We start from the raw sequence: 121,896 nt of genomic DNA on the forward strand, positions 1-121,896 counted from the left end.
GAGTCGCCCGAGATGAATAAAACGGGTAATAAAATTGGAAATGAGGAGCGAGGAAGCTTTTCCTCCTCCACCTGCCTCCCACCTCCTTCAAAGCCTGTCCACCCACTTCTCTTCCCTCTCACCAAACGGCACCGACTGTCCGCCTTTCTCCGTCTAGTCCAGTGTCTCTCCGTTTTGCTCTTTCATTTTCCTTCACCCCATCTTTCCTACTAACCTCACCTCTTTTTACCTCTCTGCTTCTCCCTCCCCCCCCCCCCCCCACCTGTGTCCGTCTCCCTCTTTCTCCCTGTTATCAGTCAGGCACTGGAGCATAAGGAAGCTGTCTGCAGTGAAGACAACAGCAGAGTAGCACGGGGCCATGAATTGCAAAGAACTAGAGACTTAGGAGACGACAGACTGACAGCATTAAGGGCTTTGGACTGTAATAAAAGAGAATATTTAGACTAAAGGTCTAGAGATGTGAGCAACAAGATGAGCACGATCCGAGTGCTGCAGGAGAAACAGTGAAGCTCTGTTTCCATATTGAGGGGAGAACTCCTGTTCACAGCTGATGATTAAAGAAACAAGCCAGTGGGATGAATTAATAAAATCATGCTCAATCGGAAGAAATCATCCTAATAGTGATGTACAATACTGTATAAAAACTGGACCTAATTTGCCCAATAAAGGAATTTGATGTTCCAGACTCGGAGCACTTTGCATAATTAAACAACTATGTGCCCATGAGCAGGAAGGCATTTAAAAGGCATTAATTAAACCTTTACAAACAGAGCAAATGAACCATCAACACAGCTCATTGAGTGGGGCAATTTGGAGGACACACTAAACACACACACAGCCAAGAGACGCGACTACACCGTAAAAAAAAAAAAAAAAAGGTTCAATAAGGAACCGCAGGGTTCTTAAGGACACACAGAAGTTGTTTTTATATTTTAATTCATCAGTGCTTTGTGGTCATGGCAAAGTACATGAGTTTTGTCTTTCCTGGTGTCCAACAGGAAATGCATTTCTCTATTAAAATGTAGAGGAATATTGTGAGAGACGCTGAAGGAGAGGTTGCACTGAGTTACAGAAGCCGGTGACGCAGGCTCTCTCAGGCGATCCCTTCTCATTTTCAAATGCACCTGTGCTTGTGGAGGGAGTTATTTCGGGTGTCTAAGGACATGGTTTGTTTTCTGCAGAGTTAATGTTGAGACAACTGTTCGTTGGAGGACTTCTAACACGTTTGAATCATGAAAAGATAACTCCATTTGAAAATATCTGATGCAAAAAGATACGAGACTGTGTCGACAAAAACAATAATAAACATCAAACCACAGAGCTTAGAATTCTCTTCATGTGTCGCTAAAGCTTTGTAGAAACCCGAAAATATATTCAGCAGCTTAAAACCGGTTCACTTTAATACTCTGGGTTTTTTAGGATTCATTCAGCAGCTATGGTGCAATATTTTGTTCCCAGTTGCAACAACGGAGTTCTCTGAATTTGCTCCAGCTGTGGTTTATTTTCCACAGCTGGAGCAGCTGATGAGATTTGAGATCTTTGGCCATTGTTAACTAAAGGAAAAACTAAGTTGTCATCAAACAGCATTTAAATCACTCCATACATATAGAACTAAAGAGCCCTGTGCTTGTGACTCTATGGACATTCATGATTAACTCGTTTCAAGTACTCTGCACCTTTTCAAAGGAATGTACGGAAAACTGCCCTCAAACTAGAGTCTTATTTCAAAGCTTCATTAATTCATAGTTCATTAATTCACATTTTTAAAGAATACTTTCAACTGGGAAATTTAACAAATTCTTATTTTTTGCACCGCTATTTACCTAAACATTTCTGAAGCAGACAAAGGATGGTCTATGTATTTTGATAATAATTATAATTATAAATTATAATTATAAAACTCATCATTAGTGCAGCCACTTACAATGAGAGAGAAGTAGCTTCAGCATGAGCAGCGGGTAGCAGCACACACTGTTATGTCCACCTGTGGTTTCTTTATTTCCATCAACTAATTATTTTTAGGTTTGATCCTCATATTTTATTAAAAAAGTTTGTCTCTGGTAACTTTTTCTGTCATTATGGTAAACTATCATCTTAACACGGTGTAGCTGTGGCAACAGTCAACAGTGAGCACATGAGAGTATAATGTAATTTACAGATAGAGAGCCATGACGCAGTTAGGAGACGGGATGTGTGTGTGTGTGTGTGTGTGTGTGCCAGCAGACTAGGGGTGAAATTAAAGAGGGGATTGGGAGAAGAGATGGAGCAAAGAAGGGAGGATGAGGTTGAGAGCACAGAGAGATAATGCTCCCTGTGGGGGAGAGAGGGGTGAGGAGGGCCGGTGTGAGAGAGAGAGAGACGAATATTGGATTCTAATGAAAAATCTGCCTGCAGGTATTCATCATATCTGCAGGTGGATTACTTCACACGCGACAGAGGAACACTGAGGTAGTCACGGCGTTTGTTTTTCACACAAAAAGCTACCTGTTGCTTTTTTTAAAGCACTTTAAAAGCACATTTAGGCAGATGACAAACTTCAATCTAAATCAACTTTTGTTACATCTGTTCTTTTGAAGTATATTGGTTGTGTAGCCGAATGTGTGAGTTTGTGCTGTGTGAAAGAAAAACAAAAGTAGAAAAGGGTGCTTGGCTCACATTATTTTTGCTAATTCAACAAAAGTACGTTTCTCTCATTCTCATCTAAGTCTGGGTCCGAGGGTTGAATACCTCCTGACTTTAGAGTTGGGTGCTATTGTTAAAGGGAGCGGCTGCACCGATTCCCAGAAGATCCTCGGTTAAAGTCTGCATGGACCGTCATCAAAGCCACCGACAAGAAAGCACAGGCTGGATTTCACCCCGTGGTCACGTTGGATAACACAACTGATTGAAACCACCAAAGCTAAGACACCCTGACATCAAGAACCAAACCAGAGAACATGTTCTTCTTTAAAACTTTAAAACTCTTTAAAACTCCTTCCGTTTCTTATCTGTCTGGTATTTTATGTTCTGCATGTAACTCGCACAGGTCTTCTATTTTGTCCTCTGTCCTGAGAGTTTCTTGTTTTGCCACTCGAGCTGCAGTTATTACGTCAAACATGCCACGGAGGTCACAAATATATTGAGCAAGACCTTTGCCACAGACAATAAAAAAAAAAAGCCTGAAGTATGTTGTTTGTCCTGTCTTTTACTCTGTGTATTTATAACTGATGGCAGGACGTTTCTTTTAATGAAAAATAACTTGCATCCAGTTCTCTGTTGGCCAGACTGAGCAGAATCAGCAAATAAATCATCGTATTTACCTTTCATACATCTTTACGGGCAACAATCCAGTCCGTTGCAGTCAGTCAAATATTCATAGCATTCAAAAACAGGTTGAGTAACAGTCAGCAATGGCAAACAAGTCCAAAAAGGGTGCAGACAGCAAGCTGAAACCAAAAACAGGCGGAGATCATTATTAAAGATCATTAGCAGGAGGGCTGAACAAGGCCACTCAGGCTGAGTCGCACAATAGTCACGATATGGCAGATATGGACCGTGTGAGTGAACGTGAGAAATAAAATATTCATGAAATTGTGCAGAACGGAAGATTGGATTTAAAGGTTGACCGATAGTGGATTTTTAAAGGCCGACATAATGACGATAGTTTTGGAGCAGGAAAAATCAGATAAGTCAATTAATCGGCTATTATCTTGTCGCAGGGAAACGCTGAATTTGGTAATGCACTCTTCATTAAAACTTTAAGATTTCAATTGGCTTTGCAAGGGTGCCGCAAAGTGTGACCTTTTAAGAATTGTTATTGCACTCCATGATAACACAGTTGATGAGCTTCTTCCAATACATGATACATGATACCACAGTGAAGTGCAGCTCATTATCTGTGCTTCTCAGTGTCGGCTGTCTTGCCTGCTCATCTTTATCAACGGTGCTTGTAATTGTGAAGGCTACAGCGCATTACATCGCCTTTAAGCAGTGCATTTTAAAAAGCTGCTGCAGTGTAAAGTGAGCCGTAATGTGGGTGCTCAAGCAGAGTAACCCACCCTATCATTACGGATTGTCAGTGGACCATCGAGGCATCCAAGAAAAACTGGTTTCCTTCAAGAATTCAAGGTAACACATGGTGAGTAATTGATACAGAACAGGTCATTATGTGGGTGAAGTATTCCTTTAATAAGCCAGGTTGCAAAGGAAATCTATACTCCCTTGTCTGTCTGCTCTTTGGGAGCACATGGCCCTCAGCTCTGCAGAGAAAAAGGCAAAAGCAAATCTACAGCTAATCCCTTTGCTCCCCTAAATCTGCAGCCAGAGACCATGTGACCAGGCGAGTCTGGAGGAGAGAGGAGGACGGAGAAAGGAAGGAAATGGAGGAGGTGATGGAGTAAGAAGAGGCAGACAAATCAGAGATGCAACAGGTGAAGGTATAATATCAATGGGAGCATTGCCGTCTGTAAAGTTTGAAAATCTATGGGTCTTAAAGGAGCAGTTTGACATTTTGGGAAGAAGCTTATTTGCTTTTGGGGGAGAGTTGGATAGCTACAGCCAGCTCACCTCGGCACAATGACTGGAAACAGAGGGAAACAGCTAGCCTGGTGTCGCTTTAAATATTTAGGACTAAAGGATATGTTTTGCACATATTAAGCTGAACAATATACATATATATAACATGTCATAATCAAATATGATCAAAACCTATTGTTGCATTATTTAGGTTAATGCAAAGACATCAAATTGTCTCATCCAGCAGGTTCTGAGAAAAACAAATGAGCCCCTAATGTGCTGCCATTTATCTCAGCATGTGTTAAAGATTTTTGTGGACATCAACATCCTGTGCCGGCCTAAAGTAGTAGAACAACACGGCATGTCCTTTACATGGAGTTCAGGGAGCAATTAGGTCTCAAAACAACTCGTCGTCTCTCCCTGCTCCCATTCTGCTTCAGGTTAATTTCATGCCGCCTGGTGAGATGAGGGATGACGACAGACTATCTGTAATAGTACAAATTAGACCATCTCAAAAGAACGCTGAAGCCTGGAACAAACATGCAAACCCGAAATAAAAGCATTGAATAATTCATGCATCAATTTGCCGGGCAGAAAGCGGGGGGGGGGGGGGGGGGGGACACCTTGGACACATCAGCAGTCCATTACAGAAACACAGACGCAGTGCATCATCACACATGGACCGTAGTGGCGGGCTATTGTAATCAAAAAAGAGAAATTAGACACAGCAAGCTGAGACCGTCTCCATCACCGCCATCACACTCAATCCTCGAATGCATCTGGAGGTCTGATTCCTATCTGTGCCTCTCACGGCTCTGTGACCAATCAATACACTTAAGCTCCTCTGCCCTCGGCCCGGTGCGAGCGAACGAACGAACGTACTCAGAAGCAGGGAGGCTGCTCGCTTTCCTCCTGAAAGTCATAGAATTGCCTCAACTGCAAGCAGACAGGGTCGAGTCGTCTGTCCGAGTGTCGGGACTCGGCACATTTTCTCATCAATAACCGTAAGAAGCTAAATGACACAGGTCGAAATTGAATGTAAAATAAAAGATGAATATAAAGTTGGTGGGAAATAGAAGCAACACAGAGTCACGGAGAGCGAGTGTCCTCTGCTTTGATGTTTCAATAAAGCCGAGTCCAACCCGAACCACTGTTCCCTCGCCGTTTATAATGAGCCATAATCGACCCTACCTGTGACGCATTCAAGGGAAAAACATCCCTTCCTGTGAAGTTACCATGACATGAACACTTCCCATCCCACTGACTGAATGAATAAGCAGGAGTTCTTTTTTCCCCCCCCGTCTCCTTGACAGGTACCCATTGTGCAACTTGAGTTGAGAGCAGCTCATGCTTGGAAGTGTTTCTTCAGAAACCTAGAGGTGACGTCACAGACAGTACATGTACTTTTTCCTAAGAGGGGAGTGCAAGAACGGCACTCCTTTTTAGTGTCTATTGTGTCACTTTGTGACTTCAGTTATAGGTTGTACTCTTGTCATGCATGAGGCTGATCCAATTACTGTAACCAAAAACATCTGAGCCCACAGCTGCTATGTGTTAAATGTAGATGCTAACAGCTGGCATTACTCACCAAAAGCCCACTGACTGAGTGACTATCAAAAGATAAGGGTCTCGCCTCTGCAGGGGTTACATCTCCAGCCATTGATACAATACAGCTAGTGACTTACTAACGTCACGATCAAACTGATCTCCACACGTTTATTTATTTAAATTACTCTGGTGGCTGCTAGTGTGTGACTATGGGCTGACAAATTAATAAAAGCAATTTGGAAACGTCTTGCAATTTGTGTGGTTCCTGTAAGTGGTGACTCAGCGTTTAATTTAAATTGTAATCTAGTTTTACTGTGGTTCCGCTAAAAGAAAACAAACTTTAACTTAGGTAGCAGTCGTCCTCTGAAAGTTAGATGTTGAATTAAAGCGACAAACAGTAGTAACAGAAACATATAATCCCCACTTCAACAAAGTAACCAATGCATAACAATGTTAGACCAGTCTGAAGGGTTACTCTATACTACATACTCTTTTCTTCTTACTGGTAATGCTCAACACTCCGGTGGAGGGTTGCTGTTGTGGTGGTAATCTTCCTTCTCGTTCTAAAGTGGTGGTACTTTTAACAGAATAGGCTGTAGCAGCCAAAACAGAAGTCAGGGTGGGAGTAATCTCTGTAAACAGATCCATTAATATTCGGGGACAAGATTGTGGTATCGGAAGAGTTCTGGCTTCCGTTTGTTGTCCGAGTAGTATTTGACCAATCAAATTTGAGCGAGCTTTGGTTGAATACGGGTAAACAGTCTGTTTGGAGAGCAAAAGACGGGCAACACATTGGCCAAAATGCAATGTCAGAACCCATCGGCTAGCGTCTGATGAAGATTTAGCTTTTTATTTTAAAATTAGCTTGTAAACTGGCTATTGTGAAACAAACCAGACGTAGACGTCTTTCAACTCCATTCTTGCGTCTCAAGTTGCTTATTGGACTTTAAACAATCGACCGCAGGCCCCCGAAATATTGGCCGTTGTCCCCAGAGGATGAATTGTTGTCTGACTGATAGCTGATGGGTTCCGAAGTTGGGGTGGGAGAGGTACATTATCTTTAAATTCATTAAAAAAATCTAACTTTTGTTTTTCTTTAAGAGAAAGAACGCACACATTTTTACACATTTAAGTTATAGACTGTATAGTTTTGCTTTAAAATGTAGCGCACTAAATGGATAACATGTGACTGACTGTAAATGTCCGTACAATATTTAAAATAAAAGTGATATCCAGTCAAAGCCCCAATCACTGCAAAGATACAGATCAATATTCAGATATTATTGTTGTTTCAAAAGCATTTCATCTGTGCGGGAATTTTCTTGTAAGTGTAGAATGTGAGCTCACTCCTGTTGCATCACCATAAATCTCATTTGATTCCAGGAATCTCACAGGACCGCATATTAAAAGCAAACACAATGCACTCAACTCAGTGGTTCACAATGGTTTGTTGTGTGTTGGGTCTCAGGTTTATTGAGATATATTGAAACTTGTTGGAAAACAAGCTATTGTATGCTCCTGCTGCGGATAATTGAATAACTTAATATGGAAGGACCTCCAAACTGTCAGGAGACCTGTGAGTGTCTGCTCACCTTAACGTACGCTTCTTCTAACAACTCAGAGCAGGAAACTGGAGACACATGACGGCCGACTGTCTCGACTGGTTTGTCATGTTCGCTCTTCATCCTTCTGCTGTCACACTGACAAACAAATGCAACAAATTATCATCACCAAAGCCTGGATTATATTTAGAGGCCAAAACAATGATTTCTTGGTATTGATGTGTGTTTATGCGAGTCTGTTCGCATGAATATGGCATACGTCATGCATGTCAATTGCAGATGACGGAGGTACAGCTGATTTTCTCGAGCATCTATTCACTATTGCTCTCTCAATTAGAGCCTTTGTTGTGGTAATCACAGTGCCAGCGTCTGGACCTCGTATCATCATCACCGGCCCTCATTTATCTACAACACCTCATCATCTGTTCTTGGCTCTCTTCAGCCCGACGGCACAAGCCCACATCATCACGGAAGTGTCGCTGACAAATGTTATAAATTGTTATAAAATCAGGCAATTATTGTACACCGCAGTTTCTTTCTCAGATTTTTTTGTTTTAGTCAATTGATATGACATTCTTATATGATGATAAAAACAATTCATCTGCCCTTCAGTTGTTCATGTTAGATAGTGTAGCTAGTTTTGTGCTGGAAAATAGCAAACATTTCTTTGCTTTGAGTCATGTGGATGAGCCGAAATGAGCCCGAGACAGCAGCCGTGCATTTGCTCTATGGGGCCATGGATGTTTCGGCTTCATGCGCTACTGAGCAACTTTCATAGGAGTGAACGGGAGCCCAATGCTGTGTCTAGTTCTCTTGCCACCTGCTGATTAAAGTGAAGGCAGTTAGCCCTGAAGTTAGCAACGACTTCAGTTCAGGCTCACCTAAGGTGTGGACCAGCTATTCTCCTCAAGCAGCTTCTTCTCTGTTTTGCTCAGCTCGTTTTTTTATTTTTAACATTTCTTTTAAGCGTTAACTGATAGCATTTATCAGTGAAAATGATGTTTGAAGGGTTAATTATTAACATCCCTATCATGCTACATGTAGCACCAGCCACAACATGTCTCAGTCTCTATACCCCTCTCTATGTCACAGATGTGTCTTTTATTTCCCTCTGTAGCTGGTTGGTCTTCCCTGTCCGTGTCGCTGCAATGCGTCGACTCTGCAAACATCACCAGCCTGCACTGCTGCACCCAGCCGCACACAAAGCAAGTCAACAGTTAATAACACGTTGCCCAGAAATGTATGTGGGCAGGGCAGGCGACTGAGGAATGAGAAACAGGTTGTGTTCAGCGTCAACCAAAGGATGAATTGCTTTGAACAACTTGTTGACAATTTCTTTGGCAGAAAGTGTCGTTTCCTGCACCTGCTCATACAACTCGGCTATAAAAACTGACAGTGACTAAAAGCATTGGTGCTTTCTGCCAAGCTGTCTGTCTGACAAACTAAAGACCTTTACTCACCGTATTCTTTTGTGCGATTGATTCACACATCGAGATATTTTTTTAAACTATTGTTTTTCTCATGAATACTTTTGCACAGAACACAAATTTTACGCTGTGAAAAAGATAAAAGATAAAAAATCCCCCTGATGCAGCTCCTATAACATCAGAACGCCTAACAAACCACGCTAAGAAATCTCTCAGCACTTATATATATTCTGCACTTATATTCTGCACTGTTCAACTCAAAACCACGAGCAAGCGAGGTTTCTATAAAAGCACTTAAGCTTTTAAAAATCCCACATTTACATACATATAAAAAGCACATCTGTCCACTTTTTTCAATCAGCTGCTATTACGATCACAAATGAATAATAAGAACCTTCAACCTTTTAAGGTGTTTGAAGACATTTTAAAAAGAGTCCGTCTGTCTTCATGCTTCATTCAAAAACAACGCTGCTTTCTACTTTCGTGTGAATTAAAAAAAACTCCTTTACTTGTTCATTAAACGAGGTGACACGCAGAATAAGGGGCACCAATGTGACATTTACACAACACAAGTAATTAATAAGGCAATAATATGAGACAATTCATCATTCGCTTGTGTGTAAATCCAACGCTTCACCTCCTTCTCTTGTCTCAAACCTCTGGTTTTTCTACAGAAGGTAAAAGTAGTAAGACTCTGAGTTAACTCTGACCGCTTACACCCACTCACCTGCTGTCACTGTGAACCTCAGCAGGACTAAAAGCGGATGCGAGTTCATGTTCTGGTAAATTAAATGTTAACAATAATATTGATGAATTATTTATCAGGAGACGATGACACAGCATACATGTTGCTCCTGAATCTCGTTGAATACACCGGTGATATTCACTCTCTCTATATATATATATACTTCTAGCTATTCAAAGCTTTTACAGTATAAAACCGTCGAGAGATCAGCAGGACTGTGAAGCAAATTAATGAATCTGCAATCCATTAAATGACTCATAGGTGAAAATTAGAAAAAGAAACTGTGAAAGAAATTCCACAAAATGGCAGGGAATAACTTCCACCTGAATGAGACGGATGTAAACGAGACATTCTCAGAGTTTAACTACCTCTCTGCTGCCTTTCTTTAAACAGGCTGGGTTTACACAAGTCAGGAAATACGTCACTGAAGCGTCTGAAATCAAATCGTTTTAATCCGAGACGAATCGAGACCAGGTTCAGGTGAGACGAACATCATTTGAATAAGATTATACAGTTTGTCTGCTTTCAAGCACCGTAGAAATTTGGTATTTTCTATCTAAATTACAAACATCAGTGTTTGAGGAACAAATCAAAATCCACCTTTAAAGTCGAGATTAAATGAAAATTGTTGTTTTAACCCTTTTAGATCATATTGTGCACATATTTAACAATATATGCAAAAGAAATGTATACATAAAATCAATTTCTTAAGTATTTTTGTATGCCAATCCTGAAAATCCAATAATATTTTCTTTTTTGAGATTTTACTCTTGAAAAGGATTTTGATTACATTTTTACTGAGCTTAATCTCAAGGCTCATTGCTGGCTCAGCAAACTAAATCACAATTGTGACGACTAACATCACACAACAGTAATATTTATATAATAATAATATATGTTTCTCTTCTTCTACAGGCATATCTAAACCCTTGTAAGCTAACTCCTGGTGTAAAGCATGTGAGGCAGCCTTGCTGAATATACGTTCCACCAGCCATAAGGTGTAGCTCCGAGGGCTTCTCTCAACCGTGTATAACGTCTATAGATCTTTTTTTTAATAATGGGTGGAGAGCCAATAAAGACTAAAATGGATGGAGTGCAGCAGCTGCATCGAGAACAAAAGTGAGACAAACAAAGACAGATGATAGTAAGGATACAGTAGGGGTTAAAAAAAAGGGAGAAGAAGAGTACGATCAGTGCTCAGCGGGTCTGTAAATTCAAAACAATGCAGGCAAATTACATGAAAACGCCCCACTTTGGAGGAAGAAAAATGTTCATGCCCCACCACCCCAACAAAATTGTAACAAAATGGTCCATGTTGAACTTTTATTGAAATAACAACATTTTGTGACTCCTCCATCTGTGCTTTTTCAAATAATAGAATAAAGAAAATTGCAATCACTTTCAAGTAAACCAGATTGCTCCATCAGACAAAAACAAATACAATGTGCAATCACTTTGTTAGAACAATGCAAATAAAGTTCAATCTGTGCAAAAAATAACTAATATTTGGCAAAAGATTGCTTATTGTGGCTGCAATTCACCTGTTTTGCACTGAATATCTTTCTAAGATAATAACAATAAACTGCAACCTGTGAAAAACTAAACAAAACAAGTTCAAATATTTGGCAATAAAGAGTTTTACACTGCATATCTTTTCAAAACAACAATAACGTGCAACGTGTGCCAAACTAAACAAAATGAGTGCAGATATGTGTCACACATACCAGGAGCATTTTATTTTAAATAAACATCGAACAAAAAGTTCGGAAATTAGTGTTTGGTAGATTATTTCTCTGTTGTAACAATGCTTCTTGGCAATGAATTTTATACCGTTGGAAAGCCTGTTTAGTTACCTTTCAAACGGTGCCCCATTTGTAAGGAACATGCATTTCTGGGATGAGCAGCACAGCTGAGTATGTGGGTTGCGCCCATGAAAAATTTGCCAATCGTCTGACCGATTAATGCCATCAATTAAACAGTCAAAAGAAATATTGTGAATAAAAAAAGCCAAGCTAAACACAGAGGAGCGGCTCGTCACCTAAAGCAGAATGGAGGTGGTCTGCCACCGTACTCACTTTAATCAGCAGGTGGCTTCCACGCAAAACACAGGAACTTAGCCTGGGGCTTGACGAATAAACTGTACACACACACACTGCACTGCTGTGTGTCGTAGTTTGAAAGGCATAAACAGAGAATATGTGGGTCAGGACAAGTCAGCTGTAAGAGTTGAATAAATGTTAAATTTCCGAATAGTTCCATGTGTCTGTTTGGGCCTGTAAGTGATGACACTCTCTGTGGAAGTCATTGTGGCACCGGTAGTTCAACAAAAACAAATAAAAACACATTTCAGAAGTAGCTGTGAGAGCTCAGAGGTGCTAATGTTTCCACCGGCATCATCCATTTTCACCAGAATACATGAATAGAGCAGATGTGGGGAGACATTTAAAAATAAAGATTCAGCCAGTACGATAGCTCTTCACCCCTCAGTCCGCATTAAACATGTCCTGAGGACCGGGGTTACATTCAAACCCACCAGAGTTTGTGTGAATAAACTCATTCTCTTTGTGTCTCCTTCCCTCTGTCTGACACCTGCTCATTTCAGAGCAAATTCTCTTTGATTTCATGGAGCAGCACGTTGATAAGGGGCCAGGGTATCGCACGGCCGTCCTGCTCTTTCGCTGCGTCTCTAATTAAGATCCCTTTGCTGCAGCGCTAATGTTAATTCACAGGTGTCTGGTGCCTGCCAGAGTCACCATGGCAACCTCAAGGAATGCTGTCAACCCCCCCCCCCCCCCCCCCCCCCATCTCTTATCAAGGCTGATTAATCTGGACAACAAACAATGCTCGCTGTGGCATGAGGAGCCTGCCGCTGATTTTGGCTGAACAGGAAATTGAGGCTGTCTGTTAGAAGTCAGATCTTTAAGGACAAACAAACCGTAAAAAGGCGTGTTCATGAAATAGCACTAAAGCCCCTTAGCTGCCTTTAACGTCCCTGGATGTTTACTCAGGGATCACCATCGTCCCACTCTGCAGTTTGCATGTACTAGTAACATACTTTACAACCATAAATGTGAGCAATAGTGCTCCGTCTCAGTACAGGAGGCTGTACGTTGCCTGAAAGAAAAAACCTGTGCTTTTCTCAGATCAATGACCTCACTATCATGGGAATTCAGGGTTGATTGATCGCACGTCCACAGTTCATCTCAGCACACCATCCTTCTCCTTCATCACTCCGTAGTCTTTATTGATCTTATTAAGATCCAGTAATGCATAAGTCTATACTGCATAGTAATGAAAAGTATGGCCTTGAATCATATGTTATATCACACGTATCTTAAAGCCACGCGTCTTAAATTGCTACAGTTAAAAACAGAATATGTGAGCTGTGTGGAAAAAGTTTCTTTTGCATTGTACAAACTCTGATGATTCAAGAGTGTCTGTTTTCCCATTAAACAGCGATACAAAACTTGAAAATATGCTGGTGTACAGATGATCAAAAATGTGTGGTTGTTTAATTTTGATGGGTCGACATTCTCTCTCTCTCGCAAAGAGTTGATGATAAGATCACACTATTCCTTTAAGATTGCTATATTTGCATCAAATCAAAAATGCAAAGTGTTTGTTTTTCTTGCGTAGCACAAAGGGACACAACTCACATCGCGTTGTGCAACCCTGTGTACAGAATAAATGAACCGTGTAACCTCGAGACATGTGGTATTGTTTGTGTCTGCGAGGCTGTGCCAAGGAGAGACGGAGGTTTAAAGAGAGACATGAGGATGAAACGGGGGCCATGTGCATTTGTTGACGAGGACATCATGTCAATGTTGTCACTCTGTTGGAAGAAATGAATAATTTGCTGCTCTGTGAGAGAACAAACAGTACTTCCCTCGATATCGTCCTAATATGACGAGAGATTGGGGAGTCAAATAGCCCTCACCTCGTCTACAGAGCGTTGATGACTAGTTAATGAAACTGCTTTCATTTCCTTTCATCCAGTTTATTGTTTTTCCATTGGATGAGGGAAGTCGAGGCAATTCTATTTCCATAATAAAAATCAATAGAGGTTCTCCTGTCCTTTATTTATCAGTGACAAATCATGGAAGACAAATGCATCCAATATCTTCCATAATTGCCCCTCCTCCATCATTACAGCAACGCTATGGTGGAAAAACCACAGTGAATAAATTGTTCTGTTTCAATACATCCTAATGCTTTATCTTTATCAGGCAATATTTCACAATGCAACCGATAATATCTTCTGTAATTAAACCCTTACGAGGCAACATCTCAACATGAATAATGACACCAATAATCATCTCTCATGAGCTTTATATTCATTCGATCTGTTACTCTATGAGCGTAGATGTTTGAACAATAAATATCTTGTGTTGAAATCAACTGTTTATTCTAGAGCTGCAACAAGCAATTAATGAGTCAATTAATAATAATAACTATTTTGAAAATTGAAAAAAAAAAAAATAGTACCAGCATTTCTTTTTATCCCCTTTGCCTATTCTCTTCTATGAGAGTGAACTGGATGTTTTGGGGTTATATATCACGACAGTTGAGGCTGAGGCCATCTCACTGGTTTGGGCCACCGGGAGCCGACGCTGACAGGGTCATTGGCCAACAAAAGAGACGCCGCTGATCATTAATGGTGCTGCCTGCTAGGTAATTAATACAGCACGACTGCTCCTCATGGATAAACCCTCTTTTGTAAGCCTCTCAGTGCGTCTACCATAGACTGAGATAACTAGAGAGAGACTGCATTAACCCGTGACTGTAACCGACACTTCACGGGAGCGTGTCTATGTTCCCTCAGCTCTATGATCCCTTAATAGGCCTACAGGCTGCATGATGATCATCATCATTGGTGGCGGAGACATCAGCCACTATCTACTCTATTCCATCCCCGCCTTTCGAAGTCTCAAAAGCCAACTTGACAAGTGAGTGTTGAGCAGTCACAGCCCATGCTCACGGGACCGTGTGCAAGCAGAGCAGAGAGGCCCCCCTCGCGATGATGCTTCTGTGCTCACTCTGTCCGCTCGTATCGAGAACATGCGCCTAGTTTGTAAGACTAATGAACGAGACGACCCGCAACAGCTGCTTCAAAAACCAACGCAAGAGAGGAGCGCACGCCAGGTGCGCCGTACCGTAGGAAAACTATGGCGAAACCATTGTGTGTCTTTGTGTGACCTGGCCTTGTATGCTATCAAGACCAGAGTTTCCGAGTCAGACGCCACTGAAAGTGACCGAGCCAGTGTCATTGAATAATACCAGTGGTGCAAGAAGAATGCCTATTATGACCTTTTACTTAAGTAACAATACTACAATACCATGACTTCAAAAACACTGTCACAAGTAAAAGTCCTGCATTCTAAATCTTACTTAAGTAAAAGTATGCAAGTGTAGAAAATATACTTACGGTACTTACAATGCAGCCAAATGGGCTCTGGAGTTATTATTATTATTATTACATTACTATATATTATAATATTATAGTATTATTATTATTGATGCAGTAGCATGCATCAATGCTGCAACAGTGCTATTTTTCTTACTGTTGGGTGGTTTCATTTCCTGTAAAAACAAAATGCAGTGTACTCATAAATAAAGGAAATGATGTATAAAGTACAATATTTCCCTCTGAAATGTAGAGCAGTGAAGCATCCAAACGGTACTTGAGTAAATGTACTTAGTTACTTCCCACCACTGATTAATACCACGCTGTACTAAAAACAGGTTAAGAACAAATCATGTGGTGCGAGTGCGACCAACTGAAAAAGTTGGTCGCAAACATGTAAAGACCAACAAACATCACGCAAATAAAATAAAAACACCCTGCGATGTACTGAGCCAACAGATATCACAGACAGCCGATATATTCTTCCAATCGCCGAACCCTAACCTGGAACTGCACACCTCAATGGAAACTTTATTAATTAAACCTGTGCTTCTTCTGCTTTGACATATCAAAATGTTCCTGAAAGATAATCCTCCTCCGTGAGGAGCAGAGCGGAGCCATTACCCTAAACTCTGCTGTCGAGTTTGCAGAGGACGTGCTGGTCCACCTCTGATAAGCCTGAGGCGTAGACACCAGAGCTTGATTGACGTGACCCGTCTAGTTGCGGTTGCTCAGCTATAATTGGTCAATCAATGTTTAGAGAAGGATCATTTCAGGAGGTACTCTGACAGAAGGACCACATACCTTTGTCTGAACATACAGTACATCAAACCAACCAGTGTTATGCTACAGATCCACCACAGAGGCACAGTGACATTTATCATATAGAGTTTATACAAGGGCTACGAAGGAGGTGAATTAGTAATTGTCAACCTGACAGCTTTAATGTGTAAACACCTGCTCAGAAACAGACCAATCAGGGTCACTGCTGGAAAATATATTTACTCAGGTACTGCATGTATTTCAGAGTATTTTCTGCTGCTTTATAGTCCATCAACATTCCATCTGACAGCTGTATCTACTAGTTAGGTTGCAGATGATTTTACATAATCATTAGAAAACACAACACTTTGTTAAAGATGCTCACATGCTTTTATCTAAATAGCTGTTTGAGGCACAGAGCGGTTAAATTATCCAAAGGATTTGAGAAAAGTCCAAAAGATGAATACAGATTTGTGAAGCAAAAATGTTTTTTTTCCATCTTTTCTATCCCAATTACATTACAGTCATTTAGCAGACGCTTTTATCCAAAGCGACTTACAATTCAGATTCTATCACATTTCTATACCGTAGGCACAACAGGCGCAAAAATAAAGATTCAGTTTGTGACTGGACACAAACATTGCAAACATTTTGAGGGCCACTAATTTAAGATCAAACCAAATTTCATTTTTTATTAGAGGGTTAACTCTGAAAGGAAATACAGTGTGCTGCAATTATACTGGATTGCCATTTAAACAGCGATACTCAACAACACTACACACACACACTCTCACACACACGTACACACACACTCATCTCATACCTTCACTCAGCAAACCACTCTGCTCTGTGGTTTCCATAGTGATCCCAAAGCCAATAACAGCCCCAAACCTTTCCTCCCTCAAGTCAAGGAAGCCAGCGATGGAAATTGCCCCAATCAAATTTGCCCAACAGAGTATATGGGTTTTCATAGCTGCAGCCGTGTCACACCCAGAACCTGCACCCATTCTACCAGACCCCCAGCTTCTACTGTGTTCACCCCCCCCCCATCCTACTCAGGAGGAGACGGCATTATAAATCAATTTACAAGCTGCGAGAGACATCCGGCAGAGGAGGGAAATGAACAATGGCAGATGAAGGATATTGGAAAACATTTTTTTTGCGGCCACAGTGAGCGGGTGTGGGCAGGGACATCATCTCGTGTGCAGCTGGCACAGGAAACCTAATAGTGTTTTTGTGTGTGTGTGTGATGAATTGGGGACGAGGAGGAGGGATGAGGAGAGGCGAAGAGGATCTGCATGAGTCTGTTGCTTGTGGGGGAGTCCTGAATAATAAATAGTGGAAATGTTCGGTCATAGCAGGTCAAGTTGTTTGAGGTAACTCAATTGTTGAATGAGATGTGGCGGTGGCGGATGAGGAGACAAAAAAAAAGAAAAAATTCACCTCATTTGACTACTAAAAATTCAAAAGCTTAATGTGTTCAGCGGTGAGGTCCAGCATTCATCTGTCTCACAGGATGAGACCTGTTGACTTTAACAAAAGGGGGCTGGTTCAAAGATGTTAAGCTCAAATTTAACACTGTAATAAATCATTTTTAGCCGTGCTAAACCCGGCATATGACCCGAGACTGAGGCTATATTTTAGCTATTTCTTCTTTAAAGACAAAGTTCAACTTAACGCTAAATGTTTGCTTTAGAAATGCTTTCTCATTGGTAAAAAGAAAATAACCAACGTTAACTAACATTGCAGGTGACAATATGGCAAGGCGGCTCATAAAACACAGTATAATTTCTGCAAACCGTTTCGGTGGCAGTTAACTATCAGTATGTAACATCTCAAAATAATAAATAATCTGCCTTACCGGTCAGCTGATGAACGTTTCTGGTAAACTCAAGTCTTTCCCAGCTGAACTTGACAACATTATGTAGTTATAATCCAGAACAGACACAACTGTGATGCTCTTCGAGAGTAGCTAGTTGTAGACGTGAAAGAGCTAGTTGTAGACGTGTAGCTATTTGTAGAAGCTTTTTATCTCTTCTCACATCAAGGTTATAATGTTTCCACGATATAATGCCCTTCCCCGAATAATTTCATATTTTAAAAAATCACTTTCTCAACTTTTTCTGCGTTATTTCAGACATTTCTGACTGCTAGCTACCCAGGCTAACGTGAAGCATTAGCTAGCTAGCTAAACTGGCTGCGTGCTGCTCTCTGCTCTCTTCCCGCTTCCCAGTGGGCATTGCGGATCTCTTTGCCCCACGTGACACACATCAACGCAAATGATTCGCTGAGGGCTTTAAAAAAAAACGGCCCAGGTCAGGTCTCTGAAGAGAGGATGAAGAGTTTATCAGAGCTGTTATTCTGAAACAATGTTGATAAGAGCAGTGAGAGTGAACCAAAAACTTCTAAATCGTGGGCTTTAAAATCAAAACAATTCTCTTTTTGGTCAACAACCGCTTTTACATTATAGACTTTAATTGAGCTATTGTTAATATGAAAAGGCCGATAAGGGCAGTACGTTTTTTTATTTATTAGCAGGGAGAAATAGGCATGCACAAGAATAGAAAGTGTTGCCCTCTCTAGATTCTGATTCTGAAAAGTGACATTGGCAGCACTTATTACCAATGTTTCCCTGCTGGTGTGGAACATCTCCTGCGTCCTGTCTCCACCCGCCTCCCACGCACTTCCTCTCCAAACAGGCATCTCAAGACCGACTCCTCCCTTAGGCTAATGGTGGTGCAGTACTTTTACCCTGCTAATTAAAGACGGCAAGGAAGAGAAGAGATGTCTAATATCTCTGTTTGGGTTTGCTGCTAATGGTAAGAAGAGGGACAGGAGGCCTGAAAACTCTGTTGGATATGGGATTTTTAGTGGGAAGACGCCATTAACAAGATTTGGGGTTAGTCTGAGGGCGAGAGTGTCACATTACTGTGGTGAATCAAGTAATTAGAAAGACAGAAAGGACAGAGACAGAGCAGCCAGAGATAAGGTGACTCTGTGTTACTATTAGTGTCTTTTTTTTTTCTTGTTATGATTGTTGTTTTTTAGTTTAGATATAAAAACATCTGCCTCAGACCCCAACAGAAATTTGCAGCAATAAATGCATTTTTTTATGTTTATTTGACCATCAGTTTTCTTAATACACGTTTTATATTATTGTTTTAGTATAGTTATTTATGATAATTATTTTCTAGTTTAATTCATGATCATGTTATCTTGTATTTTCTGTTCAAAAGTGTTTTGTTCAACTGGAAAATATTCAGCTCGAAGCCTATTTTTTATCACAAATTGAGGTGACGTTGATTTACAGCTCGCAATAGTCAACCTTCAATTGTTTTTCTGGGAATTTATTTTTCAAATAGTCCAATGAGTTTGAAATTGTTTATGCAAAATAAGAAATAGGAGAATTTCTGCAGCACATGAAGAACATTTAATCCTTCAGTTTATCTGGAAAAAGAAAATATGACCAAATGTAGACACATATTTATTATAAATACTGATGAAGTGTAAATCAGTGACGACATAAGCAGGGATGCTGTGGAACATTTCCTTTATTTAAAGTATTTCACATCCATCAATACAGTAAATAACCAGAGAGCGGCTGTCAGTGGTTGTAGCATCACAGTAAAAAAGTATCTACCTGCACAGGCCAGACACAACAAGAACAGCTACAGCACATGGAAACAACATCCATTGTTTATATAAGTCTGGAGAAAAATGTCAGTGCCAAGTAACGGACGGGCACTTTTCAGTTTCAATTTTTCAGAGCGAACCTGCCAAGACAGGAAGACTTTAGGGACACTTCATATATATACAGTATATATATTCTTTAAAAGCTTAGGGAGCTAAATGTGAAGGTCAATAAAATACAACATCCAACAGACAGCTCTCAGTCTCTCACACACACACTGACACTTTACTCAATTCTCATTTTACATGTTATCAGTCAAGCCTCTCCGCCTCTTATTTAATTTAACAACTATTGAGCGCAGGGATACAAGGACTGATTTCCAGAGGCAGGCTGGATAATGGGAACGTTAACTCTGGTGTTGCTCTGTGGATCAAACAAAGGTCAACATTTAAAATAACCAACCTTGTTTTTAACCACACGATCGAAGTGGGTGATTGTTTGTGTGTTGGCTCAACACTTTGGTCCAGATCTTGACAAAAAATTGCCATAACATTTGAGATTCATGGTCCTTAGAGGGAGAATCCTGATTGCTTTGGTGGTCAGCTGACATTTTATCGAGGGCCACCAACAGGTCAAAATTTCCACTTGTCTAAGGCTTCTGTTGCCATGTCAGAACAAGAATAGTTTGTCACTGGGCTGCAGGTCTCTACAGAACATATCCCCCAATAAACCCATAAAGCTATTTCCCTGTTTCCATCTTTATGCTAAGCTAATGCTAATTGCCTCTTTGCTCTAGCTCAGTATTTAGCCCACGGATATGAGAGTAGTATCCATCTTCTCATCTAACTCCCGGCAAGAAAGCGCAATAGTCCGTTGTAACTATTCTGGGAAAACAAAGAAACAAATTCCTGTCGGCCTCAGCTACACTTTGAGATTGAAGCAAACATAACAAGCTAACATGCTAATATTAGCAGGAGTCTGAACCTATGTAAAATAAAGCAACAACATGGTTTCCACTGGCAACACCTATTTATTTCCTCACTTGTGATTACCTCCTCATTTTTTATCCATCGAGCCATTTTGAGACCATTCACTTGCTAACAAAGCTATTGACTTAAATGGGGAGCATTTAATTTCACAAAAACAAAAAATATTTACGTCATCACGTGATTACGTCAAAAATAAACTGTGTTTATTTAGAATAAAATTGGCTCTTAATCACCTCTTAACATTGTCTAATATATTTCTGAGAGATATGTGGTAAGACTCCCACTCAGCTCAAACTACCACAAGAGCAATAAAAAAGTGCACAAATATTAAATAAATCTCCTGTTCATTATTAAAAAAACTGCCTTTTTTTAGTTATAATGTAGGCCTGTATATTTGTTATAGTTGTTTTTATAGTACCCTATCTTTTTCATATTTTCTTTGCAATTTTTCCAATCTATACTCCAGTCTTTGCAGTCGCCTAATTTGCCTGTATTTGTTTATATATCCTCTTATTATGTTTACTGTGTGCACCAATACACAAAGGCAAATTCCTCGTCAGTGAAAACCTTCCTGACAATACACGTCATTGCAGATTCAGATTGTTGCTGCTATGTTGTCAAATGTAAACTGTAAAGTCTAAACCTTTGTCTTCTGTTTCTGCCTTTTCTGAAAAAAGGCAGAAACAGGAAGTGAAACATGACTCTGAGTCCAAAACAGACTTCTTATCCAATAAATTGCTGATGTGGCAGAGAGAGAAACTTTTGTAAAAAGCTCAAAAGTGTTATAGATGTTACCTTCTCTCAAGTCTCCATATGTGTATTGATAAGGTTGTTCTATTCAGACATGTGGCCCAACTTTTCACCATTTGCAGAATATGAATCTGTGATAAGGCCCGGCCAGATAACTGTTTATTGTTTTAATTTCTCACTGCATTTCCATTATATTAAATGACAAGCCACATGATAAAACAGTCAAAACAATTAGTTATGAGGAAAAAAAAGGTCTCAGTTGGGCAGCTTGCGGAACACATCAGCCACATTTCAGGTGCATCATTATAAACATTTGTGTCGGCACCAAATCAGAGCACAAGGCGACCCACCACTGCACAATAGGAATCCACTGAAATTCATTACTGACACTACTGAAGTATGATAGTCATGCTAGAAGAAACCTTAGAAAGAGTTTGGTAACAACAGGGCTGAATACCATTTGGGAAGTATAGAAAATGCAATAACCCTACGAGCAGGCACTGTATGTTCGCAACAGGGATTACAACAGATCACTGATTTTCACAACAAAGCCAACCAGCAGTGTCACTCTATATAATATATAGAGAGAGCATATCAAGAACAGTGCTACAAGTGGCTACAAACACCAGGTGAGAGTAATGATCTCAGAAATAAATTGAAGCTTTTGGCTGTGTGTAAGACACCTCAGTAATTTGCATCACTGTGATGTCTCTGACTTCTTTTCTGTCTTCAGTTGCTCGACTCGGCCGAAAGAGGAGAGAGCTGCAAGCTGTCAAAGCACATGATATTGTTTTCCTTATCTCCTTTTTGACATTTCCACCTCTTCCTCCAGGGCTTCATTAGAGATGTAAACAGACGTAATTAAAATACCTTTCGTGAGCATTTCTCACTCGCTGGTGCATAATTGGCATTTCGCTAACAATTGTAGAAACTAGTACATAAATATGTAGTTATGTACAGTACAAATTCAACACACCTTTCAAAACCATTCAAACGCATTTTACAAAATACTACATGTTGTACATAGAGAATTAACAACTTTGGGCAAAATGTCATGCTGATCAAAACACACTCTCAAACACACACAAACACACACACACACTAAGTAAGGCTTTAGGGTTTGATGAAACTTTGAGCATGTCATGCAAACACAAGTATGTCAGTGACATATTTGTGCCATGCAACTGGTAATCGTCATTGTGACAGTTCTTCTCATGTGAGACATTAAATACATTTACATGCACACAAGTACTGTATTTGTCCACTGTCAATACTGTGACTAAGGCAGCAGCCTTTTTGCATAAATCGACGATTGTTAACTTCTGTTTACATGACAAACACGTTGCACTTGATTACAGTGTAAAAAGTGTGACTTTTAAATCACCCTTTTGGAGAGACAGATTCGTCTGAAGCTGAAAGACTGTGTGACTGACTAAATACTCCTAGGATAATCGTCTTGGTTTTTGAGAATCTGTGCAGAATAACACGGAGGTATCGCCGACCGGTGTGAATGCAGAGTGAAGATGTGGCGAGAGCTCGTTGCCTAGTTGCACAAGATTTAATCAAGGTGCCCACACTGGATGAGCCGTGCGTGACGGGCTGCAGCTGGAACGTCCACACAGGTCGTTCAAAAAGTTCAAGAGATTTCATCAACCCAACAGAAATCAATTACATATCAAATATATGAAGGAATTTTCTCATGTCTCCCCGTGTTGGGTTTCATGCCGTTAAAAACAAAACTGGTGGCTATTAAAGGCATTACAATCTCCACACTGCATTATAGATTTCTGTCTATATATTTATAAAAAATAAAAAAAAAGTTTCCATTTGAAATCAACTTTTGTTCTCGTTCAATGTTCATACTTATACCGATAAAAAGTAATGCACTATAATTCATATATAAGCCAAGTAATTGTGAGTGACGACGTGGTCAAGACAAACAATATACTTGAAATATATTGATTTGCATTATAAACAGGTTTAAACATCGTTACTGCACAGATTTTAAAAAATTGTTCAAAGAAAAATCAACTTTAAAGGTACCCTGTGGAGTATTTTACCGCTAGTAGCGCTGGGGAGTAGTGATTGTGAGAGTGGGTGCTCATTTTATTTGCGTCGTGCACAATGCCGTTGGTTTAATACTATTCTGCTGATTGACAGACAAACTTCAATCAATCAAGCGAACAGGGACGTAAACAAATATTTAAAAAGTTGTTTTATGGGGAAGGAAATGCATTCAACACGTTTGTTAGACCTCGAGGATTGACACGATGCATTGTAGTAAAAAACACTGAGTGTAAATATAATCTACTAGAAAACTCCACAGGGCTCCTTTTACTTTAAAGTTACATTCATTTTACTAAACTACAGAATAATTAGATTTTTTTGCAGCACATGTATCTACGGTTAATAAGAATGTAATTAGACTGACAATCAGATGATGGCAATCATAGGACTTTGCATTATAATTCAAATTTTGATGTGCATGTAAATGTGACTATTGTGGCTGCTCTGTTTGTCCCTCGCCCTCCCCAGTAGGAGGTGGGCCATGGCAACTGGGATCAAAGGGTAATTTGCACATCAGGATGTAGTGCCACTTCAAAGCTCTGATTCACAAAAGCATCTTTGTGCGGAACACACGGTGTAGATAATGCAGAATCACATCCTGCGCTGCTGTGGATTTATGTCATATTACAATAATAAAACCATGCCACACATGACAAACACAAAGTGCAGGCAGGGACGGCGATGAGGGCTGATGCACAGGTGTCGTCCAACCTTTGAACCAGACCTGGCTGAGGAAGTTGGCCGGGAGACATGTCCAGGAAAAGAAACCCTTTCATCTGTCATCATGAATCTGTTGCTGTCGAGCCCGGCTTGGTTTAATGAGCATTCATTATTGGGGGAAGGAACCAGGCCGGCTTCGACCACCACAAATCATCCGTCCACGAACATCAAGAGCTTCATTTTCTGAGCTTGGCGGTCTTTTCAGATCTCAGAAGAAAGCACCTCTTTCCTTCTGACAATGTATTTCACTACCTTCTCCATTCCTTGTAATGTCCATGGTTTTCATTGGAATAAAAAGAGCAGTTTGAATAGAAACCAGTACAAACTTCAAATTTAAGTTTCAATCAGTGTCCTTTTTTGCCTCCTTTGACCTTTGGTCCTGTGACATTAAACCCCTGAGAGCAACTTTTTAAGAGGCACCTCCCGCTCCCCCAGCAGGGTGTCCCTCTTGAGGCTGGTGCCTTTGTTCACCACCTTGAACTTCATCAGCAGGTTCTTCACTTGAACCAAGCTTATCGAGTCAAAGAAGAAGTCCTCGTTGAAGACCGGATTGCGGCTGTTCTTGATGATGTTGCTCCTCTGCTTCTGCTGCTTGCCCGGGTTCAGGTAGACGGACACGCAGCAGTTGATGCTCTTGATGTCAAAGTGCTTGTCGTAAAGACTCTCCGCCACCAGGACACGGATGAGCAGGCGGGAGGTGCTGGAGTCGTAGTTGGCGCTGATCCTCACCGACCCGCCTTTGTGCAGGTTGATGGTGTGCTCCCGATGGAGCCCGTGGTCGGACGTTCCGGCACCGTGGAAGGAGGGGACGTGGAGCCGTCGCTGGATGTTGGGGCTGGGCTCGGCCGAGCTGCACTCGTCGGTGGAGAGAGAGCTGTGGCGGGCAAACGTCCGCTTGGCTTTCACGACTTTGGCCTGCGTCTCGTGGGTGAAGATCTTGAGCAAGGAGGCGGAGCGGGAGAGCAGGGGAGAGCTGAAGGGAGAGGACTCGGCTGAGGAGCACGTGTCACTTTCCCCTCCGCTGAAGTACCGGTACGGATTCATGTGAGCGGTGTTGCAGTCAGCTGGGTTCAGGTGGTTTCCCCCTTCGCTGCCTCTACCCTGGGTCTTCCTCTGGGTGTTTGGGGAGGTGATAGGACTGGTAAGCTCGCAGTGGAAAAGTGACTCTTTACGGCGAGTGTGGGGGCTTTCCTTCAAGGTTGCAAAGCCATAAGGTGTTTGAGTCTTAGGCACATAAGGCAGGGACATTGCTGTCTGCGACTGGGGGTCTGCATTGGTGTCTCCAACATCATCAGCACTCTCTATCTGTATGATGTGTCGGTTTGCTGCTCTCAGCAGGTTCTTGGTGTCCCCTGCGATCTTCGCCACCAGGCGTGGACTTCTCGGGCTGCTGATCTTCTTCCCACCGCTGATAGTTAGCTCCGAAGTTGAGGGTTGCAGTCCTTCTTTGAGCGTCACAGTAGGAATCTCAGGTTCTGGGGGGGTGCTGACCAGCTTTGGGGGAATGAAAAAGTCTGGGATCTTGTCGGGGGTGAGGACGTTGCTGTAGGCGACGCATTTCTTGTCTCCGTTCTCCCCGTGACGCAGCACGCCGCTCTCCACCGTTCCGCGGATCTTATCCAGAACCCACATGGTCCCACCAGACAGTGGGATGCGTGGGCGTGTGGAGTAGGTGCAGTCAGGTGTCTGCAATTAATAACACACAGGTGGGAGATGTAAATGATCAAAGGATGGAAACTCCACGGGGAGCGGAGAGATAATAATAACACCTATGTGTTTTAGCTCTGATGACGCAGACTTGAAACAGCATTAACACTGAACAAACAGCAAATATTGCAGCTACTAAACTTTTGGAGCTCTCAACAACAGATGCTCTCTCAAAGATACTATAGCTTCAAAAATAATTTGTTTGAAGAACTGAATTTACTCAACTTATTACATTTTAGGGAAGTGGAACTAACAGCCATCTCAACAGGGATGTGAAGTCTTTGAACGCACAAATCAACCAGAATTCAATATTTATTTAACAGTCATAATTTAGACAGCAGAGTGGCTTTATTGATTGGTGGTGTGTGGCAGTCTATAACTGATTAACAACAACAAAAAGTGTACTTCACTCTTTTTGTTTTTAAATCTTGATATTTCTAAACTACCAAATGTAACGTCACATTCTTTATTTTGTTATTTGTAATAACATGAACTATTTGTGCTCCCTCCTCGTTTGTGCGCATTTTATTGTTAAAACACAGAAAAAAATTCTGATTTACTTCTGGCTTTCTGTTTCACTTAAAAATATAAGGAGAGTTAGAGAAAGAAACATTAGTAAATAATTAGAATTTTGCCTAATTGAACATTAATGCTGCTAAAATGAATGATTTAACAGCAGATTATCGTGCTGCTTCTTTACTGTTATGTTATACGTTTTAACCAAAAAGGATGAAGAAAAATATCCAACAAAGGTTACAAACGAAAATATTTAATTCAACAGGTCCTACAAGGCTTCCTCCAATTGCGCACGAGTCCGTTTTTCGAAACCTCTAAAACCTTGTGTCTCCGTGGAGTCCGGCGGTAACACGCTGCTCCTGTCTTCAGAAATGTATAAATAATTTACTCACCGAGAGACACAGTCGTCTTTGTCCACTTTCTCCGTCAGTAACAGGTGTCTTCTCCACTGGTAAGACTGTGCGCTCCGTGGCGCTGCTCTGCGCCCTCAGACTGTCTCAGCTCCGGAGCTGAGCGTTTTATAAACGGCACAGAGCTGCAGCTGACCAATGAGATCGGTGTGCGTTTGCGTGTTTCCCAGTACAACCAACTGCAGGAAACACACTGGTTACATATCAGAGGCAGAGGAATCCTACAGGTGGGTTTAGGATTTTTAACCAGCACAGCCACGAGTGCCATTAATACAGGTAACGAGTGGAGGACAGAGGAGCCTCTTAAAGAAGAAGTTACAGGTCTGTGAGAGCCAGAAATCTTGCTTGTTTGTAGGTGACCAAATACTTATTTTACCGAGGAATTTACCAATGAATTCATTAAAAATCCTACAATGTGATTTCCTGGATTCTTTCCCCCCATTCTGTCTCTCATAGTTGAAGTGTACCTATGATGAAAATTACAGGCATCTCTCATCTTTTTAAGTGGGAGAACTTGCACAATTGGTGGCTGACTAAATACCTTTTTGCCCCACTGTATGTATATATATATAAAAAGACTATTTGACCTGGAAAAGCACATGCAGCTGAGCAGACAATGAAGCGTGTTGTTTAAAATCAATTTACAGCTACTTCTCTTTTTGTCCGGCCGTCTTTGGGTTTCAACCAGCCGATGGTTTCAACAGACGGATCCGTTTCCCTGGATACTTTGCTATGGCAACAAATACGTTTGTCAGTCTAAAATAGAAAAAGGGCCCCACTGACTTCATTGATCTGCAGGACAAAAAAGCACTTTATTTATCCAGATTGTTTGCTTTTGAGTCAAGTGCCATGTAACCCGTGGACTGAGAGGGGAACAGCCACTGCTTTATCAGAGATCCCTTGCATAGATACAATAACGCTGCTGCATTGACTTGACAGGAAGGGATTTAGAAATGCACGATTTCAGGTGTAAGAGTCGGTATCTGGTGACAAACAGCTGATTAGAACAGTGAGTAACGTGAAAAGCCCTAGAAGAGGCGTCACCTCTGCCTGTCTCTGCCTCACTTGGATGGAAAATTTGATTAATTTCTGCCTCTTTTAATTAAAGCCCAGTGATGTGGAAAACATGTACTTCCGGTCAATCTTCACTTAGATGAATAAAAGCATAAACTCATTGAGCCCCAGAAGCTCTTGGTACCATATCATACCAACAACTTAAGAGTAAGATCACATTCACCCGGCCTTATACAATGTGTCCCAAGTTATACAGAATCACAACACCAAGGAGGGGAACAAACAATGTGTAATGTGTTAGTCCAGACCTCTACAAGCTCTCCATCTTATCTTAACCTCGAGACACCCATTAGCCTCCTCACATACGGCATGCAATGTGTGAAGGACTCCCAGGCCTTTGAAATGGACAAATCATTCATATCTTCATGTCTAACTCTTCACGACACCAACGTATTAATTACCAAATCTCAAGCATTTCTAATTGACACTGACTATTCTTGAAGCAACAATCAAAGTTAAATTAAACAAGACGAAGCGTCAGAAGCCATGCTACCGGCTCTGCGAGGCTTTGCTTTTTAAACACAGAGTACAGCATGGGGCTGATGGGAATGTCACACGTTTTGTAGGTATTTGGTTATAAGCTATGCTATTGGACAAATAAAAAATGGACCTGATGAAAAGTCAGAACATCATCAAATTATTTAAATTCTTCCGGCGGGGGACATAAATATTTGTTCCAAATGTCAGCATTCAGTTCCATTATCAGTCTCTAACCCAGCGGAGCCTTGTGGCCGAAATGAAGAACTTAATTTTCATGTTTTCCTCTAATTTATCACACTAGATGCAGCAGCCTGTACTTTTTATACTTCTATCTTTGTAACTTTAATATATATATTTTCCTTTTGATGTGACTGTAGCGCATGAGGTGTGGCACATGGAGTTGCACAGAAATATGAAGAAAATCTGTTTTCAGGGACTCTAAGTCGGTATGGTTCACTCACAGAGAGATCAGCCAACACATGGATACCTGCTCCAAGACACACATAATGCAAACAGTAATGAATAACACTTGTGTAACATTTGATATGACATTCAGACAATACAACAAAGGCACACATGCACATAACCAACTATATGCAAACATGTCTGTCAACGCACGCGTCTGTGCAAATATGCACACACACACACACACACACACGCACACAGATAACCGGATCCAGAGGAGGATAAACATTCTGCACCAGGTGATGAAAGTTAACCCGAACGTTAAGGTTCAACCTGCAGCGACGATATGGCATGTAAACTATGTTAGCTATTCCAGCTCTCGGTGGAGATAATTACACAGCTCGCCTTCTGAGGTCGTCTCAGAGTTCATTGGCTGCTGTAATCAACCTGTAAAAAGAGCCACTTACCATATAGATTGCAGAGGCCCATTTGAACCCTCATCCGCCGCCGTCTGTCATCTGAAGCCAGGCAGCGCTCACTCAGAGACCTATAGACACTCGACCTCTCACATTTGTCGAGGGAAACGTGTTTTTAAATGGTTTCAGTGCTGAGAAAAATCTCAATTAGTGGCAATTATGCAGTTCAGACTGCCCCAAGACTTACTGAGAACTGACCAGATCAGTTGACTGACTGATGAGGGTTTTCAGCATTGATTATAACTGATATGAAACAGAGAAAAACACTAAAGTGTCATAATCAATTATCAAAACTGTTGGTGATGAGTTATGAGCCTTTTGATTAATACAATAATAATTTCAATACAGTTCACTGCAGAACCTTAAGTGTTTTTACAGGATAAACCCCCTTTATTGTTTAAAAGAAAGAAATAGATAATACAACACTTATGAAAGAAATACGTTGATTCAAATGGAAACAATATCTGCTGAGGAATATTTGAATGCCACGGTACTCCATGCTCACACTGTTAACAGCTTCCTTTACGAAATAATGAGATCAGCACACAAGCACCTGCGAGTCTTCAGCGTCTGAGACGAGGACAGCCCGAGAAAAGGTTAATGTGTCTGTTCTGCTCCCATTAATGGGCCGGACTCTACATCTCTGTCAGCCTGAACACGTGAGGAACACTGAGACTATTACAAACCCCAGAGTACAGAAGTGCAGCTCCTCAGTGAACAAGTGTGTCAGTGTGGCTGAACTCAGTGGATAAACGGGTGAAGGCCAAACCACCAGTGGTGGCAGAAGTACTCAGATCTTTTACTTCGGTCCCATATTGTAAAAAATGAGATCTTTCATGTTTCATACTTTATAAATACTGTGAAAGTAAAAGAAAAAAACGCTCAATCCCTGGAGGAATACACACAAATTTCCGTAAGTGTCCCAGTTTATCTCCGGTTCTGAAATCTGTGAATGAATGACATCAGCTGACAGGAAGTAAAAATGGACCCAAGCTGTTGCCTAGCAATGTTTCAGACAGAGGGTGAATACAGGTATATTCAGACAGACAGAATGGCAAAATAAAGAGTTAATTGAACATTAAAGCACGTAAACATGTAGGAGAAACCCCAAATACAAGTATGAACCTGGAAATGAGCACAATATCTCCTTCAAGTAAAAGTAGCAATAGTGTACACGCAGAAATACTCCACTACTACTAGTACAAGTCCTGCATTCTAAATTTTACTCAAGTAGCAGTACAAAAGTATTAACACTAAAATATACTTAAAGGAGTGAACATACTCATTATGCGGAATGGTCCATTTCAGAATAATGTAGCCTGTTATTGGATTATAGTTATATAATTAAATACATCACTTTAATGTTGCAGCTGGTAAAAGTGGAGCTTTTTTAACTTTATACTGCTGGGTATGCTTCCTGGAAGGAAAGGAAGTAGCCTACGAGTTGCGGCTGGTACGCAGAAATGAGGACGTCAGACTGAGCTCTGCAGGAGGTGTGTGTGTGCGTGTGTGTGTGTGTGTGTGTGTGTGTGTGCGTGTGTGTGTGTGTGCGTGTGTGTGTCTGCATTGACTCTTAACCCTCAACAATGGTCACTCATTATGGTTGACACGTAACCGTGTCCATTTTTACCCCACTCTCTCTTGGCGTTGCCGTCCATCTTTCTGCTTCCTGCCAACCCACTTCCACACAACTTCTGTTGCCTTGGAGACATTTCATATCCTGACACATGGATTGACATCGACCCCACCCCCCCCCCCTCCTCCATCACAAACTGTTCTCCTCCTCTCGTCTCACATTTCCTCACCTCTCTGTTACAGTTCACCCAGTTGAACTCATCCTCCCCGGGACATCCAGCTCTCTGCAGGTCACTGAGGTCTCCGACTTCCTGGCTGAAGCCTGGAGGTCTGCTGCCAAACCGCCAGCTGGAGCCGGGGGGGGGGGGGGGGGGGGGGGGGGGGCCATGTCACAATGTGAACCCGCCTGAGAGAGAACCACGGGCTCTAACATCTGGCTCTGATCCAGTTTTATACCCCGCACTTTAAACGAAGCGTTATCCTTGTCACTGTATGAAAGAATAGACACCACATGGGAGAACAGCAATCCTCCAAATGCCAGAATCATTTCAGTGTCTTGCTCATTCTGGTCCACTGAACCGGCATTTGGATTGAACACACGCAGACCAAAATGTCAGACCTGTTGCCACGGGAAACACATTTTATGGACCTGGGATATCTCTGTGTGTGTGGGGGGGGGGGGATGACCTGGGAGCTCAGGGCAGAGATGTTAAAGGGATGCAAAAAAAAAACTCAAAAGACAAGGACAGATTAAACAAATATAGCTGGCCTGAAACACCAGCTGTAGCCTTTATTGATCTACATATTTGTCAGGTAAAATGGTGTTTCAAAGATTCATTATTGTTATTTTCTAGATCACAGCCAATGGTGGGTCAAGTTTACCAAGAAGACATTCAGTAATAAACCATATAACTCAGGAGTAGCTTATCAGGACACTTTGATGTGAGTTATACTGTCTATCTATATATAGAGTCACAGTGGGTGATGGGACAAGTGGAAAGGACAAAATGTGAGTAAGTGAAGACATAACATATGGCTGATGTTACTCTCTAATGTCTATATATTTAAGGGGATGGCAGCGCTCCCTACTGGAGAACAAAGGCAGGGAAACATTGTGGGCTTCAGCTTGTGGCAATGATTGCAGAATCACAGACGTTCAAGCTGAGAAAACAAGAGAAACACACACTTTAATAGACTGCTATTGAAAAAAACCTATAAATTACACTCATGTGAGAGACTGTTTTGTCTCTTAAATCAATCATCCTTGTGGTCACTCAGGCTTTTTACAGAACACAGACGAACAAGAAGCAAGCTGTTGCTGCCCCCTAAAGGCATGACGTAGTCACAGAATGATTATGTACACCACAAAGAGCTGTAATTCACACTCAATAAAGGATTAGAGCTGCATAAAAACATACACAGGAGCAGTAAATATGAGCTATTTTATTTCAAATAAGAAAAGGTTATTGTACCATATTGTTTGTGCAGTTATTTAAAGTCTTACCTCAGTTTTCTTGCGGGATCAAATTCATTCCTATAACTAAGAATCAGTAAGAAAAGAAACAGCGGCAGGAACATTTATTAATTTCTTGAAAAATAACGACTTTGCCTAATAAGTTGGACTATTTGCAAGTGAAACAAAACACTCCTTTCCGTCTCCAATAAAGCTGCACGTATATAAGACAGGAGAATACGTCAGACAGAAGAAGTTTAAGTTTGTTGGATTAAAGTCTTTTCCCTATATGTGACTTGTTGTTGATACATTTCTCTACAAAAACCCCAAGCAGGGGTACCTGCACCCCAGGGGATACTTCTAAAGTTGCCAGGGGGTATGTGGAAAAACTTTAGAGTAATTCAGCTCATTAAAAATATAAATGAAAAATGCGATTTGATTACATTTCTTTGGCCAGCGAGCACAGCAGTTTAAACAGGTAGCTAAAAGGAAAGAATAAATGGTTAAATGAAGGAATAAATAGCTACATGTAATGAATAAATGGTAAAATTGAAAAGCAAAAAGTAATACATAAATGGTAGAAATAAATAGTTAAATGTAATGAATATATGGTAGTAATAAATGGTAAATGGACTTGCATTTATATAGCGAATTCCTAGTCTTCCAACCACTCATTCAACATTCACCCATTCATACACTGATGGCAGCATCAGCCCTCAGGGTGCCACCTGCTCATCAGGATATAAACTAATGCACATTCACACACATACTCACCCACCGACAGCAGTCTTGGGGAGCAATTTGGTGTTCAGTAACTTGCCAAGACATGTGGACTAGGGGACCGTTCTACCTAAAGCTATAAGTAAGGAATACATGGTTGAAATAAATAGCTGAATACTACTAGTAGTCATAGTAGTAGTAGTACGATGATGGCTGACCAAACCAACCTAAATATTTACAGTATGAAAAAATGATAGCTATCCACTTTTATACAATGAATGGTAGACATTTGAAACATACATTGGGATAAAGGGATACATGAGTACATCTGAGAACCGCTGCATTGGAGAGTGATACATTTTAAAGTTGTAATTGTCTATTTCTTTGCATATTTACTGTTTCAGGTAACTGCTATATATACACACTTGCAATACAACCTCCTCCATAATGTGATCAATCAATAACATAAAAACAGTACTACTAGACTCCTTTAACCCTTTAACCCTACTTTAATTTGTAGTATTTGGTAATAACACTCCTGTGTTACAATAAGACTTAAGCTTTGTTCCCAAACACTTAATTGTTCCTTTTCGGTATTTGTCAATGGAGGCCACTAAAGTGAAATTGTTGGTTCAGCAGACCCATAATGCATTTAGTGTCTGTTTGTAGAGACACACGACTATAAACGGCTAGAGGTCAGCATGACATAAAAAGATGATGACAGACTATCAGACCACAGAGAGACGGGCTTATCACTATTGTGACTTGTCCGTATTTCAGCGCCCTCACTGCTGATCTGATGTGTGTCTATAGTTGCATGTAGTGCATCATAGATGAGCAGCATTCATGCTAGCAGCTATATGAGGCTACAAGCACAGCACTACCTTTGATGCCAACATGTTGATGTTAAGCAGATAAAACATTTACCATAATCACACAGTGAGGCACAGACAGATGATTTGCATTTACTTAATGCAAAGCAGCGCTACATGAACTAGTAAAGCCAAAATGGACTGATCTCACAGAACATACAGAAATACCTTACCTCGTCTTCAGAGTCTTCACATTTTCTAGAGCTAAAAGGGAACAGGAGACAAGGAAAAAGAAACAATGTCTATTTAGAAAAGTCATTTCCTAAAATTCCACTTGCAATGGACGACAACATGGAAAGCATCAGGAAATCCCTTAAAGCCACCACCACCCTCTGAGTCCAGCAGGGTGACTACTGGGTACACGTCTCATCGTGTACTTTCCTCATGTTTGCTCCACTAAAAATAAAATAACATGAACGTGAAGTAGAATGGACACGGGTGTTACCTCTCTAGCCCCGAGTTTCATTCACTCAACTCCATTTCAGTGTCTGAGAGAACACAGAAAAGGGAACAATGCCTTTAAAACTCTATTATTTAACCCACATTAAAAAAACAAAAAAAAACAGTCAATATCTAATAAAGATCTTTATTTCAGATTTTAAATAGATTTACAAACCATAAGAAAAAAAGAAAAATACAAACAAGAAAAAACAAAACAATTAACATCAAGTGATCGTCAAATATCCACATGTGCATATCAAGGTAGAGATTGTAAACAGTCCGTTGAAGCCCATAAGTGAGACTCCCCGGGGTAAAGTTCACTCAGTTGGAAAAGGATTAGTTTGTTTGTTGGGAGATGTTATCGTTTCCTGAGGTTCTTGTCATTTTTTTTGTAATCAACTGTTGGGTTGTTTTCCCCCGCAGTGATGCAATCACCAATCAGCTCAGAGAACTGGGGGACGAGTGGGGAGGAGACGATAAAAACAACAGTAGTTTGACAAAAATTAAATCCCATTCACCCGAAAATGTCAAAAAAAAAAAAAAAAAGACAGAGAGGGGGCGGGGGGGGGGGGTCATTCGTAGAGTGATAATAGTCAATTATTGAGAACTCATTTCTGAGCGTCTAGGGCTCGATAAAAGGCTGGAAAGATTACTGTGTGGTGGTTCTGCACAACTTTTCTGCCATTATGATATTTGTGTATAATAAAGTTGGTACATTTAGTCATTCTTCCATGAACAAGCCTGCGTTTTTAAACAATCAGGTCAATTTTCATAGCACTTAATACATACAATATAGAAATCATTGCATCTCACACCACAATTTGGAAATTAAAGATTACATCAAAACAGTAAAAGAAGCCCCCCCCCCCCCGAAAAAAATGGACCAACCCTCAGCCCATTCACAATGCAACAGTTTTAGATAAAATTGAGTAGAGGACCTTTGTCCGTGGACACAACCCCGGCCGTTATAGCGGCTCTAAAACCACAAACACGTCATAACAGCATGCTAGTGAAGAACCACGTTCTCCTGTTCATGCTCAAAGATCAACCCTATCCCCACTCCTTTTCCAACTCTGCTTCTTCTCAGCACATCTTAAAAAAACAAAACAATATTCTCACACACACACACCGGAAACATAATTACTGGGATGTTGGGAATTCCATCGTAAATACTGTTGGGTGGTGTTAACGTGTCTTTCAGCACGGCTGGCAGTCAGGAGAGAAGAAACCACGGAGCTTCTGACAGTGGAGACTGAAAACAAAGACCCCCGTCAGTCTGCATATTCACCAGGCCACTTCCATTCTCCTGAAACCCTCTCACACTGCTACCCGATCTCCTCTGAGGTAACAGGGTTCATTGATTCAGGCGAGTCAAGATGGCTGCAGTTTCAGAAGGGAGGGGGGGAGGGATGCCAGTACAGAGAGCCGCCACTAGGGAGCGAGCTCTGACGAAGGCTGGTGTGCAACCTCGCTCTCGTCTCTTCCACCCTGGAGACTTGTGCCTCCCTGGAGTTGGAATAACAAACCGCCGACACAAATACACATGTCCCAACTCTGACAAAAGGGACATAGTCCTTCCAAAGTCCTCACAGGTTGTAAAACTCACGCTGGAGTTCAGGTCAGATTGTTGAAAGGCTCAGCTTCACTGCCACGTTTAAAGCACTGCATATTAAGTAGGTTCAAGCACTGACTGCATAGTTTTTGTTTAAAAATACAGTACATTGGATTTCATGAGCAGCAGCCGGCTCAGCCAGCTGTTTTCTTAATGCATCCAGGCCACTAGTAGCACGTGCTTGTATGATGACGGCTGCGTGGCAGTCAAGAGGACGTATGTGGGATCTACATTCCAGTCTTTAGTTCAGCTGTTGGGATTTTTTTTTTTTTTTACACCTTTCTCAACTCACACCCTGGACAAATCTGACAGGTGCTGCTATGAATAAGTTTGTTCCATCAGGAGGGATGTTTGTGTGGTATCCCCACACCGGAAACCTTGTGAGCTTGAATATCTCCCCTCCGCTGCCTTTCATTTGTGTGTATACGGTCTGTCCCACAAGTCATTCAGCTCTGTGTTATCAGGGAGTGAGGGAAGGCACAAGGGAGTGTCAACAGCTTTTCTTTCTTGAAATGGATAACTTCCCTGTTTTGGAGCAGCACAAGCCCTGAGGCTCTAAAGTGTCCGAGGTGAAGCGGGGCAGGGCTCCGAACGCCCCGCTAAACCGGAGAGGTCACAACACGTGGCTCAGAGGCAGAAGTGACTCAGCTTTTAAAAACTCATGACGTGCGTCTTTCTTTTTCTGAATTAGCTTCCTTTGCCGATGCTCCCCGCTTGTTGTACTCTGATCTGATCTGACCTGTGACGTTACATTCCACCCCGCTGATGATGTCGAGAAAAAGGGCGTGACTATTACGTGGCCAAATTTTCTACGAGAAACGTGGCCACCAGACGGTCTTTGTTCCACTCAAAGCCGGAGGGAGGAACAGGTCTCGGAGCTAAAAGCGCTTTTTGAGAAAATTAAACCAGATATCAGTGCAGACAAACAGAAGCAGATAAGAAAGTACTATTATTGTCGTGTGTGTGTGTGTGTGTGCGCGTGTGTGCGTATCCTCTACTCAGACAACCAATAAAAAAAAAAAAAAAAAAGGAGAAACATGTAAGAAACAAAACAACTGTAGCTTTCTTTTCTTCGCTGCATCAGGTTTTAGTGTGCATACTTTGCACATGTGACAGAAGGTGGACAGGGGGGGGCCTGTGATAAGTGAGGATGATGAGGGGTTTATTAAGGAGGAAGAGGGGGGGGGGGGGGGGGGGGGGCAGGGAATTAAAGTTCAGTCCATGACAAGAGAGGGAGGCGTGTGTGGCGGGGGGGGGGGGGGGTATCGGGGACAAGGTGACGTCGTGGGGAGGAAAGGTCAGGAGGCCTCGGTGCCCGAGTCGTCGTCATCGTAGCAACAGTCCTCGTTGTCCTCGTCGTCGTCGTCGTCCTCCAGCTCCTCGTCGTCGTAGTAGTCGTCGTATAAGAGGTTGGAGCCGTCGTCTGTGGGCGGGACTTGGGTGCGGACGCAGTACTCGTCCAACGTGATGGGAACCTTGACGCCGTCCCGCTCTGCCTCCGCTTTGGTCGCCACCACCTGCTTCCTGCGAGGGAAGACGAGAGACGGAAAAACATATGAGGCCACGCTGAGCGTCAGCGCTGGTACTTTGTGTACCTGCTACGTGTGAAGAGTGCCGTGTGTGCAGTTTTCCTTCTTCCTCTCGGTACCTGATGATCTCGATGTATTCTCTGTCCTTGCCCTTGCTGTCCCTCCACTTGCGGTACATGACGGACGCGTCCACGTTGGCCGGGGAGAAAGTGTTGGGCTCGTTCAGCAAAGAGATCACGCTGAGCAGGATGGTCCTGAGAGAGACGTCCAAGAGTGGAGAGAGATTAAAATACAGGAAGAGGACGAGGTAAGACGAGACAAGAGACATTGAGAATGCTGGACAAAGAGTCGTACAGGGAAATAAATAAATAAAAGAAAGGCAACAGAGAGAACAGAAAGGGGGGAGGGGGGGGAGGGGGGAATGAAGGTTAGGGTTCTAAACCCTAGAACATCCATTTGTCTCTGCTGTCGTCTGTGGAATTTGGCTCCAAGAGCTGTTCATTAAATGTCCTGACAGAAATACATCACTTAAAGTTCACTTTGACTCAGGTGAATCAACTCGTACTTGTGATCTCCTAGCAGCTCTCCTGTTTCCATGAGACAGATTGTGGGACTGATTTTGTTGTTGGTGAATTATACATCACGTTTGGACGTTTACACATCTCAAACAAATGTTTAAATTAAGTCCAATAGTTACAGATTACTCACTAATGATCTATTAGCTGATAATAGCAGCGCTGCTCCTAGATGCTACATAATCTAGAGATGCATAACAAATGGGGTGAAAAACTAGCGTACAATAATAGCCAAAAAAAGAACAAAACTACATAAAGTCATGAAAAAACACCCCCAACAGGATAACATCTAAATCCTGCTCGCTAGATAAGAAAGCAATCTAAAAACCTAGCTGGAGGTCAGTCTGGTGACGCTGACTTACGACAAGCTGCATAAACACTTGCATGACTTGTGAAGCCTTTAGTCTGTGTTGATTGGTGGACAATGAGACGATGAAGGAAGTGTGGACAGTAGAAGGAGGCTAGTGATGCGACATCGCATTAAGGTGCAAAGCTACTGGAAATCAACGCCACAAAGTGTTTAAACGAACAACATTTTGATGCCAATCTTATAAAAAAAAATCTATATTTGACATTTTGACTAAAAGGCAGATGACTGGGATGGGGAGCGTGTTGGGCAGATGATTCAAATAACAATATTTAAAGAGCCAGCTGTAAGCCACTGGACAAACAGCTGACTGCTCATCGTTGTGTGCGTGTTGTTCTTTAAGAAGAACCAGGACAGAACTGAGAGCATTGTATCGTGTACCTGACGTTCTGTGTGGGGTTCCACCTCTCTGAAGGCAACTCCCCGCTCTGTGGGTCGTCCACTGGTGGGTGCAGGATAGAGATGCATACATCCCCGTTCTAGGGACACGAGAGGACACAACCAACAGTTTACTTATTACAACTCAGATACAGTTAAAAGACTCTACTGGGATTGGACACTCTTCTATAGTTTGCTTTAGAAATCCTTCTAAAACATAAGAGTTGAACCAGGATCTAGTGTTATCATATACTCACACATACCCTGCATATATGACACTATCTCACCTGTGTATTAATAAAAGATATGAGCAGCTCCGGTATGTTTTGTACAAGGACTTATACTGGTCACAATTACCTCATAAATGTTGGGGTGCCACATTTTGGTGAGGAAGCGGAAAGCCGGTGGAGAGTACGGGTAGTCGACGGGGAACTTGATCCGAGCCTGAGGGCGAGAGAAGACACATATTAGCTGCGTGAGAGGCAGGCAGTTCATTTGCATTTCTCCCTCACCAACAGACAAGTCATGACTACTTCCCTCCACACTGTTGCAGTTTGGGAGAAACATTTCCACCCAGTCGGTCAAAAGAGCCAGACCGTCTCAAATGTACCTGGGAAAGTAAAGGGTGACTCCTTTAGCCACATGTAAGCCGCTGCGTATCACTTTATAGGGACTAGTGGTGCTGTTCACTTAAAGAAAACATACAGTGTGTATTGTATCCACCGATTCGGCATGCTAAAAACTACTCTGCTTGTGGACACAGTCTGCCAGGGTAAAGTGAATAGACAGACAGACAGACAGACAGACAGACAGACAGACAGACAGACAGACAGACAGACACAGACACACACAGACACAGACACACACACACACACACACGGGAGTAAGAGAGTGCTCGATTCTGTACGTTGTCATTCACAAAGGCCGACGCTTGCAGCACTGGTGTCAACAAGCAGGTGCTGAATGAAGATCTCCACAATCGCGCTGATCAGCGTCAGTAGTGATTGAAAGAAAAAAAAAAAAAGAAAAAAAGAACTATAAATAGTAGCTGTACAAGTCTTGGCAAACTGTGGCGGCGTATGGACGAGCTAATGACAGTGTAATGTAATATTGCATGGAGGGAGGGAGGCAGTGCATTCAGCTGCCGACTGTGTGGAGCTTAGAGACACCGATGGGTGAGGGGAGGGGCTGCTTGTATAAAAGACATTGTGGGGGTTTGTCCTCTCCAGCTGTCACTGCAACCCAACACAATCCACTACTCACACCCGTGTTCTGCTATAACCCCCCCCCCCCCCCACACACATACTGTATTAATGCTCCTATGTGTGGAGGACCCCGCCTCCCGTTCCATAAGGCGTGCCATGGGTGGCATCGGGGGGGGGGGGGGGGAGACACACAGATACTGATTACACACACGCACGTCACTCACAGCATGAAACCTTCTGCTTAACCCCGCTGTCATATGCACACACACATACACACTTGTTCACATTTGCTGATTCGGCATGGTCAGCTGGTCTGCCCAACTGTGAGCAGACAAGTGGGAGGCAGGAGGGGGGAAATCGGCTGCATGGGAGCAGGGAGGCAGTGGTGAGGTAGTGGGGGGGGGGGGGGGATTTCACTTGGAAATAAAAGGGGTTGTGCTCTATATAATATGTGTGCTTAACATTAAGGTCTTATCCCCCTTTGCATGCAATATAGCCTTTAAGCCAGCGCAGGATGGAGCAGTAACTCATCAACGCTGTGACCAAAACGCTAGACGTTTGACCGGTTAACGGTCACAGAGTCTGTCCGATAAAGCTGCAGTTCAGGATCTGTTATCTTTAAAGTGTGTGTGTGTGTCAGTATGTCCTGACTTTCCATACAAGACCAACATTTGCCGTCTTTATGTGATCTGGATTTGCAGAATAAACCTGCTCTCACCATAATAAAGCCAGAGTGGAGAAGGAAACACTGACACAGTCCTGAGAGAATGCCACGTGTAGGGGAAAATAACAAAATCCCCGGGTCGGAAAGCTGGCGACCCCGTCAGAGTGCAGGGTTCAAGCAAACATTGTACATATTACTGGCTGGCAACAGGGCAACAGGGCAACACAACAACAACCAGGGTGAGGAGGAAGACGAGGGCCAGGGAACAGTGGGAGCTGGGTTTGTCTTCCAAAACAATATCAGCATCAAGATTATCACTGTCAAGTCCACTGACTGAGACGTAGGCAAAGATAAAGATTATTTTTATATATCTGGGAAACCTCCCTGCCTCCGTAACAATGTGCCAACACTCCCAGTGGGAAAAGTGGTTTATGCTCGTTTGTCTTCCGGTGAGCTTATGACGAGCTCTTCAGCAACATGACATCTGATTATGAAAGCCCCCAGATGGTTTTAGTTCTCTTGCATTGTTATGGATTTTTAAAAACAATCCTAATTCACACCACCAAAATATCTTTGGTAAAGAACCGTCTTATCCATCCAGTTTCATCACAACCCTTTTTATGACGCCCTGGAAACAAAAAAGGCACAAACGTAAACCAGAGCAAGACAACTCTTGGTCGACACACGGGGAAATGTCGGGTACCAACTACTCCGCATCGCTGCTTTCATCACACGGGATCTTTATGCACGTGCATATTTGAATAAAAATAAATAAAAAATAGATCCCACTTTGTAGCCTTCTGCTTTGAGGCCTTTGCACCGACACCATTAACTAGCTTCATTCATCACAATCCTGTGAGTTTGAATGCAAGCTACAAGTAAAGCAGGAAGCTGGGGATATGCATTAAGGATAAGCATTGATTTAAGAAGGTAAGAGCATGATTTCACAATGCAGCTTACCAGGAGGCTTTCAAACCATATTCCTTTCAACACAATGCCACAAACACAGGCCATTCAAAGCTCAATGATACTATCAGCATACAACTTGACACAGTCAGATGGCTAAGAAGGGAAAGGTGTGCGTGTGTGTTTCTTGAGGTTTTAGTAGCATCCAACAATTAAGTCGTTGTAGTTGCAGAGCAGTTTGTCCTGAAGGTCTGTCCAGGTGATGGGTGTGTTACAGGCCGTATTAAGGACCATTTAACCACCAGTAACGTGGAGTTCACTGACCAGAAGATGGCCTGAAACTCTTGACCTGCCCACCAAAGTGACACCAAACCTCAGATTGATGGAAGGAGGGTGGAGATGTGTGATGGCGCTCGGTCAGCGAGCAGAGAAGAAACACGAGGAAGATTCAGCGGGGTCTTAGAGGGCCGATATCAGATTCCTCTTTAGTTTCCATCGTCATGTATTGAATATATCTATTCCCACCCGTATCATATACTCACACATGAGCCTTCACTGTACGACACCCGCTCTCGCTGTGTCTCCATTACTGGGCAGGACTTATTTTTGCTTCGGATACAGCAGCTCAAAGAAGATCTCTGCCCATCGCAAAGTGCTCGCCTCAGTACACTTGCTGCAAAATGCTACAGCTGACTTGCATGTCATGCCTCATAATTGGATTGAGCACAGAATTAACAGCATCCGCGGTCAAAAGGTGAGTAACCCTGAACAGCTCATTTGCAGTGCAGCCAATTTCCTGCCGAGCATGCAAAAAAGGACTCATGAAGGGCTGGTTACCGAGACTACGGGACAGCAGATAAACTTTATATATATATCTTGTTCGGATTGTGAGCTTAAAAGCAGCCTTGAAGGGAGAACAGGAACGACGGGGAACGCGCCCGCCGTGTGGAAAAGGACAGCAAGGCGAAGTAAACCAGGTCAATGCAAAGACCCTGAACAGAACAAATCATTCCGTTCTCCCCGAGCACCGACTCGCCTTCTCCACAGACCTTATCCTCATACAGCCAGGCCGAGCTCACGCTGAGGGGAAAGAAGAAAAAGTCCCTGTGTCGGGCAAATCACACACACACACACACACACACACACACACACACACACACACACACACACACACACACACACACACACACACACACACACACACACACACACACACACACACACACACACACACACACACACACACACACACACACACACACACACACACACACACACACACACGTCTTAGGGTGATCACCATTTCAAACAAACAGCTATGTTTGAGAAGTATATCACCACACTGGTGGCATGTACAGGAAGAGCAGAAAGAACACACATGGCCAGGCTTCAGGGGACGGTAATAACTGTCTGCTGGGGCCTCACGTCACCTCTATCCACAGCAGGCTCGCCTTTCAAAAGAAGGGGCACCGCTGCAAGGAAGGGCTCTGCCTGATCTCGATTCCGGCGGTTTCTGTGTTCCCTCCTCTTTCCTCTGCCCCACTCTCGTTTCTCCGGGACACAGCCAGAGGGGGGGGGGAGACATGGCTCCAACCGCTCGGCCTAGCAAAAGCCCTATGCAGCCGGGTTGGGTCCTCTCTGCCTGTTCCCTCCCCTCCAACCGCTGGTACGAATTATGTAGCATGCACACGAAGAGGAAGGAAGGGAAGGCCCAGAGTCAGCTGGGCCAGAAACCAAAAGGGAAACACCCCCCTCTTTTTCATGTTTGCTGTGAAGAAGTGGTCCGTCAGTGCCACTCGAGAAAACCGCTTGCCTCGAGATACGAAAGACGTTCTGTTTCACACTATATTTGGAGATGCAGAGACCCCATTTACATGCAAGAAAAAAAAGACAATTAAAGCTACCAGGTGATGACACAGCAGCACTTCGAACATGGTCACCCATCCAATTTCACAGATCCCAGGCTCTTGTGCAGTCACTGCACGCACACACGCACAGCGTAGATTCTGTCGTACATCACCGTGAGCGTGACCTTATAGTTGTGCATACAGAACACGGTAAAACAGGGCAGGAAGAGGTCAAATCTGCCAAATGACAACCGACAAGACTTCGGTGTCTCAGAAAAAGCAACGTCATCGTGGAGTTTACAGACCTGCACACGCTGGTCGTCCTCGTTTTATTAACCCAACAAGCTGATCAACAAGGAGAGCACAGAAGCAAGTAAACGTGGTGGGTTTTATGTTCCAGCAATACTTTGTTTGTTTTTTAAGTATGATTTTTTGGATACATTTGTGTAGCTTGTGTCTTTGCCTTGTATAGACATGAAACTATTACATTAAAACTGAAGTCAGAACTTCAGATACGCTGTACGTTATGCCATGTAGAGTAAAGCCTGTCGGTTGAGCCCGTTACACAGAACACGCCCCTCGGAAAGTACCGTCACTAAGTTTGGCTTGTTGAGGAGGGGGTTCATTTGAACACAGATTAAAATAACAGTAATGAATTAGGTCACTGTATGCAAATAAAGTGCTGTGATTCACTAGATTTCCATCCATTTCTATATTTTAATGCAGATGTATTACAAGTGTCAGACAAAACTGCAAGCATCACAAATTTAGAGATTGCCGTTTCTGATCGGGGATGAAAAACAAGGGGCTCCTCAGCAAATAAAACATTTTTTAAATGATGTCAAATGCAGTTTTAATGCTTTGGTCATAATTACATGACTTCCTCAACAAACAGTTGAAGCAGATCAGAAACTTGTTAATTTGAACGGCTCATATTTAAGCCTCAGATGAACATTATATTCAATAGAATTTAAACAAAAAGTAGTAGTAATAATATCGTCTGGAGAATCAAACTGAACGTCAACAACAACAACGCACACAGTGAGCCACTGTCCAAACACTCCTTTAAAGTCTGCCATCTCTGGGAGTGAAAGCGACCCCACTAATCTGCCTCATACATGTCCCAGGACCACTGCTGTCTATGGGACCGACTGGCCCTCTGCCAGCAATCATCAGACACTCCGAGCCCGGAGGGATAATTCACATGACAAAGCGGACGGACGGGGACACGCACGCACGCACACACACACACACACACACACACACACTTTGTGAGACCAACAGGTCAATTTATGATAAGTATTGTGGATATTGTGCCATTTGAAATGTAATTTCAATAGTCCACTGTGTGCCTGCCGGCATAATGTATTCATGGTGTGACTCTCCGAGAGCAACACCCATGTGAAACAAATACCTGACTCAGCTCGGTATCGTGCGATGTCATTACCTGTCCGGGCAGCTGCAGCGCGTCACGTTTGTTTGGGTAACCTGGATCAGAACAGGGTGGGTTTTTCCTCTTTTGTCTATTTTTTTAATTATTTGAATAAAGCAAACTGGTTGGATGGAAACCCGGCGGAGAACAATGAGTCACAACCATGCGGTGGATTTCACAGGCAGGCTGTGCATTCCTGGCCCGACAAAGGAATCCTGTACACGGCACCCACACGGATCCACTGAACACCGTCTACGGCGGCCTGACCGGGGCCCTCTGCCTGTGTTCACATGCTCGAAGAGGACCAGGGGCAAAATGAACAAGCTTCTCAAGAACTGGAATAACAAGACTGTACTGCTGAAGGGATGATCTACAAACAGAGAGCATTCACAATATGCTGGATAATCTGAACACAGGAGCCTTCGCTGATATATATATAAATTACGGTTTAACTGCAACATAGAAAACAACTATGGCTAATGCGGGACTTAGCATTATAAACAACAGAATGCCATGTAAAAGAAACCATGTACAGTTTGAGTGTGTTGTTGTTTGTTTGCTTTCAAGGCCCTGACCTACATTATTCTAGTCTTTTTCTCAGAAAGACAGGACCATGATGCCACATTAATAAAAAGCGCACTGTTTTTTGTTTGACGTCCAATAAAAACAACTATCCGGGGAACGTTTGAAGCAGCAGTAACAGGGGTTTATTTGACTTTGCCAGGCAAAGTAATAAATCAAAGTGCCTAATAGGACGAGTAACCACATTAGCACAGGACTTGTGTGAGCAGGAATCCACTCAGTGTTTTGCAATATCTGAAGTTGAATTTCACAGACACACACACATAGGTTCTCTGCTATGGCAACAAATGCAATGCTATTCTATATTTACAATGTAGGTGCCTGACTTTAAGTGGGGCTTAAAGTGAGTGGAAAATCAATTTCCATTGCTCCAACTTTTTGGACAAGACCAGTACAGACAACCAGGTCACGTTCATGTCATCCTAAAAAGATCGAACAGCATTGAGTGCCTTTTAATACCAAGACAATTGAGTAGTTAACTAATAAGTTAGTGGAGGCTTTGTAAACTGCCAACCCTCTTTGTCAAGAACAGAAATACATGTGAAACCAAAACAATTTTTTCACTCTCAAGGGAGGAAGTGTGGATGAAAAACAAATGAAATGGCTGTTGACTCTGATTGGGCCCGTCTACATTTCAAAAGCAAGGTTACCACACACTATGGGTTGAGTTCATTTGAATATACAAACAACAAGTCTCATCTAACTAGAGCTGTTGAGCTGTAACGAAACACACACACACACACACACACACACACACACACACACACACAAAGGGAATGATTGAGTTAGTTAACCTAAGGTGATGAGCATTTAGCAGGTTTATGCTAACGACCTTTTGTTTTATTTTAAAACACAAAAGTGACTCTGTAAAAACGTGCTCACGTGCTGACTGACACTGTAAAAAGAGGACCTCGATGCATCTCTATATATTTTAAGGAAAAATAAGTTTTAATGTTTACAAGCAGTCAATAATCCTGATTGAGTCGATTTAAAAGTTGAACAAAGAAGAAGGAGATTGTTTTATCACAGTAACGCTAAACAGGGAACAGCTGCCAATTAGCGAAGTTAACGTTATTAGCGGTTACCTGCTAACCGTTGGACTGTCCTCGATTTTACTTAAATGTGGGCTAAATATACCAGCTAAAGAACAATAGATCGACTGCTAGCTAACACTAGCTACTCACCTTAAAATACCCCCCCTCGTAGTGTGTATTGGGGGGTCCGAATATCGCCACTTCCCAGTTGTACATGTCGGACTCGTCCACCAAAGTTATCTTGAACCCTTCGACTGGCTCGTCTTGGAGACTTTTCATCTCCAGCATCAGGGCTTTTTGGGAACTGGCTACATGGTGTCCATGCTGAGCCATAATTCCACAACGATTTGTATATAAATATATATCGGCAACGACCCACCACAGCTGTGACAAAGCTTGCTCGGTACAAACAATAAGCTATCAGTTGAGGAACGCGCTAACGCTGGTTTCCGTTAGCACGGTTCCAAAAACAGGATCTAAAAAAAATCGCGACGGGGCTTTATTTGGTCAGAGCTGGTGCTGCTTCCTCTGTTGTTGTGAACAGTCCCGGGTAGCCTCAGTTATTAACAACCATCTAAACCCGCTGCTGTGAAGCCACACTCAGTACCTATTCCATTTCCGGTTACGGCTTTCGAAATAAAGCCCATATCTGTCATTTTTAACGTTTACGTTCCATATGTTAACGGTTTGTCACTTTTCAGGCTATAACTTTAACTAAATGCAATGTTAACTAATTGAAATCAGCTACACCGGCCCGGTTGTCAAAACATATCACAAAGCTAAACGTTTGCTCATTCTTTTTTTAAATGGCTCAGCCACTGTTTTGCATAACGTCTCCATTTAACGCTTTGAGAGGGGCTTTTATGTTGAAAGGGAAACCGGAAAACTCATCCCGGTGAGCTTGACAGTGATGCTAACGAAAAGCTAGCATGTCTCTTGTTTCGGGTGTGTTGCTATCGCACATAAAAGAGCGACCTTTGCTTTCAAATAAACTAGTTATACATAAGTTATAACACCAAAACCCGCGGTTATGTAAGCCGAACTTTACTAAACTCAACTGCTCGCTCTAAGTCGGTAAAGGGGCCGATTACTTCTGCTGTTATGCAAAGCTTTCTGGGAATTGAAGTTCAAAGCAATGCGTTTAGCTGCACGTCTTGCACACATTCAAGTGTTTATATGCCAAACACAGTCTATGTAAATATAGGTATATAAAACACCATACCTCCTCACTCATTATTCAGTTACATATTCTGTTCACATAGGATATTTTGAACATTTTGGCACATGTGGGTGTTTATTCGTTCACTGTAACACAATAAAAAGACTACAGCAGCTTCTTACGGCCTTTATTTTTTCAATTTGGGTTGACTTTCCTTAAAGGGAATGTAGTAATTTATGTTGTCCCCTTTAAAACATTTTACATTGTACAGCTTGATAATGGAAAATGGAGAAATAAACAGACAGGACCTTCCAAAGTCAGAGTCATACGAGAGTATACTTCAATGTCACAAGCCAAACTTGGGTAAAATAACTCACTACAACTGAACCAATAATAGAATTAAGACAACGTGTGTTGCCTCTCAGTACACTGCTTCATGTGACCTGGTCTACTCAACTTAGCATTCGGAGCCCCATGCCCTCAGTGTCATGACACCAAACATAACCCCCTTCCTCCCCCTGGGTTTAATAATTTAAAACATTCAACAATATCAATTATTTTTAATCGTCTGAACTTTGAATAGATAAAAACACAATACCATCAAAAATAGAGAATGGTCAAGTAAACTTTATAAAAAAAAAAACTATAAAGAAAAAGGACAAAATGGAATGACAAGTTGTTGTTCTGTAAGCATGTCAATGGAACAGGGAAAAAAAAGGAAATAAAAAGTGTACATTCCTAATCATGCAATATACAAATTGTAATCAAATAGTATGCACAAGAAAAAGATCAGAATCAGGACAATGTATGACGAGGGGAGCCGTTTCCACTTTTATCAGTCGTTTTCAGGAACAGGGAATACATACATACTTATCTTCTATTGACATTCCTGAACTACAGCTGATCACTTCCGTATTCAGACTATCACAGGACAGAATATCTTGTGGAATGGCCGACCTGATCTTCAGGTCACAGACATCATTATCATAGTAGTTATCTACAATAGCAGACAGATATGAAGAGGGCCTTAGCAGTATATATATGATCAGACGCTACCAAGTCGTTTTTTTTATCTTGCTACTACAAGGTTAAGTCGTGCTGGACCGGGTAGTGACCTCAGACATGAATGACACAAACTAAAAACATCCAAGTACCTCAGTTTTCCCAAGAGGCCATTTCGTCTGAAAATGGCCATTCGTGTTCATTGTAACATGTCAATGTGCAAGGCAGTTTCTGAAGGGAAAAGAAACATTGGGAGTTTATCTGGGTACGCGCCAGGTGGGTGTCGGTTACTGTGATGCAAACGTCAACGTGGCACAGGCGTAAATGTCTCACATGAAGACAGACAAAACTGCACTCTGTTGTTCACAGAGTGGCCGCTTCCTTAATTTGGAAGCGACGTTGCCCAATACTGATTGAAAGGGAACTTAAAACCACTGACCGCGTAATGCTCTCTGCTCACTGCTCACAGCGAGCACAACTTGCAAACTGTAGGAGGTGTTAAAATGAAAAGATACGTTGATTGTGTAACTTTGTTGTCCCTTAGCCGGCCACACTCGAGGCAGGGCAGTGATGATAACACGGACAGCTCTCTTCATGCCAGATTGTGTTGTCACTAACTTGACCATGTGGTGACACAAATGAGGACCCTCAGCACCATAGCAGTTTCATAGAAATAACAGTATCCTGCTGTGTATTACAGTAATATAATATCTTCTATACAACTAACCGAACCATCTGTGAGTTGAAGAGGCCGATAATGGTGACACAGCAAAAATGATCCTGTGATGAAATAGAAATCTCACGTTACACTTTGACTCTGGAGTTTCATTCAAATATTTTGATACTCCCCTGCCTTCCAATTAATCTTTGATGTGTTGAAGAAATGATATGTTGCAAGGTATTGGGGGGGGGGGCCTCGACAAGACTCACGAAGCGCTGGAGTAGGCCAGACTGCACAGCTAAGGCACAGAGCAAAAACCACGGATCTACTGAACCAACACTAGCAGATCTGCTCTGAGCCAAAAAGGCGAGTGGGGCAACGGCTCCGACAGAAGTTTAAATCCGATACCTTATATGTAGCTGTGGTTTCATCTCTGCACTATTCTCACTGCGGCTGTTAACTGTGAGCAGGTGAGTGTCCCCATTTATCCAGCTCGGACCAGTCTAAGAGAGTCAGTCACACGTTTTTTTTTCCAGGACTACAATGCCGAGCAGCACACACACACACGCACACACACACGCACACACACTGATTTAGAGGGCAGAAAGAATTTACACTGATGTTTAGTGGGCAGAAAGAAGGGGGCGAGACAAAGGCGCAGACAGGTTTCAGACAAAAAAAGAAAAAAAAGAGACAAAACAACAAAAACCAACCAAAGACAAAATAAACCTTCAAAAACAGTAAAATCACAATTCAACCATCAACAGCAAAAGTCCAGTTGTCAACATTACATTACACGACTGTCACAGACTGAACTGCCGACAAAATGGAGGGCGGACGTACGCGGGACAGAGCAGAGGATGCAGGGTATCCAGAAACAGGAGCACGAGTCAGAGTCAGAGTCGGGGAAGAACAGGGTGGCTTGTTGGAGTTAATAAAAAACCAGAAGTGAAGATGAAAGTGCTTTGCAGAGAAGACGGCGCATGTACACAGCGAGTCTGTAAAACAACATCAAGTGTCGGGGGAGTGACCACAGAGCTCAGAGTGCAGCGGAATAACAGAGTGTGGGACACTGAAGAAGAAGGTAAGGGGATAGAAATCTTGCGAATCTGAGGACTAATAAATAGGGCGATACTGGATGTGCCAGCCGCAGTGTTTCATAACATGATTATGTTGCGTTTCAGCGAGGAATGGGGGGGGGGGGGGGGGGGGGGGTTGGTATGGAGGGGTCAGGGGCACCCTGGGGCTGTCGGACACAATCAGCACTGAGAGAAGGTCTGCTTGATCTCATCCAGCACATTCCCAAGCAGCGTCGGCTCGTCACATTTAGCGTCAATGGTCACTGTCTGAACAGACTAGGAGGAAGAGGGACGGAGAGAGAAAAATCAAGATCACAATCTGAAAGCACACTTTTTTTTTTTTTTTTTTTTTTTTTTAAACATAGTAATTGGTTATAAGAAATCTCAAGTTTAACTGGTTCACTCACAGTTTTGACCAGCAGACAGACGTGGTGACCCTGGATAGACCTGCTGTACATGGAGGCACAGGAGTCGACCCTCTCCACAACTAATCCAACAAGATAACAAGAACACGTTTCAAAAATAGAAACGACTGCATGCAATCATATGATGTGATTATCTTCATGTTTCCTGACCACATGGGGCTTACTAGAAGTTTACCAACACAGAAACATACTCAACACTTTCCTATGATGCTCATTCATTTCTGACAAGCACTGTATTGCTGATTTCTGCAAGTGGCACGCTCTACTCATCTGGTACCTTGATGTTTTAGGGCTGAAGTCTGTCTCTTGAGACAAATATTGTGTGGCCTGGTGTGTATATTATACCAGAAAAATGGTGGTGGAAGCAGATCCTGGCCAGTAGGTGGTGGAAGGGCATGATGACTCCCTCCAGTTTGACCGAGCTGCACTTCAGGTCCCCCGACTCGAGCAGCTTTGCAAACGCATCACTGGCCAAACAAACCACAAGAAACTCCATTTGCAATTTCTCCTCGACGAAAAACACGACAAAGAACTAAGACAACTCAGAAACTAATAACCAAACCTTTGTTACATTTACTGCGGATATTCATTTTCCACCTCCATAATGTGGGTTGTAATGTGGTGTGAGACATAACACCAACCTGTAGCAAGGAGTAGTGATTAGGTAGGATGAGCAGGTAAAGTGCAGTTTGAAGTCCAGTTTCTCGTGAGTGGAGGAGTCCTCATTCTGTGGGAACACAAAAACAGATGCCGATAATCAATAACAGTAACGTGGCACTTCAACGATTGGCTTTTGGCCTGCGGGACATCGAGGTGCAGCGTTAGTCACCGAAATAAAAACTGGAGCTGGTTAGGATTCCTTGTCTCGCTTCAGCACGCAGCTTCTGTACTATTACACCACCCTGTTGGAGCCAAACTGTTCTGGACACGAGCGGAATCGATAATTACTTTCACAAATTTAACTCCACAACAATTCCTATTTATTTTTGGCATGTTGGGGATGGCAGCGGCAAAATAAATAAAATAAAAAGGATAATATCAAAGCTTTTAAAAATGAATATGAACATCTTAACACTTTAGCTATGATGAAGCTATGATTGGTGAGTTGATTTTTTTGCCATTTGCGAGTGTGTGTGTGTTTTCCTTCAGACCTTTACTATGAAGGTGAGGGTTCCCTTCAGTTTCTGTGGCATTACGATGCTCTGCACAGTGAAGACAAATCGCGCCTCGTTGGACACCACTGAAGAGAAAAGTTCACGGCTAAGTAATTAAGACTCTACAAAACTTCCCAAAAGTTACTACAATGAGGTACACAATGACTCTACATATAATATAGAAACTGGTATGTTGTGCATGAGTATCTTTTAGTGAAATCAACTAACAACTTAACATTTTGCATATAATCACTGACCCGGTGGAAGTTGGAAGGGGACGGTGAGGCCATCATGTGGACCCGAGCCCTCTGCCCTCTGCAGCTTGGAGTTGAGGGAGTCCAGGACGTTGAACTCCATGGATTTGAGGAAGCTGTCACACTTGTTTTCAAATATAACAGACACCACCACCTGACTGCCATCCTGCAGGTTTCCCTGGATGTCATTTTCCTTTGTGGGACAAAAAAAAAAAAAAAGATTTTTATCAAATTTGCATGTGGAATGACTGTTCAAGCTCGAGCTGTCTAAATTTCCCGCCTTGTAATTCACAGAGCGATGATTATTTAGAGTAGACACAGTCAATCTTGATTTATGAACCCAACACCAAAGCACACATTGCAGTTTCCAAGAAACCAGTCAGAGCACAAGGAGAAAAATCACAAGGACAGAATCATTCTCAGACACGTTAACATAGTCGGCCTTAGTTAGTCCGTTAAGAGCATCAAGAACAGAGAGAAACACATCTAGAGAAGTGTTTTAATAATATTCTGTCACTGACAGAACTTCAACTGGTACCTGATCGGCATCCTCCATCATCTTTGAAGAGAGGGAGAGAAAAGGAGAGGATCTGCATACATTCTTTTTTTATTACTGCTACTGTTGCCTTAGACACTTCTCACATTAATACAAAACAGCCTAAACATGAACATCAGCACGATCGTTTCCATATTCGTCTACGCAGAGGACGGTTAGAATTTCCACAACCTGGATCTTAATATTAGTAAGAACATTTTACTTATTCATTTTATTGCAGTGTCACGTCAAGACGACGTAACAACGGAGCCGACTGAAGGCAAACATCACAAGGTCCATCAGATGATCAGAGACGTTTCTCCGTCTCAGTAAGCAGACAGAAATGTGCGTTGTAATCTGGCAAACAAACCCGTGTCTAGTGCAAATCTTTTCATCATCCGTCTTTATCATAAAGTTAATTAAGAATGTAATAAATGGGGTAAATAAAGAATGCCCTACACAATCTGATGCTGGGAACAGCCCCGTCAGAGGAGCATCGATGCAGCTTTAGATATTGTGAAATCAAATTATATTGAGGCCAAATAGGGAACAAAACTATTTAGGACGATGAGTGAAAAACAGAATTTTCCGAGCCCAGCGGTACAAGTCCCTCCTTCAGAAGCATCTCGCCATCACTCACCATCTTGATGTAGGAGTTCTCAGCCAGCAGGCAGTAATTGGACATGGGCTGAAAGGAGAGAGGAGCTCAGGTCAGAACAGGCATTCTCTGTCACTCTGTATGCTAACTAGGCAACGGGAGCTGGTTCACACAGTGTGTGTGTGTGTGTGTGCGCGCGCAGTCAGGTGGTTTAAACAGTTGAGGCAAGAGTCACACATTAAAATGAGGATAAATAATACTGCCTCAATGCAGCATCAGGTTATTTGTATCTTTGAGGTCAGTGACATGCAACTTGTTTTTCTTCCCCCTCGATGCATAGAATAAAAAGCTGAGCTGAGAGTGTGCTGAATGTTTTCATTCACACTTTAGTGAGGTTAGGCTGTTAAACTCTGATGACACTGACCGGCAGAGGCTCCTCCTCCTCCTCCTCCACGGTGCCATTCTGCACAGACTCCTCCGCGCCTCCGTCACTGTGGCGATGGTGGTGATGATGCTTCTTCTTCTTTTTCTTCTCCTTCTCCTCCTTTTTCTCCTTTTTCTGCTTCTTCTTCTTGTGTTTGGAGGACTTCTTATCCTTGAGAACCCCCACAAGGAAGACGGTAACAGTTTTATCAGATATTCTGGTAATGAAACGTGGTTACTGGCAGAGATACTCCTCCAGAGATCACACAATTACTGGCAGGTCTGTGGTACATCATTTACACAAACCCGTGAGAATAAGAGCTGCCAACGTGCAGCGTACCGCCAGGTCATTGTGAACTGGAATCTCTAGCAACACGGCCAAACTTTCTACTTTGCAATTATCGCATCATCATCACAGGGGACTCACAGTCTCCTCCGGCTCGGTGTCTTTGGGCTCATCGGGTTCGGAGTCTGGCGCCGTGCCAGAGGGCGTCTCAGGCACGGGGGCTGCTACTGCTGCTGGTAAGGTGGCTGCTTCCTGTTCACGTACACACACCACAAAAACACACACACCACAAAAACACACAAAGGCCTTAGCAGTGAGCAACCATAGCATGTGACACATACAGCTGTGTTTGCCACTTCGGTGCTGATAGAGGTTAAACGAAGTTAGGGAGTTCACTCATTCATAAAACAAAAAGTCACTCATGTTCAGCTGCAACACACGAGCTCTGTGGTACCACAACCTGATTTGGTAAACCTAGTGCCTCACATGCAAGACTTCTAACCAGCGTAACAAGTGTGTCATGTCTGTAGGTATCTGAACATGTGCAGTGGCATCATTTTGTGCTGTTGGATGGACTGTACTAACCAGCCACACTAACAGATCTCTGATTTACAGGATCCTTGTGACAGCCTCCACATATGCTATTGGAAGCTCTCAATGAGTCTACTGTGACAACAAAAAAAAAAAGAAAAAAAAAAAAAAGGTACCCACAAGAGACATGTCGAGGCGTGTCTTTAAAGGGTAGCGTTTCTAGGTCAACAGTGCTTTTACTTAAGGGCCGACAGCTCTCGTGATTAAAAACAGAACTACTCAAAAAGTTGAAATGCTCGACATACCTGGTTTTCACAAACCCAATAGCAACAGAGGAGAACGTATGGAAGCTGTTGAATGTCACAAGCTATCTGGTACGGTTAAAGGAATAGTGTGACATTTAGGGAAATATGTTGATTCAATTTATTTCATTGTAGATGAAAACATTGATACGACGCTCGTATGGAGGTGGAGAGTCTGTTAGCTTAGCATAACGACTGGAAACCTGGGAAATACGAGGTAACAAATCCTTACGATCAAAAAAGTGATTATTTTTTTGTGTTTACATCAATGTTTACTAGCTAGCCGTGTTCTTCTTCACTGCCTTTGTTGGCGCGTTGCTATATTTCATCGTGCATTACCGCAGCCAAATTTTGAACAGCAGAATAGCTTGAAATCTGCGGCAGGACTGACGATTGCGCCGGCACGTGTCCATGCATGTGCGTACAAACAAAACGAAGACGCGTTCATAATAATATTGTGCCATAGCAGTAAAAAAAAATTCCACACGGTAGCTTTAACTCGACATGACTTCTAGGAATAATTGTAAACTATGTTTTCTGTGTGCAGTTTCGACACTCAAAAGGTCAGACGAGCACGACCCCACATGTGATCACGACGGAAGCAGTCAAAGGACACATGTGGTGACGCGGTGGCGACAGGAAGAAAAGAAAATGACTCCAAGCCACATTCCAGGGAAACTCAGACAACCTCCGCTCACTCCTCACCACCACAACAATAACGACATCTACTTTGACCTCAAGACCGGCACGACACCCAGCGAGCAAAACAAAAGCAGAGGAAGAGGAACCACTGGCACATACTGTGCACACAGACATACATACAGACATGCTGGTAAACATAGGAAGGCTGGAGAGTGAGAGAGGAAAGTGTTATGTGACCTGTGAAAGAGGAAGTCGTGTCAAAAAGGTGAGGTGCTGAAGACGTGACAAAATAAACAAACTGATGGCAGTAGAGGGATAACAAAAAAACAACATATGAAGAAGATCAATAAAACTTGGAGTTATGAAAGAGGAAAGTATAAACTGGAGAGATAAGGGGAGGAGAGAGAGGGGGGGAGAGAGAGAGACTCAACCTGGGTGTTAGAGGGCACTGGAGCGTTTGAGAGCCAGAAATCCAGATCCGAAACCTAGAAGAAGGAGGGAGGGAGAGGAGTGCGCGGAGGTGAGAGGGGCGAGGGCCAAACAGGTTCTGTATCTCTCTACTATTCATGAAAATGGATCCAGAGATTACACGGTTCTATTTCATGAATAAATCAAGTATTTGGTGAGAGACTGCTGCAGTCTGCTGCTGGGAAACTGATACTTGATCACTAAAGCTGATTGAAAGACAAGCTGGGGGAAGCAATGGAAGTGTGGCGTCAATGAAAATGATCAAAGGTATCGGTGTGCGTGTAACGTTTTAGCAGAAACTGTACACTACATATAATGATATTCTTAAGCCATTTTTCATCATGAATTTTCGATCAGGTTCTCTAATTAAATCAGAATTCTGGGTCAAGTCAGATCTTAGGTATAAACTCTGTTGCTAGGTAAGAAACGGCCTCGCTCCGCCCTTTTGTAAGAACATACCTCAGCAGTGTTGGAGGCGGGCGGTGCCGCCACCTCACTGGTTTCTTCTGATTGGACCACAGGCTCGTCTGCCTGACTCCCAAGAAGATCCTCCCCCTTTTCTTCATGTCTGTGTTTCTTCTTCTTCTTCTCGTCTTTGCTCTTCTGCAAAAAAACAACAACCCGCAAATAAATTCAGCTCTGTGTCACAACAAAGGTTGAGAGAACCACAACCTCTGACTCATCACGTCATAATGGTTGACAGGTCCTTGTTGTTTCCCCCCCCCCTCCCCCTCTCGCTCAGACAGCTCCATAAATATACATCCATAAAGCAGTTTCACCAGTTAGACAGAATGAGGCGAGCCTGGTTTCCAGGAGGAAAACGAATGTTACCCTCACCTTCCTATCCCTGTCTTTATCCTTCTTCTTCTCTCTCTTTTCTTTGCTGCTCTTCTTCTTGGGCTCCTGCGAAGCGGCACTCTCTGCGTCGCCGTCTTCAGCGGGGCTTTTGAGAGGCTCTGCTGCACGATGGGACCTGACTGGCAGCTTCTCACTGTCGGCAAGTGGCCTGGACGAACGGAAACGCAGAGACACACATTTTGACTTTTGTGTAGAAAAGGATTTATGAGATTACAGTCCACCTGGAGCCGGTGCCATCATCTGAAAAATATTGTATTTTCTGGTAGTGTTAGAAAAGGTGAACAGCGGTTCGTAGGGTGCAGAAATGTACAGTATTCAGGCACATGTTCTGCACTGCGCAGCAGCCAGGTCTCATTCAAAGCGTTGCGTTAAGCCATTCGTCTGGCAGAGCTAGAAGCACTGGAACTTCCCCAACAAATAGAAACTACACCAATAAATTCCTCCATATTGAACTAATAGGAGCTGTCAAGTGTATTCCCCCCAGCCTGGCCCTTTAAAGCAATAACCACATGCACTGCAGCCCCCTGCTGGTTATTCTCTATAAAAGGCACACCGCTCTCTTTCAGGCCTTGGATAATGATGCTTGTGCTTTTTTTTAATTATCAAGATGCATTCACTACTGTTGTTTTAACTTTCTAGAAATAACTATTTTTATTGGTTACTTTTCATTACATTGAGGGAGATGTTTTAGCAAAGGACAGCCATGACAGAAATGTATGTTCTATGGACAGTTTCCTCCAGATGTTTACAAGAAATCCAGCACAATCTTTACTCTTTTTTTTTTTTCATTTCTTGGCCTTAAATACGAGTTTAACCTCATACTATCAAAACAATTCAAAATGATCTACTGTAAAACATCGAATTGGTCTCAAGGCACATGTGCTTGTTATTTCCACCAAAGGCAGGCAGCTGGTTTAAAAAAAACCAGCTGGTGACAATTTGAAGGCATGGCAAGTCTGCCGAACTGAGGAGGATCTGGGAAATGTTGGCAAAAGAATTATAGTACCTAACTCCTGGGATGAGTTTCCTAAAAGCAGATTGATGCTGATGGTGTTAAGTGCCAAAATGCTTTTAGGAGTCTGTTCCAGGAGGACAGGTGGTGAAAGTTAAGTCCTGAGAAAATCAGCAGCAGCAGCCAGTTAAAAATAATCTTTGTTAAATATGGACCAACTGTTATTAGAGATATACCTTCTTCTTCTTTGAAAGACAGAGCAATCGTAGAACAGTTTGTTTAGAAATGATATGCTGCTGATATAGTCAAGCTTATAGCAGTTTAAAAAAGAAGCAGGGTCAGAGAAAAGGGTTATAGATGTTAGACTAGGTCAAAGGCGACAATGAAAGACATTAAAAATACTGGGAAAGAAGAGCAAAAAAAAAAAAAAGGGAGCAGGTGCTGCAAACTACCTGGATAGACTGAACAGCTATGTTAGTGAGAGGAGCAAGACTAGAGCTATTTAGACAGAGAGAGAGAGAGAGAGACAGAGGTTCAATCCATGAATAGTCGGAGCCCAGATCCTGCAGCTGGGGTGCTACTCACCTTCGCCCAGCCATCTCCACCAAGCTGCCACACAAAGAGGCAGTGATGGGTGTGTGTGTAGGCATAGAAAAGAGGAAGCAGAAAGCAGAACGCCATGAGAAGGAGTGAGAGGAGGGAAAGGGCCGAGTCACGTCGCCTGTGACTCTACGGCCGGGAAAGTCAGGAAATAAATCAGGCTGAGAAGATATCCAGATTAAAAAAAGACATTCAAGATTCAACGTTAGTGTTCATCAGCTCTAGGTTTGGACAGAAAACCGAAAGTTTCAACGATTGGCTGATTAGCCCCTTCAGATACGTAAATGATGGGTTTCAGCAACTCTAACAATATGTCCGTAGTTAAATTTACACAAGAGCTTATGTAGAGTCCAGATACATCTCCACTGTGGACTCACTTGTCCAGGTCGATGTCCAGGGCTTTGTGAGGGTCATTGGGATCTTTGTCATCATCATCACTGGGTAAGGCATTCTGAAGTAATGAGAGGGTCAAAATCAATAACACACAGTTAATAACTTTCAAAGTAAATCTATATTCACAACACGCTAAATGTGAAGCGATCTGTAGAGATATTGACTTCCAGTCTTAGAACCCAAACAACCAAGTAAACAACTATGGTATTTACTTCTGACTGAGATTCATGTCCACATGTTTACAGTTTGGAACAAACATCATCTTTTTACATTAAACTCCAGTCTTCGGTAGAGTACAAATTACCTATACTGTGTGTGATGTACATAATTACATTGAAATCCGATGCATTTTAATACTACGAGTCACGATGCCTTTCATACACGTTGTGACGTTCACACAGCTCCGTTGTACCTCTGGCATCTCCTCGGTAACGATGTCGACCATGTGCGCAGGCGTGATGTCCTCCTCGCTCTCGGGGCCTGAATCATGTTTCTTCCCTCGTCCGCTGCGCTTTTCTTTCCTTTTCTTCTTCTCCTTCTTCTTCTTGTCCGCTCTGTCTTTCTGCCGACGCTCCTCCTCCAGTTTCACGTACTGGTCAGACATCGGCAGACCTGTGGGAGAGAGGACAGCAACATGCATGATGTCTTATTACTAATATACTACGTCACGATGGGGTCGGATTTGCCAAAGACAATTCGCCAAATTATTGTTCATTCTAAATGAATTACAGTATGATTGCTGTAAAATAAGCCATTTAAATTTTTGTATAATTTTGAAAGTTGCTAGTGTGAAATGAGTGTTTTGTAGTAGTGTCGTAACAGCGTGTGCTACCTGGGACTTTGAGAGGCACACTGAGGTCAATCTGCACGACTGGGATGTGGTCCACTCCGGGAGCCTCCTGGTACACCTACACAAAGACGACATGCATTTAAAACATGACTTGTGTGTTCGTGTATGTATTTTTAACTACAGGTATTCGACATACTGTAATTATTTCGTATACAACAGACTGGATTCAGCAAAGACATGTGCAGTGAAAAAGACTGGGTGAGCACACCTTCTGAGAGGATGGGGAGGCCTTGATGTAGAACGGGTTGCTGGCTTGCTCCTGCTTTCTGACTTCTCTCCTCTGGGGGAACAAAAAAAAACAAAAAAAAAAAACAGTTGCATGAATTAATCAATGAAGGCACGGCCGACCTCGGGTTAGCATTAGAGGTAAACCACACTGGCAAACAGATTCACAGTAGAACTCAGAGAAATTCAATATTGTTTTGAAGATAAGGACTGCACGGTCTTGTCTAGATTGAAAAACACTAAACGCTGCCGGGATTAGTCGGCGTAATCAATGATGTTGATGCTGAAAATGCTACGACGTCAATATTTTAAAGCGATGCATGTTTTTTGTAAATGTAATGCAGTCATATCACTTGTCTGCCTGCTACCTTAGAAATTACATTAAATCAGTGTTTGAAGGGAAAGTTGGTCTATTTTCAACCGACTCAGTACATGCAGATGAGGGGCACCTGATGCAACTCCATGCCGCAGTGCCCAATGCACTAGTTATATATGAATGTCTTCAAGTTACAAGTGGTGTAATATATATATAAAAATATATGTACTACTGTACAATTACACTATTCATAAAACAATGTTGCTTGTTCAGCTCAGCAATGCAACGATCGTCGACCAGCTCACCCTTGCCAGCTCTTTCTCGTCCACCTCTGTGTGGCGGGGGCGGGAGTGTTTGGTCTCCTCCTTGGCAAAAATAGCCTTGGGCTGCTCGTCCTCAGACTCGCTCTCAGATGGAGGCTCGTTGATCCAGGCATCCAAATCCAGACTGCACACACAAACTCACTTAAAGTTCACTGGTCAACACTAACGGACACATTACACGTTTCTGCTAAAACCTGCTGGTGGAGCACTATGGTATGAACAAGTCCTACGGGTTTTACTCAAAAAGATTAGAAATACATTCATGTCAAACTGTGTCATAATGCAGTGTTAATAACTGTTTTAATGTGTGTGTGTGTGTGTGTTCCTCGTGTACTGAGCAAACTCACCCTTCAGGAATAGGCACTTTTTTCTGTGCTTTGGGGGCTACAGGGTTGAGTTCTCCAGCGAACAGAGCGATGACTTCCTCTGCTACTTCTACGTCTTTCTGTTGCAGTTTCTGGATGTACTTGACCAGCTGCAGGATGCAAGACGCCTGAGGACACGAGAGAGGGCGAGGCAGACAGAGAGATTAGCAGACATTTATCAACATTTGTATGTAGTGGGCAACCTTTTGAGGTATACGAGTTGTGACTTGTATGCATGTCTCCATCTTACCCTCTCCTGCACCTCCAGGTTGGCGCTCTGGACAAACAGCGGCAGCCTGTCTATCATCAGCTGGCTGGTTTCCTGTGCCGCGGTGCCCTCCGTGTTCCCCTCCTGGTTCTTCAGCACGGTGGCAAACAGCTTGGCTGCGTTCTGCACATACACTGCCTGGATGTGGCCCGGTAGGGTGGCCACCTTTGGCCGCAGCATGGCCTCTAGCGTCTGCATCGGGTTGTCCAGGTGTCTACGGAGAGGAGGATTTAGAGAAATTTAATCACAACACTGAGGCAATATTTCATTATTATTTCTTGAAAAGAAGTTCTTTGATCCTCTAAAAAATTAAATTAAAAATGTTCTAAACAAAGCAGCTAATGTGTCAGAGAGGTTTGGAAATGCATCCAACTGACAACCTATACATCGGAAATTAAAATAATATTCCAGACATACTATCTACAACGGGAACCCTGTAACTCATTTATTTGTTACTTTTGACAAGTAAAAAGATAACACAAGTGTCACTGAGGCCAATTTAGAGACACGGATTAGCATTACAAAGTGTGGAAAGAAAACGAGCGCTTGTGTCACCTTGGACAATTAAAGAGGAAGGAAACACCGAGGTGGGAAGCACAGTAACTGAACCAAGCTGTCAATCATCTCTCCCTATGGATTCATTGTTAAAGGCAACTTGGCCCACGGGATAACTTATTATCATAATACAGTTATAACATATTTCTGCAGCATTTTTTAATTACTTCAGGTTAACCTCCCCTATTGTGGGAATGGCTCCCTTCTTATGTTCATGTCTTCTTTTCCTTAAGTCAGTGTATACCAGTGTGTGTAAGTGTGCATCCCAACGACAGAAATCAACGTACTCCGAGAATTCCCCGCAGATCCAGGCTGCTGCGTACAACACCTCACAGATGCCCTTCCGCTGCACGTTGCCCGTCATCAGGTGGGCGTTGTCCAGCAGAGTGGCCATCTGGGCAACAGCAAAGACCCGGATGGCTTTGACCCGAATAGCCACATCCAGCATCTGGGAGGCAATGAGGTGGCCGTGTCGTGTGCCCTCTAACCGGGTCAGCTCCACCAGGATGCTGATGTACCTGGAGAGCAGATATGAAGAGGTACGGTTGAAGAATCATGTCGTAGAGTGACGTCAAACTAAATTCACAGAATAAGGAGTGAAATTTAAGACAACGCTGGTGTGGAGCAACTGACCATTCAAAGTTGGTGATGTACTGGTAGTTGCTCTGGCTGCAGATGTCTATGATCTTGGTGAGCAGCTCATCTCTGTAGGTGGTTCCTTCTGCTTTGTCCACATGCAGCATCAGCTTCTTTACAATCTCCATTAAGTTCTTTTTGGATACCTGAGAGAGCAACAAGGCTCAAATTTAGACGCAGAAATGGAAATCTTTTAAAGATTATTTGTTCTACTGAGCCAGAGAGAGAGAGACAGGGAGAGAGAGAGAGAGACAGAGAGAGAGAGACAGAGAGAGAGAGAGAGACAGAGAGAGAGACAGGGAGAGAGAGAGAGACAGGGAGAGAGACAGAGAGAGAGAGAGAGACAGGGAGAGAGACAGAGACATACTTTCCTCAAGACAGCTTTAAAATGAAGAACACAATTGACTGTAATATCTTGTACAGAGAACAAATCACAGAATTGTGTCATATGACATAAAATAATATCACAACCACTGGTATTGCGTTAACACCTCCTGCAGAAGTTTCTACTCCACCTATTAGCTATTCTGGCCAGCTAAGAACTGAGGTAATTTTCTGGCAGTTATAAATCTGAGTAAGTAACATCACCTGAACTGAGAATTGACAAATCTTGATGTGTAAAAACAAATGTCTTTGCTTCGTACCATGCCGTAGAGCAGGTCCAGAGCTCTCAGGCGGATGGACTCGTCCTTGTCGTCCAGACACTGGAGGATGAGGTCTTTATGGGACTGCACTGACTTGGGGTGGGTCTTTAGGATCTTTGACATGGCCAGCAGGCCCAGGTACTTCACTACAAAGACAAACATATTTCAGACTCAGCGTATTTCAAAACAGATATATACGGCACCCGTAGCTCTTCACATCCTAGCAAACAAAAATATTTACTTGTATCAGCTGACATTATTCTCTGCATTAAAGTGGCAGTCTTGAAGATTTTCATTTAAATAAATGTCTTAATGACTATCGGAGAATGAGGTAAAAACACTGATTGTATTGACTGAAGTATTGCAATATTTATATATTTGCAGTATTACCATCTGGGTGTCCGTGGCGACAATCCCGGAAATAAATGCTTTAACAAATGAGTGCTAATGCAAACCAAACATCTCCTCCTGCTGCAGCTCTACCGTTAAAGCATTTAACTTGAGAAACACAAGAAGGATCAGCCTCAGTGAGTTGTGAGATGAAGAGCTGCAAGAGACAGGCTGCACACCTCGGAAGTTCCCAGTGAGGTAACCAACTACTCTCACTTTCACAGACTCATGCAGCAAAATAAATATCAGATCGCAGCTGCTCACAGAGCGATTTAAAAAAAGGCCAATTATTGCCCGGCTTCTTTATTAAAATCTAGTTGTTTCGCTGCCCCCTTTATTCTGGGACCTGTAGTATCTGCTGGTACAAACCGTAAATAGGGTGTCACCAAATCAACCAGGACTGATATCTTGAGGATTGCCACTTTAACAATTAAGTATGTTGTTATATTTTCTTATTCAAGCTCCTATCATTTATAAAACTGACGATCTCCTTACTTGACTGCAGTTAGAGAATCAATACAATACCTGGTGGTAGAAAAAGTATTTTTTCCGGAAATCCTTTGTTTCCAGAGGACAGAGAACGATTTTGAAACTTGACTACTTGTTCAAATAAGTTCAGTTACTACTACTACTAATACTACTACTACTAACCTACTGCACTTCCCTAAATCTAGTCACTCTGTCAGGCCAAACTTTCTGCATCTAGAAAATATCTACATGTTAATATACTATGAAAAAATACTGTTGTGTTATAGATTGAATAATCTATAAACACATATGGAAATGACACAGTAAATATCATAAAGGAAAGGAACACAAAACAAACAGAAATATGGAAAGGACACACAATCACACACGGTACAACACACACACACACACTGGACACGGTAGTTTTGTTTTGCTTCATCCTCTGTCGAACCCTCGGCAGCTTTTCCTACTCACCAAACGAAGTTCTAACAATTCAAAAATCTGCTGAATCACATCCTTCCGTCTATCATCTAATTTAGCAAAGACAAAAGCCTCCCAGGTTTTTGGATCAATAAGTGTGTGCATGTGGTAGTGACCTTCGGGGGGGGGGGGGGGGGGTAAGGTGAGCCTGGTCAGTGCAGGACACAATGTGATAAAATGTGAGACTGACTATTGCATCAACACACAATGCATCTAAAACAGAGACGTACGTTTTAGTAGACTGCAATAAATCTAATGCTATATATTTTGCTCGCATATAACATGTTGACTTCCAACATGGCCTCTTCCTTCTTTAGTTTTGTCACTTCCTTATTCTATCAGCAAGATATCTTCAAAATCTAGGGAAGCTGTGATCTTTCACCTACTTAACTTATCAATGTATTTGAAAGTGCCGAAGCTAAAGCATGACTATGAGGTGCGGTAAAAGGATAAACAAAACCTAAAACCACAGGTCCACAGTCTGCTCTATTAACATCGGAGGTCTATAGTCTACTGCACACACAAAGCTATCTATGTATGGATGTCCAGATAACTCGAATGGCTGGATGCAGTATTCTCAGCTTCAACTGGAAGTGTGCAAGGGAGTGTAGGAAGGACGTTGTTCCCTTTCTGCGTCGTACACAGGATTTGTGTGTGAAAGGGTTCGAGTGACTTTAAGGAAATGGTATTCTAAGCAGGCCCCCTAATTGAGAGAGGGACTATCATGATGTTCGAGTTATCTAGAGTCAGGGGGTCTACATTATTGTGGTCTAAGAGGGTGGACTGTTCCATAGTCAGAAACACGCAGACAATGAGAAAATGACACACTGCAGGCATTGACAGAGGGCTCACAGTTCTGGTCCGAGTCTTCTATCAGGATTCGCAGTTTCTGCACACAGAGCTGAAACAGAGAAAGAGAGCAAGAGAAAGGGGGGAGGGGGGGGGGGGGGGGGGAGAAGGAGAGAGCCATTAAGATCCCTGTTAACCTTTCTACACCAGTTTCAGTCTCTGTCATAGAAATCATAAAGGAGACAAACAAAAGTGGGAGAAATGGGGCTTATATTCAATGGTGCAAAATGATTTTGTTCATGCATTACTGTCACAACTGAAAGCAAGAGGAAAAACAACTTCATGAGACCTGCTAGCTTGTCTTATAGTTGCTGTGTCTCTACTTTAAACGTGTTGGAACAGACAGACTTGTGAAACAGAAAGAAACATGGTGAAAGCATGCGTTGTGGTTCGACTGGGTTGGAACAGGTTATGATCAATATCTAACCACAGGAAATGAGGAGTGGACCTCAGAGGCTTACCTGGATACTAGCACTGTGGTTAGGCATCCCAGAGGACAAGGAAATCAACACTGCACGGGGGACAAAGTAAGCAATTAGAGCCGAATGTAAACTAAAAAATTTTGTGAGAAGAAAAAAAAAAAGTTTGAAGACGTGGATTTTACTTGACTGAAATAGAGCAAAACCACACAATAAATGAATGAGACCACTACATTGCACACGTTGAATACAAGTACTGACCTGCAATCACGGTGTTGACACATTCATACAGCAGAGACATGGCGGAGGTACTGTGAGAGAGGACAGATTATTATTGATATACCCGTCAGATCAAACAGCTTTTACCCACTGTGAAACAGTTTATTGTTCAGGGATTTCATCTCACCTGTGGATTAAGTTGGTCAGAGGTTCGATCAGCTTCTTCCCCAACCGCGGCTCCAGAGGAGTGAGCGCACCGAACTGTGAAACAAACACAAGGAGCGCCATGACACGCAGTAGATTACGTCTCACAGAAGAATTTAAACTTTTGATCAATTTAAACTGTCTTTTTAGGAGTATTATTGTGAAAATGGGCAATAATTTACTTGTATGGGACTTTTAACAACACAAAAAAAGTGGTGCTTCTGCTCTCATAAATACAACTTGCTCAGCAATGCAACCTCTAATGCTGGTGAAGGAACTAGTTACAATTCCTCTTTTTAAATGGATTTCTCCCTGTATGATTGCTGCAATACTGCTAGTGTCACACAAAGCCATGGCTGTTTATCCATGCTAACAAAGAGCATGGCAGCTCCATTTAAGACCTGATGTAATAATTCATCAGCACTCCAGAAACTCAAGTTCCCTGTATCCTGTTGACTCACCAGCTTGATGATCTTAATGAGAACCCAGTTATTAGTAGACGAGGTCATGAGTTTGAAGAAGAGTGGGGCCAGAGACAAGTAGTTCTTGGGATTCCTCCGAGCCAGCTCACAGATAACATTTACTGCTGCAGACTGGACACCTAAACAAAGAAAAAATGTTATTTGATGTGTTTATTGGGGTTATGGTGAATTACCTATGGCTACAAAACGATGATGTGCGATATTGTAGCAGTATAACAAAGGCAAAGAAAAAACATTTTAATGTATAAAATCTATTTAGGAGCTTTTTGTCTGTTTTCACCTCACATCACATTTGAAATATCCTTTTGACATCAGTTGAAAGCAGCTTTTACAACAAAGCCCTCTCTGAATCTCAGACTAGTAAATATTGTCTCACTGATGCACAGTGTGACACCGCTGGAACGGTCCTGGTCACATGCCATGAAGTCAGATAAATGCCCTTTGAGATGTTTTTGTCTGCACATCAGAAATAGTCCCGTTGAGTTGTTGAATATTTCCCAGACAGCCGTGGCGGTATCACAAAGGCGCCTTCCTTAATCTCATATTCTTAGTTGCTGAATAATTCACAGGGTTCAGGTGACAGAGCACAAGCTTGCTGCATAACAGACTGAATGCAGCGTCTGTCCCGGTACCTGGGTCTGGGTCCTCCAGTTTCTCCTTGAGCCGGGGGAAAGCGGGTCGCAGGGACTCTGGGTACTTCAGAAACACCTTGTACATGATCAGCACCGCTTTCTTTCTGATGTAGGGTTTAGTGTGGGACATCTAGGGCGAAAAAAAAAAAAGTAAAGACAGCAGAGACGGTTGTGTTCAAAGTAGAAAAAGGAATAAATCTTCTTCTTGACTGAAAGTTCTGAGGTAAATAAAGACCCAGGAGGAGTTAACGAGGGAAGCTAACTGTAGCCAGAAAAGGAAAACTAAAGAGCTTAAAGTACTTGTTGGTAAACCTCTTTACATACTCTCCGTGACTCACCAGTGTCATGATGTCATTGGCCAGGTCCCGAGCCAGGTCAGGGGTCACAAAACAAGAGAGGCCGGTGAGGGCGACACCTGTGTCATACTGGTTGGGACTGCTGAGATCCTGGGAGAGGAAAAAAAGAAAAAGGTTGGACGAGGGATGGGAAAAAAAAAAAAGTCAAAAGATATTCATAGTGCGCCAGAGGAAGCACTGACCTTTCGGATCTGATTGGTTGTCAGCATGATCACATCAGTGCTCTCGTGAAAGCACTGCGAGGCCGCCAGGTAGCCAATCCTCTGTAGGGGAAAAAAAGGAAAGCAGAAAGAATTACATGGAGGTCTACAGCAGCAGCACATTTCTGAGTATGTATGTGGAGAAATTGACTAAAATGGTACAGAAAAGGAAAGCTTGTGAGATGTATTCAATTTCCTGACAAAACTACACTTGGGCGTACCAATCAGTCATAGCATCGTGACCATTAATCCATTAAGTGACCAGGTTTAATGATTCTGCATTTCCAATACGTCCGATCATTACCTTGTATGTGAACTTGGAGGAGCTCATGACTTCAACGATATTGAAAGCGGCCCAGCTGACATCATAGCCCAGCATCTGAAGCTGTACAGAACAGAAAGGAAAAGAGACAGAGAGGGATGTGGGTGAATAAAAGGAGGAGGACGGGGGGATCGAAGCTGACGCTGAGGTGCAGAGGGAGGCTAAATTATTTGAGCTGAAAGCTCTGAAAGCGGGCGCAGATCCCCAGTTTCAAAAAGCCATCGAAACCTAAATGTGAGCCTGGGCTATAAATAGAATGAGTGCTTTCTTTTAAACAGAAATTGCACACTTTTCTTAACAAGTGCTGGCTACAAGCTGTTAGGCTGTATATTGACTAACCTTCAGCTACAAAACAACATTTGTACATGCAGTCTTGTACCTGCTTTATAAAAATGTATTAATGCAACATGCCACATTTGAAGAGCATGAAATCTTCCCTAGCTGGCATTTAAGTTAACTTAAGACATACACGTAAATAAGAATATACTTCTTATCTGCTTCAAAGTCAAAATACAAACCACATTCTTATGAATTGCTTATGAATCAAAGTATATCCGTTTTGTTTGATTAGTTTTCTTATTTATTAATCTTGGTGGTTGAATATTGAATTGATTACCCTGATAACGCTGTGAGAATAAAAGACCGGCATTGTGTTTATGTGAGTTGTGCCCCAAAGCAGCCACATGGTCTGTGTGTGTGTGTGTGTGTGTGTCTATCCAAAGAAACACAGGTGAGCTAACACTGAGAACTAAACAGTGATGGTGTACTTCATCATTCACGAAAGACAGAAAGAGTCAGTGATTCTGTGGAGGGTGTCGAGAGGTCTTACGTAGGTGAGCTTGCACACAGCATTGGCTTTGACAGCGATGTTGTCCTGCTTGAGCTCCTGTTTGATTTCATCGATGCATGTGGAGATGTACTTGGCCTGAGGGCAGACAAAAGGAGAGGACAAACAACAGACACCAGATCAGATTAGGTGGAGTGATATCCGGAGAGGGAGACTGCTACTAAGGCACCATGAACGAGCTGGAAAAACCCTGGTCTGTCTGTTGTTGCAATGCGCAAGTCGGCAGAGGAGGCCTGGACTTTATTGAAGTATTACGCAGGCTGCGTCTCTGAATATGCTTCTGGCGTCAGCCGAATTCTTTTAATTCTGGGCTTTAAGTCGTAAGTCAAACTCAAGTCACGAGTCATTGGGGTTAGATATAAAGTGATGCCAAGTGCTGAAATACATCATTTTGAGGCCCTGTGCCAAGTTGGAGTTGAAACATCGCATGGCATGAGGCTGTGGCTGTGGCCTGTAGACCAAGAACACTTCCTTCCCTGAAAGACAATACTGACATACACACACCACTCTTCTGTGAGATTTTTCATCTTGCAATGGCCTGATGGCTTGATCCCACCTAAATACAGTACACATGAGGCCTATGCTTACAGAGCAAAACATAATAAACATGAGCAAAAGATTCAATCCCTAATTACACAGGTTATCTTATGCAATTCTAATGGTAATAAGTGACAGCTCTTCCATCCCTTAATGCACTTTAACAAAATGAGTGTTTCCAGGAGCCTCGCGCCTGAATGAATGAGTGCGAAAAATAGCCGTTCTTACTACCCTGTTATAAGACATTAGAGTTCAATGAAAGAGAAAGAGCAAAAGGTACATTTGATTTAACAGTGGAGGGCAAGCTCAGTTAGACCTCTAAACAGAGCAATCAGTCAACCATTGCTGAGAGGAGCAACCTTGCAAAAACAAACACACACATATCGCTCTGTAGAGTGTGAGTGTGTGCTGGTCATGTGTGTGCAGTCATGAGACAGCACAGTGACAGCAGGAGGGGGGGGGGGGGGGAACTGAGCTCTGCTAATGCTGCTCCTGGTGAAACTGTGGCTAGCCGGGCTGGAGGGCGGGGCAGGGGGGGGGGGGGTGGCATAGAGGGATTCAACACAAGATCACCAGACACACACACGCACATACACACAGCGCTTCTGCATCACACTTTCAAAACCCATTGAAATAACTGAAATAGTTAGAAAGATAATCCATGAGCCAGTGATGCAGACTGAGCTGAAGATAACTGGAAGAAAAAAGGATGAGAGAAGCTAACTAGCGCTACACCTTTTGTTGTTGTTGTTTTTAACAGACGCCAATGACAAATATACCTAAAATTCAATAACTAATCTCACAGAATGACACATCAGGTCATCCTCACACCCTTCCTACAATATGCTGGCTGTTCCAAAGGCGTGGGAGGGAGAGTGAATGAATGAGCCACACAGGGAGTCAGCACACACATGAAAAACAAACTGTGGGCTGAGGAAAAAGTCAACACACACTCAGGCACACACACACACACACACACACACACTCACAGCGTATTAATATTTCAGCAAGCTGTCCACTGTTGACTGGGCAACCACCACGTTATCTAGGATGCCCAGGTTGGGTTACATCTGGTGAACATCTCAGCTCATACACTGAATCAAGAGATCAAGCATGGATAGCCTCGAGCAACAAGCAATCTAAGTGATTGATTGACAAAAACTATTAAGATACAAATGTGGATGACATAATAATCAAGAGAAATGTGTATATATAGATGATTACATCTAGTGGTTTAGCCTAAAATGCTTGTAAATTGGTATTCAGGTGAGATGGTGAGCAGGACAAATCTGCCACGTAGGCAAGGTCCTAAAATCCAAAAGTTGCCCTCGGGTTAGACACGCTACCTCTACATTTCACACCTGACATACAGCTCGAGACAGGTGTGCACAGCACCGCAGCTCCGTGCAACAACAACCCAGGGAACCCGCCTTATATACCCCTAACTCTCTCTCCAACTACCATGTTTTCCAGCAGGAACAGGGTCAGACAAAGCCAACACAGAGCTCAAGAGAAGAGCAGGCTGATGTGAGAGCTTGAGACATGGCTGCCCCCCAAAACAGTGCCCTCTATTGGCCCATCCCACCTGACTCCCACTGAGCTGGGTCTAGGTGCTGCTGTGATGAGCCTGTCTGTCATCATCACCCACACATAGCAGTGACAGGGATGAGCTCCCCTTCAGTCACTGATGGGGTGTTTCAAAACTGAGCTGGTTGACTTATTTATATTCATAGAAGATGCAATTGTATTTATAAAAACACCCAGAATGGTCGTATCTGCATGTTTAAGCGTGATGTGCACAGAAAGACAAGTTAGGCCTCTTTTACCTTCTGGACTTCAGAGCATCACGTCATGCATTCAACACACTTAGTGACTCTGGTGTCCTCAACTCACATAGCCGTTAAGTGAGAGAGATCATCTGGATACTTCTCCCCATAATGAATGAGTCACTTAAGGCCAACAGCTGATACAGTTAGCGGTGGTTGCCTCATGGAGAGATGGTTCTCACATTCAGCAGTAGTCTCTGGTGTGATCTCCGAAAAGTATATTAATCCTGATGAATAGTGATAATCTATCGAGCTGCTTCCTCTATAACAGTTAGTCTGACAGTTAGCTAGCTAGGTTTTGCTAGCTGTCAGCAACAACCGTTAGCTTAAAAACCCTACATGTAACGTCACTACAAAGTTAGCAACATCATGCACTCCCGGACAGGTTATTTAACAAACGTTAAACAAACGTTAAATAACCGTTAGACGCTGAAAACTGTTTTTAAGTGACTGTTAGCTAGCTGATGCTATCGTTAGCCTGCCAGCTAACCTAACGTTAACTTAACCTAGCGCGTTAGCTATTAACGTTAGCTAGCTGCTCAGCGATAACGGTTATTGTGTTGAGTTTAAAAAAACTTAATGAATGTAAGGTTTAAAATATTTTAGGTGACAGCGTTTTGCTCGTTGTTGTTGTTTTTTTTACCTCATCTTCCTTGTGATTCCTGATGCCACGTACTAAATCCTGAAGGTTTTTATCGAACATCCGATCGATGCTCCCTTTGACAATCTTCAGAGCCATGTTCGCCTGTGACTTGGACCACTTCTTGTCCTGCGGGGCCAAGCGCCTTCCAGAGGTCTAGTGGGTACCGACCGACCCTCTAGACTGTCTCTCATCCACCCGGGTACCGTGTGTTGTGCAGGACGGTCTGCTGCTGTTTACCAAAGCCCGGGCAGATGAAGCTGAGGCCGGGACAGAGACGCTGGCGATGGATCAGTGGAGGAAATGGCTGACAAAATGGCGTCTTAAGTCAGCTGACTTTGAGTATTATGCGAGACTGCCCAGATGGGAATCAGTGGAATTAAAGGTCTAGTCCCACTGTTTACAAGAAGCAACAATGTTTTATGACACCGTACATTTGAAACGAACAAACTATATAAAATAATAATGAAAGAGCTGTTAGTTTGGTGGTAATTCCTCATAATATTGGCAGGTAACTTCTGTGAATGAGCCCCACGGTCATTAGCAGGTCAGTGGAGTTGTATCACAAATAAGGTTGACAAATCATTTAGAAACAGAAAACCACAAATAACCAACGAAATGGAGATGCTGTGGTTTTTAAAACAGTATTTTATACAAATGGAGCAAATTAATTAAGAATTGAGATAGAAACAAAACCATGCTGAGATTTTTATTCAAGTCTCAACTAAGTCATAGAAATGCTTTAACAATTTACATAGCACTAAAAACACCTGTTGTATGCTTATGACAGGAAAATGTCAAAATAGGCTGCAGCTACAAGAGATCTCAATAGCTTTTAAGGGCAGTTTTCAATCTGTACAGTTATTCCATTTATTAACATAAGCAAGTTACTGAAAGCAGACACTATGGGGAGACGAGAGTGCAAGGTGTTTAACTCCACAGCAATTATTATTTTAGACAAAACTGTAAATGCCAATATTTGCAAACAAGGCTATAAAAAATGTAGGTGGACCTCAGTTGTAAAACAGTTTTATGTGACTTAGTTAATGGCTTTACAATTCAGACTGGATTAACTGGATCAAGACCAGATAATTAGAAAAAAAAAAAAATACTTAACATAAAAGACTCACAAATAGTACTTTACCACTCTCACAATGTCATACACAGACAAGAGGCCTTTGTGATATTTTGTAGACTTTATAAAAAAATTGAAGCCAACAGATGTAAGGGCTGCACAAAATCTTCCAAGCGAAAAAACTAACGGCATGGCTCCATTTTCCCACGAAAATTATTGAAGTTTCATCTCATACTACCCCAGCCTAAATTCCGGTTAGAAGTGCTTCAAAACGTAATCATTCCATATACATACAGTGTAAAAGATCAAAATAGGAGTTCATGTGGTAGAAAGAACAAGGTAGCCAGAAGCAGGAGTACAGGGGTGAAGAGATCCAGGACGGGCCGAGTGTTGTATAAAAGAAAAAGGACATTTTCAGAAATAAAAAGGAGTTCGCGCACAAACTACCACACTAATAAGCTTTCCTTTTTGCCGTGATAAATAATGGACCAAACAGTTTGAGCGACAGAGCCTTCTGGTTTGATGTCATTATGGTACAAAATATCCAAAACATCAACAGTGACGTAACAGATACTGTAGGAAACGCTGGGTGTGTGTGTGTATGTGTGTTGCGATGTTGTTGGGCCAGGAGCACTGTATGACGTCAAACTAGGAGGCCACCATCTTTAGCACTTGGTCCACAGCAGAGGTGGTTTAGGGTCTTTCAGCTTTCTACAGCGGGTGGTTCTGTCTCTGCAGAGAGGGAGTTGTCCACTTCTTCATGCGTGTGAAGGTTTGGTTCAGCAGGGCTGTCTGGGCTTCGTCTAAACAGAGTACATAAATTAGTCACAACCACTGCTGTGCTTGAATTGTGTTTAGTTGAGTATTTAAAGAGAGGATGCTCACATGAGCTTCGTCATAGCGAGGACATGGTACCCACCCATAGACTGTATATAAGGTCCCACCATAACCGTAATAAGCATTTTTCTAGAGAGATACCCGTATTTTTATTGACCATGTACCAGGATCTGCTTTCTTCTAATGTTAGCTGCCCATGACAATTACATGTAGAGCAAAGATGCACACGGGGTGTTTACCTGTTTGGACTTGAAGCAGTATCCTCATTATTCTCCTCATGGGCAGGTGATTTGGGATTTTCTTCTTCCTCCATATCATCTTTTTTCTGTTCCGAGTCCCCATTCACCGGAGCGGAGTCTAGAAAAATGTGAACGTAGATTAAAATAAGAATAATACAAATAAAAATATACATAATATCAAACCAGATGGAGACAGGATCCAAGGTGGGACTTCTTACCTGTGTTTTTCGTCTCCTTCTCGTTATCTTCTGGTTCCTTGTCCTCAGGTTTAGCTGCCACCTCCATCTTTCCCATAAAGCGAAGTTTTAACTTGTTGTAGACCTCACTAGCTTTCTCCATGACTGCATTGCTGGCTTTATACCGCCGGATCTATAACAAAAAAAACCCAGAAAAACATGAAAGAAGCTGCAAATAACGAGGATCATTTAAATGAAAAATAAATACTGTCCTGCTCTGACAACCCTGATTATAAGACAACAAGGTATGCCTATATACCACATTTAACATCTTGTAAATGCACATTTGAAGGAATAAATACAATCAAGTAAATCAATAAAACTAGAAAAGTAAAGTAACAACATGTTTATAAGGAGTTATTACAAAAAACACAGCAGACATGGCAGACTATATCGTGTCCTGGTATCTGTACCAGAGAAGCAGAACTAAGCAGTGGATCATCGTATTATCCAACAGTCATAAATACTACTGGTAACCTCCAGAGACCCCACTACACAAGAGTCATTTCTGGAAAATAACAGTGATATTCTGACGAATGTAAAATGAGTTTACAAACATTAATAAGAAGTAGAGTCCAACAAGTCAAGAAAATGCACCTTTTTTAGAGTGGCAATAACTTCAGCGTTCTTATGGAGGATCTGGCTGGTGACGGGCACAGCTGCAAGTTCATCCAGGGCCTGTAGACACCGGTCTATGTCCTACAAACACACAATATTTCACTTTTATTGCTGGCTAAAAAACACAAGACAAATGGGAAACTGTATCAAAATCATAGTTCAACTTACTGGGTTGTCCACTTTGAGTGCAAACTTTATATCACTGTGAAGTTTCTGTAGCTTTTCTTCTGGCAACGGCTCTGCATACGGACACACAAAGTAAGAGTCATGACTCTGTGCTGAATTAATACTTTCATAATTGATCTTTGTGTTAATCTGTTCACCTGTTGCACAGTGCGACTGAATGAAACACTTACCCCGTTTCTTTTCCACTTTCCTCTCTGGCGGCCTCTCTGGTTTGCGTTTGGGTTTTTCAGGCTTAGACCTGAGAGGAGAGAGAGAGAGGGAGGGAGAGAGAGAGAGGGGGAACTCTGTGATCTGTGTACATTCAATATTAATCAGGCTCTTCTAATGAGTTTTGCATACCATAGCCTTTTCCCCATTGTGGACTCACCTCGCCCGAGACTTCTCTTCTGACCGCCTGGCTTTCTTCTCTTTTAGCTCTTTCTCCTTCCGGTCTTTTCTCTCCTTCTCTTTCTTTATTCTGGCCTTCTTCTGGTTGTTGGGCTTCTTGGATGACTTCTTAGACTTTAGATGAGAAAAAGCACAAGAAGTCCCATGTGTCAATAGCACCGAGAGTCACCTGCAGTCCTATTGCTCCGAATAAAGCAAAAAGTAAAACATTGTTGTTGTTTTTTTTAGCATCTGTACCTCAGATGGTGCTGGAGAATCAGAGTCCGAGGGAGCAGGGATCGGGGGTGGCGGTGGTTTCTTGGACTTCTTCAGTGGGTGTTCGTCTACACCTTCATCTGAGCTACTGCTGCCGTCACTGTCGCTCCCTTTTTTACTCTTATCTTTGTTTTTCTTCTTTTGCTCGTCTTCCTCCTTCTCCCTCTCGCGTAGCCTGCGGAGCTCCTCTGCCTCCTCCTTTTTCCGGCGCTCCTCCAGCTCTCGTCTGCGTTCCTCGTCTCGTTTCTTCCATTCACCGATGCGGTCGGTGTCACTGTCACTGTGGAAAAAAAACAGAGCAACCATTATGCTCCTCAGAATTCACATTACATATTACACATATATTATATATATATATATATTATGTGGGGCATCAATAGGAAAAAGAATCGGCAAAGCAGCCTGACCTGTCGCTGTCGGAGGAGGATGAGGGTGCTCGTTTTGCTGGAGGTTTGGGTTTCCGTGCACGAGGCTTTGGTGCTGGTTTCTCTGTGGGTGGGGTGGGGGGGTGGGGGGTGGGGGGGGGGGGGGGGGGGAAGCAGTGAGCACATTTACACGAGCAAAACGAAGAGCATGACATCTTTCCTTCAATATCACACGACATCGATCGATCCAATCTGAGACAGGACTGAACCCACACCTTTTTTGCGTGCCTGTGGGGCCTTCCGGGGCGGTGGATCTGATTCTGATTCAGACTTTGAGGCAGAGTGGGATTCAGAGCCAGACAGAGCCGGCCGCGGCTTCTCGTCCTCCGAATCGCTGTCCACTGCTTTCTTCTCTGACCCGGATCCCGAGTTTGATTCTGAGCCAGACGAAGTCTTCTGCAACATTACAGATAGAAAGGGGAGGAGATAAATGAAAAAATAATCATGAAAACCTTTAATGTGCAAGGGGGCTGATGGTTCACCTTTTTCTTCCCTTGGCCTGCTGCTTTCTTTCCAGCCCGTCCGCCAGCTTTCTTCTCTGGAGTAAAATCCTGTTGGGAGAAAACAAACGAGTAACATTTATGGGCTGTTTGAAGTTTCAACCAACAATCATGCCATGTTGTGTGCATCCATGTGTGTAATAACCTGGTCACTGTTCTTGCCAGAGTCAGACTCTGAGGGCGTGGGTTCGGATTCAGAGTGGGATCCACTCTCCGCTTCGTTTCGGTCGCTGGATGAGCCGCGAGCCTTTTTTGGAGCGGGAGGCCGCTAAACAACAACAACAACAACAACAACAACAACAACACATGCATTTAAATAGAACAACTGAAGCTCTTTTTCATACATAGTCGATTATTTCAGCCAAACGTAATGCTAACGTAGTGTGATAAGTGCAGCTCTTTTGTACCTCACAATTGTGACCAAGAAGTCTATTTTGAATCCCGCTCAACGACATAGTTATAGCGTGATCTAATGGGTCAACGCTTTATTGGCCAGAGTCACTGAAAAGCCTGTTTTAGTTGAAGGGGTGTTGCAAACTAAATGTCAATTACCTTAGCAGGTGGTGGCTTTCGCTTCACTCCTGCACCCTTTCCTTGGTCTTCACTCCCAGAATCAGAGTCCACATCGCTCGCTGACTCTACTTTCTGAGGCACCGGGGCTTCCTCTTCATCTTCCTCCTCGTCACTTCCTCCTCCAGCATTGTTGGCCTCGCTGTCAGACGAGCTGGCTGGCTGCAAAAAACAAAACATTGGAAGATTAATACAAATTTTGTGACATTTTACCTTTCCTTGACAGCCATAGAGAGTGAAATTAAACATGGGGACAGAGATGCAGCAAAGTTCCCTGGTAAGAATTGAGTATTAAATGTTGCAGTAAGCGTCACACCTTAAACTGCTGGGCATCGGGACGCCCTAGTCTGAACTGCAGCATTTTAATAAAAAGACAAGACAAGTTCATTTGTACCTTTCAACACCAAGGTTATTCAAACGGCTTCACAAGTTACTGTCTAGCAGAGACCTGCATGTGAGTTCTAAAACAATGGAAATAAAAATCTAATTTATTTAGCAATAAATGAGCATGAATGGCTAGGAAATACCTTCAGGTTTCACACCTTGATTTAACTTCAACGTCCATATTTACAGTATCTTTAAGAGAGTTAATGTTGAACTGTGGTACTTTGGGATTTAGGATTATTGACATCAGGGCAACTTACTGCAGGCGGGGCGCTGTAGGAGGCATGTGGATTGTTCTGGATCTCCCATAAACCTTCATTGAATCCCTTTCGTTTGTTGGGCTTTCCGTAGCGTTCGCTGTACTTTTCATAGGCAAACAGGTCCTTTGCTGCAAGGAATGCTCTGTGGAACAGTGACATAAAAGAAAATGTTGACAAAATAACTAAAAACTATTATATTATCACTAAAAAATAATCAGGTTAACCCTTTCCACTGACTGGAGCCTTTGAAAGAGCAGACTGTGCCACCTAGTGATGGATTTATATACTGCAGGTGCCATCTTGTCAAACAGATGGCGTCTGATGCCAGATCAGACATATCAACACATCTCTCAAAAGCATACTGCACACTCAGACTGAAGGAAGTCAACGGTCAACAGTGAACCTTCAGAGAAGAATAAAGCTTAGAAGAGGAGACTAACAAGCAACTGTGTCAAATAAAAGTATATCATGCAAACAAACAGGTGAGGCCAGGTCCTACATATTAAATCAGCACAGTCCCTTCAACTATGCCTGACCAAAAAAAAAACACTTGAGTCGTGAATGTCAGCAAACTTGGTATTTAAATGTCCTCCTTTTAAATGAATAAAAAGTTAATTCCATTTATAGTCATTGAAGTGTTAACAGGTCTGTGCATACAAATGACTTATTTCTCTAAACAACTGGTAATTACAGTACTGTACTCACGTTTCATGTGTCCCAAAGAAGAAAATTGGGATTTTATTAGGAGGTGGTTTCACTGCCCCATCAGCCACATCTTCAATCTGCAAAACAAGTGGCAAATAAAATAAAAACAACATGGGACCCAAACGTGATGCTAGAATGTATTGTTGTATTGTATTATTATCTCTAGAAAACAAAAACATTGCAACTTTCAACTGATTAAAAATTGTATGGACGTGTGGTATCTTTTATGTTTAGAAGAGGGGACAAAAATTGCAATTATCTTCAACGTCATTTTCCAAAATAACGTTAGCTTCGCTGCAGTTTAACGACAGGCCAACAGCATATCGTGCAAATGATGCTGGTCGTGCACTGTGCCTGTGGGCCTGAAGCACACAACCTGTCAGCCCAACAATAATATCTAGTAGTGTATGTGTGTGATAGGTCTCCATGTTACACAGAACCTTCTCCAGCCATACAGAACCCATACACAACAGCTCATCCCCTCCGCCCCTCCGGCTGCTGCTAACGTTACTTGCTTACCCTGGCTGGCCAGTGGGGGTACCCCTTCATTTTAGCGAAGACCAGGTCTCCGGGCTGGAAGTTGTGTGGCATTGTCCCGCTCTTCAGTGCAGCCTGGGGTTTAAAAAGTATTCGGCTGCGTCGCCTCTCTGTGCCTCTCTCTTCGTTTGCTTGTTTTTTTCAGGTCGACACGAAACCTGGAAACGATGGGGTTAGCTAGCAAAGCTAACCGTGTACTAACGTTACCGCGAGAAGAGACGGCGGAGGGAAGATAGCAACAACGGCCAAGGCACTTCCGGTCTAACAACGTTTTTACTCTTCAAAATAAAAATATTAAGTGTAAAAAATGAAAATTAACTAACTGGACAGTAGTGCAAAGTTAAATTAACTAACTAGACAGTAAATGAACATCGATCTTGCAATTAACTGACAATATAATAGATTCCTTTATAAAATAAACCAATCTCTATGTCACAAAATGAGTTAAAAATCCTATCCAATGTCACCATAAAAGTAGGTCTAGGTGTCACATGATGTAGGACCTTAATAGTTATCCAGAATAAGTAAAGCAGTCTGTGCAGATCACACAGAGCTCCTCCCTTTTAGATTGGTATCTCAACATTTGAATTGTCTTCAAACTCATTTGCAAACTCAATCCAGCACCTTGCTTCCTGGTACACCGTATATCTACTTGTACTAATTCACCGTGTACTACTGTGGCACTATTATTGAAGAGTGTAGATTCATTACATCTTAGAATTAAAAAGTAATCCTAATTTTTTGTATGGTTTCTGTCCCCAGTTGGGTTCATGTTATCGACATATATCAACTTTCATAAATTCCAGTCTCATTACACACAATAAACAAACATTGTGCACTATATAGTATACTCAGAACATAAAAAATGCTTTCAGGTGTTACTGACTTATCCCCCCCAACAACTTTATTTGGTTTATACAATATTATATACAAATTGGAAGAATTAACACAGAAAATAAACTGGGGTCCGTACCTACAGAAACTATAAACAAGTTTTCAAGGCATTGTAGATAACTGTGATTCACTCTATTCCAAGAGATTATTTCTTAAAAAGTTGGTCTGTTGGATACATGGATACATTAAGAATGTATTAAAATATTTAAAGTTACTGACTTTTATTCTACAAAGTAAATAATGCTTCGTTGTCATACCGGATATACAATCCTGCAACGTCGTGAGAAGCTTCACTGATCCGGATGGAGCAACCTGATCGTATCCATTCGATACGACGAACACAGCGGAAGACCCGCCTTTCTTGCCTCGCTATTGGCTGACCCGCGGACTCGTTTCCTATCCACCCAATGACGGATCATAAAGTGGAAGGGCTGCGTTGACCTCCCCCCGGATTCACCTCTAGTGAGAAGCCATGTTTCGCTCTCTGAGACGCGTCCAGCAGTTTAACTGCAGCCTCCTGACTTTACAAAGAGGCAGCGTCAACTGCAAACTCCACGTCTGCACGTCCAGAATGGCCAGTTCAGAGTACAGGATCGAGCGGGACTCGTTTGGTGAGCTCAAGGTCCCAGCTGACAAGTACTACGGTGCCCAGACTGTCAGATCCACCATGAACTTCAAAATAGGCGGACCAAGTGAGAGAATGCCGATCCAAGTGATCAAGGCCTTCGGGATCCTGAAGAGAGCGGCTGCTGAAGTCAACAAGGAGTTTGGCCTCGACCCAAAGATCGCAGATGCAATCATCCAGGCAGCAGATGAGGTTTCAGCTGGTAAACTGGATGATCATTTCCCTCTGGTGGTGTGGCAGACTGGATCTGGGACTCAAAGCAACATGAACGTTAATGAGGTGATCAGCAACAGAGCTATTGAGATCCTAGGAGGAACACTAGGCTCCAAGGAGCCTGTCCACCCCAACGATCACGTCAATAAGAGCCAGAGCTCCAATGACACCTTTCCCACGGCCATGCACATCGCCGTAGCCACAGAGGTCCACCACGTCCTGCTGCCCGGCCTGCAGACCCTGCACGCCGCTCTGGCCGCCAAGTCCGAAGAGTTCAAAGACATCATCAAGATCGGACGCACGCACACCCAGGACGCAGTGCCGCTGTCGCTCGGACAGGAGTTCAGCGCTTATGTCCAGCAGGTGAAGTACAGCATCGCGAGAGTGAAGGCTGCCATGCCCAGGGTGTACGAGCTGGCGGCGGGGGGCACTGCGGTCGGGACGGGACTCAACACCCGCATCGGCTTCGCTGAGAAGGTGGCGTCCACCGTGGCTTCTCTCACGGGCCTGCCGTTCGTGACCGCTCCCAACAAGTTCGAAGCTCTGGCGGCCCACGATGCTCTGGTGGAGCTGAGCGGGGCGCTGAACACGGTGGCCGTCAGCATGATGAAGATCGCCAACGACATCCGCTTCTTGGGGTCAGGACCCCGCTCGGGCCTCGGGGAGCTCATCCTACCGGAGAACGAGCCGGGGAGCAGCATCATGCCGGGCAAGGTGAACCCCACGCAGTGCGAGGCCATGACCATGGTGGCGGCCCAGGTAATGGGAAACCACGTGGCGGTCACCATCGGAGGCAGCAACGGGCACTTTGAGCTCAACGTCTTCAAGCCCATGATGGTCAAGAATGTGCTGAACTCAGCGCAGCTACTCGGGGACGCGTCCGTCTCCTTCACCAACAACTGCGTGGTGGGCATCGAGGCCAACAGAGAGAGGATCAACAAGCTCATGAGCGAGTCTCTCATGTTGGTCACCGCTCTCAACCCGCACATTGGCTACGACAAAGCCGCCCTCATCGCCAAGACGGCTCACAAGAAGGGCTCCACGCTGAAGGCCGTGGCCGTGGAGCTGGGCTACCTGACCGAGGAGCAGTTCGACCAGTGGGTGAAGCCCAGCGAGATGCTGGGGCCAAAGTGAACTCTGACAGCACGAGAAACAAAGAAAATACCTTTTCTAGTCTAAGAAAAGACTCCTGCCTATTAAATGAGAGGTTGAACTGTATGAAACGAACATTAAGATCCTGAACTTCACGTCTCTTAATACACATTTTGTGAATCCTGATACTGTTTTGCATACTGGTGTTAAACCTTCACTGTAATACACTTCTGTTACATGTTAAAACAGTGAATTCACCCATTTGACACAAAGTGTAAAATTTGTGTATTTGTTTACCAACTATTTAAAGTCTTAAACCTTTTGACTATTAGTTGGTACCTTCAGATGTTCACACTGTGCCGTCCCAAATGATTCAACATGGACGACTGTACCTCTGTTTCACAGTATATGTGCCATTTGTTCAGTGTCCCAGTTCAATTAAAATATGTATTCATTTAGAAACAAAGCTTTTGTATAGTTTCTGCATAATTCATATTTTTTTTTTTACACATGCACATTTTAAATGTATTAGCAGCTGATCTGTGGATGTTTGCAATGTAAGACAAAGAAACGCAAGATATGCGTTAGATCCTTTATAGCATACACAAGAAATTAAAACATAAGTGACAATTGAATGATTTTAATTGTAAATATATAAAACGAGGAAATAAATTTGATGCGCAAGACAGGTGATAAACAAAAAACCAAGGGACCAACTGCTCCTCTTCTATTTGGTCCAGCTGACTTTTGGGATATCGTAATGCTCAGTCAGAGTGTCCAGGTGGCGATTGAAATCCTGAAACGATACATACATTTTATTATATCTTTCATTTCAAATGACATTTATATAAATACTGTTTTGATCACTCAAAATAATTTAAATGGATAAATGTGCGGACTCGAGCTGGACTGAATGGCTCAATGCCAGGCCGGACATGACTCACCTCCACTCTGAGTTTGTGTGTCTTTGAGGCTTTGTTCAAAATCCTCTCCATTTGCTTTAGGGAGAGAGAGAGAGAGAATGATTACAAAAATAACCAATAAATACACAAACGCCTCCAGAAATATCACTATCAGGATACGGCAAAACTGCTGAGGTTTTTGACAAGGTGACCGTTAGCAACAAATCACACTAAAACCTAATGGCCTGCTGCAGCTGGAACTACTCTAAACATAGAAAGAATAAGTGCTTTATTCAAACATTGTCCCGTGTTCTTGTGCAGCAGATGTTACGCTGCTTCACCGTGTGTGTGCACCGCTATACATCATGTCACAACATTCACTTCAAACAATGACCTTTGGGTAGAAAAGAGACGGATTAACGTTGTCTTTATATGAGGAGAGGACTAATACACAGACTATGAAACATTAACCACACCGCAGCTAACAAATCTATTTTGAAACTATTTCAGGTTGGGATTACTCTGCCTTGTTAAGAACAGTCTCTCAGTGATACTAAAATAATCAGCACTTTGGTGGAACAGAAAAGTTTACAAACAGCACATAAGTTAATAATCGACAAACCATACGGGAAGTTATGCGTTTTGGTTTCACTGCAGTGTTGCTGGTTGTGAAGCTAAAAGCACAAAATCTTAAATCGCCAAACTGTTAGCCTGAAAAGTTTCTTATCCAAAAAATATTTTGGATTTATGTGTATTTTAGTGTTTACTGTTGATTATTACAACATCCCCTCTGTGTGAATCTGACAACTTGTGTGAAATGGTTTGTTCATGCTGGGTTGTGTGTCAAAGTATGGACCCTCATACTAATATGGCATTGTGGTGGTAAAGACTTATGGTAGCGCTTTTAGGCTTATATAGTAAATATATACAATAGCTATGCCAATCACTGCAGCGCTCTAATGCTGGAGAACTAGAACGTACCCTCTTCTCTTGCATCTTGTCAAAGGCCATTTGTGCCGGGGTTCTTTTGTCAGCATATGTCTTGTTGCTTTTCCCCTCCTCGTCGTTTTGACCGGTGGCGAGCTGCTCCAAGCGACGCTTGCTCTCTTTATCCTTCTTCTTCTTCCTGAAAAACGACATGTAATGGCCTGTTAGTTGATAAGAGGCTTTGCCAGGCCAATCACCCCCTTCAACAGGAGAGGACAAAGAAAGATGATCACTTATACAGGTACAAGATAAACAGTGGTCTGTATAGTCAAACTGGTCATCGTGTGTGTGTGTGTGTAATCTTGTCCGATTTAGATATATACTTATGTTGTTATGGTGTCTGCCTGTCTGTTCATGCATTTCAAAACGTGTTTGCTATGTTTGTTCGCGTTTACACCGTGTGGTTTTAACGTAGCTAACGTTAGCTAATGTTTTTAGCCACATCTGTAACACTCCATAATGTCACAGCGAACAGTATTAACGTCACATTGGTTTTCCACTATTCGATGCTATTACGATAATTAATTTGCCCAAATATTACTTTATCGTTACGTACTCAATTATTGCAAATAAACATTAACGTAACACTGTTTTTCTATTAGCAAAAATGCTAACATTAGCCTCGACTGAATACCAGGCGCTTTAGTCAGATGCGACTGTTTGTTCGTGTTTTTGTGGACTATAAAGCGTCATCTTTCTCGTTTTTTTAACCAAATGGCACAATACTTACTTTTTTCCAGCTGAAATGCTCCCTAACCCTTTTAGTTTCAGGGCACTCTTCTGGGACGCTGCGTACTCAGACATCTTCTAGAAGTCGTAAATCGTTCTTCTTCTGTTGTGTTATTATCGTACCAGGCTCACGTACCGCAGTGCTGCCACCTGTCGGTGTGAAGGGCTACTTGTCTCCGTCGTCTTGCAGTGCGTCCGCCCGTCCAGAGGGGGGCAGTATATACCTTTTACAGAAGCCAAACACAAAGCAGAGAAACGGAAGTTGAAGGAACTATGAATGTCAAACTGTGTAGCAAGGTGGGCTGCGTTTTCTAGTACAGTTTAAAATGTCAGGGTATCGTTTATTTAGGATAGCCACGTTAACAAAAGGCATCACAAGCAACGCTACAACGTCGCTGTGCAGGACGAACGTATTCAACCGAATACAGACATGTGGATATGCTAAGAAAGTTGGTGAGTAAATAGGACATGTTAACGTTAATGTTACCTTATCTATTATACATGTTGTTCAGTGCCAGTTGTAAACTAGTTGTAGTTATGGGACATGTGTCTTAGTTTTCTCCACTGTTTATGATTTAGAAGGGATAATTGTTTTGTTAGTAGTTATAAATCACCTCTGGCCAAATCAATCACACAACTATAACACCGTTACGTTGTTTGTTTGTTTGGTTAAATCTTTGTACTATTGTTTAGTTAGTTAATTTAATATTATTCTATTTTATTGTATATATTGTGCATTTTTATATTTCATATTTTTACTCTGTTATTTGTATTGCTTTACCTGTATCTATAAATGCTGCTGTAGTGAAAACATTTAATGAAGTAACTATCCATCTATCTGTACAATCACTGTTCGTGCACCCACCTAAATAACCTGTGTCTGCATATGCATTCAAACCATTGTTAATGACAAAATGTCAGTGGCTTATTTTCTATTTTCAATCCACTCTCATGACAAATCTCTCGTTCCCGTTCTTTGCAGTGGCCAAAGGGAAAGGGAAAGGCATGGTGAAAGAAGAGCACAGAGGCCCAGATGTGTGTACAGACCCTGTCCGACTTACTTCTTATGCAGTAGGGGCCAACATCCTCAAGCAAGGAGACGACCCCCACCTGAAGCCCCCTGATCAATATCCAGAGTGGTGAGGAGATTTAGAACTAACTCTTTTTGCATTTTGTAACATGTATTTTCCTCCTTTTCAAGATATCTTATGAGAAAAGCAAGATATAAATTAACAAGCAAATGTGTCCTTTTATAACAGAAAACTGTGCAGATCTTTTAAAGAAGGATTGTTACTTTAAGTTCTCATTTATGTCAGTAAATCCATTTTTTTTTCAGGCATCCAATGTTGAGTTATTGACATCACTGGGTGACTAAGTTTAACTTATTGATGCTGGTGTGTGTCTCCACTGATCTGATCCCCATCTCCTTTTTTCTTTCACTCAGGTTGTTCCAGTTGAACCTGGGGATGCCCAAAAAGCTGCAGGAGCTGGAGTCGGACACCTGGGAATACTGGAAGCGTCTGAGGAAGGAGAACATTTTGCGTTTCAACCGACTACATAAAGGGAAGAAGTTTTAGGCCTTCACTGGACTGACGGAGGGCTTCTTCCCATACGTCAGGTCGCTTCAGACTCGGTGGACTGAATTACCTGACGTGCTGTATGTTCAGAGCCAGAGTTCAGCTTCCTGAATGAATCTTCATTCGACCAACTCTTTGTCACTTCCAGTGTGTTATTTGAAATCCTGCAGCATATTCAACGGTCCTCTGGTAACAATACCTGAAAGCTAAAAGAAAGTTGAAAGATCGTTTGATATGCTCGAAAGCTCTCAACCGCTACTTAGTGGTGAGATTGTTTTGTCAATTTCCTAAAGGTGGTTCTATTTGGTTCAGGGTTACTGCATTGCACTGAATCAGTTTGTACATGTTAATCTTTTTTTTCTGTTTTTGTCTTTTTCCCATATCTGAAGAGAAATGGCCTTATCATGTTCCCTATGTTTTTTCTTTTCTTTTTGCTAAGTCATCACAAATAAATAGGAATAAGTAAATGTCCTGCAAAGTTTGCCTTTTCATTCTTTCTTACAACAACATCATAATATGAATGTGGTAGCTGCCACTCTAATAATAAATCACTCTTTATAAAACGTTTATATGTATACGTTTATATATTACTATAATTAATTATTGATTAGAAAAATAGGGAACTAATAATTTAAGTACGACCTGAAAGAAGAGGTGATAACTTTAGGTCAGAGGTTGGCTCCTGGCCGTGAAGCGGTCCAGGCCATCATGGCCGGCTGTGATGGCTGCTACTAACACCTCCAGAGTAGACACAACATGCCCGCTATTGAACAGGCCCTGTAGAAAATCCAGAATGCCCTGCAGGAGGCAGGATCATGGATGACAAGTAGAAACAACCGCAGTCTGGAGGCCCAGGCCGCTCAGTCTCACCCTCTCAACTTCCAGACCATGTGGCGCCCCCCCCCCCCCCCCCCCCCCCCCCCCCCCCCCCTGCCTGCCTGCCACAGAGCCTTGGAGCGGACCAGTACCGGCCACAGACCTGCCACCACCAGCCAGGACAGGTCTTTGAACCACCTGGCACCCGGACTCTCTGGAGCCCCGAGTACCACGGACATATGCTGTGACCAGCCGATTCATCTTCAGCATTACTGGCAGCAACTCATACAGCAGGCCGAGGGGCCAACATGGGTGGGCCAGCGTGTCCACCCCAATGGGGGAGCATCGTTTGAGAACCAAAGTGGTACAGCACTCTCTGCACTGCTGTGAGCTCCAGCAGAGTGATGTCGCAGAGGGAGCTAAACCACATGCCTACAACCAGTTGTGTTGTTCCTTTTGGACCGTATGTAGCTGAAGAAGTGCAAACCAACGTTGTAAATTCATCATGTGTTGCAGCCCCAGATGCACCACGGGGTGGGCTGCTGACATCAACCCAAAGGGGAGACATAACACTCCTCGCCCACACTGAGGCTGTGGACCCCACGAGTAGGGTCAGCCGTTATATCGCGTCCACACTTGGGAATCCAAGAGCAGCCCAGGATAGAGCATCTGCTGACTGGGCCCATTGATGTATGTTGTGGTTTTGGTCACACAACACTTTATAACAGTGTAGTTATTGAATATTTTTCCGAATAAAAATTTTCCTAAATTGTGAGCTTATTTTACCAAAATAAGTGTAGTATAACCAAGAGGAGCCCATTGATAGATGAAGTGATTTTGGTCACAGTTCATAACAATGAAGTTATTGATTATTTTCCCCAATAAAAAATCCTCTATTTTATGTAAAGGCACATTTTCCCAAACGTCAGCATTGTAGTATAATCAGGAAGAGACCATTGGTGTATGTAGTGATTTTGGTCACATTGCACTTTATAACAGATGAAGTTTTGAATATTTGTTCCAACAAAAATTCTCCAGAATTATGCAAAATATTCTTTTTTTATACAGAAAGCGTAGAATAACCAAGAGGAGCCCATATGTAGATGAAGTGAGTTTGGTCACACTGCGCTGCATGCCAATGAAGTAAGTTATTGATCCGGGAAGTCCGAATCTGAATCTCTTTCCAACTTTACCGAACTTTTTACAGTTCGGTCCACTGTATTGAACGGAGATGACGTGACTCTCCGGCCACGGTAGAAATGAGGAACCGAAATGAGAATCAAATCGTCTGGGGAGCAAGACTGGAAGAACACTGATGGGGTGAAAACGTGCACCACGCAGCTCTGTTAAAGGCACTCGTTGTTCTTTCTCTTCATATTTGATCAACGGTCTGTTTACTTGTTTGTAAAGTCGGTAAGTTTTCTTCACGACTTTGTTAAATGTCTGTTTGTTAATTGCGGAAGCGAAGTGGCTGCGCAGCTAATAACGTCGCGATGTTTAATTACATCTGAACACAGTCCGTCGTTTCATTTTCGCTGTTACCTGGATTATTTCCTGAATGCGATTACTATCTCCTGTCGCGTGCGTACGTTACCGTTAACGGGCGGATTTTCCTCCGCGCAACCTATTATTTTATTAAACCCGAGCCTGTGTTTACAACTTGTAGTTTTGTGGTGTACCACTTGCAGCGCCTACATTTGCACTTAGATGTCCCTGTTCGTCCGGTAGAGCTCTCGGGTTTGTTTGTGGAGACACGAATACACGATACGAAGATGGAGGAGTGGAACATGAGCGTCGGTAGTCTGGGTGAACAAGTCCTGGACAGGCTGTCAAAGATGTTGGACAACGCCACCTGTGGATGGAGGCAGCTGGCCACCGCTGTGTCCGAGCAGCCGCAATTCCGCTGCAGGTGAGACATTGAAGGCATCACTTAATAGACGCGCTCCACACAATATTAAATTATTTCCACACTTTAATTTATTAACATTTACACTTCATCCTGTAGTATCGGGATTATCTTTGATGTATGACATGTGTGGTAAACAGGTTTGTCCCTCCATCATACTGCACATTCCTGCAAAAAAAAAAAACATGTTTGGGCCCATTGAACTCTCCCCACCAGACTAACACTGCCCATTGTACCCCCTCTGTGTAGTGAGAGCGAGCTGACCAGCTGCTCACTGCAGGTGCTGAGCACTGCAGGCAGCCCAGGACGCACACTCCTGGCTCGGCTTGCTGACCGTTCCTGCTCCCTGGACTTCCTACTGCACTGCCTGAGGAAGATGGACCACCAGGAAGCTGCTCAGTACCTTACCAGCACATGTGAGGAAGAACTGTCAGGGGGGGGGGGGGGGGGGGGGGGGTGCCATATGCAAATGTGGAAAAAACAACCTTTTTTTAGGAAATACCACTTTAAGTGTAAAAATCAAGGGATCTGAAATAATGTTGGGTTGGTTTCCAAACAGGGTGCCACATTATTCTTTGCTTAGACTTCCATCGCTTGATCTAAACTAGTAAATCTGCTCAACTCAATGGTCTAAGTTGTTGGTATTTGTCTGTAAAATGTGAGTTTACATGTGAAACGTTTTCTTAAACAAATGTTCATAATCCAGGTGTACAGGCTGTGTGTTTGTGTGTGAAACAGTGGCGGTTCTAGACCATTTTAAATTGGGGCTGTGAATATTTAGCGTTGCTGAGGAACATGTTGCACCTTCCAATATAAATGCAGTCCATTTATCACCCCATAGGTTTGGTTCTCCAAAAGACTAAGAACACACATAGAACAATAAACGTAATGATACTCATTAAGTTATTACTTACATTTTATCACTGCTATGAATAGTTACAATTTCCCCTTTTCTAGGGATAAAGTGGGGTAAAAAATATGCAAAAATGTTTGCTGTAGTTATGGGGCCAGAGGGGGTCCAGATTTATTATTACTGGGGCACTGGTCCCATCTGCCCTGTTTCTCTTATACTGTGTCCATTGCTGCAGCACCCCTATTCACCACAGTGGCACATTAGTGATGGCTCAGTTTATTTAGATGCTGATAAAATGTGTAGCTACACTGTGATGCCCCACATCTAAATACAAATATATTTTCTGTGTTTATGGGTGGTTGTGTGTGTGTGTGGTAGTGGCAGAGCTGATCCAGATCACAGTGCAGCCACAGGCCCAGCAGGCCACAGTGGGGGGCAGGGTGGTATTGACCTGCAGAGCCTCCGGTCCCCCTGGACTCAGCTACCAGTGGTTCAGAGGCAAAGAGGAGGTCAGTCAAACCTTGTTTTATTATTTGAATGTAAATTATAACAATGGGATTTCAGGTCAAACCCCAAGTAATGTGGCGCGTTCTCAATTTATGTTACTTTTCGGCTAAATGTGCCACCTTCACATCATATGGATGATAATGTGGTGATTAGTTTATCGCGTGTGATATCATGTGGTGATCGATTATTTGCTTGTTTTAGATTTTGGATGAGACAGGGAATACACCAGAGCTGGTTCTGCGTCCTTCACTACCGGCCCACCAGGGTCACTATATCTGTCGAGTCCACCACGGAGAGACCTTTATCTTCTCCCAGTGGGCTCATGTTCGCTTTGTCCCGACTGCAGGTCCTAGTCCAGGTACTCCTCCTCTCCTCCTTCTCGTCTCCCTGTTTCCCTTGTTTTTATTTCATCCCATGTGACGTAACATCCTAGTAAATCTTGTCATCTCAGGCTGCAGCAGCAGTCTGTTTCCAGGGTCAGTGAGTGGGCTGCGTATCATTCGTCAGCCTCAGTCCCAAGCAGTGTCTGAGGGCGACTCTCTGTTCCTGGAGTGCAGTACAGAGGCCAACCCGCCTGTGCAATACGAGTGGTACCACAACATGGTGCCCATGACACAACACAAGACACATTCCCTCAAGGTAAGTCGGTGTATTCACTGCTGTGAACTGCTTACGGACTGTGTAGAACAATGATTTCAGAAAACCTTTTTTTTTGTGGTTTAATACTTTTCTAAGGCCAAAAACCAAGTCAATAGATATATAAAGGGATAATATAAACAAAAATCAAGGTATATTTGTACGTAAGTATGACGTATATGAGATACGTAAGACCAAACTAATGCAGGTGTCAAGACTTTATAATCAAAACACATTTAACTAATCCTCAAATTTGGTCTCCATATCTTCTTTTATTCCCTGTAGATCCCATGTGTGACCACAGCACACAGAGGACAGTACAGGTGCAAGATGTTCAATTTGTATCACGAGGCCTGGAGTGACACAGCGACGATCACCATCGGTGAGAGAAAGACAGACCAGCATTAAGTCGGACATTGCACATTTATACGCCCAATAAAACACGAGTGCTGTGCAGTGAATAACTTCCTCTTTTGCACTTTTATGCAGGCCCCAGTTCCATCACTGAGGCATCCTGGGTAGAAGTTGATCGTGGTCTAGGTATTCTTTCTATTCTGATAGTATATAGAAGGAAATAGAGGAACTAGACCAGAATTTTAGTTCCTTTTTATTCTTTTCCGCATCACTAGAGTACATCAATACGACTTTGATTCCTGTTTTTGTAAGTACATCAGTGAAAGGCTTTCTGTGTCAAAGCAGCTAATCTGCTTGCTGGCATTTGTAGGTTGTGTGTGTGTGTGTGTGTGTGTGTTGAAATCATGCTGTTTTACTCATTGTGGACTCATCTGATCAACAGAAAGCAATGTGTACAGTTTGTGTTGTTACTAAGCACTGTAGAAATTAAAACGAGACAAAAACATTTTTTACATTTTTATTTACACCTTTTTATATTGGCGTTGACAGACTCAAAGGAAGTCCATAGGTCGACCTGCGAACCAGGATTACATCAGCTACAACAGATGGTCAACCCGCCCCCATCAGTCAAGCATTTCTATGGCGAGTTTTGTGCAAACAAATAAACACAGTGCAATCACAATACAGTACCTGTGGCTGACATGATTTTTTTCTCAGTTTTACAGCTCTTTCATGATGCCTTATCTTCCCCTCCACAGCCACAGACAAAGTCGCTCTCCTGATTGGCAATATGAACTACCTCTACCACACTCAGCTGTGTGCTCCCATCGCTGACGTCCACGAGTTGACCAACCTACTCAGACAAATGGACTTCAAGGTGGTTTCCCTGCTCGACCTCAACTGGCAAGAGATGCACAGCGCTGTTACAGAGTTCCTCTTGCTGCTTGACAAGGGAGTCTATGGTTGGTCTCTTGTCCATCTGGACAATATGTTCACTGTGTTCAAAACGTGAATCATATGTGTGTCTCTACTTTTAAAGTCTACAACATAGGCTAAACACCTGCTCTACCCCTACATAATAAAGAATTTAAAGAGATGTACAGTACCACTGTTTTTCTACATAAAGCTTTTTTTTTTTACAATATAAAATATAGTGTAGAACTAACTACATGCTTATTTAAAACATACTTTTTTACCAACAATAAGCTAAAAAGACTAAGAATCTGACCAAGAGTCCATGCCAACTTAAGCTAAGAGACAACACACTTCATCAAATTCGATAACACATATTTGTTACTCCTTCCGCAGGCTTGCTATACTTTGCTGGTCATGGTTATGAGAATTACGGCAACAGTTTCATGGTTCCCATAGATGCGCCAGCCTCCTACACATCGGAGCACTGTTTGTGTGTACAGAATATACTTACCAGGATGCAGGAGAAACAGACTGGACTGAACGTATTGCTGCTAGACATGTGCCGCAAAAGGTATGAATTTGCTTTTCTATTATCGAGTTGATGTACCAGCTTTTTTTTTATATCATGTTGAGGTTAGATCATCTGCCCTAAATATTTATGCCTCTCATGAATTCCTTTTCAGAAACCTATATGATGACGTCATTGTACAACCAGGACTGCTCAAGGTCACGGCAAATATAGTGTTTGGATATGCCACGTAAGTTTGCTGATTCACCTCCGCTGGCGTTTTAATTCACCTCCTCCAGTGTTGCAGACATGTCTGAACTAGTCTCTCTGATTTAGGCTAAAAGGTGTCACTCATGTGTAGCTTGCTGTGTGTTTAGATGCGTAGACGCTGAAGCGTACGAGGTGAAGAGGGAAGACGTGGCAAATGGCATCTTCATAAGCTTCCTCAAGCGGCGAGTCTGTGAAGATGAGAAGGTCACGGTCATGCTAGACAGAGTGGGTGAAGGTATGTGGAGCAGGCGCGTGAAGTATGAGATCTCTGGGCGTGCTAGGAGATATCCATGTTGCATGGAAAGTATGATTATGCCTTACATTTAAATGTTTGAGATGATCCTATCATGTAGTCATTAGGTCACATTATGCTGCAGCATGTGGCTTTCATGCAGCTCCTTCATGTGAATTTGCTTTTTACATTTATATTGCTTGTGTGCTCGCTTGACTGTGTGGAGATCATGTGCCACCTGTGCCTGTATAGTCCGATATGTTTCCCTCTTGAAGGCTCTGGTATGGGCCTTTCTCACAGAAGATATTTTGACCCGTCACAGTAGGAAAAGCACAGGTGTAAATAATCAAATTATTGACCACTGCTTTGATTTTAGGTTCTTGGTTTGGTGTGTGCTGGCTCACTGTCACTCTCACCAGAACAGTACAGAGCCATCGTTAGTGTTATGATTAACACCACAACGACGGGTCCAAATGTGTGCTGTGAGAAAGACCTATTGTGGTCCACGTTGGCTCCATGACCCGGTTTACTGACACACCAACATGGAGCAGAGACATCACTGTCATCAGTCCCACACTTTTCTGCTATGGCAGCAAATAAACACAGTTCCATGTTTTGTCTGGCACACAAGAATGTGGGAGGAACATTTTCTTTAACCGGAGAAATACTTTAAACCATTTTGAACTGTTGCAGTTTGAACTGGTGTTACTATTTCTGTGTGATAAAATGTATAATGGAGGAATACTTGGCAGCAAACAGATTCACAAAGTTCTACTGTCTTTGGGGTTAAACATTTTAAGAATGTAGCAGCTCTGGCCACATACCACATGTCATGTTACAGCATCGGCAGGTGATGGAGCACACCTGTTGCGACAACCCTCTTTGGGTTTAAGCTCCTAAACAGCACTAACTGACGCTTGTCGTATGTTGTAATGTTCTCCTATCAGACATGGGGCGCTGTGAGATCACTCGAGGGAGACAGGCTCTGGAGCTACGCAGTAATCTGTCAGAACGACGTTCCCTCACCGACCAGATACAAACCGCTGAATGTTCTGCTTCCCATTCAGCTCGAAACCTGCAGTGGGCTATCGCTCACGGTACTTGTTTCACAAACATTAGCGTGAATTATTAAATATTACAAGAATGATTGTCATGTTTGTAGATAATTTAATGTTTGTTGAAATCAAAAGTATTGTCTCAGGGTGTGATTTAAATGTCTCTTTGTAGTCCTACCAAAGAGCCATTGCCTGCAGTTTGACTGTGGAGTGAAGGTTCAGCTTGGATTTGCTGCAGAGTTCTCCAACATCATGGTCATCTACACTCGGATACTTGAGAAGCCCCAAGAAATAGTTTCCTGCTGTGCTCAGCTTACCGATTTCCCTCAGGTTTGTAAGCAGATATTAGACATTGAGATTTCAAAAAAACATTTGTTTTTGCCTGCACTGACTCATCATGCGTGCGATCTGTGTTTCAAAATACAATATATTTAAAGTGGGAATTAATCTGTCATGTTACAACCTGAACTTCATGTTTAAAGGAACACAAAGAGAAACAAAGTTTACCCAACCTTTGAATTAAAGGGAACGATAGTGAGAAAAAGACTACCGAAGCACTTTAGTGTAACAATAAGTGCCATTTTTTTCATAAAGATGATTAACAGAAGAAAGCAAATAAGGCGTCAGGGTCTCAAAGACAAAAAAAAAACATATAAAAGAGCAGAGCTGTGTCAAGATGCTGCTACATAGAATGCAACATTTCACCAGTTACCCTCCACAGAGCAGCAGCACCAGCTCAAAGGCCAAAAAGAGACAGAAACATTGAATTTGGAAGTAAATATGCAGCTCCAATGATTGTTGAATGAGGTCCAGGTGGATCAGGTGTAAGTGATCCAGGCACTGAGAAAGGGGTGTGGCTGACCTGAGACAGCTCTCTTCCAACAAGAGGGCGGAGATAAAATCAGTGGACGTAACACATGGATACTTGAAGCACACACACAAAAAAAAAGTACTGTATTGACCTTTATCTGTCTTACTTTGGCAGGATGTGGATATTGATTTGAAGAAGAGTAACCAGGAGACTCTGCTCGAAGCCGGCAGTTTATTATTGATCAAAGAAAATCTTCCTTCACCAGAAGTCCCAAGTCTCTACACACGAATCCGATGCCTGCAGAGACTCAGGGTCAGACACTGTTATTGTTTTCATAATAACTTCTCTTTTTTATGTCCCAGCAGAAACCTTATATATGTTTATGCCCTCATTTTCCTATTTCAAGCAATATTTCATACTTTTATGGAAAAATTTGGAACTCAGAGCCAAGCCTTTTAATATTTTTTTTATAAAGCTAAAAAAAAACACATTCTTGCTCTTCACTGTCTTTATAGAGGGAGCTCACATTCACCATCTGCCTTCATTACACCTATTCCAACATGGATGACGAGGTACAGGAAAGGAAACCAGTGACAGTTGGTAAACCACTGGTCTCCAAACTCAACCTGCATGAGCCCCGACCGCCTCACGCCCGCTCTGCCTCCTCATCCTTCAGCCTCGACTCCTTCAACGTTCCTGAGAGCTCCTCCTCTGTTGATTCAGCCTCAAATGCGTGGTCATATCCTGCACAATCTGACAGAGAATCCTCCACGATTGACTCGGCAACTTCATCCAGAAGTGCCAACATTCCAGAGGAGACTGACTGTGAATTTGATGCCCCTCAACCACTTGTTGCCAGCAAAAGCCTGCCCCACAGCCAAATAAATGACACAAATTACAAATTCAGTGACATGTACAATTTTCATTCTCACTGAGCATTATGTAACCAATGATTAAATCATTACACCAACACAACCATTTTTGTAACGTTTTATGCATATTTCTTTTCAAGAATTTGATACATTACAATGCATTGGAAAAAATATGGGCTCTATTTGTAAGAAGGAAGAAATAAAAACATATCCGTTTAAGATGAATTGTATACACTGTTGTATGCTTCCGTTTTTTGTAACTTGTATTACATCTCATGTGCATTCGTACACCCGTTGGTTGACATCGCTGTATGTGTGATTTATCCTGTGCTTGTGCTGGTCTCTGCACTACAACCGTACTGCGCATGCGCCGTAACGTCAATCGACTGGCTTCACCGCGGCCTCCATTTTGCAGTATTTTTGCAAGCTAGCTGCTCCCATTCGTAAAGTGCAGCATCAGTAAATAAAGTGCATTGAAAAAGGATTGTTTAAAAACCTGAAGAGATATCCTCACAGACAAAAACGATGGCTGACCCATCCGCAGACGTGAACGTTCCGGAGGGCGCAGAGGTCCGCAAACTGTCGGAGCTGAGAGTGATCGACCTGAAGGCCGAGCTGAAGAAACGAAACCTGGACATCACGGGCGTGAAGAGCGTGCTGTCCGAGCGCCTCAAGAAGGTCGTTTATCTGCTCACTTGTTAAAAAAAACTAGGCACTGGATTTGACTGACCCAAGTAACTTAACGTTACTATCGAGGCCTGTATTTTGTGGCTTCTTGAACGTAGTCAACGCTAAACCTAAAGCTAACGTTAGCTTAGCTTACGAGGCCTGACTGTGTGCTAGCTAGCGTTAACTGTTAGCTTACAATTGCTCCAAACAGCTAGCTAACGAACTATCATCTCGTGTCTATTTACATATTTGATTTTTGTAAAATAAAATGCTTCTGTGTGTTGAAGTGTTCGCATCTCTGTGATTAAACAGGCAATCGAGGAAGAGGGTGGAAATCCGGATGAAATTACCGTCGCTCCGGAGTCCAACCCAAAGAAATCTAATGTTACACCGAAACGGACTTCCAAAGGTAAAGTTTCCATAATACGTTAAGTGGACACCGTTTAACCTACACTGCACATGTCTGTACTATCCGACGGTCTGTCCCATTCCTTTCTGTAAATGCAAACATTTACTAGAAAGTCATCTGTTTCCCAAATCTCACATGGTAGCGTTAACCTTAAGTTACTCGAGGTGTTTCATTCACGGTCTTGATTTAAGAAACTACAGAAAACACTATAGTGTCTGAGAGACTGTCACCTGACGATGATCACCTATGTGGTCAGGTCACTTTCCATTAAAGTTGCTCAGTAACGTAATCAGTAGTTGAGGTGTGCAGGTTATGGTAATTGTATTAGGTAACGTTACATCTTCATGGAGTGGGGTTTTTTTTGGAGCCGATTCAACTTCATGGTGATTATGGTTGTAGAATGGATAACATCTATCAGTTATTAATGCAATGCAAATAAAAGGCATCAAGCTGAAAATACAGCCTCTAAAATGACCATAATAACTCTCTAAAACAGTTTGAAGATAAACTGAACAATTCAACCTTTATAATGTAGTATTTTTTTTTTAATTTGAGCTTTTCTGAGTTAGTTTTTGCCAAATTTACTTAATAAAGTGGCAATTTGGGGAAACCTACTTTATGGATGTGTAACCTGAATATGTGTGAAAGTCCATTTTGATTGTGAGTTTCCTGAATAACATGTTAAGTATATCTTAATGTGAACTTCCCCAGTGATCTCTCACCATAAGTGAATTATACTGTCAAATGAGTTGAATAAAATGTTTCACTGTATTTATTTTCCATTTGCTAAAATGTACAGTGTACAATTCCTTGGGCACGTTAGAGTGAGGAGTATTAGTACTATGGGAGGCTTGTCTTATTCTGTAACAAACACGGTTACAGAACATTTTTAGATGCATAAATGTAGGAGCTGTCGGTTGTATTGGATTGCCTTACAATTGTCCATCACCTGAAAATCTCACAGACACACACAAATCGTTTTCTTTGATACCTGTAAGATGCCCACATGAGCACTCGGTCTAAACTAAATGTATTTACTCTAGATGCAAGGCAAGAGAATGATGAACCAGAGGACAGTGCTATCGAGGAGGACTCTCACTATGGACAGGTGAGATTGCTTCACTTATTTTCACATGTCTTAAGCACTACTGTAATGATGCTTTTGCATCGCCCTCCTTAACAACTGCAAAGTTCTTAATCGCTGTTGAATTGTTTTGTGAGGGTCTTCAGCAAATGTCCTCCTTTCTTATTCAGGAAGAGCCTCAGGATTACCACGAGAACATGCAGGAAATGGACATCCTCGACATGAACGTTCTGGATGAGACGGAGAACGACAACGGGATACCAGCCGAGGACGACGAGGAAGCCGTGAATTCTCACTCTGACGAAGATGCGCTTTTGAATGAACAACATGACGAAGACTCGCTTTTGAATGAACAACATGACGATGATGCGCTGTTGAATGAACATGACAACAAGACCGTCGAGTCAGAAGATGAAGCAAGAGGCCCAGAGGTGAGAAATTCGACTACAAACGTGTCTACTAATTTTGATCTCTTATCTTTGTCTAAATGCCAATTTTTAACGTGACTGCATTTGTATCTATTTTCACAGAAGGATGAGTCTGAGATGTTAGATAAGACTGAACATATGACATGCTCATCAATCGATATGGTATGTTACCTCACACATATTTCTCACGTATGTAAAGCTTGTGAAGCTATACGGTAATGCACGCTGTCACAAACTGTCACATTCATTAAGTCTTTTCTTTTAGGCTCAGGATCCCGATGCAGATGACGTGCAAGAAGTAACAGGTACTGTAGAAAATTGTTTGGAAAAAGGTGGATGCATCTTTTTACAGTGTTGAGCTTGGAATGCAAACACGTAGTTTAGTTTCAACCAGGAAGGAGAGACTGGAAGCCCGAAGGGAATTGCTGGCTTTGTGTTGAAATTTGGTTAACCACAATTAATAATGTCCCTGGTTAAAAATGTCGATTAAGTTATGTTATCTTGCAGTAGTAAAATAACGGTGGTTAACAATTTTGATGCACATTGACAGCAATTATATTTCATGGTCAGGGAGGTGTGAGCTGTTGCAGGTGATTGCAGTGTTTCCAGGTTGCCACATGAAGATCAAGACACTGAAGATCCATCAAGACTCATCAACTGTTTACAGCTTTTTAAAGACTCTGACTCGGAAATCAGCTGGACATGAAATTGCTGGACTTGAGCCAATGTTCTTGTCATCATCACGAATGGACACTGGGGAACGTGAAAGGCTGAAAGAAGGCGGACTGCAGCAAGAATCTGCTGCTGCTCTGCTGATCTTGTGGCTCTCTTCAGCATTGAACTCTTTGTCTGCTTTGGATCAGGTGAACACAGTGAAGTGGTTCGACTTGAAAAATTGAGCCCAAGTGTTAGTCGCATTAGTTGCTTAGTTGTCTTCCAGCCTTCGGGTTCTCTTCCAGTCTCTCGTTAGGGCCTACTTCATCGTTTTAATACATAGTTCTAAGAGCACAGGCCAGTGGTCATGACGTTCCTAATCCAGGGCTTGCCAGTTCCTCGTTAACCATTGCTGTGTTTCAGAAGTGATTAAACTCTGTGCCATTCTATTCCTGTTAAATCCGTAGAAAATGACAAAGTAGCCGGCTCTTGTTTATCTGAGCCACTTAACGAAGATCACCAGCAGAGCCTCGAGACGAGCCCTGAAGAAGAGCACGCTGCCACCGCCGGAGGGGAAGACAATGCGTCCGACACCGGTGCCAAGTCCGAGAACGCCGCCTCTGGAGATGCGGCGAGCGCCATGGATGTTGTTGAGACTCCCACCAAAGAGGTTGGGGACGCCCCGAATGCCCCAGAAGAGACATTTGACGCTGAAAACGAAAGCTCGCAGGCCGTTAGTGTAAGCGAACAAGGCGCTGTGGATGAAACTGTTGATTCAGAAATGGGGTCTAAGAAGGGTGAGGAGGATGAGAAGACAGAAGAGAAAGCTGCTGCGGACTCAGCCTCCACAGTGAAAGAGTCCTCTTCTGTAGAGGGCGATGATCAGAAAAAGAGGTTTGTTGCTTTCTGTCTACTAGAAACCAAAATGGCTATCTCTGTTGCATTGGCTCCTTTGTGCTAGCAAAATTTGGATGCTCTTTGGAGGTAAAAACGTTCTGTGCATTTGTCTTTGTTTTCATTTGTCATTCTTTACACTCACCTATCCCACTTTATTACCCAGTATTCTGATTGCCATATGGTATAGTTCCATTTACTCACTGTTAAATCACTGCACTATGGTACATGATGTCACTGTCAGTTATATATTATATACCATAAAACACATAGTATATACATCTGTATGAGGAGAGATACCAGGTATTTCACTGCTGTATGTTTATTGCTTTTATTTCTTTGTCTCTAGCGCTGAGGAGAAAGATGGCACGACTGAGTCAAAAGATGAAAAAGGTGAGTGGATGAAGTTTTTTCCCCTGTTCTTGTCTTCATATTCATTGGATATATGCTCATTCATTTATTGTTTGTAGCCGCTGGAAGTGCTGCAGCAAGCAGTAGCAGGAATCTGTGGGTCAGTGGTCTTTCTTCCACTACTAGAGCGACTGATCTGAAGACCCTCTTCAGCAAATATGGCAAGGTTAGTCTATGCCGACCCACACCGTCGTCAAAAGGCCTCAAATTTACAGATCACCCGTGTTTGATCTAAAATTGAGGACATAATATATATTTTTTTCTCCTATTCTCTGGCCATCTCTGCCTTTTTTTTTTTTTGTCCTTGCGTCTCCTCCTCTATCTCTCCATTTTCCTGCAGGTGGTTGGAGCGAAGGTGGTGACCAACGCCAAGAGCCCCGGGGCTCGCTGCTATGGTTTTGTCACCATGTCTTCAACAGAGGAGGCCACCAAGTGTATCAGCCACCTTCACAGGACGGAGCTGCATGGCAGGATGATCTCTGTGGAGCAGGTGAGTGTCAGCAGTGGTCCCGCCCAGAGAATCACCCTCTGGATCTGAGTCAATCTTAGCATTTTTTTTTTATGCAGAACTACATTTTTTTTTTTAGTTTGAACTAAAGCACCTGGCAATGAGTTTGTAAATGTAATCCTTGAAGTCTGTTGTGAAGCCTGTACTAAGTAGAGACATGAGTGGGTAATAGTAGGTCCGGTAACAAGGCGATTGTTACATTTGATATCATTTTGTTTAAAGATTAGAATACAGAAATGAATTAAGTTAAAGAGCACACGTAATCGGATGCCTACCAAAGAGGTGTCATTGTTCATTTTCATTGTATGGTATGATCAGTGTGAAATGAAATCTGTTCATTCAGCTTTTGTGAATAAGCACGTTCCTGTTTAAACATGTCAGGCTAAGAATGAGCCCGTGGGGAAGAAGCCAGCCGACAAGAACGACCCCAATAAGCCTGGCAGTGACAGGAGACCGTCGTCTGACTCTAAGTAAGACCGCTCACAAGCTGCTGCATCTCTGAGAGGAGTATCTTCCTAAAAAAAAAAAAAAAGAAAAAAAAAAAAGAAGCCCAGTCAGCTCGGTATTTTGGTCCGGTGTGCTTTTAAGTATGACGGGCGCAAACATTTATAGTACGACATGCCCCAGTAGTAACCTACAACCACAGTAGTTGGAGCTCCTCAGTGTGGATAAGCTATCAACTATGTGGGAGAAAAGTAAACCATTAACTAAACTGTTGTTCTAAAATGTTGGTTGATACTGCGCTGGCTCAACTGTTCATGTTTTCTGTAGATCTGATGGAAAGGATGAGAAGGCTGAGGGAGACGGAAAAGATGGCAAAGGTGAGAAATGTGGGATCATTTCCAGCTTGTATGAAGAAAAAATTAAACCCTGAATAAAAGTCACTCGTTTAACACATCTTCCTATTTTCTTGACCATATCAATTGTGTTTGTTTGACAGGGCGGAATGAGAGGACCGTAGTTATGGACAAATCCAAAGGAGAGCCCGTCATCAGCGTGAAAACCAAAAGCAAGGAACGAGTAAGTAAACGAAAGCTTCTTCCTCACAAGATGTTACTGAGATGCACCCTGGTCATTTATATGCCAGCGTACAAAGTCGCTATTTTACCTTTTCTTTCATTTTCTCCAGAGCTCAAAAAGTCGGGACCGCAAGTCACCCAGTAAGGAGAAGAAAGAAATCTTGTCGTTTGACCAGATCAAGGAGCAGAGAGAGCGTGAGAGACAGAGACAACGAGAGAGAGAGATCAGAGAGGTGGAGAGACGCAGGTTCACGTAAGGATCATTCTCTAAAATCTTCTTGCTGAAGGCTGAAGAAATGCTTTTTGCAGCAGTTTTGTACAATATGATTTAACACTGTTGACCTATATTTACAACATATACTCCCAAAACTGTACATGTGGTGCTGAGAGATCGATCTTTGCCATCTTCTTTCAGCGACCGGGGCGACCGGGACACCCGCGACACTCGCGGCGGCGACAACCGCCCGGACCGTGAGCGCGAGCGAATCCGTCTGTTCCGAGAGAAAGAGGAGAGGAAACACTTGATCCGGAAGAGGAGCTGGCTGGAGGTACTGTTAGTCACCTGTCACCCACATTTCCTACATTACATTTTTATCTGGTGCAAATCTTGCAACGCCTGTTGATTACAGTAATAGAAATATATGTTCATCTTGCTCCCATATATCAATTCAATTTTCTCCTCGTCAGTTTTACTTTCTCACGAGTTCCATTTTTGATAATCTCACCGTGTTCATGAATGGTTTGACTCCCAGGCTGAGAAGCAGCGCCTCGACGCGGACCGCTTGGAGCGTCAGTTCTTGGAGCGGGAAAGGCTACGCATAGAGTACGAGAGGCGGCGCGAGCAGGAAAGGATCCTCAGGGAGCGCGATGAGCTGCGGCGGCAGCAGGAGCAGCTGCGCTATGAACAGGACCGCCGCCCTGTTAAGAGGCCCTATGATATTGATGGCAGGTAAATAATGACAGAATCATGAAATCACAAGATATTAGCAGGAATAAGGGTGAGAGCTTCAGTACTTCTGAATGCCTGGTGTAGATATCGGATGGATAAAGAGCAGCTCGGTGGATGAACTTCATGCTCGATGTCGTTGCCTGCTCCTCTTTTAGGAAAGACGACTGGCCTGAGAAGCGCGTGGCCCTCGATGACCGTTACAGCCGCTCAGACTTCGGTCGTCAGGAACGTTACCAGGACATTGACCACAGAGACCGGGGCCGGTACCAAGACGACCTGCTGATTGACAGGCGAGACACCACTCGCAGCGTCGCTGCAGACAGAGACGGGCAGGTAAGAAGCGTTGACCCGCGTCTCACTAAAGTTAGGATGCAACTCATGCACGTACTACAGTAAAAGCATAAATCCTTGATGGGGAGAATTGAACATGTAACTGAATGGTCATGAGTGACCTCACAGAGTAACAATGGATGAATGTTTTCAGTAAAAGTGTAGCAGCTGTGCAGGGACACAGAATGAATGAATTGTCTCGTGTCCTTTTTCTTTCAGCACTTCTCAGACAGGTCAGAAAGACATGGCAGAGAAGGCCGGGAGTCCTGGAGTGGAGGCTATGACAAACGCGTCAACACCAGGTGAGACTGGCTTCAGCTCGAGCCACATAAACACCGAGATAGTGTCCAGTGCTGACATTTTTCCTGGAGGGAAGAAAAATTTAAATGTTTTTTTTTTTCTTAGGGAAGGAGGTCGAGACTGGGACTCTAGTCGAAAAATAGATGGAGACAGAACATGGCAAAGTACGCATACTTGTCTTTAATTGTGTATTGACGGTTTTTCGTGATACCATGATGTACATTTCGAAGTAGCTTTTAGCCCTGAGGATGGGAGTAGAAGATGGCATAACTATAGTAGCAAGCTGAGGGATGATGGTGCCACGTGTCCTGAAACTATAGAGTTTTTAGCACGTAATGGCAATATAGACTCACAGCTATTCCACGTCTGATGTTTTGCTTTTTTGTTGCAGGTAGAGACGGGGCCATCCCAGGCCAGAGCCACATAGCACGTGGAGGAATAGCAAGGTGAGAAGTGAATATTTACGCCTCTTTTTTCATGTTATCCCCCCCCCCCTTTTTTTTTTTTTGTACATTATATTATGATAGAACAGTATCGATCATTGTGCGTCTGTGTGTTTTTGTCCACCAGCCGTGGAAGCTACATAAACACAGGAACATCTCAGTCCCTGTCCGGAGCTCTCAACAGGCAGAACCAGCTGCTGCAGGGCAGCGGGCTGCAGGGTGGAGCTTTTGGCCGACGCTACTGATGTCTGCCTGAAGACGATAGTGGGATTGTTTCAGGAGGTCGTATCGGGAAGGATGCGTCCATCTTGTTTTGTAAATTTTTTTGAAAACCAGGATTTTTTTTTTGTTTTTTGTTTTTGACACAATTCCAATCAATTTGTTGATGGAGACATTTGTTTTTCTCATCGCTTCTCCCTTTTTTAGTTGTTTTTGTTTGTGTGCGTGATGTAGTGATCTCCTGCCTTGTATTTATCATTCAGTCCAACCTACCTTGTTAGTCTAACACAACTGCTTGCCATGAATGTGTTGTATATGCAGGTGGGCCTGTAGTGGAAAGTCACGTCGGAGCTCTGTGTTGTGGATTAAGATGTTTTCTAGACACCTGGATCAATGGACCTAACCTCACCAGTCTTCTCTCTGTATCCCAGTTTGTCTGAAGCATTGTGTACGTTTTCCATTCTCGTTAAATTTGCCTTTGTTGCAAGTCAGTTCTTCATCGCTTGAGGCTCCTTTTTGACGTCATTCTTTTTCCGATGAGTAAAATGTTTTTTAAAAGTAAATTCATTCACATTGTTATCCATGCTTGTTAGTTTATTAGTTTATTTCAATCAGTGCTTTTTTTTGTATTTGATTTGTGTGATTGTTGGATAATGGTAATAAATGCCCCAGGAGCTGTTCACAAACTATTGATTAAGATCTGTTATAAAATCTAAATCTTACAATTTAATGTATTATGTTTCAGCCTATGTTTTCTGTAACTCGAATGTGTTTCTTTGTGTAGTTTTTCATAAAAGTGTTATATTTAGTGAAGTCCTTCTGTTTGGTTCATTTAAGGCCGTGCTCACAGGGTGAAATTGACTCCATAAATAAAAGATTTTTCATCTTTTTGCAGTGGTGCTACTGAAACAAATGCTCCCCGACTTATTTTAAATTGCCAAAATATTAATTTAGAATTCAATGTCAGGGGCTCACATTAAACACACAAACTAAACTAAAGCATATGAGCTGTCGTGACACTTTGAAGCAACAATTCAATTTCAATTTCTTCCATTAGACCTTTTTTTGACGTATTAAAATGCAGCGTTTACATTGGACATGGCTCCATTTAGATTTGGGGATGCTCTGCCACCATTGAATGGTTTGATAATAAAATGATCGTGCAGCAAAGATGTGAAGACTTGATCGACAACTTACATTTTCACTTGTGGTTAATAGTCAATAGTGTACAAGATGAGTTTTCTTGCAAACTGATTATATAACAGGACGTTTCCCTCTGACTTAAATGGAATAATAATGAAACCAAGAGGCCATGATTCTCTTCAGTACTACAAACACTGAACTTTTGCACTCGGACTTCTGTTCTGGTGTCCTGAAACCTTTCCAAACAGCAGAGGGAGAAGTTACTCAACTTGGAAGTCCGATGAGAATGGATGTGCTGTATTTCACATGACTAAAAGACCTTCAGCCTAGACTGAAGAAATGAGGTTGGAAGCTAGTGGCTGCAACACCAAACCCAGTGGGTGGTCTGGTAGAACTGGTTGTAGTCCAACAATGTAGACTCGTGACAGACACCTCAGTAAGTGTCAGTGTTGCATATAACATTCTCATTGCAAAATAGCACGTTGTCCAGGATCACGTGTTTATTTGCGACAGGAGATGATCTTCTTGACCTCTGTACTTCACGGTCATGACGATATGATTTCTAGATATAGCTCCTTCACTTCTAACTTCCCTTGGTTTTTATCTATTACTGGATCCAAGTTCCTCTTTTACAAATGGAGTTCCTCTCTTCCCACCGATGCTTTCCTCCTTCAGGACGCAGCTACTCGTATCATGAAGCGCAAGATATGACTCATAATGTGTGCATAATGCTGGAGAAGTGCTCAACAGCAGGCTGTAAACTCTTGCTGTTGGTGTTAATTTAAGTTAATAAATAAGTTCGAATGAACTGTGAAAATTTGTTGGGTCTTTCATAAATGTATTTAGAAGTTGCTTTCAATGGTGTGGACAACCGTTTAGGGCACAAAGGAGGTCTGCACACTGTTCTAGGCTGTAATTAAATCCTTTAATTCTTGCCTCAGTCCCGTGAGAAAGCGGAAAACAAAGGCTTGTAATCAACTCAAAGCATTATCACCTGCTGGTCAGCAATCCCCAAGGAAAAAAACAAACCCCACACACCAGCAGGTGATAATGATTTGAGTTGATTACTGCCTCTACAAGAAATGCCTGTTTAAAAAAAAAAAAAAGATAAATAAACTATTTATTAGGAGCCTAACAGTGTGCAAGCCTCCTTTGTGTCCTGCAGTATAGTATTTTTAGTTTTGTGTCTTTTCCTGGATGTCTGCACACTTGTTCCCTCTTGTAAGAAAACTTTTAGCCAAGAAAATTGTTATGGCAGATGTGGCATTACGGGGGACCCCTGTCATTGTATCAAATCTGCAGGTCTGCAACTCCAGTAACACAAAACAACATGCAGGCATGGTTCAGAGATGTGCATTTGTCAGTTTGCAACATTGACAGCATCACTGGCCCTGTCCCCAACCCACCTGTTGACCCTTATCTGGCAAATAAAAACAACAATTTTCCTCTTGTCGTTTTCTAATTGTCCACTAGAGGGAGATATATAATCACAAATATAGGCAAGAACTGGTCGTTTCTATTCATACTTCAGGCATTAAGTAGATGTTATTATGCATATTAAAGGAAAGTGAGTGCAACGGTAGAACCAGCTGAAATACTTACTTTCTCATGATAAGCAACAGTTAATACTGATGATTGCATGCTTTGGCTGTTGCATCCATGTGGACATGGATGACAGCGGCGCTACAAGTGGAAAAGCTTGTGACAGAAGATAAATGCACAGAGGACATGACTTGTGAGTGAGAGGATGTTGGGGGTTAAATTGAGGACATGCATCAGTGACCAGCACTGAAAACAGTCCGCCAGATGTAGAACGAACAGCTTAAATCAACACGACTGAGCTGGAGAAGGCCAAAGACACTTCACCCGGACACATACACACTTACAGGCATATATGTGTCAGTAAGCACTCACAATGAGGTCAATGTAAATGGAATGCACACATACACACACACACACACACACACACACACACACACACACACGCACCACTGATCTTCGGCGTCACCCCCGTGCTGTGCAACATCATTTACCCTGGCCTTTGGAATGTGTGCTTGTTTTCTCTCTCTGTCCCGATCAGCCATCTAGCTGAAGTGTCCTCCACATCTCTGAGTCTCTTGAGTCTCTCTCCTCTCACACTCACTGCCTCATTGTTTTATTAAATCACAAGGTTAATCTGTATTAAAAGTAATGTACACGAGTGAATGTATGGCAAGAGACTACAGCACGTGAGAAACAGACAAACACGGTGGGATTCACATCGTATCACACAGCAGGTTTTCAGTAAGATCCTCATCAGTGTTTCATCGCTACAATTGGTCGTGCAGGGTCGTGATGTTTGTGGTGCGTTCATGTGCATGTGCTCCTCTTATACAGTATGTTAGGCTGCAATACACCAGACCTGAGACCACCACAGGTGGATCCACCAGGAGCTTCCTTGGACAGCTGAGGGAAATCAAAGCTGAGCTAACATCCTTATTATGTTTCAACAGAAATGAAGCTCGGAACAACAGCTCAAACTGCAGGGAGGAGGAGATGGTCTGCAGAGCTTCAGTGTCGTGGGTCAAAAAAATGCAGAAAGGGAGAGAGATAAGACGATATATAGTTATCTACTGTATCCGCCCTGCCCTCTTTCTGCCAACAAATATCTTTTGAGAATATCTTTGTTAAATTGACCCATCATATAGTCCTGGCATGATTTTTGAGTATGTTTTTGCAATCCTTAAAATACATTTATGCTCATGGTTTTTAAGGAATTTAGGCAAAACCACAGAGAGATAACATATGTTTACATTGGGGGGAAATCCTTTGTCTGCTGCCAAAACGATAATCCTGAGTTCATCACAATCATTCGTGCAATGCAGCCAGTCTTCATGATAAGGCTGCTGGGCAGCAGCACGGGAGGAATGATGCAAACTCTGATTCCTGTCTGCCAAAGACATCGAGCTCAGACAGCAGCCAGACAGAAAGAGAAGGGAGCGAAGGCCAAACCTGAGCCAAGATGGGTCATCCCACTCCAAGACCTGGAGAGTCAGACATCAGGCTGCTGTCATCCGGGGCTGTAAGAGGGATGCTGAACACTGAGGGTCTGTCCCCAAATGTTCTGTTGTTTCGGATTCATGTCTGAGCTGTTTCTCACCTTAAGATAATCATAGATTGTTCTCTCAGTCTTTAATTTGGGCTATTTCTTTACTATCTGTTTGCACAAGGAACAAAATATATAAATTAATGACTTCATGAAATCAATTTACTCTTTGACCAATCCTGTGAAACATCACAATTAGTGCATTAACAACCTGGTATTTGATGTAGAATAATACATTAATGTGTTCATGTTGAAGTTTATTATCAGATAAGATTAGGGGTGCAAAATCATTCAAATAATTTAAACAGCAGAGTCAACAGGAATTGAAATGGACATTTCAACCCCTTCTCGACTGCTTACAGGCAAAACGCTGGCATCTTCTGGAGCAGTTGAAATCAAATAGTTATGAAATCTCTTCTCCCTCATGAGTTGGGACATCAGTGAGTTGAGGAATTCCGGTCCGACTGGACTGGTGCTCACTGCTGTACGCACGGCGGCCCAAGTCGTCTGCCTTAACACGAACTTGACCAGCTGCCTGACACGTAGGACTCATTCAGCTGCTGCATTCCTCTCATAACATGCAGAGAAATCCACCGACACACATGTGCAAAAGCCCCTTTGTAATGTACAGGCATGACGGAGAAACTGGAGAAAACTCAACTGAGCAGGCAGAGCTACAGGGTGTGGATCTCCACCACACCCACACACACACACACACACACACACACACACACACACACACACACACACACACACACACACACACACACACACACACACACACACACACACACACGCACACACACATACATATATGCGTCCTTGCTTTGCATCTCACTGTCGGGACTCTGTGTGCACTTATTTGCATCCATGACAAAAGTGTGTAGGCTTTTGTGTGCTGGACACATAATGTGTAGAGGACAGTGGAAGCTCTGTAAGCTCTGACTTACAGAGGACACGCAGCAACAGATGTACAGCCTTCAACTCATTTGTTCCTCTGTGTGTGTGTGTGTGTGTGCATGTGTTTTTCCTATTCACACTTATTCCTCTGCACATACTGTACATGCATGCACACACACACTGTAGGAGTATTTACATGCATGCCTTATCCAATTGGCATACAAAAATGTACTCATGCTGCATAACAGTGCCTACTGCACCAGGACTTAGGTTTCATGCATATCTAAATATACATTTATATACTGTATATGTCAAACATTATGTAAGGAGAAGTTATTTAGCATTTCACTCCTTTAACATTGTCAGACTCAAGATTGCTCAATGCAGCAGAACCAGAAAAATCTCCACACATTCTTCTTCCTTCCGTCAAACATGCTATAAGAGATGGCTGATGTTTATGGCTTTCCACCGATCTCATCGTCACTGCAAAAGAAAAAAGGCTCACAGCGAGGCCGCAGATGTGATTTCAGCTGCTTTTTCACTTGCAAAACCATTCTAATCTAATTTGTAATAATAATAATCTATGATCTCCTGAATTCTACAGAAGAAAAGTAAGGGATTTAAGGTTCACAGTATACAGTGGATACAAACACTCTCAGTGTATATTAGATATAAACACCCACATGTCCCGTGCACGCACACACGCAATTCACGCATCAATTCGTTTTTCCTCGTTAAACTGCCGGCACAAGTGTATAACACAAACACTTCCTGTCACCCTTGAATAGAGGCATAACATATTGGCTTCCTCACACACTCAAGTCTTTCTGCGGCTCTTTTATGACCTTGTTGTGTCTTTAGTAGGAGGCTCGTAAAAGACTGAACTCCTACTGAGGAGGAGCCTTTCTTTCTTCTGTCCTGCCTGCCCAGCAAATCTTTTTCCTCGTCTAATGGATTCTGAATGGGCAGTAAAGCTAAAATTCACTCTGTTGTTGGTTAATTAGAGCGGTCTCTTGAGCTTCCATGTCATTATGTGAAATACACCTTAAGGTTTGTGAAACCAAGATTCATGAGTTTGCCTTTCCTCTTTGACATTATGCTCCCCAGCTGGCTTCAAGGTCTCAGCAGAAATCCCTCTCCTGTTGTGTCTGGACACAAGTGATGGCTATGAACGAGAGCGGAAACATTCAGATAAAGGGGAACACGATGTGATGAGGGCCAACGAAGACATGAAAAACAATGAGGGGATGACCTAGAACAGGCAGCAAAGAATACAGATTAAGGGACAGAGGAGAAGATGGATATTTAACACCAGATAACATGGAAGTCTGCAGCCACATCTTCAGCCTGCTGTGGAAGCCACATACTGTAAGCACATGGTGTTACCTCTCTGAAACACAAGAATAGGGAGTTGAGGATCTCACCATGTGCGTGTGTGTGTGAGTGAGAGTGTGTTTGCACGGCTGCTTCAACACATCTTGATGAGGTTTTTGTCCCATTCCATAGAAGCATGACTGACTGTGTGTTGTTGTTATTCGGGATTGAAGCTACACCTGTGTTTGCTCCAGTGGTCATAAACACATGCGCTTATACTGGAGGAAACAGATGGAGTCCAAATGCCACTGCCTCGGACATTCAGCTGATTTACGAAGTCTGCGTCATCTCAACCCCGCTCTGCTCATGATCTCTCAGAAGTTTAAACGGAGGAATGTGAAACTAATGTGCAGCCCTTTAGGTTTGAACGACTCCAGAAGAAGAATAAAAGGATGGTGAAGGAATTCCTCCCCAGCAGGGAATATATGTTCTCTCTGCAGTGATCTTTTCATTTCCTCAGCATGGTCTCAAGGTCAAAGCCAAACTAATTGGAGCTTAAAGGGACTGAGTGACATTAGACTGGGACATATCAGATCTGTATACGAGACAAAACACACCCGTCGCTACTGTCAACTGCTGCATTTTGTCTGCCCGTCTCTAATCAGCTGCTGCTCTCATTCTCCCCCTCTGTGTTTCTTCTACATCCCGTATCCCTCTTCTTGCATGCCAGGGTGTGTCTCATAAAGGATATGATATTACCGCCCTGTCATATATCTCTGTGGGTCTCCCTTGGGGTCAAGTACAGTAACTTCAGGGAATGATGGGGGAAAGGCATTTCTCCTCTCTCTAATCACTGGGTTGGGCCTGTTGGTCTGGCCATAAGCATCACTTTCGTGACAATCACTGGCAGACACATAAATATAAACACACCTCCTCATAGGCATACATACGCTTGAACATGTCAGATAAAAGAAACGGGATACTATAATTAGAGAAGGAAAATAGCAGAAGTTGATGACTGAGGATGCAATTGTGCAGAAAATGCTGGTCTGTCATGAAGGAAAGTGAATCAGCTTCTTCCTATTTTTCTTTTGTATCCACGCTGACTTAGCATTTAAAGTTATGTTCAGTTTTTCTTTGTGAACATCTCAAAAAAGGTACTTGCCATTATTGAATCACCTTGAGATTTCATGACTTTCCCTGATTTTTATGAGAACCGCTTATAAACATGTGATGTTTCATCAAATGTAGAAGCTCAGTTTGTGGCGAAGGGAAAGGTTACCGCTTCAGTACTTTTCTAGTGGGTTCTAATGAGGTCAAGGGGCAAAAAAGAAGGTTTTTGCAGAAAAAAACCACCGCTTGGGTCTGTTGGAACCCAAACAATGACGAAGTAAAGCCAGTGTCAATAGAACTCAAGTGTAAAATGACTACTATGCAGGTAAAGGTAAACAAGATAAAAAGTAAGGGTTAGATGAATGCAACACTTCTCTTTTGCTTCTTCTTCTCTTGTCTGTGGCTCATTTTCTTTTTAAGGCAACACAGAACATTAAACAACACGGCCCCCTGAGTCATGCACCACACGTAATATTCTAATCCAAAATCTCATACAGTTTTATCTCTACGGGTTTTAGAAGAATAATAGTCCTGGGGGCGACATCTTACACTGACCTGATTCTCCAAAAACAAATGCATATCAGGTTTAAAAACAAGGAAACTTTATCCTGATGGAAAAACATATAGGCTATAGGTTGATCTGTTTTGTTGCCCTCAGTTTGTAGAGAAAACAAAAGTATAAAATATTCTCACGCAGTTGTTTTGGCATGAAAATCATCATAAAGCTTATAGGGGCTTGGACACATTTCCTTCATGCGTGCTCTCAGTCTACATGTGTCTTTGATTTCTCTGGAGTTTTTGAGTTTCTTCTGTGCCCCCAAGTGCTGCAACGGGGTTTAACTACCAGCGTAGAGAATGCACCGAGCATCTAAACATCTTGTTTTCATTTTACATGACATGATATGAGATGGGAATGTACTTTTATTGATTTATATTCTTATTAGCTTTTTAAGCTTTTTTCAATAAATTGGGATCCAGTTGTGCTTTGTCATCGTTCTCGAGTGCAGACTCACCAGTGATCTGCCAATAGGAAAGGGGGCTTTCAAACACACACACACACACAACGCTCAGAAGATCTGTCTAAGATGATCACATCGGACTTGGCTTCAGTGGTCTCTGACTGACAACACCATGGCATCCGTTAACTAAATCATACAATCAACATCAGTGATTATGTTTAGAAAAAAATCATGAACCTCTGATCAGGGAGATAACTGGTGCTGGAGAGGTGTAAAATTGCTCCCGTAGCTGTGCCTACGGTGTGATAGAATCTGAATTGTAAGTCGCTTTGGATAAAAGCGTCTGCTGAATGACTGTAATGTAATGTAATGTAATGTATTTCGGTATGAAAATACTATAATTCACTAGCTTGTGACAGTCTGTGCTGTTAGCGCTGTGATTTAATTGTCTTACTTATCTTCAATTGTTTGTCTTTGATGTATACCCAGGAGGACTCTTGGAGAGCAGTACTGTGCTGACTGGATTATCAGTGAAATAAAGTAAACTGACATTGAATTGCAAGTGACAGAGACATAAATGAATTGGATAAAATGTTACATATTGTCTTATTCAACAAATATAACAAAACATGTTTGTGAAATACATTGCCTACCCTAGCTTTAAGCACATTTTGCTGATAATACTTTCATACTTTTACTTTAAAAGCATTTTCAATGCAGGACTTTTATTTAATAATATTGGCTTGAATGTGTAAAAAAAATATAGATTAGTCATTTATTTTTACACATACATTCTTGCTTCTGTTCAACAGCTTATTATGAGTTATGAAGAAACACATTTAACAATGTAAATTTGTCCTAAATTCTGAGGCAACTTTACTGCAAAACTTTGCTAAAAATCAAACAATCGAATTGATAGTTGATAATTGGCACTAATGACACCGTTTCTATAAAGCTAATGACACATTCCGGTGCGCTGCAGTTAGTCAGCTCTCCTGTGCAGAAGATTGTGAATGATTTCCCTTTAGTGATTTCAGAGCTGGGACAAAGTTTAAACTCCGCCCCTCTGACCGTCAGCCAATCATGTTTGAATATTCAAATGAGCCACCCATAAAGATGACTTGTAGAGGCAACTGTGACAGACCATAAGAACCTTTACTCCTAAACCGCAACTCCATACCACTTTTGTGTTTTGAATCATACGCTTGGATATACAGCCGGTCCGCCGGACACCAAGATAACTTTTAATTCAGGATATTTAAGAAAAAAAAAAATTAGCAATAATATGGGAAAAGAAAATATCAGTTTTTTGTCTGTTTGGATAATTTTGGGGAAAATCTTTGCAACTTTTTCTTCTGACCCTGAACTCACCACCACCACCGTGTTCGGTAAGAACGACCTATCAGCTTGTTTGCCTTGCAAAGAGAATGTTTTCCTGATTCATCCGCAGCTCTAATGAGGCAGCAATTACATGCGGGGATCAGGTTCATTCCTGCATGATGTTCCGTGTTGACCGCGAGTAACCCCGTGAAACGCTTTCACAGTTCAGGTCTGCATCCTATTGCATGCCATTTAGGTCCATGTGTGCATGAAGCAAAGCGGCTACTACGGGCCTTTTGTCTGGAGAGAGAACAGAGGAAAAACAAAACACTACGGTGAAAAACAAGAATGTTATAAAATCGCATTATTTCCGAGTGTAAAAAAAAAAAACATACTCAATGTTTAATTAGGAATAATTTTTACTGGTATTTGTTTCCACTTCAAACCATTTAGATTTGTTTGATTTTTTTTACAAGACTTATTAAATTACAAAACAAGACCCAGTGGAATAATCTGGTTGTATCCAGGTTTTATCAATTGAAATTAATCTCTTAAGGAATTCCAGGCTTTTGACAATATTTTAATCTTTAATTCATTTTATGCTGGTAGAAGTACAGTGAAGACAAAAGGGGGCGACACAGCCATGCTCTATGTCTCTACCGGTTCACTGACACACTGGTGTGATCAGTGGTCCATTAGTTTGACAGATAGAAAAACAGCAAGTTTCGCAATTTGCATGAAAACGTTTCCTGTTTGTTGATGTGTGTTTATTTTGTCCTCGGCAAGACTGTTTCAAATTGCTGCCTGGTTGTTGTATGTATGCCTAGAACTGGAAGGTGTAATAATAATGTTCTTTAATGTTCAGTTTCCCTGACTTGTGCATGCAATCCTCTACATTTCCATCATACCATAATGATCTAATCCACTGCGTACTGTTTGTAACAGCAAACGCCACAGTCACCGGTACTCCGCTGCCGACCACTTCTGAATGGATCACAGACTTCACTGACATCGTGTCCAAGTTCTCCCTGCGCACCGTCGACATCCCAGATGACGACATGTGCTACATTGTGACAGGCAGCCCAGAAACCATCAAAGAGTGTAAATTCAACTCAGAGACACAGACCTTCATTGTGATACATGGCTGGACGGTATGTTGAACTCAATGTATCTCATGTAAAGTTGTCACCAGCATGCAGTACTATAGAAAACCATGTTAAAATCACAGGTATCGCAGCAGGTTTATCTTATGGGTGCCTGGTTTGTTAATTAAGTATTTATTTGTGTTTTATGTATGTCGGTTATGTGCTCTGTTTTGTTTTGGTCCGCTCCTATAATGGGATTTAGTCATGCAACAAGATTTGAACCTGAAGACAATTTGGCTTCTCTCCAACCACTCAACACACAGAATGAGGGCTAAAGCCAGAATGAATCACGCCATCCAGCAGCTGACCTCAGAAATGTGTGTGACCGTGTGTGTGTGTGTGTGTGTGTGTGTGTGACTACAGGTGACCGGGATGTTTGAGAGCTGGGTGCCCAAACTGGTGTCTGCTCTCTACGAGCGTGAGCCCAGTGCCAATGTGATCGTGGTGGACTGGCTGACCCGCGCCAACAAGCACTACCCGACCTCTGCAGCCTACACCAAACTAGTGGGCCGCGACTTGGCCAAGTTCGTTACATGGCTACAAGTAAGTGTTTTCATTGATCAGTGTCCAGCTGGCTGACACGGAGCTGACAAACAGCTGGATCATATTCTCCTCATCCTCTTTGTCAAAAAGTGGATTTCCCCCACTGCTTTTGCATCACCAACACTTTGACTGTATTCTACGTTAATCTGCCAGCAAAGAAGTTAGAGCAGCTGGAGAATCTGTGACAAATTTCTGTTTGATGATGTAATCCTTTTGAACCCAGTGGTGCTGCTGCAGATATGTTTTCCCTACTGGTTATGATTTTAATCGCCCTATAAAGGTGTTTTATGGCCGTGTCTGTGGCTCACAGCAGCTTCTCATTACAAAGATCAGAATTTAGTAAAGCTCAGACTTTGTTTGAGCAATTTAAGGGCAAAAAGGGGTACTGGCAGGAATAATGCTTTCATTTGTTTGTCCTTTATTTACATCACTTCCAAGTTTAAAGCTTGTAAAGTTTTGGCAAAGCATACAATTACACAAATTAATCCTCATCTTGGATTATGTCCAAAACTCCATTTAAGATTTGAACAGGTAAAGCCTACTATTAGTTTTAATCCCTCCAGCAAGTCTGTGGGATTCACTTTAAACTGTTTTACGTTATGTCCACATGTTCTTCTGGCACATCTCATCCATCTCCACATGTTCTTCTGGCACATCTGATCCATCTCCTCGCTTTCAGAAAGAGCTGCAGTTGCCCTGGGAGAGGATTCATCTGCTGGGCTACAGTCTGGGAGCACACGTGGCTGGAGTTGCCGGAGACCTCACAGACCATAAAATCAGTAGGATCACAGGTGAGAACATTTACGACCATGTGCATTGTGTTTTAGCTATAAGCATTTTGGCTCATTTCTTAGACACTTTAATGTCTAAATTTAGTCTCTGAGCCAGTGAATTAATGCGTGCAAACATACCATACTGTACTGTATTGTAAGATACAGGCCCTGCTCGTAATAACAAAACACTACGCCAGTAAAATATAATCACCCGGCCATTCCAGGCCCGTATTGTAAGTGTGCTGTGAACCAGTCGGTGCCAGTATGCGGGTCCAATCCCCCTATTTGTCCCCATGGACTTTATTGAGTTGGGACATCTCTCTGACCTGCTTAGAATAATGGTGTGTTTACTGTGATCAAAGGCAGGAGCCCATTAACAACCCGCAATCACTACTTCACATTGTCCTGAGCTTCAGTGGTTCTGCAGAGCGGCACATGAAGAAAAGAAACTAAAAGAAACACACACTCAAATGTTTAAATGTGCTGTTTTATCGGTCGATCAGTCCATAAAAGTGTTCATTCAGGAGGCATTTATTTCAGCTTTTATGTGTCTTTTATGATCTACACACAATCAATTCTTCATGGAAAACCGTGCACAACAAAGAAATTCCTCCAAAACACTGTGAGGCGTCGCTGAAATTTGCCTCCCTCTCCTTTTATCTAGGTCTGGATCCTGCTGGTCCCACCTTCGAGCACGCAGACAACCAGAACATCCTGTCCAAAGATGATGCCCAGTTTGTGGACGTCCTGCACACCAACACCAGGGGCTCCCCGGACCGCAGCATCGGCATCCAGAGAGCCGTGGGCCACATCGACATTTACCCCAATGGAGGCACTTTCCAGCCTGGCTGCGACATTCAGAATACATTGATGGGGATTGCATCAGCAGGCATCAAGGGCCTCCAAAGTATGTCCACATGTTCTTCTCATTGTTCGTTCCTCACTACACTTCTGCTTGTGATGATGCTTTGGGTTTGGTTATAATCTATATACTGTCAACTAAACTTCAACTAGATGACCTGGTGACATGTCGGCATGTATCTGCCCTTATTATTTGACTCATTTCATATGTCCTGGAATGTAAAAAAGTTGCGTATAAGTGACGAAATCTTAAATTTTGATTGAACCTTTTACTGCTCAGACCTAGTGTGTTACCAACCTTCTTTTTGCAACAATGGTTTTGTAAACTGTCAAGATAGGCTTGTGTAAGTTTACATGATGTCAACAGACATTTTAAGTCTATAAAAGCTTTCAGAGCTACAATTAAAATATGTTTGCCTCCAGTCGTAACAGCCACAGATTCAGAGACGTGTTTTAATTACGCAATGCAGCTAAAAGTTCAAAGTGAGAAATGCCGTAAAAGCCTCTCATGAGGAAGACATTTACATCGTTGCATGACGTCACGCCATAGAAGGTGCAGAGGGTTCACAAGCGTCTGTATTCTGTGTGCTTCAGATATGGACCAACTCATCAAATGTTCCCACGAGCGCTCCATCCACCTGTTCATCGACTCTCTGCTGAACACCCAGCAGCAGAGCATGGCCTACCGCTGCAGCTCCAGAGAGGCCTTCAACAGGGGCATGTGCCTCAGCTGCAGGAAGAACCGCTGCAACAAGCTGGGCTACAACATCAACAAGGTCCGCACGACCCGCAGCGCCAAGATGTACCTCAAGACTCGTGAAATGATGCCTTACAAAGGTAAACACGGGGGGGAGAGGAACATGCAGAGAGGCGTTTGTAGGCTTTGCGTCCTGTGCAGTGCTAGAAAGAAATACTTTGATCTACTGAAAGTCTGACTGGGTTTATGGACTTTACCAAGGATTAGTCATATTCGAGTTAATGGATGCACATACCTTAATAGGAGTAATCCTCAGTGTGTGAGCTACTATTGTTGAATGTGCTTAGTGTGGATGTGGCTGCCCGGAGCTGTAATTCATATTAGTACAGGTAGCAATGGTACAAATAGACTACACACAATGTTCACACAGCTGTAGACATGTACAACAAGTAGCAGGTATTAAGGAGGTCACACGAAGAAGAGGTCATGGGTATTTTAGTAGCTTGGAGTATGCTGAGGTAATGCAACACCACTACATGTGATACACTATGAATGGAAAAGTTTATTTAAGAATTTGGTAAAAGTCAGCATTATTTCTGTGCAAAGATTAGCATGCTTGGTAAACAGTTCTTTTGTAATGGATATATATATATGAGGGTGTGTGAATGTAACCAAGCCGGATTCAGCACAAATCTGTGTTTAAATGCAGCACTGTGGCAGTCACATGAAGACAGAGAACGGTTGCATAAGGGCGTTAAAAGTATTAAACTAACTTTAAGTAGTGGTTTATGAGAGACATGGGCCAGTTGCTGAGAACCCGTCAATCTGCGTGAGAGCGTGTCTAAAGTGTAAACTCTGTTTCTTCTGTCGTAGTTTTCCACTATCAAGTCAAGGTGCATCTCTTCAGTGAGGACCAGCAGAGCTTCACCGAGCAGCCAATGAAGATTTCTCTGTATGGAACCCACGGAGAGAAGGAGGACATTTCCTTCGTCCTGTACGTACATTAAACAGCACCATTTTTTTTTTAACATACTGTCATGTGAAAAACAAAACATGCATGTGGAAATTACAAGAGAAAGTTGACACATGGTCAACAACAGTGTTTCCTGACCATAAATACAGACCATATTGGCACCATTGCTATATAACAAACGCATACACATACACACACACTCACCTACCACGGACGCCTGCACTGCGTCAACATAGATAGTCCAAACTGAGCTGCTGACCTTTGAACTTTGCTCTTCTTGTCACCCCTTAGGCCGGTCCTGAACGGTAACACCACTTTGTCGTTCCTCATCACCACCGATGTGAATATTGGAGACCTGATGATCGTGAAGCTGCGCTGGGAGAAGGACACAATCATCAGCTGGTCAAACTGGTGGGGCAGCAGCAAGTTCCACATCCGAAAACTGCGCATCAAGTCCGGGGAGACCCAGTCCAAGTGAGTTCTTGGTCTCCATCACAAATATATCTAGAATAAACTAGAATAGATCCATTGACACTTCAGACTGGAATTTCTTTTTTTTTAAATTTTGTTGTTACTTTAAAGTGTTTTTTCTTTCTCCATGTGATCTCAGGGTGATCTTCAGCTCGAAGGAAGGAGAGTTTGCGTACCTCGTCAGGGGAGGAGAAGATGGAGTCTTTGTCAAGTTGAAAGAAGACAACATGAGCCGTAAAGAAAAATTGTAAGTTGAGGAGACGCTTCCTGTATATGGATCCTTGTTATTTATTATCAATTATCAATTGACATATTTCAAAACCCAGTTTTATCAGAAGCAGAAGCTCTCCTGTTCACTGTTGTCTTTTCTTCTCTGCAGGATGCACAAGCTGAAGATGGAGGGCAGTCTTTTTGAGCAGAACGGCGCTTGAAAGTTGCACTTGAACACACATCATGCACAGCATCCATCTCTACACACATAGCCAAAGATGGGCCGCACACTGCAACACTGGGAAAGCCATAGCAAGCAACTGGACATATACTGAATGCTGCCTTTTTTTTTTTCTTCTTCTAAATTTTCCTCCTGTTGTGCCTCTTGACTTGCAACCGACACAACCTCATCTACAGTGCTGGCAATCAGTCTGCTCACAAACTCTCTCCTGTCTCTCCGCATATTCTGCTGCTGACACATGTTACAGCTTTCTTCGTGATGATGTGCTCACATATGACAAATGTACACTTTCTGTAGCATTTCTGCACATCTTTGTAATCATTTGTTTATGCTTCTGTAGCCCATATATACTGTTTATACTGATTTTGATGTACTTTTAACCCCTGAAGTGTTCTTTTTTCTTTGCCTTTGTGAACTTGGATTATTGTTTATGTATAAATGATTCTGAGTGATGGGCATAATTTAGGCACATCTTTTTGTTTGTTTTTTATTTCTTAAATGTGCAAAATGATAATTTTGTCTCTAATGTTTTTCTTTACCGAACCACTAATTGCAAACAATCGACAGGGACCAAAGAAGTATTTACTATCTACTGAATGGAGAATCACAGTGGTCTAAATACCTTTTTTGATCAGTATTATATATATAAATATGAGTAATGTGTTAATATCTGATCTTTTGAAGCCTTGCTTGTTCTTTGATTGTGTTTTGGTTATTGTGTCACTGGTCACTTTAAAAGGCTCTCTGTCCCCTGCAGCCATTTAGATGTCAAAGGTCATTGAGATTGCGGTCCAACAGGGAAATGCATCTTTTAATTTGGGTATTTTTTTTTCCTGAAATTGAACTGAGGTCACTTTTAAATCCAATAATGGCTCGGTGCTCTTTAATTACTTCATGAATGGGCCAACAGTGTCTCCCCTGCAATAGTTGACATCATTGACTTAACTCTGTCTACAACGTGCCCTTATTTTGAAAAGGTCAAACTGTACTTTACAAAATTGCTGAAAATAAACATGCAAGCTCTGATAATTTGTGATGGACTGGCCTACATGTTAGCCGTAATACATCTCAAGAATACTTCATATTGTATTTACTGAATGTATATTTGTATATTAAGCTGTAATATATTTTGGGAGGCTTTCATTGTCATCTGTATTTTTTTTTTTATAAATGAAGCGTTTTGTCATTTTATGCAGGGGGCTTTGGAAAGATCAATTAAATTGGTCTCCATGCCAGCTGTTCAGTGACTTTACTTTCATGAACTGAGATGCAGTGCACTGTATAAATAAAGAGCCCAGGATGGTTTAATAAAGAGATAAACCACATATTCCAATACTCCTGACTGCTTTAGTTGCTTTTAGATAATGATAAGATGATTAAAGCGTCAAAAGATTGTCGGAATGAATTGTCACTCTCCAATCTGATGTTCAATCAGATAAAAGCACATCTGCCTGGTAGCATCATCGTCATCATCATAGCTCATCGGTTTTAGAAGCAGGTGAAATATATATATTTAAATATCAGTGATGAAGTCTGATCACTCTGAGGGATCCACCTAAGCATCTTGAGGGTAACAGCTCCTTGATTCAGGCTGACAAGCTGACTTAAAATGTGCTAAATATTAAACTATACTCCATATGATATCAGTTTTGGTGATCAAAAAATGTATCGTTTGTTAGCTATGAGTTTGAGCTTATTTGCACCAGACGTGATTCTAGCACCTGTAAAGAGAGTTTTATAAACTTTTAAACAACTGAAGAGTCTTGTATATGCAGTATTTCAAACAAAACACACTGAGTAGCACAAGTACTAGTAGTTTAAAAAGTACCCTGTGGAGCTTTTTATTGTGATCAGACACATTTTCATTCACATCCAAAGTTTCTACATTTCTAAAGACTGTTATTTTAAAATGCTTTGGTCACTTGTCATGCTCCTCTTTCTTTGTAATCTAAGTCAAAACCACCGTCATGATGTTAGGGCTGGCAATGTCAGTTGGTTCCAGTGTGAAACATTTTCGGACTATTGGATGGACTGCTTTTTAATTTGCTACACACATCCCTCGTCCTGAAGGGAGGAATCTCAATGACTTTGGTAATGATTTGGTGTTGGTGGCAGATTTTGAGATATCG

At 42.5% G+C, this 121,896-nt stretch overlaps 10 protein-coding genes across 20 annotated transcripts; 5 read left to right on the forward strand and 5 right to left on the reverse strand.

Moving 5' to 3' along the window:
• Nucleotides 1–24,486: 24,486 nt before the first annotated feature.
• LOC142946210 (C2 calcium-dependent domain-containing protein 4C) lies at nt 24,487–25,731 on the reverse strand. Its single transcript, XM_076087272.1, has one exon. The coding sequence runs from the start codon at nt 25,729–25,731 to the stop codon at nt 24,487–24,489; it is 1,245 nt and encodes a 414-aa protein (XP_075943387.1).
• An 11,325-nt stretch (nt 25,732–37,056) lies between these two features.
• On the reverse strand, nt 37,057–46,923 carry cdc34a (cell division cycle 34 homolog (S. cerevisiae) a). The gene is made up of 5 exons (XM_076087847.1): nt 46,510–46,923; nt 39,047–39,133; nt 38,693–38,790; nt 37,489–37,623; nt 37,057–37,364 (listed from the first exon to the last, which is right to left on the reverse strand). The coding sequence occupies exons 1-5, from the start codon at nt 46,690–46,692 to the stop codon at nt 37,139–37,141; spliced, it is 729 nt and encodes a 242-aa protein (XP_075943962.1). The 5' UTR covers nt 46,693–46,923; the 3' UTR covers nt 37,057–37,138.
• Nucleotides 46,924–47,689: 766 nt separating this feature from the next.
• Nucleotides 47,690–72,043, reverse strand: ap3d1 (adaptor related protein complex 3 subunit delta 1). 8 transcript variants are annotated; one of them, XM_076087852.1, is made up of 35 exons: nt 71,738–72,040; nt 68,714–68,809; nt 67,867–67,947; nt 67,545–67,625; nt 67,345–67,452; nt 67,007–67,136; nt 66,354–66,493; nt 65,876–65,949; nt 65,731–65,780; nt 65,512–65,561; nt 65,054–65,102; nt 62,864–63,009; nt 62,217–62,365; nt 61,871–62,101; nt 61,011–61,242; nt 60,743–60,888; nt 60,378–60,519; nt 59,740–59,811; nt 59,514–59,589; nt 59,094–59,293; nt 58,666–58,739; nt 58,274–58,297; nt 56,716–56,884; nt 56,338–56,481; nt 55,842–55,895; nt 54,077–54,187; nt 53,651–53,821; nt 53,269–53,316; nt 52,632–52,652; nt 52,097–52,286; nt 51,837–51,925; nt 51,327–51,412; nt 51,031–51,152; nt 50,668–50,747; nt 47,690–50,536 (listed from the first exon to the last, which is right to left on the reverse strand). In XM_076087852.1, exons 1-35 carry the CDS (start codon nt 71,831–71,833, stop codon nt 50,441–50,443), a joined length of 3,828 nt encoding a protein of 1,275 aa, XP_075943967.1. In that variant the 5' UTR covers nt 71,834–72,040; the 3' UTR covers nt 47,690–50,440. The 8 variants fall into 8 exon arrangements, with proteins under 8 accessions (XP_075943967.1, XP_075943964.1, XP_075943963.1 ...); XM_076087849.1 differs by having other exon boundaries at nt 47,690–50,747; nt 56,338–56,478; nt 71,738–72,043; XM_076087848.1 differs by having other exon boundaries at nt 47,690–50,747; nt 71,738–72,041.
• A 386-nt stretch (nt 72,044–72,429) lies between these two features.
• Nucleotides 72,430–79,166, reverse strand: hdgfl2 (HDGF like 2). Of its 2 annotated transcripts, none has more exons than XM_076087865.1 (16): nt 78,931–79,166; nt 78,412–78,488; nt 77,707–77,848; nt 77,045–77,224; nt 76,638–76,760; nt 76,475–76,543; nt 76,208–76,385; nt 75,975–76,056; nt 75,550–75,847; nt 75,293–75,426; nt 75,096–75,163; nt 74,908–74,978; nt 74,719–74,820; nt 74,104–74,254; nt 73,886–74,003; nt 72,430–73,612 (listed from the first exon to the last, which is right to left on the reverse strand). In XM_076087865.1, exons 1-16 carry the CDS (start codon nt 79,000–79,002, stop codon nt 73,513–73,515), a joined length of 1,965 nt encoding a protein of 654 aa, XP_075943980.1. In that variant the 5' UTR covers nt 79,003–79,166; the 3' UTR covers nt 72,430–73,512. The 2 variants fall into 2 exon arrangements, with proteins under 2 accessions (XP_075943980.1, XP_075943979.1); XM_076087864.1 differs by having other exon boundaries at nt 76,208–76,388.
• Nucleotides 79,167–80,256: 1,090 nt separating this feature from the next.
• fh (fumarate hydratase) lies at nt 80,257–82,238 on the forward strand. The gene has a single exon (XM_076087856.1). It carries the CDS (start codon nt 80,315–80,317, stop codon nt 81,812–81,814), a length of 1,500 nt encoding a protein of 499 aa, XP_075943971.1. The 5' UTR covers nt 80,257–80,314; the 3' UTR covers nt 81,815–82,238.
• Nucleotides 82,239–82,350: 112 nt separating this feature from the next.
• fam32a (family with sequence similarity 32 member A) lies at nt 82,351–84,524 on the reverse strand. Its single transcript, XM_076087859.1, has 4 exons — nt 84,392–84,524; nt 83,656–83,800; nt 82,717–82,770; nt 82,351–82,568 (listed from the first exon to the last, which is right to left on the reverse strand). Exons 1-4 carry the CDS (start codon nt 84,463–84,465, stop codon nt 82,500–82,502), a joined length of 342 nt encoding a protein of 113 aa, XP_075943974.1. The 5' UTR covers nt 84,466–84,524; the 3' UTR covers nt 82,351–82,499.
• Nucleotides 84,525–84,650: 126 nt separating this feature from the next.
• mrpl54 (mitochondrial ribosomal protein L54) lies at nt 84,651–86,438 on the forward strand. The gene is made up of 3 exons (XM_076087857.1): nt 84,651–84,843; nt 85,373–85,529; nt 85,835–86,438. The coding sequence occupies exons 1-3, from the start codon at nt 84,717–84,719 to the stop codon at nt 85,965–85,967; spliced, it is 417 nt and encodes a 138-aa protein (XP_075943972.1). The 5' UTR covers nt 84,651–84,716; the 3' UTR covers nt 85,968–86,438.
• Nucleotides 86,439–88,050: 1,612 nt separating this feature from the next.
• On the forward strand, nt 88,051–95,932 carry malt2 (MALT paracaspase 2). Of its 3 annotated transcripts, none has more exons than XM_076087861.1 (17): nt 88,051–88,196; nt 88,512–88,692; nt 88,939–89,105; nt 89,921–90,051; nt 90,251–90,407; nt 90,483–90,688; nt 90,971–91,067; nt 91,175–91,225; nt 91,589–91,681; nt 91,798–92,001; nt 92,348–92,525; nt 92,638–92,712; nt 92,840–92,967; nt 93,912–94,061; nt 94,192–94,349; nt 95,005–95,142; nt 95,346–95,932. In XM_076087861.1, exons 2-17 carry the CDS (start codon nt 88,556–88,558, stop codon nt 95,763–95,765), a joined length of 2,490 nt encoding a protein of 829 aa, XP_075943976.1. In that variant the 5' UTR covers nt 88,051–88,196; nt 88,512–88,555; the 3' UTR covers nt 95,766–95,932. The 3 variants fall into 3 exon arrangements, with proteins under 3 accessions (XP_075943976.1, XP_075943978.1, XP_075943977.1); XM_076087862.1 differs by having other exon boundaries at nt 88,071–88,196; nt 88,472–88,692; XM_076087863.1 differs by having other exon boundaries at nt 88,070–88,692; nt 90,501–90,688.
• Nucleotides 95,933–96,080: 148 nt separating this feature from the next.
• Nucleotides 96,081–104,909, forward strand: safb (scaffold attachment factor B). Its single transcript, XM_076087860.1, has 21 exons — nt 96,081–96,380; nt 96,684–96,780; nt 97,824–97,888; nt 98,035–98,295; nt 98,395–98,454; nt 98,558–98,597; nt 99,414–99,840; nt 100,190–100,233; nt 100,311–100,417; nt 100,592–100,741; nt 101,141–101,229; nt 101,531–101,580; nt 101,700–101,779; nt 101,889–102,031; nt 102,194–102,326; nt 102,531–102,727; nt 102,883–103,060; nt 103,277–103,359; nt 103,463–103,521; nt 103,749–103,803; nt 103,928–104,909. Exons 1-21 carry the CDS (start codon nt 96,228–96,230, stop codon nt 104,043–104,045), a joined length of 2,589 nt encoding a protein of 862 aa, XP_075943975.1. The 5' UTR covers nt 96,081–96,227; the 3' UTR covers nt 104,046–104,909.
• An 8,909-nt stretch (nt 104,910–113,818) lies between these two features.
• On the forward strand, nt 113,819–121,491 carry lpla (lipoprotein lipase a). The gene is made up of 10 exons (XM_076088596.1): nt 113,819–113,934; nt 114,836–115,004; nt 115,362–115,541; nt 116,221–116,332; nt 116,979–117,212; nt 117,770–118,012; nt 118,746–118,866; nt 119,137–119,319; nt 119,456–119,563; nt 119,696–121,491. Exons 1-10 carry the CDS (start codon nt 113,819–113,821, stop codon nt 119,745–119,747), a joined length of 1,518 nt encoding a protein of 505 aa, XP_075944711.1. The 3' UTR covers nt 119,748–121,491.
• Nucleotides 121,492–121,896: the final 405 nt, after the last annotated feature.

This window comes from Anarhichas minor, unplaced genomic scaffold, assembly GCF_050575085.1.
Source record: "Anarhichas minor isolate MPS153535 unplaced genomic scaffold, ASM5057508v1 ptg000010l, whole genome shotgun sequence".
Taxonomy (NCBI): domain Eukaryota; kingdom Metazoa; phylum Chordata; class Actinopteri; order Perciformes; family Anarhichadidae; genus Anarhichas; species Anarhichas minor.

Excerpts from the sequence above, each read along its gene's own strand:
- lpla (XM_076088596.1), top strand. The coding sequence starts at position 113,819 with ATGGGAAAAGAAAATATCAGTTTTTTGTCTGTTTGGATAATTTTGGGG. Across the intron at positions 116,333-116,978 it reads TAAAATCAGTAGGATCACAG|GTCTGGATCCTGCTGGTCCC; the intron begins GTGAGAACATTT and ends CCTTTTATCTAG. Across the intron at positions 119,320-119,455 it reads TCCGGGGAGACCCAGTCCAA|GGTGATCTTCAGCTCGAAGG; the intron begins GTGAGTTCTTGG and ends ATGTGATCTCAG.
- hdgfl2 (XM_076087864.1), bottom strand. The coding sequence starts at position 79,002 with ATGCCACACAACTTCCAGCCCGGAGACCTGGTCTTCGCTAAAATGAAG. Across the intron at positions 76,761-77,044 it reads GAAAGCCACCACCTGCTAAG|CGGCCTCCCGCTCCAAAAAA; the intron begins GTAATTGACATT and ends GTTGTTGTTTAG. Across the intron at positions 75,164-75,292 it reads GAAGAGAAGTCTCGGGCGAG|GTCTAAGCCTGAAAAACCCA; the intron begins GTGAGTCCACAA and ends CTCTCCTCTCAG.
- fh (XM_076087856.1), top strand. The coding sequence starts at position 80,315 with ATGTTTCGCTCTCTGAGACGCGTCCAGCAGTTTAACTGCAGCCTCCTG.
- malt2 (XM_076087861.1), top strand. The coding sequence starts at position 88,556 with ATGGAGGAGTGGAACATGAGCGTCGGTAGTCTGGGTGAACAAGTCCTG. Across the intron at positions 92,002-92,347 it reads GCTTGACAAGGGAGTCTATG|GCTTGCTATACTTTGCTGGT; the intron begins GTTGGTCTCTTG and ends CTCCTTCCGCAG. Across the intron at positions 95,143-95,345 it reads GATGCCTGCAGAGACTCAGG|AGGGAGCTCACATTCACCAT; the intron begins GTCAGACACTGT and ends CTGTCTTTATAG.
- safb (XM_076087860.1), top strand. The coding sequence starts at position 96,228 with ATGGCTGACCCATCCGCAGACGTGAACGTTCCGGAGGGCGCAGAGGTC. Across the intron at positions 100,418-100,591 it reads TCTTCAGCAAATATGGCAAG|GTGGTTGGAGCGAAGGTGGT; the intron begins GTTAGTCTATGC and ends ATTTTCCTGCAG. Across the intron at positions 102,327-102,530 it reads GGAAGAGGAGCTGGCTGGAG|GCTGAGAAGCAGCGCCTCGA; the intron begins GTACTGTTAGTC and ends TTTGACTCCCAG.
- LOC142946210 (XM_076087272.1), bottom strand. The coding sequence starts at position 25,731 with ATGTGGGTTCTGGATAAGATCCGCGGAACGGTGGAGAGCGGCGTGCTG.
- mrpl54 (XM_076087857.1), top strand. The coding sequence starts at position 84,717 with ATGTCAGGGTATCGTTTATTTAGGATAGCCACGTTAACAAAAGGCATC. Across the intron at positions 84,844-85,372 it reads TGGATATGCTAAGAAAGTTG|TGGCCAAAGGGAAAGGGAAA; the intron begins GTGAGTAAATAG and ends CGTTCTTTGCAG. Across the intron at positions 85,530-85,834 it reads CCTGATCAATATCCAGAGTG|GTTGTTCCAGTTGAACCTGG; the intron begins GTGAGGAGATTT and ends TCTTTCACTCAG.
- fam32a (XM_076087859.1), bottom strand. The coding sequence starts at position 84,465 with ATGTCTGAGTACGCAGCGTCCCAGAAGAGTGCCCTGAAACTAAAAGGG. Across the intron at positions 83,801-84,391 it reads AGCATTTCAGCTGGAAAAAA|GAAGAAGAAGAAGGATAAAG; the intron begins GTAAGTATTGTG and ends GTCGTTTTTCAG. Across the intron at positions 82,771-83,655 it reads ACAAGATGCAAGAGAAGAGG|CAAATGGAGAGGATTTTGAA; the intron begins GTACGTTCTAGT and ends CTCTCCCTAAAG.
- ap3d1 (XM_076087848.1), bottom strand. The coding sequence starts at position 71,833 with ATGGCTCTGAAGATTGTCAAAGGGAGCATCGATCGGATGTTCGATAAA. Across the intron at positions 67,137-67,344 it reads CCAATGACATCATGACACTG|ATGTCCCACACTAAACCCTA; the intron begins GTGAGTCACGGA and ends TTTTCGCCCTAG. Across the intron at positions 65,950-66,353 it reads TCATTAAGATCATCAAGCTG|TTCGGTGCGCTCACTCCTCT; the intron begins GTGAGTCAACAG and ends TTTGTTTCACAG.
- cdc34a (XM_076087847.1), bottom strand. The coding sequence starts at position 46,692 with ATGGCTCAGCATGGACACCATGTAGCCAGTTCCCAAAAAGCCCTGATG. Across the intron at positions 39,134-46,509 it reads ACGAGGGGGGGTATTTTAAG|GCTCGGATCAAGTTCCCCGT; the intron begins GTGAGTAGCTAG and ends TCTCGCCCTCAG. Across the intron at positions 37,365-37,488 it reads GAATACATCGAGATCATCAG|GAAGCAGGTGGTGGCGACCA; the intron begins GTACCGAGAGGA and ends CTTCCCTCGCAG.